General features: G+C 43.5%; 2 protein-coding genes across 2 annotated transcripts; both read right to left on the reverse strand.

Annotated features, from left to right (window-relative positions):
• Nucleotides 1-27,023: 27,023 nt before the first annotated feature.
• LOC134530686 (putative defense protein 3) lies at nt 27,024-62,885 on the reverse strand. The gene is made up of 4 exons (XM_063365755.1): nt 62,818-62,885; nt 51,874-52,123; nt 48,867-49,083; nt 27,024-29,887 (listed from the first exon to the last, which is right to left on the reverse strand). The coding sequence occupies exons 2-4, from the start codon at nt 52,064-52,066 to the stop codon at nt 29,812-29,814; spliced, it is 486 nt and encodes a 161-aa protein (XP_063221825.1). The 5' UTR covers nt 52,067-52,123; nt 62,818-62,885; the 3' UTR covers nt 27,024-29,811.
• Nucleotides 62,886-66,550: 3,665 nt separating this feature from the next.
• LOC134528487 (uncharacterized) lies at nt 66,551-121,534 on the reverse strand. The gene is made up of 3 exons (XM_063362139.1): nt 121,469-121,534; nt 74,986-75,044; nt 66,551-72,865 (listed from the first exon to the last, which is right to left on the reverse strand). Exons 1-3 carry the CDS (start codon nt 121,509-121,511, stop codon nt 68,621-68,623), a joined length of 4,347 nt encoding a protein of 1,448 aa, XP_063218209.1. The 5' UTR covers nt 121,512-121,534; the 3' UTR covers nt 66,551-68,620.
• Between the last annotated feature and the right edge of the window lie 362 nt (nt 121,535-121,896).

A 121,896-nucleotide genomic window follows, 5' to 3' on the forward strand; every position in this document is an offset into this window, starting at 1 on the left:
ACACGCCAAGACGTCGCGGCCCTACAGTAGCTGTGGTATAAAAAATATTTTTGAGGCTTTTTGTGTTAGTATGTTTTATTTTATTGGACTTGGTTTGATCGCTAGTAAAAATACCATGTGTAAGTTATTTGTATTCAATAGTTTTATCAAGAAATATTGACAAATATTCAGAAAATGGTCGATTATAAAAAACTGACGAGCAATTTACTTTTACTTCAAAATCATTTATTCCAAACAGGCGTTAAAGAGTTCATTATTTTTATTTTCGTGATAATTTCAAAGAGTTTCAAGACAACGCCTCAAAATTATGAGAGTGAAATTAAATATTTAGGACTTCTGCCAGTAAGTTTTGAAGCCACACAAACGCAATACGATATTTCTTTCTACTTGTGTCTTCTCTAATTATTGTTTGGATTACTTGCAAAGAAAATTCTTAGGTAGATAGCAAAAAAAAAAAAACTAGATTTTTTTTAAAATTTCTTTTTTATTTTGTGAACATCAGGGAGCAGTTACCTACCGGTAGGTAAAACTGCTCCCTGATGATGTGCGACTGCAAATGTCGACCGAAAACGTCGGTGAAAAATTCGCCGAGGACGCGACTACAACCCAGAAAACCAAGCTACTTCAGACAATGGCCGTGAAAGCCTGCGAACATTATTTTAAAGAATGATTAAGATAAGTATTCATGTGGAAGTAAACATAATGGCGAATTCTTCATACGTAGGGACTGGAAAAATTTGCGGTTTCAATGACCACTAGGATAGAGTCCACGATTCTCTATGTACTCGGGCAACTATCACCTGGTCATTGGCTACCGACTCGGGGCACCTGTTTACTGCGATTCTTATGATTCGATACTTCTTTTGTTGAGTGTTTGCCATTGGCTCAGAGTCCTTCAGGTAAATTGCGGTCCAATCACTGACGCAGCAAAAATCTAAACGAGTTTGGATTCCAGCCTGTCTCGAAAGGAATACGCGAATTTTTCCGGTCTCTATATACGTTCACTAGTAGAGACCGGAAAAATTCGCGGATTCATTCGGCGATAGGCTAGAAGTCAAAAACATATACCTTTTAGATGGTTTTGCTATTGGCTTACTGTTCATCTGGACGAATCTCAACCAATTATAAACCTCCAACCAAAGAAGGATCGAATCACAGACAAACCAGCTGAGACGACTCACAAGTCAGCAGCCAATGAACTGGCGTTATTTGCCCAACTGTACAGGGGAATGTGCAGTCTATCCTGAAGACCGTCGAAACCGCAAATTTTACAGGTCTCTAGTCATGGCAAATTGTGAGGGTGCAGCAGTACGGTGACCACATTCTCATTGGCCCCGTCAAGAGCGGGACGACACCTCTCACCAACCTCAGCCAATAACCACAGGAGAAATCTACAGTATTTAGTGAAATACCTTGACACGAAATGTATTCGCGAAATACAGGTCCCTATTCATTAGGTGTAACTTTTTAAAAGCGTAATGACTGTCTCCAGGGAAGAGACCAGGAAAGGACATACCTGGAGCAGGACTATCGACCAGACTCCTCCTCCACTCGACACCAAGCGAGAGTCCTGGGCCCTTTGGGGGGGTTGGTTGGGGTGGGGGGAGTACCCTCAACCCTCGCCGGCCCTCAATTACCATGGAAGGGGGGGGGGGGATATTAACGAATTCCGATACGCGGGCGGATGTCCTGGCCAAAACTACAACAAAAAAAAAAGCTTTTTTTTTTTGCACCCTGGCGTCCCCCCACCACGACACTTTGTATGCCCGCATGCATCCACGCCGGTATAATGTAAATTACGCTTGCCTAAGGGCAAAATATAACAACAAAAAATTTTAGCTTTACGTCGAGCACGGAAATATTTTCCTTTGGGAAGAATTTTTTTTTTTTTTTTCCACCATCGCTCTGAAACGAAAATTCTAAACATTCAGGAAACGTACGACCTGTTGAATACCTATGAATAGGGGCATGCAGATTTCGCGAAAAGAGTTCGAGACTAGCTGAAAGTTAAAACACTGTAGCATCGTCTGTGTTTCGTGATTGGGCGAGTTTTTCCCAGATACATACCGATTGTAACAACACCAATCACAGTGATTCAACTTGAAAGCAAACGCTTCCTGAATGGCTCGGGGAAAACAAGGCAACGATTCTCTCGCAGACGGCCGCCAATCACAAGGAAGAAACCACAGGTGCGGGTATACCTTGTTGTAGTCTAATATGCGTTTAGATCTTTTCGCGAAAAATACCAGCCTCTACCTATGAACTATACTAGATGATGCGTCCGAGCTATGCCACGACGGTGTACGGGCAGAAACACCTTCACGGCCCTCCTATCAGGTACGCCATTGCCGAACGAAAATAAAAAACAACAGCTAAATTGAAGTTTTGAAACTCAACCAAAAGACGTTGATCTTTGATTTAAATATGTTCGCAGGCTTTCACGGCCATTGTCTGAAGTAGCCTGGCTTCTGGGTTGTAGCCGCGTCCTTGGCGAACAATTCACCGACGTTTCGGTCGGCATTTGCAGTCGCCATCATCAGGGAGCAGATACCTACCGGCAGGTGGAACAGAAGGTAACTGCTCCCTGATGATGGCGACTGCCAATGTCGACCGAAACGTCGGTGAATTGTTCGCCAAGGAAACGGCTACAACCCAGAAGCCAAGCTACCTAGATCGAACAGTTTTTAAAAGTTTTCGAGTATGCATTTATTTAACCAACAATACCGTTTCAGTATGATGGTAAAGATGATTACGATCAAAGAAAGACTAGAATACAATATGGTAGTGCATGAATAGAGACCTGAAAAATTCGCGGGTTCATTTCGTGTTATGCTAAAATTCAAATGATTATACCTTAGTGCTGCTTTTGTCATTGGTTCACTGTTAAACTGAAGTACTGAGGGCCAATTAGAGACCCTCACTCATAGAAGTGTCGAATCACAGGCCACCCAGTCGAGACGATTCGCAAGTCAGCAGCCAATGAACAGTTGGCATTTGCCCGAGTGTGTAGAGGATATTGGAGTCTATCCTGGAGGTCATAGAACCCGCGAATTTTTCCGGTCTCTATGCATGAGGCATCAACGATGCAGTAGCGGTTATCAAAAGACGACGAAAGCATCAACGCTGCAACGAATTCTTCATATTTTCAAACAACTGGGTCTTCGTAGAAACAAGCACTTTTTTGACTTCCGGGTTCTGGTTTCCGGTATATCCTAAACATGATAATCTCACTCGAATTAAGAAATAATTATGTTTTAGCAAGTAGTCGTTACCAGTTTTCGAATGTATGCCTAATGTATTCGTGTTTAAGTTGAGTGAAATTAGTATCTGTAAATTTACGAAGATAACGACAAATTTATTAAGATCACTGGATAATTTACAAATAGCGTTCTTCGCAAATTTCAGGTGAACATTTTTGACAGTGCCTAGTAGGAGTCCGTGTCTGTACACTCACCTGTCGACGAGAAATGCCACTACTCATGTTTAAAGCTTCGACGAAGACATTGAGCTAAAGTTCTCCCAAAAACAATCAATTTAAATTTTTTTTAATTTTCCATTTAATTGCCAATTTTCTCTGTTCTTTATTACTTTAAGTTGACATCGTCCAGCCGAAGGCCACCTAAAGCCCGACCTGCAACCGCCAGTATCCGGTCCCGCTAACGGAACGCACCCCTAGCCATGGCCCACCCAAGTCAGGCGAGCCTCCGATGCCAAGATAGAACCAAGGGCCGTGTCTAATTAATTAAACATCTCGACCCCAGTTCATGAACAATCTAACATAATTTAAGGGTAACTTCAATATTAATTAAAACCCCCGCCCAAGGAAAGTGCGACGCAGGAGTGCCCGAGTCACTCACGTGTGAACTTGCCATAATAAGTTTGCTAGTGTCGCCTTTGCGGACTTCAGCCTTAATTAATTATAGTGTTGTGTTAACGTAAGTATTACCTCCCCGTTTTTAATGTGTAACTAGCCACTGGAGCAGTCAGCAAGCGACTTGTGTGACTCTGAACATTGAAACTTAATTTACACAAATTAATTAACCGTAATTATTAAAGGCCATCTGTTAATCAGATTAACTAAGAATAATTAATGTATGAAATTAGAGCTTCTTTCAGCTTATTATTACTAAAATAAATTCCGAATAACGTAACTTTAGCAACTTTGGCGCGAGAGAACGCCGAGACTTACCCTCGCGCCAAGGCCAGACGCCAGTACCGAGCAACTCACGAACCGGGGCGGACGTGCGTTCCACCGGGAGTCATCACCCTTTGTTCCACACTGAGCAGTATTTCTGGTAATTATAGTCATCAACCTAAACCTGTTTTATTCTTTTTTTCGTAAACTCCCCGTGCGTCCCCGGTTCTTTTACGGTGCAGGGCCTAACCCGACCGCTTAACTTTAAACTCCCCGCACGAGCCATCACGCGGTGTAGTTCACCTTACGGCACGGGCCGACTTCTGCCTGATTAAACGACCACTCCGCACACTCCGTGCGCGACGCGTCATCGTCAGTATAAATCTCGAGTTCGTGTTTGTTATTGTATTGAGTCTCCCTACCCCAGCTAGGAACCAGTGTATTATGCTGCACAGGGCCTGTGATGTGATACCAGCTAGGGATCCCTCCAACCACGAGCTTCGCCGACGGTCCTAGCCACGCAGGGGCAACGCACCCACGAAACCCAAATTTGGTTAGACGCAGAGCTAACCTGGCGCCCTCCCGGGACACAATTTTATTAAAAACCATTTTCCCGCTAGGATACACGACCGGTCTCGAACACGAGAACCCGGACGGCGGCAAAGTAACATTGTACACAAATGTAAATGTAAGCAAAAGAGCACAGAAAGCTGATATGGTTAATTGTATTGTAACACTTTGTAAAGTGTATAGTATGTGTAAATAAAAACTTTTGAATTTGAAAATGTTCTAAATAAGGCACTGTGGCGCTACTCTAGCGGCGAACGTGGTAACTAACTACTAGAGACCGGAAAAATTCGCGGATTCATTCCACGATATGCTAGAATCCAAACAATTGTACCTTTATATTGCTTATGTGATTGGCTTACAGTTTATCTGAAGGACTTTGATCCAATACAAAACCTTCAAGCAAAAAAGTATCGAATCGCAAGCGTTCCAGTTGACAGGTCTCACGAGTCAGTAGCCAATGGGCAGGTGGCATTTGCCTGAGTATGTAGGGAGTTGTGGAGTCTATCCTAGAGGTCATCGAAAGCGCGAATTTTTCCAGTCTCTACTAACCACAGGACCGCAGGAATAGAGACACTGTGGGTTGCTAACTTTCAGGGGAAATTGTCAAAACGTTCAGCCTTATGGATGCTCATAAAAAGCGAAAGGTAACGCAAATTGCTGTGCAGTTGGTCGCAGTAATTGCTTACAGAAATACATAATCATATATTGTGTTTTATTCAGTCTCAAAGCGTAAAACTGAAGAGGAACGAAAGGAAATTTGTAGATTAAAACTCTATGCGTACGCTGCTTATGAAGTATGATATAACAAAGTTAAAAAAAAAAAAAATATTAGGCCTACATTTTAGGAAGTTCGTTAATTTACGCATAAAAGATGTGAAGATTAAGTTACTAGACCGGAATTCACATATTTTACTTAAATTCGTGCATAGTTTCTTTAAGCTAAGATAGTAAAGGGGAGACATGTGGAAACAAACTGAAGTTTTGAATATTTAGTAAGAGAATGCATAAACTGCCGTGCTGTAAATTAAACATGCCAATATATATATATATATATATATATATATATATATATATATATATATACACCAATCATTCACTTTTTCGTATGTCCCATGCCTTTATAAATTTTCTACTTATGGTCAGTGTAATACAAATCACGATTTGCCATCAATATTCATTCATTTCACGGAGAAAAAAAAATCAGTGTAATGCACTTTTATTTTAATATTAAGTTTATTTACAAGATTTTTATTGATGAATGGATTGTTTATGTATTATATTAAATACCTTACTTTACTTTTCTTTTTGCAGTCAATACGGTTCACTTTGATAACCATCAGACACGTCAAAAGTATGCAGTGTTCATTTAATTGGAAACACAAAAATCCTGTATAGGCCGCAAAAAGGTTAAAAACAGTTAAGATATACCTACGTACAAAATATTATGAAAGTTAGGTATATGAGCGCTGTTATTACGAGAAATCGAAGTTGCGATACAAACAGGTGGTAATGAAACCATTGGTCGTGATTTGATTTTTAATAAAAGCTTCGGTGGAAGATCGAGTGACACATTCATTACAAATGAGTGCGGATTACATACTGATTCTATAATAACACGGTGATGAGGTGATGGTGGTCAAAGGTTTTCCAAAATTCTTTGAAAGATTTGTGCAATGGGAGTGCATGACTTGATGTAAGCTTTTGGACATACGCCATTACTAGAGACCTGAAAAATTCGCGGGTTCATTTCGTGTTATACTAAAATTCAAATGATTATACCTTAGTGCTGCTTTTGTCATTGGTTCACTGTTAAACTGAAGTACTGAGGGCCAATTAGAGACCCTCACTCATAGAAGTGTCGAATCACAGGCCACCCAGTCGAGACGATTCGCAAGTCAGCAGCCAATGAACAGTTGGCATTTGCCCGAGTGTGTAGAGGATATTGGAGTCTATCCTGGAGGTCATTGAACCCGCGAATTTTTCCGGTCTCTAGCCATTGCTTAGCACATGTACAAAGTTGACGTGCTCAGCCTGTTTGCCCGGTCGGTGGAGTTGCGGGTTCGTACTCGCCGCCCGCGCCCGTCCAATAGCGTTGAAGTTTCTAGCTCTCTTGAACGACCAATCAAATTAAAGGAGGCTTGCAGAAGGGAATGTTAAATCTTCAGCTGGCCAATAACTAGAGATCGGAAAAATTCGCGCTTTCGATGACCTCTAGGATGGACTCCACAATACCGTACCTATCCAGGCAAATGCCACCTGCTCATTGGCTACTGACTCGTGACACCTGTCAACTGGGACGCTTGTGATTCGATACTTTTTTAGTTGAAGGTTTTCCATTGGCTCAAAGTCCTTCAGATAAACTGTAAGCCAATTACAGAAGCAATATAAAGGTACAGTTGTTTGGATTCTAGCATATCGTGAAATGAATACGCGAATTTTTTCGGTCTCTGCCAATAACATTAGTTCTAAGATGTTTTGACGTCCTTTGTGTGTTCAAATTTATAACACCACCACAAGCGCCTTGTTATTCAACGGCCTGGCGAACAGTTTTAAAATCGAACACTTTAACTCATCTGTGTGTTGGTCACGTGGCTATGTGGAAAGACACTGCAGAAAATAACACCCCCCCCCCCTGCTTCTTCCGCACGAGCTGTTGGGCATTCGGGACGCTGCGAGAAATAACGCTAGACACAGTCTGCACAAGTGTTAAACTATTCATCAACTAAATACAAGTTTTTATAGTAAATAATTCAATACACGACCCGCAAAATGCCTCAAACACCCCCCCAGTCACGGGCCAAGCTGTGGTTGGCCAGAGCAAAACGCCCTCGACCAATCAGAGCGAAGTACCGAATTCCCCGCGCGCACGGTCTCAAATATTAAAATAAAAACTAAAGATAACTATAAAGTTTACCAACCCACCCAACATTTATTTCCCAAACCAAAGCTGTTATTATTATTATTATTATTATTATTGAACAACATTCAAAAACCTTATTTTAAGGCTTACACGCTCTCCACGATCAAATTCACGAACAATAATCGGAATTATTTCAGCTAACTTCACCTCTTTCACCACAAAACTGAAATGACCTACATTATTCCAAATTTCGGCAATCAGGGATCAGGGCAGGTGGGTAGTCCTGCCCTCACTCCCTCCCCCTGTAGGCTGGGTAGTGTGTGCAGGGGGGGGGGGGGGGGATAAAAAAAAGGACACCAGGAGAAAGTGTGGCGACACACTTGCCTGTAATCAACGACAGCTGGGGATGCATTGCGCATGCCGAACACTGAAAGGTTTGTTCGCCTCAACAAAGTATTTGTTTTTATATGGTGAAATAAATAAATTTTCTTAATTCAAACAAATACCTATTTTGTAGTAGGAAAGATTCTGTTGACCCAACAAAATGATTTTCTCAACTCAAATGTATATTTCGTTAGGTGTAACAAATTATTTTTGTTTCTAACCGAGTTTCGTTAAACTAACAAAATATTTTGTTTCACAAAGTAAATATTTGTTTCGCCATATATAAACAAATATTTGTAGTCTCGTACATTTGGGGGAACGATATCCGACTTCCATTTCCGGCGGATCGGCGCGGAACCGAACAAGCCCGACCACCAGCCGCAGCGTTCAAAGCCCCCCACCGCCCAGTGTTGCGCGGGCGGCATCCACAGACATGTTAGGGGCACTGTCGTTTCTGAGTGTGTACGCAGGTACACACGTTACAATCTCAACCAAATATAAACCCTGAACCAAAGAAGGATCGAATCACGGTCAAACCAGCTGAGACGTCTCATAAGTCAGCAGCCAACGAACTGGCGTTATTTGCCCGAGTGTACAGGGGAATGTTCAGTCTATCCTGAAGGCTATTGAAACCGCGAATTTTTTTCCGGTCCCTACAAATGAATTAACTGAACAAACATTCCGACACTACAAAACTTGTTACAAACACATCCAATAAACAATCAAACAAAAAAAAATCTTATTTTCCGGCGGATTGATACACAGCGGATGCACACAGCAGTGTCACGTGATAGTCGCGTGGGATGCTGTCAGCCGCGGGGCCGTTCTTTACGCTGCACTTCCCCTCAAGAGTGGTTTATGGTGGGGGGGGGGACATCCCTGGAGGAACGGCAATAAGCAACAACGGCCTAAGTGACCATAGGGAGCACGGGAGGCGACGTCAAATTCTACTTTAGTTTTACACAAGCTATTAATTGAACTGCTCCCATATGTTGACGATCTTGTTCATGTGCGTTGTGTTTTTGTAAATTTGCAGTCTCCTATTACTAGAGACCGGAAAAATTCGCGAATTCATCTCGCGATAGGCTAAAATACAAAAAGTTATACCTCAGTGCTGCCTCTGCTATTGGCTCACAACTCACCTGGATGACTCTGGGCCAGTGAGAAACACCCGACCAAAACTTTATCGAATCACAGACTGCTACGTTGGAACGTCTCACAAGACAGCAGCCAATGAGTGGGTGACATTTGGCCGAGTGTACGTAGAACTATGGAGTTCATCCTGGAGGTCATTGAACCCGCGAATTTTTCCGGTCCCTACTATTACTCAAATATTACTTAGAACCAGTTTTCTATCATTTAAACATAGGTACATACTAATGTAATACGAGTGTTAAATAAACTTTATATTTGGTTGGTGTAGATATGTTAAGTAAACAGAGAAAGCAAAACTAGAAAAAAATTCAGATGACATACAATCTGTGATGAATGGCATTTGTTACAATTTTTTATTAATTACTTTTATATTTTATATTAAATTAAACAAGTGTAGGTAAATAATAAAATAAATTGTTTTTATTTTATGTATCCAATTCTTAACATAAGTTAAGACTTTTTCTTATGTTGTGCGTACATGTTTTCTACTGTAAAATTACAAATCACATATACCAGTACCTTTTTTTTACATTAGAATCTAATACCTTGTATTATACCCAGTGCCAATCTTTAATGTAACATTTTCCCTTTTGTCTCGAAATAAATATTATAATTAATATTTATTAGCGCTTACATTATGCACTTATTTCTTAATGAACTAAGACACTTTACTTCTACTAATATTTCAACCCTGCCTCCACTAGCTACAATACCATCTGGGTTTCCATAAATCCATGCATGATCTATCAGTGTGGGAGTGCAAAACAAATACTTGCAGTTAATAAATGGTAGATTTTGATGTGGCTTAGCTTCTGAGTTGTATCCGTGTACTTGGCGATAAATAAATTTACCTACGTTTCGGTCGACATTGCAGTCGCAATCATCAGGGAGCAGTTACCTACACCTGAAGGAAATTTAGGGCAACAGTGGAAAAAAGAAAAAGGCCATAATATACTTAAGATAAACGCATGTAATCTGAAGTATATTATGGATTCTTTTTTCCACTGTTGCCCTAAATTTCCTTCAGGTGTAGGTAACTGCTCCCTGATGATGGCGACTGCAATGTCAAACGTTGGTTAATTTATCGCCAAGGACGCGGCTACAACCCAGAAGCCAAGCTACTTCAGACAATGGCCGTGAAAGCCTGCGAACATTATTAAATGGTAGGTTTGTTGTGATAGTCGGTCGACAGCATGAACAAAAAAAAAGTCGAACATAAATTTTAAGTGTTCATATTCATCCATCAGAGGGGACTCTGCTTTATGGTTTGGTTAGTTATTTTAAGTGGTAATAACAAACTGTAGTTAATTAGTATTGTGTATTTTATCCATACTAATGGAAGCTGGGTAGCAGATTTGCAATAAAAACAATGGATAAATAATTCTAATTCAGAAACGTTCTTTTGTAGGATGATTTATGAATGTGAAACATTGCTAATAATTATTTATTTCACAAGGATTATAGATAGTAATTTTTCAAACCTTGCTTGTTTAAAGAAGTGACTTTTTCAAAAGAAGGTGAACTAACCAACAAAATATTATTTTTTTCATTCTCTACCAATAACAATATTGTGCAATATTGTGATTAAAACAAATAGTTTTTTAGATGTGTAAATTATTTTATCAACCATTTACGCATCAACAAGTGGCACTTTTCATGATCACGACAAGCAACAATACGTTTACAGGAGTAGCCACGGACAGCATCATTTAAAGAACGTACCGACAGTATAGTTGCTTAAAGTAATTAACTCTGCTTGCGGAACAAAATAATGGGTTATTTTATTTACTCAGCAATGGAGGCTTTGCACTAAGCCACGAGTCCGAGAAAACTTTGCGTCCTTCCAAACTCACTCACCGTGTTCAAGAATAATAGCTTACAGTTTATTGAGCCTGCAGATTCTTCCAGTCTTTAGATTTACTGATACTGACAGGCTGAAAGTTGCTTTAGAAGAATTGTTTGATTCAAAACAATGTTCATTTAACTAGCCTAAGCCAGACAAAAGATAACACGGTTGATTTTGTTCTGCTGACCAAGCTTTTATTTGTGCCGATGAAGTGATATTGTCGGGGCATACAAAAATGCAATTAAAAAAAATAGCCAGTCATGGGGACTGTCAACAGAAGTGAAATCTTAAAACTTGTTTTTAAATGTGTAATATGACATCATTTCTACGTCAAATGTAGGTAAGAAAATGATTTTGGTATTATATCAGTACGATTTCAGCATTAGGATCATTTATCCTTTCATAATTTTTTAGTCACGACAGATGTCAGTGGTATGTAAAAATTACGTAAAAATTCATTACTTAGCTATGACTTACCAGTGATGTCAGACCTAGGTCATGTATTAACGTGATCAAATTAACTTCACTTACTGCTACTACAGCATGTCGGTGATGCGAACTCACAAGATTTTACCCATCCAAAAAAGAGTCTAACACGCACATGATGATACAATCGAGTATATACAATGTATCAGTGTGTATATTCGTATACATGTACGTCGCCAGTCTGGCGCAACACTTCACTAGCATGTCGGTGACGCGAACCCATAAATTTCGCCCCTACCAAAAATCGCTCAACGCGGCTAAAGAAGTTTTCACTTCAAAAATATATACATCTCGGTTAAATAATACCGTTTGCAATTTGTTTTAGCATTGTTGAAACGTGCGCTATTTATATCAGCGTATCTCTGCGTGCGATTTGCGTGCTTTGTGCCGACCTGTCGTGATTGCTCCCTGATTGCATGCTTTCAGCGCCAATTGATGTACCTCCCCTCGCGCGCTCGTTTTAAATGCTATACGTGTTTTAAAACTGATACTGGTTTTACTAAGCAACACGATGGAGAATGAAAAAGGTGAGTATACCTTTCATAACGTAGGTCCGGTAGTATATACCGTCACCATCGCATCACGTGACAAGACTGTCCGTAACAGGTGTACCTTGAAGACGTCTTTGAGACAGTGCGAGTAATTTAAATACGTGTTCACACTTCATGGTCATAGAGACCTGCAAAATTCGCGGATTCATTCGGCGATAGGCTAGAATTCAAACACATATACCTTTTAGATGATTTTGCTGTTGGCTTACTGTTCATCTGTACGAATCTCAACCAATTATAAACCCTCAAGCAAAGAAGGATCGAATCACAGACAAACCAGCTGAGACGACTTACAAGTCAACAACCAATGAACTTGCGTTATTTGCCCAGTGTACAGGAGAATGTGCAGTCTATCCTAAAGGCCATCGAAACCGCGAAGTTTGCAGGTCTCTAATCATTGATCTGTAAATGTGTTTAAAAAAAGCAGGTTGTCTGTAAAGTCAGTTTACGGACGATAATTTTACGTGATAACTAGAGGCTGGAAAAACTCGCGCTTTCGATGACCTCTAGGATAGACTCCACAACCCCCTACACACTCAGGCAAATGCCATTTGCTCATTGGCTATTGACTCGTAACACCCGTCAATTGGGACGCTAGCAATTCGATACTTTTTTGATTGAAGTTTTTCCATTGGCTCAAAATCCTTCAGATAAACTGTAAGCCAATCACAGAAGCAATAAAAAGGTACAGTTGTTTGGATTCTAGCATATCGTGAAATGAATCCGCGAATTTTTCCGGTCTCTAGTGATAACGTCATAATAAAACATTGATGAAAATTGCATACTTTTTTTAATTTTCAAATATTATTTACAGTTTTCGCAAATTTAATTTAAATAGTTTGTTTAAATATAATCACGAACAATTAGTTAAAAAAAGCCCGCCTTATCCTGTTCGATATTATAGAAGATATTCTCGCACGGTAGTTGGCCGGTTCTTTCACGCTTGGCTCAGGCGGAACGTGACAATGAGTCATGCTTTTTCGTGCGTGCAGCCGGCATTCATCGATTTATAAGACGTTTTCACGTCAAAATCTTTTAACTTTTGCTGAACATGAATGATAAGCCCAACTGCCCAGGTATGGTGATTTCACAATTAACGTGAAAAACTACCGACATTATATCGCAATCCCCGCCGGTTTAAATTGCACTTAGGCTTTGCCTTTTTTTGCTGGAGTTTGTACTAGTTAATAAACTAGGCAATGATTAAAAAGTATCATCTGCTAGCTGCACATAAATTAAATTGTGGTCCCAACATTGAATGATATATTTGCAATCGAACTGTTTGAAAACACGTAACGGCTAGAGATCGGAAACATTCTTGTATTCATTTCGCGATAGGGTAAAAATTCAAATACATAGTATACTTTGAGCTGATTTTGCAATTGGCTCACCGTTCATCTGGACGACTCTGGGCCAATGAGAGACCTTCAACCAAAGGAGTATCGTATCACAGGAAAACCAGTTGCGTCAACTCACAATTCAGCAGCCAATGAACTGGCGTTATTTACCCGAATATACAGAATAACTGAGTAGTCTGCCTTGAAAGTAATCGAAACCGCGAATTTTTTCCACTCCCTAAGAATGACAAATGCGGTTGGAGAATTGTTTAGGTGGCGAAACCAAGTAAAATTTTGTATATTTTTGTAAATACTGCGTCACAGGTTGATGTGCGTCTGAAGAAAACTTGACACTGAATAATTCTAAGAATGAGGGGCCTGCGCTGGGAAACTATATTTCTCACCAACAAATGGAAGAAATCTGAGAGCAAACGGCGGACAAAGTGGTTCTACACCCTCACCCTGCCAAAATATAATTCTGCGTACGCTAGTGAACAAAAGCGATTCGATTGTCTACGGGAGCACCACTCAAGCACATATGTTACTGCACAGTTCTGATAGTCAATACGTGAGCCAAGGCACAGAATACAAGAATGAGCGCACAAGTAATGAAGAGCTATTGTCAGAAATAACCGAAGTCCCAAAAAATTCAATATTGTGTTTTTTTGGTCCATCCTGCCAGAGATGCCTCGTGGGCAAGCATAGAAACAACCACAAAAAAATCCAGTAATGGAAGCCAAAAATAACAATTGTCATTAGTATTGGTAATTATTTTATTTATTTATAAATATATCCTATACTCGTCAAAACCCGTTTCTTTGGTTCAACTGCTTTTCTGTATCAAAAATCATTCAAGAAAGATCATTTTCCTAATTTTTGTTCACTAAAAGATATTTCTGCAAAAAAAATTGGTTGTCTGTAAAGTCGGTTTACGGACGAAAGTTTAACGTGACAACGTTATAACAAAACATTTATGAAATTATTGCATACTTTTATGAATAAAATTGAATCATTTTTATTGAATTTTCACTATTTTGTATGGATACAAAGAAGGAGTGAAATGAAATCTACAATTTAATTGATAAATTTACTTTTATTTTCACGCATTAATTCAAATATGTTTATTAGTTTAACGAAACAGATTATTTTAACTATAACTTTTATACATGTTCGCTATTTACCTTCTTCCAATCTGTGTTATTCTGTTAAGGATAGGACGATGATAGGAAAAGTAGGAAACGAATGGGAGTGTTTCAAGTTTAATGTGCCTCGAAAAAGTCAAATCGATGGTTGTTGCAATCGAGTGGAAGAGAGATAGATGTGGCGCAAGCGTACAATGAGCGTAACGGGACACAGCGTAACGGGACAATGTGCGTAACGGGACAATTTTTCGTGTTTGCAGCCGGCGTTCATCGATTTATTAGACGTCACGTCACAAACCACCTTAGTCCAGCAAAGGAGAAAAATGTTTTTCTTCTCATGAAAAAATGTCATTTATCGACCATTGTTGTTTGTGTTGAAAGCTGTTGGAATATTACTCTGTCGAGTAACCGCCACTGCGCGGATCGGAGGTCGCCGTGGTCCCCTGTGACGTCACGCATGTCGCGTGAGTCGCGGTCGTTAGGGACGCTGTTGCCGCGCAGCGCCGCACGGGGCGTGGCGGCGCCACCGTCGCCGGGAGACGCACAGGGATTCCCGTGCCGCGCGCACATTCCGTAGCGTGCCACTTCCTTGGTTCGCCACCGGCGCTGTGCGTGGTTGCCAGATGTACACCAAAGAGCAAAAACTTTCTAGACACAACTCTGTAATTTTTCAGAAGTTCAAGAATACTATATGAACGAAAAAAATTGTCTGAATTGCTATATACGGTAAAATAAAAAATTTAATGATAATTTAAGAAATAAGAAACATTATTGTTGTATTTGGTCATGAGCATAATATACTTTTTTTTTTATTCTGAGGAGACAGAACCGAAAGTTGCCATCTTGGTTTCAAATGGCTTTGCCAACAACTTTCTAACATTTTGGCTTAGTTTGAACATAGCAACTGAATTAATGGGATTCCTGAAATTAATAGTGATAACTTGCTAAAAATAGATTCTCGTGTGAAATTATTGACATATAGTTTTGAGAATGGCTACAATTGTAATGCAAGTGTTACTAGACACAAATATTTAGTCTTAAATAATGGTCAAAATATATTAAAATTTAAAACATTTAAACGATATGTAATTTAGCTACTATGGTGTAGGTCTAGATAATTAAGATTCTAGTGTTTACACGAGGTCAACCATGGCCTGAATACAGTCTTGTCGATAAACATTTTTAAAAAAGGAAGCACATTCTAAAAAGAAAGCACATTCGACAAAAAGGAAGAACGTTCAAAATAAGGAAGCACATTTAAGGAAAAGGATACAAAATTTGTAAGAAAATTCAATTTATAATAGGATACGATCTCATCACAGGGATACGACATCATATCAGGAATACGACTGAGAAGTTACGAGAACTCGGTCTTACTTAAAAATCAGATTACGAGAAATAATAAATAAATAAATAAATTAGTGAAATCCAAATAATCAACTTAACTTATCTTACAATTTTATACACAAGCAAGCCAAACAAGTCATTGTTGTATGTAGCCAGCTTCCCTCAGTTCTTTGAGTATGAAGGCTACTTCGTTCAGATACAATAAGTTTCCTGCCCTAAGCAAAGCCTTCAATGGTCTTAGACGATCGACCGATATAAGCTTAAAAATGTTTATTCGCAAGTCACTCAGCGTCTTGTCAAGTTCCACAGTTCGCACTCCTCACTGGAGCTAGGCTCAACAGTGGTTCGCCCCTTACCTCGCGCCTGTCCACACACACACACACACACACACACACACACACACACACACAGTCTCGCGCCACTCAGTCGCCGCACTCTCACGGTCCAGTCGAACTCCTCGTCACGCCACTCTAAAAAAAGGGGGGGGGGGGAGTTTCTCTCAGCCTCTTTGCCGATGTCGCCCTTCCCTTCGCTCGGAATCCGCTCGGAACTCTGCCCTCACGCGGCGCTCTCTGTCGTTGAACTCTGTCGCCAAACCCTCTGCAAAGGCCGGCGTCGCTGCTCAAGTAGTCCGTGGCGCCCTTCTCGAACCGACGAGAGCAACAGTGAACAGTCGCGTCTTCCGAACAGTCGAGAAGGGTGGCGTCCATTCGCGGGCGGCCCGCGGAATTCTCAAGGCCGCTCAGCGATAGACAACAGCGCCGTGGCATGAAGATTCGCGGGGAGGGAGGGGGAAAGGGTAGCGACGACCCTTGTAATCCGGCCAGGCGCGCGTGGCATGCCTCACGTCAGCGGGCTTCACGTGGCCGTGCAGGGCCGCCAGCCAACTCCGAACATGGCATCGCGGTCTGGTCTCTCGCGTGCGTAACAACATAGGCCTATGTGTTTTTGCAAACCAAAGAGAATACAAAACCATACGGTTAAATTATTTGTATACCAATATATTTTTTTATGGTAAACAGTATAGTTTACACATTTTTTTTTAGTACATATTAAGATTCGTATGCTTTTAAATATTTCGGGATGCTCCAGATTTTCTAATTGCGAGAACTCAAAAAAAAAAACTCAAAAAAATATATATTTCTCGGAACTAGATGTCATAACTAGGGACCGGAAAAATTCGCGGGTTCAATGACCTCTAGAATGAACTCCATAGTTCTACGTACACTCGGTCAAATGCCACCCACTCATTGGCTGCTGTCTTGTGAGACGTCCCAACGTAGCAGCCTGTGATTCGATAAAGCTTTGGTCGGGTGTTTCTCATTGGCTCAGAGTCATCCAGGAGAGTTGTGAGCCAATAGCAGAGGCAGCACTGAGGTATAACTATTTGTATTTTAGCCTATCACGAAATGAACCCGCGAATTTTTCCTGTCTCTAGTCATAACTAATTTTTGTTCTAGACAAGCATAATTTTGTTCATTTTAAAATTATTTATGAGAATTACATTTTCAAAAATTGCAAATCTCTAGCATCTAATTATTTTGCATAATTGAAATGTGAATTATATTTTCTACAGAAGTGAGTTCTAAAAGTTAAAATGTTTAACTTTTATTACCTTAAAAAAATTCTGGAGAAAGAAGATTCCCAACAGGTTTTTGCTAAACCACACTTTTTTTTTTACTGTGTTTGTGCATGCAAAATATAAAAACTTTGAAATATTTTCCAGCTTGATATACTCGTTAGCAAACTGTACCGTTACCTTAAAAATTTCGCACATATTTGTAGGAAATTTACGTTGTAAGTGTCTAAACAGTCAATATTCAAACATAATTTAACAGTCATAATTTTAATAACACACTTAAAAAAGTTTTTTAATTTTTTGTATTTTAACCGACTTTACAGACAACCAATTTTTTCTGGTAAATACCATTTTTTTTTTTTACAATTGTGCTGGTCATTTGTGCTTATCCTTAAGATAGATATATTGTTAACAGTGGGGGAAACGGGTTCGTAATGAATTGTATACTTGCTTATTTCCTGCTAATATTTAAATCACCACGCTTAACGTCTGTCCAGTCTAGGCACGACCGAGCCACGGCACTCCACGCGGCGCTAAGGGTTGGACGTCAGCGTCGAGGAAGGAGGAAGAGGGGGCCGGAGGGGTCGCGAGATCGGGGCCGCTGTAATGCCCGAAGGTATGCGCTGTGACGTCAGTGGCCGTGCGGGGCTGCCATATTGCTTAGTGGCCTGGCTCGTGTAGCAGCCTCGCCTTTCCCGTTCGTAACTATATATATATATATATATATATATATATATATATGTGTGTGTGTGTGTGTGTGTGTGTGTGTGTAACTATATATATGAGTATACACCCGATGGTGATAATCTGTCATGGAATTTCAAACATATGATATAAATAGGGACACCAACCTGTATTTCGCGAATACATTTCGTGTCAAGGTATTTCACAAAATACTGTAGCTTTTCTCCTGTGGTTATTGGCTGAGGTCGGTGAGAGGTGTCGTCCCGCTCTTGACGGGGCCAATGAGAATGTGGTCACCGTACTGCTGCACCCTCACAATTTGCCATGACTCTTAGAAAAGGCTATAGTGTTTTGTGAAATACCTTGACATGAAATGAAATCGCGAAATACAGGTGTTCCTAGATATAAATCATGCAATATTTTACTTACTTAACCGTCGGTTGTCAGGTAATTATTATTTTCGGTCAATAGATTGCATTTAATTTCAACTAGTAACATGGAGTTAAAAAAACATCAATTAGAATCACAAGACTTTGAATGCTACTTAATTTATAAAAATTATTTCTAAGATAATAGATGTAATTTAACCACGTCGTTCGAGTATTAGGACGGCATGGTCGTAAGATGTAAGATGTAAGAATGTCTCGTATAATATTTTAAGATATAAATATTTACCATCACGATAGAAACAGTCATAAACAGAGACCGGAAAAATTCGCGTATTCATTTCACGATATGCTAGAATCCAAACAACCCTTTATATTGCTTCTGTGATCGGCTTACAGTTGGTCTGAAGGACTTTGAGCCAATGAAAAACCTTCAACCAAAAAAGTATCGAATCGCAAGCGTCCCAGTCGACAGGTGTCACGAGTCAGTAGCCAATGAGCAGGTGGCATTTGCCTGAGTGTGTAGGGGATTGTGGAGTCTATCCTAGAGGTAATCGAAAGCGCGAATTTCGCCGGTCTCTAGTGATAAAGGACGCTGCTTGCTGGTGCCCCTGTGCTGGTAGCCGCGGCGCGGGGCACCCTGTGACGGGTCCAGCATGTTATTGATGGCCGCGAGGCGGCCATGATGGATGGAGCTCGCAGCCTCACAATCCATTACTCCCGGCAGTGCCGACAACGTCAGCAAACGACCTCTTCATCCTCTGGTCCGTGGCTGCTGCTGCTGCATCCTGACTGAGAGACGTCGGAAACCGGTCTTCGTGTCTCAGCCGCCAGTTTGGTTGGTTCCAGTGGCGTAGCCAGGATTTGTGTATGGTAGGGGGGGGGGTTAAGAAGCATGCCCCCCCCCCCCCCCTCAAATGAAACGGGGGAGTCCGGAGGTCCACCCCCGGAAACAATTTGGATTTTAAGGTGTAAAATAGTTCTATTTTAGCAGTTTCCGGTCGATGGATATCCATCTTCAGTTTGATCCCGGCTCCTATGAGTGTCAACCCCATTCCATCCATGTAGACCCTGACTCAGGCGGGAAACTACATGTGGATTTAATTTTTGTATTTATTTCCGTAGCTTAGTACGATAGCAGTATTATGTTATTTAGTAACATACTTTGCTGAAACGTGGTTAAAGGATATAAATGGAACTAGGAGAGGTAAATGTTTTATTTACTTTCTACTGAGTGACTCAGTCTGCAGCCTCGTGCCGATCACGTGGTACCTCGCATGTGTCAGTCAAAAGTGGGGACACTAGCTCTTTCACAGATACTCCGAGTTCAGTTAAATACAGGAACGTCGGATCAGGGGGGGGGGGGCAGCAGGGGCGAGTCGCCCCCGTGCTGTTATGCATGGGGGGGGGGGGGGCGAGAGTAGCATTTCACCCCCCTCATTTTCCCAGAATAAATGTTTGGTCCTAGTAGTATTTTTCTCAACCAGTAGTTTACAAACGTTGCATGGGTGATCACATTGATTAAAAAATCAAATTTATGATTGTCAATGTAATGTAAAATTATTGCAAATTCCTAAATGGCATTTTATTTAAATTGTACTACATGTACTGTCAGAGTATCCAGCCATGCCATGGCCCAGAACAACAGAGCGGCGATTTGTCGAGAGGTCGAGAACTAGGGATGAGCGTTATTTAACGTATGTTATTTAACGTATAACCAATGTTCACAGGTTAAGGAACAAAAAAAAAATATCTATTGACATTAAATTCCAAGACCGAAGATAAGGGGTAGATCACATGGGTTAGGTTATTTGTCACCCACTACCCACGATATTTTTATACATATTTAATACATACTATGTCCTCAAATTCTTGGAATGGTATATTTAATATTTTGGTTCGGAAACTCATTAAATAGCACAATTTTGCTCTAAGACTGAGGTAAGTGTGATACATCTTTTCGCCACCCCCCCACCCTCCCAACTCATGAAAACGTTCCGACGTCCCTGGTTAAATATGTAGTTGATGGTCAGGTTTACTGTAAAAAGAAAATAAATGTTAATTAAAGGAAGCAAAGGTTGTTAGAGAACTCACCTGAAATACTTCGGGAGATGACGTACAGTTTTTTATAAACCATTTACAGCATAGTTCAGTTTATAAAAGGTGACATTTACGCGTGAGAATCCAATTGTTTCACAAAGGTTCAAGTCTTGTTATCAAAAATTATAAATGTTAAGCTCTCGTAAACACAACAGGGCGTTTAAAATATGTAGAATATTAGCAATTGTTACTAACTAGTGAATGTTTCCGTTGTTTGTGACAAGTGTAGTTGGTATATTTGTAACTCTTAAGTTTTTGAAACTTAACTTCATTTTATTTATGCATTCGCAGCAGTTATTGTTAAGTTGCGACATAAATGTGATTATGTTACTAGTTCAGTGTTGTATTTTTTTTTAAATTCAGTAGGGGGAAGAATTATACCACAGCAATTTTTTGAAGGATTAGGCTTAAACTTGTAAGTATAATCTGTCAATGATGTAAGCTAGGTAGAAAAATAGTAGGCAACACGTGTCAGCTTCAAGTTTGTAAACTACGGATGTAAATAACAGTTTTGTCTTGTTACAACTTTCTGCTCTTCGATTCGTGATCCAATGATCTTAGCCCAAGAATGATCTATGAATAGGGACGGGAAAAATTCGCGGTTTCGACGGCCTTCAGGATAGACTGCACATTCCCCTGTACACTCGGGAAAATAACGCCAGTTCATTGGTTGCTGACTTGTAAGTCGTCTCAGCTGGTTTGTCTGTGATTCGATCCTTCTTTGGTTGAGGGTTTATAATTGGTTGAGATTCGTCCAGATGAACAGTAAGCCAATAGCAAAATCATCTAAAAGGTATATGTGTTTGACGTCTAGCCTATCGCCGAATGAATCCGCGAATTTTTCCGGTCTCTATCTATGAATCATTCCTCTAAATGTTGCGCCAACACATACTGGGACTACACGATATTCTCTCCCGTGGACTGACTATAGTCGCTGCAATCGATTGTGACACAGCGAGATAATGGTTGATGCGATAGTCACGAGATAGTAGCACATATAGCCTATTCTCTGCCTCATATTTTATTAACGACTGAAAACACATACAATTTTGAAACTTGAGATACATAATATATCAGTCGGAATAGAGAATAGGGCTTGACAAAAAAAAATTAATTTAATATTGAAACTAATTATAACGAAACTAAATATTAAAAAAATTAACTAAAAATAACAAGCATTTCATACATTTAAAGTACGGGTATTTCGCAGTAGTGTACAATAGTATGTCCGAGCGCAGGGTTTAGTGTGTGGTGGTGGTCCGCCATATTGGATTGTGACGTCACGGTGGCCATCTTGGATGATTTTGTCATTTACCATTTTTGGCGGAATTTGTTTCCAAAAAACTGGATTTTGTTTGGCGAATTTTGGCAAATTTTGGTTGAATTGTGGCAAATTTTGAAGGTCAAAGGTCAATGTCAAGGTCATCCAAGATTGCCGCCGTGAAGTCACAATCCAAGATGGCGTACCGCCACCACAACCACCACACCCTGAACCCTGCGCTCGGACATACTATTGTACATTACGTTTCGCACATTTAAAATACTGGTATTTCGCGTGAGAAGAGGTTGAAACACTAGATTAAGTAATAATTGTGGATAAATTTTTTTATGGGATAATCTGGTACATAATACTCTAATATTTACGTCTGATTAAATTTACGTGCATAAAGTCCGTGGAAACGCCGGCCACAACGGCCGGCGCAGTGTCGATACGAGGTCACTGCTACGAACAGATCCGAGAATCGATTCACTTCGCCCGTTCCCAACGATCTTCGACCGGCTCAGACTTGTTGCTTTAACCAGGAAATACCGCCGCAGGGTGAGCTGCAACTGTACTGTCATCACAGCCATTGCGGGCCTCGAGGTCCGAGTGCAAGATCCGGGCATCGAACCACAGGCCTCCGCGTAGAGTTCCAGGCCGCGGATTGCCACCCACTGCCTCTAGTTGTGGAGATAGATATTAGGTTTTGATGGTGATGTAAATAACGAATGTTTGGTGACCCTGAGGTGTTTTGAGTTTGGTGGTTTGGCGGGGTTGCAGTCAGGACTCGAACCCGTGCTGTGCTGAGGGCGATTTCAGGAGCACGGATCTTCGACCGGCGCTCACACACACTGCGGCGCGACGGGAAATGTGGTCGAAACATCATCAAACCGAGATCGCGCCTGAAATCTCGTGGCGCAAATTAGTGAATCACTTGTAGACTTGGGGAAAAATCCACCCGTCATACAAGTTTATTTATTTATCAATTTGACTGGCTTGTTTTACGCTGCGAAGTCAAGGCGCATTAAGGGGGTGCCTCCCATTTCAGGTCAAGATCTTATATTTGCTGTAATTACATATAAACTTGCAGACTATTACAATTTTTCAACTTTCACGAAATGAAAAATATATACAGCGCATACTTTTAGCATAATTAGCTGCCAAAGTTACATTTTTAACGTTTTTGGGTTGTACAAATAAGGAGAATTTAATTTATTGCAGAACTGAAACTTTTCAGGTTTAACTGCAATGCTACTGACTACTTCAAGAAATGGTTTGAATTTCTTTCAGAAAATATTAATTAATTTTACCTGGCATTTCAAAATTATCAAATTTGTTAAGATTTTTAAGCCAAGAAACATGAAAACCAGTTTTTGTGATAGAAATGCAAACAAACCACATCATGAAGTAGCCAGTGGCATTGCAGTTAAAACTAAAAAGTTTCAGTTCTGCAATAAATTAAATTCTCCTTATTTGTACAACCCAAAAACGTTAAAAATGTAACTTTGGCAGTTACTTATGCAAAAAGTATACGCTGTATATAAATTTCATTTCGTGAAAGTTGAACAATTGAAAAAGTCTAAAAGTTGATCAGTGATTAATATAAATATAAAATCATGACCTGAATTGGGAGGCACCACCTTAAGAGTGATGATTAGAGACCGGAAAATTTCGCGAATTCATTTCACGATAGCTAAAATACAAATAAGTTATTTATACCTTAGTGCTGCCTTTGCTATTGGCTCACAACTCACCTGGATGACTCTGGGCCAATGAGAAACGTCCGACCAAAGCTTTATTGAATCACAGGCTGCTACGATGGGACGTCTCACAAGACAGCAGCCAATGAGTGGGTGACATTTGACCGAGTGTACGTAGAACTATGGAGTTCATCCTATAGGCCATTGAACCCGCGATTTATTCCGGTCCCTAGTGATGATTGATTAGGGACACCTGTATTTCGCGATTTCATTTCATGTCAAGGTATTTCACAAAAACACTGTAGCTTTTTCTAAGAGTCGTGGCAAATTGTGAGGGTGCAGTAGTACGGTGACCACATTCTCATTGGCCCCGTCAAGAGCGGGACGACACCTTTCACCGACCTCAGCCAATAACTAGAAACGGGAAAAATTCGCGCTTTGGATGGCCTCTAGGATAGACTCCACAATCCCCTACACACTCGGGCAAATGCCACCTGCTCATTGGCTACTGACTCGTGACACCAGTCAACTGGGACGCTTGTGATTCGATACTTTTTTGGTTTGAAGTTTTTTCATTGGCTCAAAGTCTTTCAGATAAACTGTAAGCCAATCAGAGTAGCAATATAAAGGTAAAGTTCTTTGTATTATATCATATCGTGAAATGAATCCGCGAATTTTTCCGGTCTCTACCAATAACCACAGGAGAAAAGCTACAGTATTCTGTGAAATACGTTTGACACGAAATGTGTTCGCGAAATACAGGTGTCCCTAGTGGAACTCTTGGAACTGGATGTTCTCCCGACTGACCGCTCGCCCTGCTGACGCGAACACGTGCTTCAGGGGACACGACGAGGTGTTGTCCCGGGGGAGCTGGTGTCAGGGCATCTCTTCACGGCCCTCGCAGTGGACCTGGGCGAGGGGTGAAGGGGCAGGGGGGTCGTGCCACTCGGGCTGGGCCGACAATTGCCCCGCCGCGCGAGGTGTTTGTTTGATGGCGCCGTAAAGCCGCGCGCCAGGGCGAGAGTAGCGAGTAGCGAGCACACTTGGCCGGAGTGCCGCGGCCTGGGGAGAGCTGCTACTCAATGTTTTACGCGGCCTCCGCAGCTGGAAGCAGATCAACTCTTGTTGTTTCGCAATCATCGCGCGTCCATAAACACGCCCCGTCTGAAACAGTCCCCGTGTCCTGATCCTGGTGTGAATGACGTCACATTGTCAGGCACCGTCTGCCCTGTCTGCAACTGATTTCCAAAGTAGTTACCGGAACGCAGTAAATAATAGAGCAGCAAAATACGTGTTTTTGTTTCATTGTTTTTGTTTGGACTTGTAAATATTGTGTGTAATTTACAGAGACCGGAAAAATTCGCTTAGTCATGTCATGATATGTTAGAATCCAAACAACTGTACCTTTATATTGCTTCTCCGATTGGCTCACAGTTTATCTGAAGGACTTTGAGCCAATGGAAAACCTTCAACCAAAAATATTTCGAATCGCAAGCGTCCCAGTTGACAGGTGTCACGAGTCAGTAGCCAATGAGCAGGTGGCATTTGCCTGTGTGTGTAGAGGGTTGTGGAGTCTATCCTAGAGGTCATCGAAAGCGCGATTTTTTCCGCTCTCTAGTAATTTAGTGTATAGTGTTTGAAACATTTGAATTTTGAACTTCCCGCGCTGCTTGCCAGAAGCGCCAAGTTTTTTCAAGTTGGCTGCCTGCCGAGGTGGGTAGCCCTGCAGCTTCCGGCAACGAAGCAACAGTTGTTCAACCATAATGGCGGTAAGTTGTGCTATCGTGCACGCTTGCTGCCAATCGAGTTGTTTGCAAGTGCATCATCATTAATTGTGTCGTTTTATCTGGTTTTTACAGTCTCGTGCGTCTCTAGACAAAACAGTTTTTATGAATTAATCATGCACTAATTAAAATTTCGTCTTAGTCTTCTTGGCTACCTATCATACCGCCCAAACCTCTCTGTTTAATAGCTAGAGACTGGAAAAATTCGCGCTTTCGATTACCTCTAGGATAGACTCCTAAACCCCCTACATACTCAGACAAATGCCATCTGCTCATTGGCTACTGACTCGTGACACCTGTCAACTGGGACGCTTGCGATTCGATACTTTTTTGGTTGAAGGTTTTCCATTGGCTCAAAGTCCTTCATATAAACTATAAGCAAATCACAGAAGCAATATAAAGGTACAGACAGTTGTTTGGATTCTAGCATATCGTGAACTGAACCCGCGAATTTTTCCGGTCTCTATTAATAGCTCATTTTGATGGTTGTTCTGCTTCTACGCTGGAAGCCGGCTTGGGGATGAATGTAGTCCCCAAACACCAGGGATGCCCGCGCCCTGGTTATCAAAATCCAGTCCTGGAATAAAATTAAGAAATAGGACGTCGTATCCGAGTGCCCAAAGCTCTTCCCCCCCTCCCAACCCGCATTGTGGATGACCAACTCTTTATCCAGATCATCCTCAGTATCCTGTGTCCCAGCTCCTGTACGATATAAGAGCATGCCCTGGCATCCCGCATGTCATTACATAGGGTTTTCCCTGTGTCCATTCCTGTTTTACCTGGGCCCAACTTGCCAAATTTCTAAAGTTTAAATTAATTTTTAAAAAAGGGGAGTAAGTTATGACTAGAGACCGGAAAAATTCGTGGATTCATTTTGTGATAGGCTAAAATTCAAAATTGTGAACAATTCTGCTGGTTTTGCTATTGGCTCGCAGTTTAACTGGAGCTCTCTGGGCCAATGGCAGATTATTTACCATAGAAGCGTCGAATCACAAGCCACCCAGTGGAGACGCCTTTCAAGTTAGCACCCAATGAACACGCGTGTTTGCTTGAGAAATGCAGAGGATAATGGAAGCTATAGGTACTAGAGGTCATTGAATCCGCGAATTTTTAAGGTCTCTAGTCATGACTTCAATCGCTGCCATGGCTGGCCAATCCCATCCTAGCACACGATGCATGCGACCTTCTTCCTGCATGGCTGATCCCAGCATGACCAGGCGTTTAGACGCACTTAGGTAGGCGTATAGACGCACTTAGGTCCCTCCCGGCAGACACACTACGTTTTTTAGTTAGGTTCAATTTTTGCCTGCTAGAGTGCAATTGTGTTTATTACCTCGACATCCACAATTTTGTCAGCCATCTTGAAAATCTCCAACTGTTAACCTAGAAATTAGGAAGAAATTCCAAAAAATATTAAAAAAAACTCATTAATCCGTTTGATTCAAGCAGGTTTGGCAATTAAGGCGAAGTGGCAGGTGACAACTGTGGAAACTAGACAACGATAGTACGAGATAAGAATTTCTTATCAAGTATACAACATGCCAGCAACAAGGGTATATGAAGCAGTGTTAATCAGTGGGATATGGGATAGTCTGGACTGGAATGAAAACATGATCCTTTAATACTTCACTTCTCAATGGTTCAATTAAATTAAACAATTTTTCAATGTTTTTAAACATTGACACAGTTAAGGTACATTCGAAAACAGTATTTAGTTTAATAAATGAAAAATGTACATTTTATTCTACTTCTTTTAATATGTTGATACATAAGGTTTACAGTATAAACACATGTTAAAACTACACATTTTAATGTCACAGTGCAAATTTACTGTCATTATTATAATACATATTGCTGATTATTTACACTAGTGTAGTATGTAATAATACTGAAATATTCTTATGAAAAACAGGACAAACACACCTCAATAAAAAATTGTTCTAAATCGCAATCTTTCTTCACTTTATTGTGTCCCTGCTATGTTTGTACAATTTTTCATAGTGTTCTCAGACTCATCAGGATTTGAACTTGGTTTGCTTAAGTGAAGAACAATGAGACTATGCATCATGTTACTCCATACCAATTCAAGTTGAATAAAATATGATAATTGTACTGTAAAAAAATGAAAATCCAGAGTGTGCATTCTTACAAACTTAAAAAAAGGTATGATTGTAGCAAGACCTCGATTTAAAAGTCAATTATTATAGGTTCGTTTAATGTGTGAAACGTATTTTGCATTATGATTATCACATAATTAATTATTTTGACTAAAATTTTCACTAAATTAAATTTTACATTGTGGCACAAAACTATTACATAAATAAAGTTATACAAATTCTTATAAATAAAGAATGGTTTATGCCTAGGGACACCATAATTACGCGATTTAATTTCATGTCAATTTATTTCACAAAACACTGTAACGTTTTCTAAGAGTCATGTCTAGAGACCTGCAAAATTCGCGGATTCATTTCGTGATATGCAACAATTCAAATAATTATACCTTAGCGCAGCTTCTACCACTGGTTCTCTGTTAATCTGGAGCAATGGGGGCCAATTAGAGACCCTCACTCATAGAAGTGTCGAATCACAGGCAACCCTTAGAGACGACTCACAAGTCAGCAGCCAATGAGCAAGTGGCATTTGCCCGAGTGTGTAGAGTTGTGACATATATTTTGACTGAAAGGCATCCATCTGTTATAGCATCCTACATAACCTCAATGTGTGGCATTTTAAGTTACCCAAGGACACTATAACATATGAAAGTTTCAGATATGTCGGATCGTTTACATTTACTGTACTATGTTATCATTTATTAACTAAAGAATTAAAATAATTTACTATAGAGAAATAAGAACATATTGCCATTTGTAACCAAACATAACATGTTAAAAAGAATTAAGACATACCTATTGAAATAAACAACTGGGAAACAAAATAACACGCAAATATCAGATTGGTGCTGGTTGTAATTATAGGCCTTTGTAAAAATAACAATGTAAAGCAAACATCAACAAAAAAATTAACATATTAACAAAATATTACTGAGTATTATATATTAAGTAACGAGCTCGTGAACAACTAAGTACGTACCAAGTATTTATTTTAGATTGAAGTAAAAAAAAACAGGTTAAGTTACTCAACAAACATTATTTAAAAAAATTAATTCATTAAACAAATATTAAATTATTGAAGTCTTCTTATAATTCTTTCTTCAGAATGAAAATTAATTGCCGGAAACGTTCCAAAGTGTAGAAATCAATATTATTTCTTTGATTCAAGTTCAATAGTAGAAACTTGCATGATGATTACGCAGAAGTTGAAAACAATTACATAACCTTAAAATAATAATAATGAAATTTCTGGCCTTTGTTTTGAAGAGGTTAATTCCCAAAAATGAATTTAGATTCCTGGAACACCAAAGCCAGGATGAGGCCCATGACTCGAACCGCTATGGAATGAAACCACAAAAATATTAACCTCCAAACATAAAAAATATTTATCATGGGATACACTTTTCCCACAGACGAAACATTTACTCACTCAAAACGGCGGTAATAGATAGGTTGTTACATTTTATGATGGTTTTTACATCCGCACCAAAAAATTACATGCCAAATGGCCGAAAAGAAATTGAAAAAGGGCAAGGTAAGTCTTTTTCGTTTGGCACGACAGAAATCATAGAGTTTACAATAAGTAGAGGGTATACAAACAAAATAAAATATTCATAGAACCAGAATTGTAGTACTTAGTGTTTCCCTTACACATTTGATTATAATAGAAACAAACACTTTTAAGAGATTATTAATTAAATAGCTACACAAAACTTTAACATTAAGATAATGAAATATGTAAAGAAAAATAAATATTAAATAGAATCTTTGCATAAAAATTTTAAAATTTATTTAACATGAAAGATTAAAAAAAAAGAAATGTGAATAAATTAATTACACATAAAATCATGAGTGCCATACCTAGAAACGGCACAGAGTGTAGTAGAATCTATCCTGGAGGTAATTGAATCCGCGAATTTTGCAGGTCTCTAGTCATGGATAAATTGTGAGGGTGCAGCAGTACGGTGACCACATTCTCATTGGCCCCGTCAAGAGCGGGACGACACCTCTCACCAACCTCAGCCAATAACCACAGGACAAAAGCTACAGTATTTTGTGAAATACCTTGACACGAAATGTGTTCGCGAAATACAGGTGTCCCTAGTTATTATGCGAATAGTATTTTGTAGAGAAACAGTCGTTTTCACGTAAATTTACATATTAAAAAAATATGTGTGATTTTACACGATTAATTCTGATCCATTTAAATAATAACAAAACAATTACAGTGTTGCGTGTACTCCAATAACAATACGGATTATCGAGGTGTCTGGTGGAACGTCCCACTGGGCTGTGTTGAAGCTCGGCGCGGCTGCAGCACCTGTGGTTAATGTAACCACTGGCGCTCGGCGGCGGAGGCAGGCGGAGGTCACGTGACAGCTGGAGGCCCCTCACTGCCGGACTGCGCGCGCCACCTCGGCCACCAGGTCCGCCCAGAAGGTGTCGTACTGCTGCACCACGGCGCCCCTGCAAGCCCCACACAGCGCTGCCAACTTCTCCCCAGCCTGGCCCCGCTGCCAGACATCTGTCTCCAATAGATAGCGACCGGAAAAACTCGCGCGTTCAATGACCGCTAGGATAGCCTCCATTATCCTCTGCACTTCTCAAGTAAACACATTGGGTACTAAATTGTGAGGCGTCACCACTGGGTAGCTTGTGATTCGACGATTCTTTGGTCGATAGTCTCTCATTGGCCCAGATAGCTCCAGTTAAACCGCGAGCCAATAGCAGAACCAGCAGAATTATACACATGTTTGAATTTCAGCCTATCACTAAATGAATCCGCGAATTTTTCCGGTCTCTAGTTATCATACATGCTACTATTACCAGAGACCGGAAAAATTCGCGGATTCATATCGCGATACGCTAAAATGCAAATAATTGTACCTTTACGCAACATCTGCTATTGGTTCACTGTTAACCTGTGAGGACTGCGGGGCCAATTATAGACCCTCAGTCAAAGCAGTATCGAATCACAAGTCTCCCAAATTGAGACGCCTCACAAGTCAGTAGCCAATGAACAGGCGACGTTTGCCCGAGTATGCGCAGGATCGTGGAGTCTATCCTGGAGGTCATTGAAACCGCGAATTTTTCCAGTCCCTATTAGTGGGGACCGGAAAAATTCGCGGGTTAAATGACCTGTAGGATGAACTCCATAGTTCTACGTACACTCGGTCAAATGTCACCCATTCATTGGCTGCTGTCTTGCGAGACGTCCCAACGTAGCAGCCTGTGATTCGTACAAAGCTTTGGTTTGGTGTTTCTCATTGGCCCAGAGTCATCCAGGTGAGTTGTGAGCCAATAGCAGAGGCAGCACTCAGGTATAACTATTTGTTTTTTAGCCTATCGCGAAATGAACCCGCGAATTTTTCCGGTCCCTACCCATAAGTAGAGACTGCAATAATTCGCGTATTCAACGACCGCCAGGATAGACTCCACAATCCTGTGCAATCTCGGGCAAACGTCACCTGTCTATTGGCTGCTGACTTGTGATGCGTCTCAACTGGGAGACTCGTGATTCGATACTGCTCTGACTGAGGGTCTATAACTGTCCCACATTCCTCCAGGTTAACAGTGAACCAATAGCAGATGTTGCGTAAAGGTACAATTATTTGTATTTGAGCGTATCGCGACATGATTCCGCGAATTTTTCCGGTCTCTAGTAATTTTAGCATTTATGATAACTAGAGACCGGAAAAATTCGCAGATTCATTTAGTGATAGGCTGAAATTCAAACATGTGTATAATTCTGCTAGTTCTGCTATTGGCTCGCGGTTTCACTGGAGCTATCTGGGCCAATGAGAGACTATCGACCAAAGAATCGACGAATCACAAGCTACCCAGTGGAGACGACTCACAATTTAGTAACCCATGAACACGCGTGTTTACTTGAGAAGTGCAGAGGATAATGGAGGCTATACTAGAGGTCATTGAATCCGCGAATTTTTCCGGTCTCTCGTAATAGTAGCATGTATGATAACTGATGTTACCATCTGGAAGGTAATGCACACCCTTAACTACTCCAGTACCTGTTCCCTGAGACCGAGCCATCGCCGCTGGATTCGGCCGGAGCGTTACGTGAGTGTCGTTAGGCAACTCCGCTCTGATCGCCTCAATGGGAAAGTGGTCCAATGCGTGTTTGTAGCAATCGACCGGCCCGGCCCAGGTGCATGCATCTCTCTCTCTCTCTCTCTCTCTCTCTCTCTCTCTCTCTCACGGAACCCACTAACGTGAGCTAACACTTCACATTTCCGTCTGAAAATGTACTCTATCGAAAAAAAAATATTTAGTGCTTTTGGGTTTTGGCGGTTGTCTGCCAGAGAAGCCATTGCTAGAGACCTGTAAAATTCGCGGATTCATTTCGCGATAGGATAGCGTCCAAATATATTGACATTATTTTGCTTCAGTGATTGGGCCACAGTTTATCTGAAGGACTCTGGGCCAATGAAAAATCTTTAACAGAAGAATTAGCGAATCACGATCATTCCAGTCATCGGGTGTTACGAGTCGGTAACCTATCAGCAGATGTAATTTGCACGAGTGCATAGAGGCTCATGGAGTCTATCCTTTAGGGATTTGAAATCGTGAATTTTACAGGTCTCTAGCCATTGCCTTATATTCGGCCAGGCCATTCAGGACGCGTTTGTTTCCACACGGAGGAGCTGTGATTGGTGAGCTGAAAGTAGACGTGCATATGAAATAAACTCGACCAATCGTGAAACACAGACGATAAGTGTCTCGAAAATGGAGCTTGACTCGAAATCTTCTGGCGAAAATATCTACATGCCCATAGTTATTGGTTGAGACAATCAATTGACAGTTGTATTTCTCGAAATAGTTAAGTGTATTTGTGATAACACTTAACCTAATAAATAGGGACAAGAAAAATTCGCGGTTTCAATGGCCTTCAGGATAGACTCCACATTCTCCTGTACACTCCGGCAAATAACGCCTGTTCATTGGCTGCTGACTTGTAAGTAGTCTCAGCTGGTTTGTCTGTGATTCGATCCTTCTTTGGTTCAGGGTTTATAATTGGTTGAGATTCGTACAGATGAACAGTAAGCCAATAGCAAAATCATCTAAAAGGTATATGTATTTGACATCTAGCCTATCGCCGAAAGAATCCGCGAATTTTTCCGGTCTCTAGTCATCGTTGGCTCACGTTCGCAGAGGGGCGTGTCTATATAACTGCTTTCCAATCATGGACACGATGCAAGAGTATAAAGGTTTTCATTCCAACTTGCGACCAAACTAAAACGGGAATTTTTCGTACTTTTGGAAGTGACAAAAATGTCTCAGGATTGTGTTTTAAATGCACGCTGGAACCCGGCCAGAGGTCTGAGGGTATCTGACCACCGTGTTGACGCCATTGACTAAACTTGAACACAGATTCGGACCACGAAGTTAAACGTAGATATATTATTCTTAGAGACCCGTGAATTTCGCAGATTCAATGACCTCCAGGATAGACTCCAATATCCTCTTAACACTCGGGCAAATGCCAACTGTTCATTGGCTGTTGACTTGTGAGACCTCTCAACTGGGTGGCCTGTGATTCGACACTTCTATGAGTGAGAGTCTCTAATTGGTAGGGACCGGAAAAATTCGCGGTTTCAATGACCTCTAGGATAGCCTCCATTATCCTCTGCACATTTAAAGTAAACACGCGTGTTAATTGGGTACTAAATTGTGAGGCGTCTCCACTGGGTAGCTTGTGATTCGACGCTTCTTTGGTCGATAGTCTCTCATTGGCCCAGAGAGCTCCAGTTAAACTGCAAGCCAATAGCAGAACCAGCAGAATTGTACACATGTTTGAATTTCAGCCTATCACGAAATGAATCCGCGAATTTTTCCGGTCTCTACTAATTGGCCCTCAGTCCTCCAGATTAACAGAGAACCAATGACAGAAGCAGCACTAAGGTATAATTATTTGAATTTTAGCATAACACGAAATGAATCCGCGAAATTCACGGGTCTCTAATTATTCTAAACACTGACGAGCGTGATAAATACAAGCAAATGTGTTTTGAACTACATTTCTGGAAGTGAATCGCACGTAGATTCCGCACCCGCGACTAGAATTCCTCGATTATCAGATAATTCGATCTGCAGAACGAAATTTTAAACTATAAAATTAGAGACCGGAAAAATTCGCAGATTCAATGACCTCTAGGATAGCCTCAATTACTCTCTGCATTTATCAAGTAAACACGCCTGTTCATTAGGTACTAAATTGTGAGCCGTCTCCACTGGGTAGCTTGTGATTCGACGCTTCTTTGGTCGATAGTCTCTCATTGGCCCAGAGAGCTCCAGTTAAACTGCAAGCCAATAGCAGAACCAGCAGAATTGTACACATGTTTAAATTTCAGCCTATCACGAAATGAATCCGCGAATTTTTACGGTCTCTATATATAATGGAACGGCTCCGAAAAAAGCGAAAAAGACTAGAAAAAATATTATAGTTAAAAAAAAACACACTTATATCAGTTGCACACTAAAGAATTAAAGAGTTCCACTATACATCTCCTGGCTTCATCAGACCAGTTCGATGGTAAAAAATTATTGTACTGTCACCATAATAGCATATAGCGGGGCTATTCTGATCACGGGGTAAATCCGATCATAATAAGAGAATTGGCAACACAGCAAGCCATGAGCCGAAAGGAAACAATATCATCCCATCACTCGCAAGCTGGGAGTGTTGGTGTTCACGTGGTAAAAAATTTCCGTTGTTATTCTAAACTTTGCTGTGTGTAAGGAAGCGATTCAACACCAAGGTAAGTCACGCCATGCATTTTTATCACTCTTTATAAAATCTCATGTTCCAAAATAAGAAGCTACAATTACAGAAACGAGATATCTTTTAGTACTTTGGTTTCTTCACGTAGCATATTTACTGGAAAACAATATCCTTGTATCAGTTCTAATAAAAACCAGTTTCCTCTTACAGTTTGGACGGCAAAGGTAAAAGTCGACAAAATGGGGCAATTCCGATCACGCTATTGGGGCTATTTCGATCACAGGAAATAATGTATTGCTCTGGAGAATACAGCACATAAAGGATCGTATTTATCAACTAATCTTAAAAGCGATTACTCGACACTGCTCTATTGTCACGGTGCACGTAGCTGACAGAAAAGAGTATTATCTTAATGTTTCAAGGATAGCTGAGGGGACAGTTAGAGACCTAGCTGTCGCCAGTTTGTATATACTGATGCTTATCTTTTCGACTACCGCACATTCCGTTGCGGTGATTGGTTTCACTGCCGATGCTTGGCGGGTCGCACCCTATATTACTCAAGAAAGAGTTGGCTGGTCGCACTCCGTGTTGAGCACACTTTAAATAACTCGCACACATTTTTTCATCTCGATGCCATAAAATAAAGGCATTACCAACTTGACATATATAAAACGAAAAAGTGTCAAGTTTGTACCTTGAAATATGACCATTGGTTAAATACTGTCAGAGTGTTTGCCATTCACAAATTTTACTGGTTCTTAGTACCAGCCGCTGTGTGCTGAAATCTAACAACTTTCGAAATGGGTCTTCGGGGACCATAGCAGCATAAAATTTCTCGCAACAAAGTTGAGTTAATTACGGATTTTCTTAAACATCTTGATACTGAAATCTAATATTGTTATTAATAATTTATTTAATCTCCAAATCCTTTCTGGAATACGAGACGATAACAGAATTCCACACTACCCAAGTTATAACCGAGATAAACATTTTGATGCATTTTACTGAAGTGTTGCATGCATTTAAATATCTCAAATGTAAATCAACACTAATATGTACTATGGTTGTGAATTTCAGATGGTCAGAAACTACAAAAGAAAGAACACCACTCTTCAGTGGTCCGAGGAGTCTATGTCAAATGCTATCAGCCGTGTCCTCCATGGAGAAACAACCATCAGAGCAGCTGCTAACTTACATCAGGTGCCATTCACCACACTTCAGAACAGGATACAAAAAGTAAAACTACAGCAGTTATTAGGAGACAAAGGGAAATAGTGCAAACATAAAGTTGGTCACCCACCTGTGCTAAATGCTGAGGAGGAAGATGAACTGTGTGACAGACTGCTCAACCTGTCAAAAAGAGGCTTTGGTTTGACCACAATTCAGGTAAGAAATGCAGCATACATGTATGCTGAAAAGAAGGGTCTAAAAATTCCATGGAGCAATACCGAAAAATTCGCTGGTAAAGATTGGCTTGGCAAGTTCATGGCTAGACATCCTCAACTCTCTTTGAGAAAACCGGAAGGTTTGTCAAAAATGAGGGCAGCTGCCATGGATGAAAAAGAATTTAACGACTTTTATGACCTCTTTGGCGATTTGACGAATGAATTAGAACTCAGGGAGAAGCCAGAGAGAATTTATAATGTTGATGAGTCTGGATTTCCTTTAAACAATAAGCCATCAAAAATCATTTGTGAAAAATGCCAAAGAGAAGTAATTAAATTGACAAGTGTAGAACGTGGAGGAAATGTGTCAGTAGTAGCTTGTTTCAGTGCTAGTGGGGTGTACATACCACCATTCGTGATTTTCAAGGGTGTGCGGTATCGAGAGTCATACTGTGCTAATTTGCCATCTGGATCTGTTGCAGCAATGTCTGAATCTGGATATATAAATGAGGACCTATTTCTCAGATGGTTGCAACATTTTCAAAAGCACAGACTCCCAGGGAAATGCCTTCTTATTTTGGATGGACACGCATCACATTGTTCGCTTAAATGCCTGAACTACTGCAGAGAAAATGAAATTGAACTTCTCTGTTTACCACCTCATACCACTCATGTCCTTCGCACACTATTCAAACCATTAAAAACTTTCTACCATCAAGAAGCAACCACATTATTTCACAACAACCCAACACAATCGATCACCAAGACTGACTTTGGAAAGATTTTCACAGCTGCGTGGAACAAAGCTGCATCCCATGGGAATGCTACTGAAGGGTTTCAGTGTACTGGTCTCTACCCATTTAACCCTAAGGCTATCTCGATGGATAAATTTCTACCATCTGTAGCTTTCCGAGCTGAATCTCCTTCTACATCAACAAAATCATCCACCATGCAAACTTCAGGTCCTTCATCTGATGTTTCTCTTGATCATGTTCAAAATAAGTCACACAGCCAACATTCCCCGTCCAAACACACAGTTTGCTCCAGTTCCCAAGCTTCATCCACCATGTCCATATCAGCTTCTACGTCCAAGTCTCCCAGTGAACAGAAACTCATTGGATTTAATGACATCATTCCAACCCCAAACAAATCATCTACAAATAGGAATGCACCGAAACAAACCAGAAAGCAGAAATCTCGACATCTGACATCGGATGGAAACATCAAGGCAACAGCAGAAAAAGTTAAAATTGCCACATTAAAAAAGAAACAGATAGATTGCATAGTGAAGAGACGAAGACTGTTTGCAGAAAATGAAATGGACTCTAGTGGAGAAGAAATCCTCATAATGAAAGATTCGAGTGACACACCATGTGGATTTTGCAACAGAAGATGGAGCCAGTCTGCCAACAGAGGGGACTGGATCAAGTGCCAGAAATGTAGAAGCTGGTATCATGAAATCTGTGTGGGTGCCAAAGGAAAGAAACAATTCAGATGAGGTAAATGTGTGTGATCATGATTGCCCCACTATGATCGGATTTACCCCGTGTGTGATCGCAATTACCCCACTTGTTTTGTGAATCCTGTGATATCACCTTTTAAAGAATAATTTTTTTTGTAAATTTATATGTGCCATTAATTACCTTTTTCATTCAAGGTATATTAAGTATACATATTGAAGTTTATGCTCATGTATTTTCATTAACCTAATATTATTTTCAACAATTTATTTTCACAACACAATTTGAAGTGATCGGAATTGCCTCTCTCTACCCTACTTGTAAAGTTAAAAAATTTGTTTGAAAATAAGAAGTAGGTTGAAATCGACTTACAAGCGTTGTATACATAGTTCGTTAGGTTGTTACAAGTGGAGCTAATGTAAGCATGTTAAAAATACTAAACCCCAGCTTCAGATCTGATTTTTAACAATAAATATATATTATTAAAATTAAATAAACAGTTAAAACTATTAATTTCCCTTTGGCTTTGTGAACTTGGGTTCGCGCCATCTGCAACAGGTCGCAGCACTGAGGTTACGAATTTCCGTTCCTTGACTTCAGTCGCATTCACGGAATTACTCCCACCAATTGCCTAGAGACCGGAAAAATTCGCGTATTCATTTCACGATATGCTAGAATCCAAACAACTGTACCTTTATATTGCTTCTGTGATTCCATCACAGTTTATATGAAGGACTTTGAGCCAATGAAAAACCTTCAACCAAAAAAGTATCGTATCGCAAGCGTCCCAGTTGACAGGTGTCACAGGTCAATAGCCAATGAGCAGATGACATTTGCCTGAGTGTGTAGGGGATTGTGGAGTCTATCCTAGAGGTCATCAAAAGCGCGAATTTTTCCGGTCTCTACAAATGCCGTATACCAAGATCTAAGATGTTACACATTTTATCCAAAATTACGTCTTTGGCTTGAATTTATTCTCGGTCGTATTAGTTCTAACGATTTGTTTGTAATAAAATTATTTTTAAAATTCTATTTATTTATTTATTTATTTGTTTTCGTTTGAGATCCGGTAGTGGCGTACCCTATAGTAGCGGCATGCATAATGAGTAGAGTCCCGGAAATTTCGCGGATTCATTTACTCGCAAGCTAGAATGCAAACCTCCACACTGTCGCACTGTGTTCATGATTGGACCGCAGTTATCTGGACACGCCCATCTACGACCGTGAGCCAATGATGTCCAGCTAGGAGAGAAGTAAGCGAATAAGGTAGTGCCAAATAACAAGGATAAAAATGTTCTCGCTAAGAAATCAACCAATGGGAAAGTAAACATGGGCCGACCACACCTATAAATTTTAATTCTATCCTGAGGCCAGAGGAATCCGCGAAATTTCCGGGACTCTAATAATGAGTAGGGACCGGAAAAATTCGCGGGTTCAATGACTTCCAGGATGAACTCCACAGTTCTACGCACACTCGGTCAAATATCACCCACTCATTGGCTGCTGTCTTGTGAGACGTCCCAACGTAGCAGCCTGTGATTCGATAAAGTTTTGGTCGGGTGTTTCTCATTGGCCCAGAGTCATCCAGGTGAGTTGTGAGCTAATAGCAGAGGCAGCACTTTGGTATAACTATTTGTTTTTTAGCCTGTCGCGAGTTGAACTCTCGAATTTTTCCGGTCTCTACATATCGCAAGACTAGAGTCGGTGTACATCACGTGTACAGCTGTGGTCAAATACTCTCAACACCAATACCGGCCAGCTATATACTAACAACGCAGGCGAGAATGTGCAAAATAACCTAGCGGCAAGAGGTGTAACAACAAAAATGTATTGTAGAAAATTTTTAAAAAAATAGTATTATCATCTCGTGTCAAAAATCATTCACTTCTTTTTAAAACTTTCAGAACTATAGGTTTATATATCCCACAAACTTGTGCAAAAAAAAACTTTTCTCAAAGATAAAATAAAGTTATTTTTGTTCTCATAATGTCAATACCACATGTATTAAACATATACATTGTTCATACTGGGCATACCGTTTGACATCTATTGACTGACTTGACAAAAACGCCAAGTTTTCACACAAAATTCTTTAGTTGTCCGGTATTGGTCTCTAGTGTATTATCCAGGGGGTGACCACTTCTGCATGGTCACATGGCAAATGTGTGAAGCTATGGTCCCACACCTCGAAGACTCGGGGTCCCTACATACCGCTATGGTCTCGAATTTCGGAGTTCCGAAGTCCCTACACACAGCTATGGTCCCGCACCTCGGAGTCTTGAGGTCCCTACTCACTGCTATAGTCCCTCACCTTGAAACTCGTGGTCCATACACACCGCTATGGTCCCGCACCTCGGAGTCTTGAGGTCCCTACTCACTGCTATAGTCCCTCACCTTGAAACTCGTGGTCCCTACACACCGCTATGGTCCCGCACCTCGGAGTCTTGAGGTCCCTACTCACTGCTATAGTCCCTCACCTTGAAACTCGTGGTCCATACACACCGCTATGGTCCCGCACCTCGGAGTCTTGAGATCCCTACTCACTGCTATAGTCCCTCACCTTGAAACTCGTGGTCCCTACACACCGCTATGGTCCCGCACCTCGGAGTCTTGAGGTCCCTACTCACTGCTATAGTCCCTCACCTTGAAACTCGTGGTCCATACACACCGCTATGGTCCCGCACCTCGGAGTCTTGAGATCCCTACTCACTGCTATAGTCCCTCACCTTGAAACTCGTGGTCCCTACACACCGCTATGGTCCCGCACCTCGGAGTCTCGAGGTCCCTACTCACTGCTATAGTCCCTCACCTTGAAACTCGTGGTCCATACACACCGCTATGGTCCCGCACCTCGGAGTCTCGAGGTCCCTACTCACTGCTATAGCCCCTCACCTTGAAACTCGTGGTCCATACACACCGCTATGGTCCCGCACCTCGGAGTCTTGAGATCCCTACTCACTGCTATAGTCCCTCACCTTGAAACTCGTGGTCCCTACACACCGCTATGGTCCCGCACCTCGGAGTCTTGAGGTCCCTACTCACTGCTATAGTCCCTCACCTTGAAACTCGTGGTCCATACACACCGCTATGGTCCCGCACCTCGGAGTCTTGAGGTCCCTACTCACTGCTATAGTCCCTCACCTTGAAACTCGTGGTCCATACACACCGCTATGGTCCCGCACCTCGGAGTCTTGAGGTCCCTACTCACTGCTATAGTCCCTCACCTTGAAACTCGTGGTCCACACACACCGCTATGGTCCCGCACCTCGGAGTCTCGAGGTCCCTACTCACTGCTATAGTCCCTCACCTTGAAACTCGTGGTCCATACACACCGCTATGGTCCCGCACCTCGGAGTCTTGAGGTCCCTACTCACTGCTATAGTCCCTCACCTTGAAACTCGTGGTCCATACACACCGCTATGGTCCCGCACCTCGGAGTCTCGAGGTCCCTACTCACTGCTATAGTCCCTCACCTTGAAACTCGTGGTCCATACACACCGCTATGGTCCCGCACCTCGGAGTCTTGAGGTCCCTACTCACTGCTATAGTCCCTCACCTTGAAACTCGTGGTCCATACACACCGCTATGGTCCCGCACCTCGGAGTCTTGAGGTCCCTACTCACTGCTATAGTCCCTCACCTTGAAACTCGTGGTCCATACACACCGCTATGGTCCCGCACCTCGGAGTCTCGAGGTCCCTACTCACTGCTATAGTCCCTCACCTTGAAACTCGTGGTCCATACACACCGCTATGGTCCCGCACCTCGGAGTCTTGAGGTCCCTACTCACTGCTATAGTCCCTCACCTTGAAACTCGTGGTCCATACACACCGCTATGGTCCCGCACCTCGGAGTCTCGAGGTCCCTAGCCGTGTGTTGCGACACTGCTCGCGCCCACAGCACCGGCAGGTTGCACAACCTGCTGGGTCCAGACTGCGGGCGAGAAGCAACTGTAGCCATGTCGCAACCACGCTCTCTCTCTCCTTCCCGCTGGTCCAGGAACTGCCAGCGCCTTTCCCCTTCCTTATCGGGCACGTCTATTACAACCATTGTGGCATGCACCGTGCTCGTGATACATGCTGGCAGATCCGGAACACCAATGACGTCTGTGCTGGAGAGATTGTCCGTGGTTAGTTCAGAGAGCTAACAGGTCGTCTTAATAATTACATGTCGGATGGTCTATAGCTAGGGACACCATTATTTCGCGATTTCATTTCATGTCAAGGTATTTCACAAAACACTGTAGCTTTTTCTAAGAGTCATGGCAAATTTTGAGGGTGCAGCAGTACGGTGACCACATTCTCATTGGCCCCGTCAAGAGCGGGACGACACCTCTTACCGACCTCAGCCAATAACAACAGGAGAAAAGCTACAGTGTTTTGTGAAATACCTTGACACGAAATGTATTGGCGAAATACAGGTGTCCCTATCTAAGATATGTGCCCAGGCTTTCAAAATGATTTTCTATGACAAGGAGCAGATAATGTGAAGCAATCTGAACACTCGCTAGTCCAATCACAGCCACTCACAATCACCAAATACGGAAACACAGACAATGCTAGAAGTGCTGGATATTCTGAAAATGTTTTTTGCGAAGAATCACTTCCCTGTAGCTACCTTGCTTCTAAAACTGTTATTAGTTCTATGTTTGTATTCATGACTATTTCGTCGGTTCATTGAGTAGCAAAGTTGACTTGAAGGACATATGAATGTGTCTCGCGCTGCTGATTGGACTGCAGTTCTCTTGATTCCCCCTTGACGGCCCTATGTTAGTTATCAAGGAGAAGAATTGTTAAACCAATCACTAGAGACATGCAAAATTCGCGGATTCATTTCGCGATAGGCTAGCATCAAAACAACTATACCTTCGTACCGCTTCTGCGATTAGCCCACATTTTATCCGGGGAACTGTGAGCCAATGGGCAACACTAAACCAAGAAAGTGCCGAATAACGGACAGCCTAGTTGAGACGTCTCACGCGTCAGTAGCCAATGGACAGGTGTCATTTCCGCGAGTATTTAAAGGAGTGTGGAGTCTATACTAGAGGTCAATGAATCCGCGAATTTTGTAAGTCTCTACCAATCACGCGTAACCCGCATAAGGATGTGACCTTGTTGTCGACCAATGGGCAGCTTGAACGACTTGACAACAACTGAGTCTAACTTGAAGCGCTTTGTTGGCTGACTATATAGACGCAGGTACTCCCACCAATATTGCAGCGAAATAATCGAATCTCCGACAACTATTCCAATATTCCGCGTGAGAACACTGGAAGAATATATTTTGTAAATTAAACTTAAATAATATTTTTTTTTAAATGAAACTGAAGTAAACATGTAAAATTACAGTTAGGGCCTATTTGTACTTTTGTACATTTACGTGAAAATAACTGAATCGCTACAAAAAAATATCCGCAGAAATCTGGGTTCGGATTCTGGCCCGGGCATTTATGCTTTGCATTGTCCCAGTAGGCCAACCTACATTAGTGAAAGTTATTTATTTAAGCCGTTCCTTTGATAGCTTCCCATTATTATCTGCGCACATTAATAAGCATAATAAACCAATAGAATGTGAAAATGTTGTTAGTATTCAGTTTTTTCTCCATGATTTAAAAAATAAAGCTTGTATATAACACCATTCTAAGTTTAAACTTATGCGCAAATTTTCGTAAGCGCGACAAGAAAGATTCAGTATTGTTTCCAAAAAACTTATTTGATATATACAAAAATAACATTGACAACGTGTTGTACTAATTTACAATATTGCAACTGGTTTTCAAAGAAAATGTTTTCTCGTGCGCGACTGCGGGAGGTAACGGAACAATCACGGCGCGCAGCTGCGGACTCTGTGCGGGTCTCGGGTCTGACCGGTGAGAGGAACGGATCAGCACGCGCCTCCCGGGGAGTGTCGGCGGGGTTGCGTCACGAGCGGCAGACGTCGAGACCGACTCCAGTGTTGCTCCAGGAGCACTGGCCGGGCCCGCTACTCCACTACTCCACTACTCCCCGCGCCGGAGCAGGGCGGCCAACTCACGCACGCCGCTGGCATACCCAATACCCAGACAGTGGGCGTACTGAAAACCATTTATTATTATACACACAAAAAGACCTGATTGTTTAAAAAAAAATTGGTTGTCTGTAAAGTCGGTTTACGGACGATAGTTTAACGTGACAACGTCATAACAAAACATTGATGAAATGATTGCATACTTTAATGAATAAAATTGAATCATTATTATTTTTATAATAAAAGAATCAATACTTGAAATAATACTAGTAATCAGATTTTTAAAATGCAAGAATAATTAACCTTTATTGCCGAAATTGTTGTTGTTGTAATAAGCAATGAAAACCACATTAACTTTTCACTTCACTTTATAAACTGTCGACGAAACAGTTCACGTGTAGATGACTTGTAGTTAATTTTAAAAACTGGCGTTTAGCTATAAAGTTTAAATATAATTATGAACAAGTTTTCATATGAATAAATTGTAATCAAATATCTATCAATCATCAATTATATGAATCACCATAATTTTTTAGTCAATTGTAACATAAACTATTATTACTGCACTCGCCGACAGCATAACGGAACACAGCGTAACGGAACAATGAGCGTAACGGGACACAGCGTAACGGAACAATGAGCGTAACGGGACACAGCGTAACGGAACAATGTGCGTAACGGGACACTTTTTCGTGCATGCAGCCGGCGTTCATCGATTTTTTAGACGTCACGTCAAAAAATAGTGAGCAAGTTCTTCCGTACTCCCCAGAGCTTGGTAACAAGAAATTCATGTTCTCTGTTGCAAATACACTTAGCGTATGAAATTTGGAAACACGAAATTTAACGTAGAAAATTTTAAAATAATGCCAAGCGTGATAAATATAAGCAAAATTGTTTGTTTTTTTAACTACATTTCTGGACGCAAACCGCACGTAGAATCCACACCCACCACTAAAATTCGTGGCCGGTGCAGCTATGTTGAGTATCGAATGATTCGATATGCAGACCGAAAATTTAATACTATATAATGGAACGGCTCCGCTAAAAGCAGGAAAGACTTGAAAATAATACTAAACCTTAGATTCGAACCAGATTATAGACAAGGAATTTTATTAAAATACTGTCCATCTTGTTAAATGATGTAAAGTTTCCCTTTGTATTTTGTAACTTTGGTTCACTCCATCCGCTACAGATGGCAGCACCGTGGTTACACATTTCCATTAAACGAAATAAAACCCCTTCAAATGTCGTATACCGAGTGCTTGCATTGTAGGAGTTACGGCTCGTCTCTCATGTTTTCATTTATTCTGTTCCCTATAAACACTCATTTAAGGAGTTAGTGAACTTGTTGTTCCGCTCGCTGACGCGTGTATAGGGCGGATCAGAAGTCTGGCTGACGCGTGTATAGTGCGGGTCAGAAGTCTGGCTGACGCGTGTATAGTGCGGGTCAGAAGTCTGGCTGACGCGTGTATAGTGCGGGTCAGAAGTCTCGCGATTGCAGTCCTGTCCTGAAATTCTAAAATATAACATTTCGGCGTGGAAACTTGACTCCACCATCACCTGAAGAAGCCGTTGTGTGACAGGAAGTGGCTTCAACAAATTGTGCCAGTGTGCACACGGGGAAGTACAGAAAAGAGGAAGAGGGAAGTAAACCACACTTTCTTCCAGAAGAATAGGACAACTAACAAGCTAGCTAACAGAAGTTTATATCAAAATTGAAAACTCATAAAATTTACCTATCAGGACAAAAGGATCCAAGAGCTAACTTGTTAGAATGACAATGAGATGTAATACCTACTGACTTCAAGGCGGATATTTTGTACTTTTGCGATGGCTACCAAGTGTGTAGGTGGTAATTGAAACTTTAGCTACCAAGACGATAAATACCCAACATTTGATTGGTAGAGACTTAAAAATTTCGCGGTTTCGATGAGCTTCAAGACAGACTACTCAATCCTCTGTATATTCGGGCAAATAACGCCAGTTCATCGGCTGCTGAATTGTGAGCTATCGTTACTGGTTTGCCTGTGATTTGATACTTCTTTGGTTGAAGGTTTCTCATTTCTTATTGTCCCAGAGTCGTCCAGATGAACAGTGAGCTAATAGCAAAAGCCAAGCAGCCCAAAGTAAATGTACTTGAATTTTAGCCTATCGCTAAGTGAATCCACGATTTCTTAAGGTATCTACTGATTGGCTACCAGAAATGAAAAGGTTTATGGCTTCTTGGTTACTTCACGAATACGATAATACCTGAGTTCTGATTCCAGTAGAGCAGAACATAACAGCTACTTGGCTATCAAGAGGGCATGACATAACCTGCGTCCTGGTTGCCGGTAACATGTATGTGTTTGAGGTGGTGGAACGGAGGTTGATGACTGAGCAGGACATAGCAACTACTTCGCCACCAGGAGAGTATGGCGTTGTGATTGAGGCAGAGGTGAGGGAGGAGGCTGGAGTAGGACCCGACTACCATGAGAGCATGAGGTACCTGCGTCCTGGTTGCCAGTAACATACATGTGTTTGAGGTGATGGAATGGAGGATGATGACTGAGCAGGACATAGCAACTACTTCGCCACCAGGAGAGTATGGTGTTGTGATTGAGGCAGTGGTGAGGGAGGAGGCTGGAGTAGGACCCGACTACCATGAGAGCATGAGGTACCTGCGTCCTGGTTGCCAGTAACATACATGTGTTTGAGGTGATGGAATGGAGGATGATGACTGAGCAGGACATAGCAACTACTTCGCCACCAGGAGAGTATGGCATTGTGGTTGAGGCAGTGGTAAGGGAGGAGGCTGGAGTAGGGCCTGACTACCAGGAGAGCATGAGGTACCTGCGTCCTGGTTGCCAGTAACATACATGTGTTTGAGGTGATGGAATGGAGGATGATGACTGAGCAGGACATAGCAACTACTTCGCCACCAGGAGAGTATGGCATTGTGGTTGAGGCAGTGGTAAGGGAGGAGGCTGGAGTAGGGCCTGACTACCAGGAGAGCATGAGGTACCTGCGTCCTGGTTGCGGGTAACGAACATGTGTTTGAGGTGGTGGGACGGAGAATGGTTGGTGAATGGCTACGTGACCGGGTGGCACGGGGTGGGAAGCAAGTGTGGCGGTGGTTGCGCGACCACAGGCCAGTTGCGCCACGGCGCAGCGGCAGATGGGGCTGGTACCGCCTCCCCTCAGGTACCGGCATCCCTGACCTACTGGCTCGCCGTGACCCGACATAGCACCGCGATGATTGAGGGGGGCGAGGGGCGTGGGAACCTCACGAGCGTAGCATTTTCACGGTTTCTCCGTCTGGCGTCGTGACGGAGCCCGCTTCCAGCGTGCCTCAGTGGTTACACTGACTGCACCTGCTACAATACCTTTATCTGGCACTTTTGTATCGTAACATTGATTCCCAGAGTTTGGCAATAAGTAGAGACCGGAAAATTTCGCGAATTCATTTCGCGATAGGTTAAAATACAAATAGTTATACCTCAGTGCTGCCTCTGCTATTGGCTCATAACTCACCTGGATGACTATGGGCCAATGAGAAACGCCCGACAAAAGCTTTATTGAATCACAGGCTGCTACGTTGGGACGTCTCACGAGACAGCAGCCAATGAGTGGTTGGCATTGGACCGAGTGTACGTAGAACTATGGAGTTCATCCTGGTGGTCATTGAACCCGCGAATTTTTCCGGTCCCTAGAAATAAGGAACTGAAACATGGTTGGCAACAACTGTTCGAGATACGGCTTTTCACAGGTAATTTCTGTTTTGAAAACGAAAGATACTTGTTATCTAGATAAGTGAATAACAATAAATTTATAAATAGAAGTACAGAAAATATCATTATGTTCTTTGATAACCTGGGCAAACGGTGACAAAAAACGGCCTCTCGTTGCAAAAATTTAAGTTGTCGGTTTTATTGTCATTACCTATGTTTTTTTATAGAGCTGAATCCGAAACTGGAGTTATCAAACAGAATTTCCTTAGGCGTTTTGAGATATTCGCAAAAAAAAAACAGCGAAATTTCTGCTTCTTTTTTTTTTTGGTGTTTCGCTTCCAATTCTAACTGTATGTATATATTACAGTAAAAACCTCAATCGTACAGTTTTTAAAAGAGACTAAGTATGCCACAATTTGAGTTCAATTGCAGCTCTGTACATCATATAGTTCTCTAGATACAGCAATTCAAATATTATTAATTTTTCCCCAAAAGTGAAATTTCAAGTTTTGGGTCAAATTATGAACACAATATTGACAAAAACAATGATCCTACGAGGAAAATTGTCAAGAGCGAATTTTAGCAAATCTATTTAACTTTATACTTCTAGCACAAAACGACGCATAACAGGCCAATTAGTTGACTCATAATTTGCAAGAAATCAAAAATTGAGAAAATTCTATTTTGGGATGATATGATCCACACCGTTTCCATATCATTCTTAACATACGAACTCAGTCTCTAGCATGAAACTTTGCACAGGTGGTGTGTGTAAAACAGGAACAGAGCACACCATGAAAAAATTGTTCACCTTCAACTTTACAAAATATGCTAGTTACAAATTATCCAGGGATCTTCGTAAATTTACAGATATCTTCGTTAATGTACGGACACTGAGTTTACTTACATTGGACACTGAGTTTACTTACATTGGACATGAGTCCGAAAGAATATTCTTCGTACATTAACAAAACATTCAAAAACTGGTTAAGTCTGCTGTAGGAACATTATTCTTCCGTCCACGTGTGTGTGTGTTTGCCTTTGTTTAAAACAAAACATACAACTTGGAAGTCAAAATGCTGAGTAGTTTCTGCGAAGATTCAGTTATTTGAAATTTCGAAGAACTCTTCGTTTACGAGGGTTGTCTGAAAAGTTTCCGACCTCAACATGAAGATGGCAGCACTAGTCAACGAAAATTGGGGAATGTGTTTAGTCATGTTTTGGATAATACTGTCTGAAATTTCAGCCATTATGGACGTAAATTGATTTTTTAACCATCGTTTTCGTGAGTCTCTGCATAATAGTTGTTAACGAACGTGATGGCCTCCTCATTCGACAAAAATGTCTGTACTCTGAGTGCAACTTTTAGCCTAGGGAACAAAAAAAAATGTCAATTGGGTTTAGATCTGGTGAGTTAGGAGGGTGGTCAAGCATTTCAAACCGCAGTTCATAGATTTTCACCATGGCAACCGCTGAGGTGTGAGCTGGTGCATTGTTCTGGTGAAACAAATTTTTTTGTTTTTGATAATGTGGCATATTTTGCAATTTCTGGCTTCAGCTTGTCAAGTAATGATGCGTAGTTATGTTATTATTTTTCCAAAATAACAGCCTAGAAAACAGTATCTCTGTTTTTTCTCCGGCCAAAGGAACAGTCTTTGCATTTTTTTAGAGCTGATTCCCCCTTCCCGGTTATTGGTGTCCCATACGTTTATCGTCACCCGAGCTGGTGTGGCCATGTTTGAATTGAGCTTCCCGAAATATACATGTGGTAAATGATGGCGCAGAGTCACCGTGCACACCGTCCAACACGTCTTCAATTAGCGTAGACGTATTCCCTTTCAAAAAGAAATATTTAATGACACTTCGATACTCTTTTTTTTTCATTTTCACAAAAATATGCGCATCGACTAACGAAAACGATGTTTAAAAGATCAATTCACGTCCATAATAACTGAAATTTCAGACAGTGTATTCCAAAACATGACTAAATACATTCCCCAATTTCCGTTGACGAGTGCTGCTATCTTTATGTTGAGGTCGGAAACTTTTCAGACAACCCTCGTATTTGTGTTCAATTATTGGTTGGAAAATAATAAAAAAGGTTACTGTAAATTGTAAGAGCACCGGGGGAAACCGGGGGACTCACGTGAAGTACACGTTGCCCATTCCCTGGGCCGGCGCGGTCCAGATGAGCGTGGCCTGCAGCTTGTCCTTGTTGTCGGCGTGCGTGATGGAGCTGCACTCGGGCAGCAGGTTGATGTTCTCGGCCGCCTCGAAGGCGCCCAGCCACTCGTCCGAGGCCGCGTCGCGCGCCTGCATGAAGAACCCGCGGAACGGCGTGCCGTCCAGCGACGTGATCACCACTGCGGGCCAACAACCAGGTGATCACCACTGCGGGTCAACAACCACGTGATCTACACTGCGGGCCAACAACCATGTGATCACCACTGCGGGCCAACAATGACGTGAACACCACTGCGAGTCAACAACCACGTGATCACCACTGCGGGCCAACAACCACGTGATCTAAACTGCGGGCCTATCAACCATGTGATCACCACTGCGGGTCAACAATGACGTGAACACCACTGCGAGTCAACAACCACGTGATCACCACTGCGGGCCAACAACCACGTGATCACCACTGCGGGCCAACAACCACGTGATCTACACTGCAGCCTATCAACCATGTGATCACCACTGCGGGTCAACAATGACGTGAACACCACTGCGAGTCAACAACCACGTGATCACCACTGCGAGTCAACAACCACGTGATCACCACTGCGGGCCAACAACCACGTGATCTACACTGCGGGCCTATCAACCATGTGATCACCACTGCGGGTCAACAATGACGTGAACACCACTGCGAGTCAACAACCACGTGATCACCACTGCGGGCCAACAACCACGTGATCACCACTGCGGGCCAACAACCACGTGATCAACACTGCGGGCCAACAACCACGTGATCACCACTGCGGGCCAACAACCACGTGATCTACACTGCGGGTCAACAACCACATGATCACCACTGCGGGCCAACAACCACGTGATCTACACTGCGGGTCAACAACCACATGATCACCACTGCGGGCCAACAACCACGTGATCTACACTGCGGGTCAACAACCACATGATCACCACTGCGGGTCAACAATGACGTGATCAACACTGAGGGCCAACAACCACATGATCACCACTGCAGCTCAAAAACCACATGAAAAACCACTGCGGGTCAACAATGACGTGATAACCACTGCTGGCCGACAAAGTAATGACCACCACTGCGGGTCAACAATTACGTGAACCACACTGCGGGTCAACAATGACATGATCCCCACTGCAGGCCAACAATGACGTGATCACCACTGCGGGTCAAAAATAACGTGATCACCACTGCGGGCCAACAATGACGTGATCACCATTGCGGGCCAACAATTACGTGATCACCACTACAGACCAACAACGATGCTCTTCTCATGTGTAATACTCCATGGGGATAGACAACCTTTCTATTGTAGCTACAAAAAAAAACACATCTGACTTCAAGAATAAATTGGCAACTTAAAGCTAGCTAACAAAATTGTATATAAAAATTCAAAACTTACCTTTCAGGGTAAAATAGTGCAAGACTTTCATAGTTATAATAATAATAAGAAATAAAAGCTTTATGTCTTCAAAGCGAATATATAATACCTTTGCGATGTTTACCAAGAGTGCAGGTAGTAATTGATAATTTATCTACCAAAATGACAAAAACAAACATCTGACTGGCAACCAAAAACGAAGGTCACAACAGTACCTCAGCTGTGATTCCAGCATAGCAGAATCTGACAGCTACGCGGCTACCAGGAGGTTATCGCCAGTGACAGCTACGCGGCTACCAGGAGGTTATCGCCAGTGACAGCTACGTGGCTACCAGGAGGTTATCGCCAGTAACAGCTACGTGGCTACCAGGAGGTCAGTAACAGCTACGTGGCTACCAGGAGAATATCGCCAGTAACAGCTACGCGGCTACCAGGAGGTTATCGCCAGTAACAGCTACGCGGCTACCAGGAGGTTATCGCCAGTGACAGCTACGCGTCTACCAGGAGGTTATCGCCAGTAACAGCTACGCGGCTATCAGGAGGTTGTCGCCAGTAACAGCTACGCGGCTACCAGGAGGTCAGTAACAGCTACGTGGATACCAGGAGAATATCGCCAGTAACAGCTACGTGGCTATCAGGAGGTTATCGCCAGTAACAGCTACGCGGCTACCAGGAGGTTATCGCCAGTGACAGCTACGCGGCTACCAGGAGGTTATCGCCAGTGACAGCTACGCGGCTACCAGGAGGTTATCGCCGGTAACAGCTACGCGGCTACCAGGAGGTTATCTCCGGTAACAGCTACGCAGCTACCAGGAAGTTATCGCCACTAACAGCTACGCGGCTACCAGGAGGTCAGTAACAGCTACGCGGCTACCAGGAGGTCAGTAACAGCTACACGGCTACCAGGAGGTCAGTAACAGCTACACGGCTACCAGGAGGTCAGTAACAGGTACGCGGCTACCAGGAGGTTATCGCCAGTAACACCTACGCGGCTACCAGGAGGTTATCGCCAGTAACAGCTACGTGGCTACCAGGAGGTTATCGCCAGTAACAGCTACGTGGCTATCAGGAGGTTATCGCCAGTAACAGCTATGCGGCAATCAGGAGGTTATCACCAGTAACAGCTATGCGGCTACCAGGAGGTCAGTAACAGCTGCGTGGCTACCAGGAAAATATCGCCAGTAACAGCTACGTGGCTATCAGGAGGTTATAGCCAGTAACAGCTGCGCGGCTACCAGGAGGTTATAGCCAGTAACAGCTGCGCGGCTACCAGGAGGTTATCGCCGGTAACAGCTACGCGGCTACCAGGAGGTTATCTCCGGTAACAGCTACGCAGCTACCAGGAGGTTATCGCCACTAACAGCTACGCGGCTACCAGGAGGTCAGTAACAGCTACGCGGCTACCAGGAGGTCAGTAATAGCTACACGGCTACCAGGAGGTCAGTAACAGGTACGCGGCTACCAGGATGTTATCGCCAGTAACAGCTACGCGGCTACCAGGAGGTTATGGCCGGTAACAGCTACGCGGCTACCAGGAGGTTGACGGGGCAGGTCACGCACCTGAGATCTTGTCGCCGGGGGAGTAGGTGTCCGCCGATGCGGTGACGGAGTAGGGCGGCGCGTCGACCCTGGGGCGCGCCTGGCCGTGGTGGGGCTGGTTCCTGCGCGCCTTCACACACACGTCGATTGGCGCGCCGTCGGGGAAGGCGAGCGCCGCGGCGGGCAGCAGCAGCAGCAGCAAGGCTCGCGGCATGACTGGGGCTGGGTCCGTCCGGGGCCCCGGGGGGTCTCTTATAGCGGCGCGCCCCGCCTGCCAGCCCGGGCCCGTTGTAGCGGGTGGGGGTCTCCCTCCAGTAGCCCGCACACCGCGACCACCGGGTCTAGCGGCGATACACGCCGACAAGCAGTTATCGACGGGGGAACACCACATAACTTAGAAAGTAACAACTTTGAACTGTCATAACTTAGAAAACTTGTAAAAATCCACATAACTTAGAAACATACAACTTAGATCGATCATAACTTAGAAACATACAACGCAGAACCACACAAATTATAAACGTCATTACATAGAAAGTCATAACTTAGAACTAATATAACTTAGAACTGTCATAACTTAGAATCATAGAAACATGTAACTTAGAAACACGCAACGCAGAACCACACAACTTAGAAACGTCATAACGTATAAAATCATATCTTAGAACTATCACAAGTTAGAAAAACTTAGAACTGTCATGACTTATAAACACACAACTTAGAAACACGCAACGCAGAACCACACAACTTAGAAACGTCATAACTTAGAATTATCACTGCTTAGAAACACACAACTTAGAACTGTCATAACGTAGAACTGTCATAACCTAAAAACACGTAAGAGTGAATAAGCGTACTTTTCTGTGCCTAAGGATTTCAACCATTGAAGCGTTATATAAAAATATTACTGTCAAATCAACAGGCTTATAATACATAAATAGTTTAGTAGCAGTACCAAACAGCTGTTTTTGTTTTGACGTGACAACGTCTTATAAATCGATGAACGCCGGCTTCACGCACGAAAAAATTTGTCACGTTCCTCCTGAGACTACCGTGCAAGAACCGGCCAACCAGCGTGCGAGAAAAAATCTTCTGTGATATCAAACAGGTTAAGGCGGGTAATTTTTTTACTAATTGTTCGTGATTATATTTTAAACAAAATTATTTAAACTAAATTCAGCAAAAATATTTTTTAAATAATATTTGAAAATTAAAAAAAGTATGCAATTTTTTTTACTCAATGTGTTCTTGTGACGTTATCACGTAAAATTATCATTCGTAAACCGACTTTACAGATAACCCCCCCCCCCTTTTTTTTAGCAAACTAACTCTATTGAATTGACAGTGTTCCGTAAGAATCCAAGGAGGTAGAGAACTTCATGGGTGCGGTGACCTCGGCATAGAGACCGGAAGACTTAGCGGTTAAAATGGCCTTCAGGATAGACTGCACATTCCCCTGTACACTCGGGCAATAACGCCTGTTCATTGGCTGCTGACTTGTAAGTCGTCTCAGCTGGTTTGTCTGTGATTCGATCCTTCTTTGGTTGAGGTTTTATTTATAACTGGTGGAGATTCGTCCAGATGAACAGTAAGCCAATAGCAATATCATCTAAAATGTATATGTATTTGACTTCTAGCCTATCGCCGAATGAATCCACGGAATTTTTCCGGTCTCTAGTCATGAGACCACCGGAAAAATTTAGTCACTGTTTTCAACAAAAATTTTTTTATAGGTGGCAATACAGTAATTTTTAGTGTCTACCGAACACTATTTTAGATGACTGTTAGGACTTAAAATATATTTTTATTTTTAATATATTTTAATATTGACATAAATCATAACTCGTGGTTTCACAAATTATATATATATCGTAATAAATTTTCAGGAATAAAAAATCTTAAGTATGACAAGACAATTTATTTTTCAAAATAATTTGTGAAACCACGACTTACGATTTATGTCAATATTAAAATATATTAAAAATAAAAATATACTTTAAGTCATATTATATATATATATATTTGCTATTTGTGTATCGTAAAATGCTTAGTCACCAAATATAATATTTTTCCTCACAGGTTGTTTTCGCAAAATATTCTGCGGAACCACAAAGTGATCTTCTGTGGAGCCCAGGGTCTCAAAAAGGAAAAAAAAAAAAAAAAAAAGATTCAATGGACGTAATCTCCTCGAAATCGTGATACCACGATCAACTCATGAATTATGAGTCACGCCGGAGCGAGGGGGAACCTCATCATGAGTCTGACACCTCGCTCACGGAGGCGCGCTCCATCAACTGTCAACTCGCCGCGCTCATTGGGCCGTGACTGTCTACGTGACAAGCACGGGACCTTCGCTCTGCCCTTGTTCCGCTGTGCTCTGTTGCCACATGTACGCCACAGAGCACACAAGTTTCAAACACAACTTTATAACGTAATAACAATTTATCAAAATACGTCTGAAACATTGTATTGATTAAAGTTAAAATTTGGAATGAGAATTTTGGCAATCCTTTTTCCTGTTTTATTTCATCAAGGGCATCAAATATGACTTTTTTTTATTCCTAAGGAGTTCTATTTGAAAGATGCCATTTTTATTTAATTTGTATTTGTCAAAAAATAGCACATAATTTTATGGAATATAGTTTCCTACTGATACAAATAGTTTCTCCTGTGATATAACGATGATTGTTTAGCATTAATTTATTTTTTAGAATGTTTACTACTGTGATAATACTTCCAATAGACACTAATGTATGGTTTTTAAAATTATCATTAAATAGTAAAGTAAAATTTTTTCTGAAAATTTTACAATTAAAGATGGTAATCAAAAAAATTAAATTTTAACTAACTGTGTAGTCACACTCTGGCATCAGTGGTCACCATTTACACCGTACTGCACTCTAGGCGTGGGACAGACTATAGCCATAGCTAGGACCATGTAGTTTTCGCGAAAAGATTTATAGACCAGCTTTGTGTTAAAACACCGTAGCATCGTCTGTGTTCCGTGATTGGTTGTGTTTCTTTCCGTTGTATGTTTACTGTCGGTCCACAGATCACAGTCGTTCATTGCGGAAGCCAACACATTCTGACTGGCCCGGCCAAACAGGGCAATGGCTTCTCTCGCAGACGGCAGCCAATCGCAAGGAAACAATCGCTAACGCGAACATAACTTTTTGCAGTCTAACGAGCGATCAGATTTATTCGCGAAAACACCTGCCCCTAGCCATATCTGTTATAGGGGTGGTAGGAAACTGCTACACCAGTTTACATCGCGACCCCATGGGGTTCGCCACACGCTTTGTTGACTGCGGCAAGATTTCCCGCTGTTTGCGTGAATCCATGACCTAGTTAAGGCAGTGAAAAATTTAACTTATTGTATGGCAATTCGTACGCAGTTGTAGGCGTGCGAGATAAAAAGTTGTTAATTTTATATTACAATTTTGTCTATCCTCATAGCATAACTTCGTTGTTTGACAAGCAAAAAACAAAAAATTCCATAAGAACATAGCAGACTGTAAGTCTACAGGCAGGCGAGGGGTCAGTATAGTTGGAGATAATGAATGAGGTATAGTGACGAGATAGTCTGCAATCCTTTGTAGCTTCTTACACTCTGATTGAAAGAAAAATTCTTGGGGCATGTATTTTTCGCGAAAAATTCCGATGGCTCATTAGACTGCAACACGGTATTGTTTCCTTGTGATTGTTGGCCATCTGCACGAGAAGCAATTGCCCTGCTTGGCCGGACAATTCTGGACACGTTTGCTTCCTCGCTGGATGGCTATTGAATTGATTGGTGTTCCGACAGTAGACATGTATCTGAAATCCTTCTTTGGTTGAGGGTTTATAATTGGTTGAGATTCGTACAGATGAACAGTAAGCCAATAGCAAAGTCATCTAAAAGGTACATGTATTTGACTTCTAGCCTATCACCGAATGATTCTGCGAATTTTTCCGGTCTCTATTCATGCTTATTAATGTACGCAGATAATACTCAGTAAAAGATTTAATAATAAGTTTAATTATTCTAGGTACTGGGACAACACAAAACATAAATGCCCAGGCAAGAATCTATTTTTTTACATTTATGTAAATGTAAAAATTTACAAATATCTGTTATTTTAAGTTCTTAAAACGTATTCGTTTCATGAGGAATTTTGATTCAATAAAATGTCTAGGACATGCGCCACTGCAGTCTGTTTGTGCCTGATGACGGGAACAGACGCCAGTTCCCGAAACGTCGCAACTGTTTTGTCATAGGGGACCTAATGGGTTCGTCGATGTTTTTTCGTGGTTGTGTTGTCCATAATATATGTTTATCTTCATCGCTGTGTTCGTATATTTACTACGTAGACCAGGTTCCATGTTTACTGATATTGTTAGTCCGGTGTGTTCGCCTCTGCCGTTGCCGTTGTGCTGTCCATAATACCATCGTTTGGTTTATCTGTTTGGCATCACGTAGAGACCTGTAAAATTCGCGGATTCATTTCGCGATAGGATAGAGTCCAAATACTTTCGAAATTATTTTGCTTCAGTGATTGGGCCACAGTTTATCTGAAGGACTCTCGACCAGTGAAAAATCTTTAACAGAAGAATAAGCGAATAACGATCATTCCAGTCAACAGGTGTTACGAGTCGGTAACCAATCAGCAGATGTAATTTGCACGAGTGCATAGAGGATCATGGAGTCTATCCTTTAGGGATTTGAAATCGCGAATTTTACAGGTTTCTACGGCTATAGCAAAAGCAATTTAAATATATATATATTATATATGTGTGTGTGTGTATTTGGATTGTAGTCCATCGCGAAATAAATCCGTAAATAATTTTTCCCCCGGGCTCCGCTGGTGTGATGTTGTGCACGCAGTAGGACTCGCCCGGGGCTCTGCCCGTGACTGACCCAGTCGCGACTCTACGGGCCGCGGGTACGGGGGGCGCAGCGCAGGGAAAGTTAATGGGCCGCGAGGAAACCCGCTCCGCCCCGCCGTCCCGCTCCGAGGGCCCACACGTCGGGACAGCGCACACCGACCCCGACACTCAGGCAGGCGTTTGTTTGGTAGAAGAAAAAGGGGTGTATCTGTATAGTCTCGGTTTACGGACGATAATTTCACTTGATGACATCATAAGAAAACATTTATGAAAAATTGCATACTTTTTAAATTATCAAATATTATGTAAATTTTTTTTGCAAATTTAATTTAAATAATTTGTTTAAATATAATCACGATGAATTTGGTAAAAAAAAAAAAAAAAGCCCGCCTTAACATGTTTTGATATTATAGAAGATTTTCTTCGAAAGGTGGTTGGCCGGTTCTTGCACAATCGGCTCAGGCGGAACGTGACAATTTTTCGTGCGTGCAGCCGTGCTTTCATCTATTTATGAGACGTTATCACGTCAAAAATAAACAGGAATATTCACAGTGAAATTACAGGTTCAATAATATTTCTTGGACATTTTGCACTACCTGTCATGGGGAAAATTCATACATTCAAAATAAGAAATAAAAAAAATGAAAACATTAACAGGTGATGCCTAGAGACCTGTAAAATACGCGATTTCAAATCCCTAAAGGATAGACTCCATGATCCTCTATGCACTCGTGCACATTACATCTGCTTATTGGTTACCGACTCGTAACACCTGTTGACTGGAATGATCGTGATTCGCTAATTCTTCTGTTAAAGATTTTTCATTGGCCCAGAGTCCTTCAGATAAACTGTGGCCCACTCACTGAAGCAAAATAATGTGAAAAGAATTTGGACTCTTTCCTATCGCGAAATGACTCCGCGAATTCTACAGGTCTCTAGCTATCGTAGAGACCGGAAATATTCGCGGATTCATTCGGCGATAGGCTAGAAGTCAAATACATATACCTTTTAGATGATTTTGCTTTTGGCTTACTGTTCATCTGTACGAATCTCAACCAATTATTAACCCTCAACCAAAGAAGGATCGAATCACAGACAAACCAGCTGAGACTACTTTCAAGTCAGCAGCCAATGAACTGGCGTTATTTGCCCAAGTGTACCGGGGTGTGTGCAGTCAATCCTGAAGGCTATTGAAACCGCGAATTTTTCCGTTCTCTACTTATTTGTTTGAGGGTTTGTCATTGGTCTAGGTTAATAGTGAGCCAATAGCGGAAGCGGCTTAAATGTGTATATATGTATATATATGTTTGAATTTGAGCCTATCACGAAAAGAATCAGCGAATTTTTCCGGCCTCTAGTAATCTCGGGGTAAAGACTGGTGGTGTGCACTCGTGGTGGAGGTAGAGCAGCCTCGGAGTGGACTCGTAGTGGTTCAGGAGTACCTCAAGGAAGCCAGCCACCTCACTTCATTGTCTCCTCACATGCATAGCGGCTGACAGGAGGCGAGTGCTGTGACCTCCGTGCCGACAAGGTCACTGATCACAGGTGACTAGATTCGAGCGAATTAATTCGGTATCAGATTACTCATACCTAGCTACCGGAAAAATTCGCGAATTTATTTCGCGATTTGCTAAAATACAAATAGTTATACCTCAGTGCTGCCTCTGCTATTGGGTCACAACTCACCTGGACGAATCTGGGCCAATGAGAAACACCCGACCAAAGCTTTATCGAATCACAGGCTGCTACGTTGGGACGCCTCACAAGACAGCAGCCAATGAGTGGGTGGCATTTGACCGAGTGTACGTACAACTTTGGAGTTCATCCTAGAGGTCATTGAACCCGCGAATTTTTCCGGTCCCTAGCTATTGGCTCACAACTCACCTGGATGACTCTGGGCCAATGAGAAACACCCGACCAAAGCTTTATTGAATCACAGGCTGCTACGTTGTAACGTCTCAAAACACAGCAGCCAATGAGTGGATGAAATTTGACCGAGTGTATGTAGAACTATGGAATTCATCCTACAGGTCATTAAACCCGCGCTAATTTTTCCGGTCTCTACTCATACCGTTATGGAATTCGTCATCTTGTCTCCTAGACATCATTCTTTGCGGGTACACTAAGACACATGATTGATTATACTTTTTCCGCACTTTCAATTCCTAGTCTTCCCAGGTTTACGTCGACTATTCAAAAATATTTTTCACATTATGTTTTGTCAACTAAGTATTCATTATTTAACATTGTATCAATCTTTATTTATACCGAGTGTATCAAAATTCATGTTACAACACTTGAGGGTAGAAAGCTCTTATTATTTGCAACCAATTTTTGCCAATAAACATGTTGCCGGAAACGCGTAGTTAAGCCCCTGTAGCCCCAGAAAGAGTCAACGTAGGCAACCCGTTGGGCTTTGTGCGAGACAGACGATGCTGTGGTGAATTACGTGTTTACGACGCCGGGCAGCGCTCGAGAGGACTGTACGATGTCGAATGCTGACCCCCGCCTCTTTTTACTTCCGTTGGTGGCGCCCTCACCTCTTTTCTTCCGTTCGTGCCGTGCCATAGCACTGCGCAGCATGACATCACAGTGTCGCAGTGTGTTTTGATATCACTGGTGGTCTGTCGTTGACTGTTCTGTCGTACAAGCAAACTCGTGGTGTCATTTCTTTCGCTGTGGTTCTGAAAAGGGCGACGTTTTAGTGGAGCTCAATGGAGTACACGTTTAGTGAGTACACGGACATGCTGCTTGTTTACGGGGAAGCTAGACAAAATGGACGAGCCGCCCGTCGTTTGTACGAAGAACGATATCCGGGTCGTAGGATTCCAGCTCACACCATGTTTGCAAGACTTACTCAGCGAATGCGTGATACTGGTACATGTGCCGTCACAAGACAAAATGCTGATGCTCCACGCAGGGTTCGTACTCCCAGTTTTGAAGAAGATGTACTTCAGAGATTTGTTGAGAGTCCGGATACAAGCACAAGGGCAAAAGGTTCCGATATGGACGCTGACAAAATGGCTGTTTGGCGAGTTCTTCATGAGCAACTCTTCTACCCGTACCACCTTCAAAAAGTGCAACACATGGGTCCGGCGGACTATCCTCTTCGCATGACCTTTTCTCGTTGGTACATTCGAAGAGTATTGAGGAACCCCAAGTTAGCGCTTTTATTTAGCTATGAAGCCAAGTTCACTCAAGACGCTATTCTCAATTCGCACAACAGTCATGTTTGGAATGATGTCAATCCGCATGCAACGTGTGTTACAGCTCGCCAGGAACGTTTTTCAGTTAATGTGTGGGCCGGTATTGTTGACGGCGAACTAATCGGGCCTTTTTTTCTTCCGCCACGACTTACCGGCGCTGGATACCTCCACTTCCTTCAGAACGAACTACCAGGTCTTCTTGAAGAGGTTCCATTGCATGTCCGACGTGTGATGTGGTACCGACATGACGGGGCACCACCTCATTTTTCCCTGCAAGTGCGAGAGTATTTAAACTCAACATTTCCAAACCGATGGATTTGATGAGCGGGCCCTGTCGCATGGCCGCCAAGGTCTCCGGACCTAACCTCATTATATTTCTTTCTGTGGGGTTACGTAAAAGGGCTTATCTACGCTACGCCAGTAGAAACGGTAGAAGAGCTTACACAGTGAATCATTGAAGCGTTCGAAATAATAAGGTCGACTCCACACATGCTCCAGTGTATCCGTGAAAACATGATTCGCCGTTGCCACCTCTGTGTAGCTCAAGGTGGGCGTGTTTTTGAGCCGTTGCTTTAGGCTGTCACGTTTTTAAAACGTATGCAACAATTTCAATGTTGTGAAACAAAGCCGAAGCTGTGATTGATTTCAGAATGGAATTAAAATCTGTGCCACGATTAAAAAGGTTATTTCTCTACTCGAACGCCCGCACATCCACAAAATAACACTCTACAACGGGTTGCCTACGCTGACTCTTTCTGGGGCTACAGGGGCTTAACTACGTGTTTCCGGCAACATGTTTATTGGCAAAAATGGTTGCAAATAATAAGAGCTTTCTACCCTCAAGCATTGTAACATGAACTTTGATATACCGGTATATATAAGATTATATATTATCTATGTAAAAAATTCTATAACATACTGCTACATTTATACATTCTCTATCAAGTACTGCAACTACCACTTGTAACTTGTTTAACGTGCCCAGATCGATGTAGCACCTCCTACCATTCCGGGCTGAGCCTCCGTCGACACAGCACGGGCTCAAGAACAGGATATTCCATTTCAATGTAACCTGGAAATGATTGGAGAGGAGCTGCAACCCATGCCACCCACTCCCCCTGAACCCGTAGTAGACTCATGGTATGCCCTGCTCCAAGAGTATCACAAAGCATTTAACCAGGTCCACCATGTCTCGGGTATCTGGTAACAGAGCGCAGCGCTGATGAGAGCGCACCGAGGAGATGCCTGCGGGGAGAGGCGCCAAGGGGTCTCAGATCCCCAGAGGCTGCGAGCTGGACCACTTTCACTCTCGCGCCTCGCGCGCACGGGGACCGCTGCTTTCACGCGGCCCGTCGTCAAGTCACGCGCCATCAACACTGTGTTCCCTCGCGCGGGTCACAACATTGCCCTCCGTCAACCCAGGCCCCGTGGTCAGGCGGCGTGACGCCGTAGTTATGCTCACCTCAGGGCACCGTACCTCGCTGCCGGTCGGCGTGGCGCGGTGGTTACGCTCACCTCAGGGCGACGAACCTCGCACCCAGGAGGCGTGATGTGGTGTTTATGCTCACTTCAGGGCACCATATCTCGCTGCCGGGCGGCGTGGCGTGGTGGTTACGCTCACCTCAGGCCGTCGTACCTCGCTGCTGGGCAGCGTGGCGCGGTTGTTATGCTCACCTCAGGGCACCATACCTCGCACCCAGGAGGCATGGCGCGGTGGTTATGCTCACCTCAGGGTGCCATACCTCGGTGCCGGGCGGCATGGCGCGGTGGTTATGCTCACCTCAATGCGCCATACCTCGCTGCCGGTCGGCGTGGCGTGGTGGTTACGCTCACCTCAGGGCGTCGTATTTCGCTGCCTGGCGGCGTAGCGCGGTGGTTACGCTCACCTCAGGGCGACGAACCTCGCACCCAGGAGGCGTGGTGTGGTGTTTATGCTTACTTCAGGGCACCATATCTCGCTGCCGGGCGGCGTGGCGTGGTGGTTACGCTCACCTCAGGGCGTCGTACCTCGCTGCTGGGCGGCGTGGCGCGGTGGTTATGCTCACCTCAGGGCAACGTATCTCGCTGCTGGGCGGCGTGGCGCGGTGGTTACGCTCACCTCAGGGCGTGGTACCTCACTGCTGGGCGGCGTGGCGCGGTGGTTATGCTCACCTTAGGGCGTGGTACCTCACTGCTGGGCGGCGTGGCGCGGCGGTTATGCTCACCTCAGGGCATCGTACCTCGCTGCCGGGCGGCATGGCGCGGTGGTTACGCTCACCTCAGGGCAACGTATCTCGCTGCTGGGCGGCGTGGCGCGGTGGTTACGCTCACCTCAGGGCGTGGTACCTCACTGCTGGGCGGCGTGGCGCGGTGGTTATGCTCACCTTAGGGCGTGGTACCTCGCTGCTGGGCGGCGTGGCGCGGTGGTTATGCTCACCTCAGGGCAACGTATCTCGCTGCTGGGCGGCGTGGCGCGGTGGTTACGCTCACCTCAGGGCGTGGTACCTCACTGCTGGGCGGCGTGGCGCGGTGGTTATGCTCACCTCAGGGCATCGTACCTCGCTGCCGGTCGGCGTGGCGTGGTGGTTACGCTCACCTTAGGGCGTGGTACCTCACTGCTGGGCGGCGTGGCGCGGTGGTTATGCTCACCTCAGGGCATCGTACCTCGCTGCCGGGCGGCATGGCGCGGTGGTTACGCTCACCTTAGGGCGTGGTACCTCACTGCTGGGCGGCGTGGCGCGGTGGTAATGCTCACCTCAGGGCATCGTACCTCGCTGCCGGTCGGCGTGGCGTGGTGGTTACTCTCACTTCAGGGCTTCGTACCTCGCTGCTGGGCGGCGTGGCGCGGTGGTAATGCTCACCTCAGGGCGTCGTACCTCGCTGCCGGGCGGCGCGGCGCGGTGGTAATGCTCACCTCAGGGTGCCGCACTCAGCCCCACGCACCGAGGATATCAGTAGTTATATCTGCTGACGACACTTCCCTCATACTTCAAGGAGAATAGGCTTTGACCTTGGAAGTTCATACCAGGTTTGCGCGTACTTTTTCAGTTGGGGAGTCTTTCCTAACAAAGAGAAGTCGCAAGTCGTGTTTGCGACTAATGCCGGGAACTCCCACCAGCGCCATTACCACTAATGAGGAAGAAATACCATATAAGAACACTATTAATTACTTAGGTATGATCATAGACCACACGATGACAAACGACGACCGCACAGACTTCCTTAAACAAACATTTACAAAAAGACTGATAGCGGTTAGTGGAAAACAGGGTGTCAAATGATGCATTAATGTTTTTGGAACATAGGTATAAGTTAATTTTTGAAGTATATAATTATACAATTTTATTTAATCAAAATAATATTTATTATGTGTTTGATTATAAACTTAATAAATAAACTAACATAATAATTAAATTATTATGTTAGTTTATATTTAAGAATACTTTAATATGTGATTAATGACAGCTCATAAGAGCCAAAAAACTGCATTTGACACTTCAAGAAAATTTTTTCGTAAGGCATGGATAATAAAGAGTTTTAAACACTCTTTACCCTACGATGAATGTTACAGATTTGATCTTCAAATGGTTTGCTTCATAAATGATAAAATAAACGTACGGTATATAAAATGTTTTTCAAACACACATAAAACTGAAAAATAAAACTTTCAAGGCATTGATGAACTGCCTGTGTGTGGTCGGCTTTTGCGCGGTATGCGACCACACAGCCTCGAACGTATGCAACTGGGCAACATCTAGTGTACGGCGAGTGGCCTAGCAATAAGGAGTTCCCCTGCCCACTCCTGCTCTTACTGTGGGCATTGACAGTCCCCAAGGCCTGCTAGGAACAACGTTATTCCTTTGCGGCATCAACACCATCAAATTAAAATTAAAATTTGAGCCAGAATACTCGTTAGACATGCTCATGTACCAGTAGGCTGTGAGGTAAAAAATAAAATAAAAATAATAATTGCCAAAGGAAACAGCATTCAAAAAATTTAAGGGAATTAGTGTAATTAGTATTTGATTAATAACAAATAATTATGCATAAATCTTAAAAAAGTAAATAATAAAAGAAATTAGAAATAAAAATAAAAATTAAACTCTGAAACTTTCTAGTTCTTTCTGGAATTCATTACCCATGCTGCAACCCAGACTGGATCTTAATATCAAATTTACCAGCTTAATAAAACATTTACAAAAAAAAATTTATATTTTTAAATATAAAAAAATGCACCATAACCAAAAAGATCTTGAAAAGATAACTTTGAAAACTATATACATATAATCAAATGAATTCATTAACCAATTAGTAGGGACACCTGTATTTCGCGAATACATTTCGTGTCAAGGTATTTCACAAAATACTGTAGCTTTTCTCCTGTGGTTATTGGCTGAGGTCGGTGAGAGGTGTCGTCCCGCTCTTGACGGGGCCAATGAGAATGTGGTCATCATACTGCTGCACACCTCACAATTTGCCATGACTCTTAGAAAAAGCTACAGTGTTTTGTGAAATACCCTGACATGAAATTAAATCGCGAAATACAGGTGTCCCTACCAATCAGTGGCAACCGCTACACTCCTTTACGCAGGGCTGTATCCGATCCCTGGCTCTTTGCAGGGAATTTCTTCCTGAGCAACACGTCTTCCAAGGTCGTGGTAACCCAGGAGTCTCCCGTCGCTCCCAGCTGCAGTCTGGTTTGACTCACTATGATACCCGTAGTTCGGCATGAGACGTAATTTTTAAACGTTATCTATACTACCCTTGTAAATATTTGTTTAATTATTGATTTATCCCTTCCCTTTACTATGCATTGAACGGGTCGCGCCTATAGCCCGCCTCAATGACGCAGGGACACCCCTTACGAGGCAGGCATCTAGGTGGCGCTAAGGGCGACACTGGCTGGCGCACCGCACGCATCTTCGCCTCTACGCACCGGACACCCAACTGGCGTGCAGACTTGGCGGTGGTACCGCGCCTCTACAGTGACTCCAAACTACGACCCCACGGGCTTCTGCTGGCATTTCCTGCACCACTCGTGTACAATACTTAGGGACCGGAAAAATTCGCGGTTTCAATAGCCTTCAGGATAGACTGCACATTCCCCTGTACACTCGGGCAAATAAACACCAGTTCATTGGCTGCTGACTTGTGAGTCGTCTCAGCTGGTTTTGTCTGTGATTCGATCCTTCTTTGGTTGAGGGTTTATAATCTGTTGAGATTCGTACGGATGAATAGTAATCCAATAGCAAAATCATCTAAAAGGTATATGTATTTGACTTCTAGCCTATCGCCGAATGAATCCGCGAATTTTTCCGGTCTAACAATACTAGATCCGCGACCTCGGTTATCGCGTGTCGCGACACGTGTGTGCGTCATCAGCCCGCTGACGGCCGCGTTCCGGCGTCTCGAGCCGAGGGAGACGTGGCGGACGTTGCCGGTAGCCGGTGTGCTTTTCTCCGGGTGCTCCCTGCTCCTCTCTCGTATTACCCTCCCTCGCCTCATTGTCCCTCTCACCGCGTGGACGCAAGAGGAATATGAATATTTAATCGTTTGACAAAGCTTTATTCTGGCTGCTGGCACGGCGGTGAACAGAACGGATAAGTTGTTTTTGGTCGAGGCAAGAGAATGGTAAACACCATTCCAACATGGCAAATAGAACATCTGAGGCCAACATCCAGATGCCCAGCAAGACACCAGCTGGCATCTGGATGAAAAGAAGAAAAGTTAGTGCTCCTAGTATACCCTAACGGGTTCAGATCTAGGAGGTGGAGGTAGAGAGGCCTGGCCAGGCTTCGGCCCCAAACAACTTGCCACTCTCACCGCACACCGCACACCGCACACCGCACACCGCACTCTACACATGCCACATTGCGACTTGGCTGGTGCACAGTCCTACCGCGATTTAAATATAGAGCTTCGACGATATTTTTAATATCCGTAATAATTGTTAAAATATCTTTTAAAGTACCTCTTGTCCCTGAAGCTAGCCGAGCTGTAAGATATTGGCTATCCTGGATATAATGTAACAGTTTGTATGTCTGGATGTTGGTAACCTATCACGTAATTATTACTGAATCTAATTAGGATAACTTTGGAAATCTGGTCGCCCATACATCGAATTAAATCTAGTGTTTCTATAATCCTTATAATAATAATCTTGCCAAATTATTAACCATGAAATAATTTTACAAATATAACGAACATACATGAGCCGCAATATTTATAACATTTGTTCGTTGTCTACCTCATATGTTTGCATTAATATTTAATTGAAACTTTATAGCAAGATAGATATAATTAAAATACACATTAATTATGTTGATGATACTACGACTATGAATTTTTCCTTATTGATATGGATGAGTGGTCAGAGCGCTTCGTAACGAGAGACAACCACAGAGGAAGGAAGATGTAGTGGCTAACATCGAATACTTATCAACGCCTTATCAAGGACTCTTGGTATAACATATCACTGTTTAAGTCAGTACTGGCGCAATAGTCAGGACACTTCTATTTCGGATAAGGGATTTTGATTTGAAGTTCAGATGTCCAGCCCATGTAGTGAATCCTTGTTGAGAGTATGGATTTCATAATTAAATTCATTAATTTGGGTGTAATTTAGGACTATAAATATAGTTATAATTTAATAATAATATTTTATTATTTTCACAATACAATAGTATCATATGAAAGTACAAAGGATGTCTTATTAGCTGCACTTTATCACACTGCAATATTGTATTTGACAGACAGAGGTTAAAAAAAACATATGACAGGTTATAATCCCCGTTAAAATAATTCAAATAGTTTTGCAAAATATATATAAAATCTCATAAATGTATACATATATTTTTTTCAAAAATGTTTTACTCTGGATCCTAGGTAATTCTATAACATCCAATTACAGCTACTGCCAATCTACAAACACACTTATTACTATTTTACACTAAGATATGTTGGCAAAATATTTATATTTAAATCAAAACCAAGAAAAAGCATTCTGCAAATCTTGTGCATGTCATATTTTTTTGCCCAAATAGCGTTATGAAAGAAACAATTAAAAGTTAACTGTAAACACGCACATTATCATATATATTAATCTGTAAACATTAAGTTATTTGTGGCACAAATATAAAACATAAAAAATACTACATAACGTAACATATGATTAACATTATTTTATACATTCTTTTGAAATAAACGACCAGCGCCCAGGCAGTATTGCGACTCTTTGGCCAATTTTGTCTCCTAAGGGAGTAGTAGTATTCTTAATTGTTTTGCTTCTTATATTTCGTGTTTATGCACATGATAGTAAGTTAATTCATAATATAACAATTTTTTTCTTACTTAACAAGTTATTCAATGGCGTTTATGAAAGTAAAGAAAAATTTTCGGTCAGTCCTAGCAAGTACTGAATTCATGAAATTCGTGCGACAGTGATTTACCCGTAGATAAAGAGTAAAAAGCTCACGGAGTGTTTGGCCAGAAGGCCAACGCATTCTTGGCTACATGATGACTGACATTTAGTTGGCGTGTCAGTTACAAGTGTGTTCGACTAGGGCAAGACGTCAGCTTGAGTACTGAATGTTTCGCACTGACTGAGTTTCGTGCCGGACGTGTTAGCTGCAGCCAAGAAGGAAGCGCTGACAGATTGTATAGTATAACACAAAATTAGACACAGGATTATGGGATTGTGAAATTGTTAAATTGCCAACTATAATTTACAGAATTATTCATTCGAATAATTTGTAGAGAACAGAGATCTAATTAAAGTTATTTTACAACGTTATTGTGTTAACTTTTTTTCTGAAACCTGAGATTACACAATATATAAATATAAAAATACGTTTACCCACTGAAAAGCTAATCTGGCTGATTTTAAAAAAAAATTGTTTATTCACCTTATTTGAACTGGGTAAAACACTCAATAAACATATCTTGAGGGGTGAAGCTCATATTTTCAATAGTTTCTTGAATATTCTTGATGTAAATAGAACAAAACATGTATAGAATAATGGTTTTGGTCAAATTGAGATATTTAGACCACTTTATTTCCTTAAGTTATTTTGGAATAAACTTAATGAAAGTAATTTTTTGTTTAATTATTCCTTTCCTTTTATTAAAATAATTAACAAAAACAATTTATTCCAAGACTATTTTAACTTACTACGTGAATAACAGAAAGTGTGTATACTGTGATGGAAATGTGATTAGAAGCGGAGATGAAGAATGAGTGTATTCATTTTATAGCTCTTATTTAGATGGTATGGTAATGGTGTTTATCCTATTTTTCATGTTACACAACTTCGTACACGGTCACAAACGCTTATTTATTAGTTAAATACTAACGAGAAGCGTTATTGCAGTACTGATACCTATAACTATACTTACAAAAAATTACCAAAGGAATTATTATGTCTTATTCAAGACTAGCAGTAAATTGCGAACTACATTAAGAAAAACAAATGAAAGTAAATTTTCAGTGAGTAAATGGTGACTGCATACATATGTGATATGTCAAAATTTGCAAGGTATATTTTGCCATTTTAATGAGCCACGTCATATTTGAACAAAGTTAAACAATTTAAGATTTAATTCAGTCAGAAGAGTCCCATCATGTATGAACCTACAGAAACACTTTTAAATAGAAGGCACATGAATCACATTGAGGCATTTAAATATCACAATCATGTCATTATCACTCGAAGAAAAATTTAGTTCGTTCCAATTTTCCTTTCGGTGACTGCATTTTCTTCTGCGGCAGTCTTAGCTGGAACGTTACCTTTTGTCTCTTTGCCCGAGTTGTTTGACGCGGTTGCCTTCTTCGACAACCCTTTAGTGTTCTTGATGGTGAGTCGCCAGGCGATCTTGGCCCACATGCTGACGAGAGAAGTCCACAGGTGTCTGGTGGAGGGGTCGCACACCACGAAGAACAGGAAGGCGACCAGGCCCTGCGTCGTCGCCGTCAGACAGAACAGGAAGGAGAACACGACGTTTTGGCTCACGACCAGCATCAGGCCGAAGAACCACGACAGACCGAGCAAGGAGAACAGAAGCACCCCGAGCCTCAACTGGGACAGGATCAACCCTCTGTCCGGAGTCGACCTCAACTTGCCGTCTGGACCCCTCATGATACTATTGATTACCTTCACGAAGACTATGAAATTAATACTGATGATGATAGACGCCGGAAAGACAACACCTGCGTAAAGATAGATTCCTGTTGGATAGCACATGGACGTCTTGTAAGGCGGTACGTACGATTGTGGTGTTATTATTAAGAGTATCGCTACTGGTATGACAGGAACACCCCAACCAAACAAGGCAGCCTTTAAGAAAAACCTATTGGGTCGGGTGTTGCCCAGCACTTTAACGTATCTTTGGAACTGGAGGAAAGCTGTTACCAGCATCCACGTGAACCCACACATAATAGAGTAATGGCGAATGACACCTCCAACTATGCACAGTATCTCGTCAGTTGCTGCTCCATCGTTGCTGGTGGAGGAGTTACTGTTCGTGGACGAGACGATGAGGTTGTCGTCGAAAGCAGTGTCGTTGGAATCATTTTCCCCAACAACTTCGAAAGTTGTCTCGGTGTTCGCGATGAGGAACGTGGTCATCTGCAGACCGATCGCCAGGGCGAGTTGCAGCAGTATCTTCGTTCCTGGCTTGTCTCGCCACGACCGGAAAACTGCAGCGGTCACGATGATGCCCAGGATGCCGAGGAGGGACAAGCTGCAACCCGTGATGCTGATGATGTCCAGTGCCTTTTGGTGTTTCAGCAAGTACACGACTTTGGGGTTGAGCACCGCTTCCGACGAGAGTCGACTTTCTTGCCACTCGTAGGCCATGGGCCCCAGAACCAGCTCAGCAAAGTGCGTGAGATGCGTACACAAGCAGACATCCACCGCAGAGGAGTCATTTCCAGTGGAGCTGCCGGCGAAGAAACAACCTTCCGACGACCAGCCACCCAGCGACAAGGAAGGTGACGAGCTGTTGAAAGAAAAATCCCAGAACGCGCACTTGTGTGCGTTGGGAACAGCGTTCTCTGTCGAATTTATCAGCGGCCTGAAAAATATGGAAATTGGCACGGGCAGGTCGGACTCCAAACCGGGAATGGACACGCTCACAACTCGACTGCCCACAAGACTGTCGCTCCTGTTCTCAGTTCTGTGGTACTGATGCCTGCTGTGAAACAGAATGTCATCATACAGCACGAAAATAACAACGAAAGGCTTCCTCCCACGTAATTCATACGGCTGTTCGGATTCACAAAGATCGATGTTTGCCGAGTCACTGCAATTGGCGGTGCTATTGTCGCTGGTAATTATTTGGTTAAGCAGCTCGTCTGGCACCCATGTAGCAACTTCTATATCATCGGAAAACATAATAGAGTCCATTGTTTCGTTGGAATTCAATGGGACAATGTCATAATCATTGAAATTTTTTGTGTAGAATGTCGTTTCTTTTTTTCGTGTAATGGCCAGACCTGAAATATTGGATTGCGTAGGATCCGATATTTGGACAACTACTTGTGGCGTCACACATAAAATAACCCCTTTATTTTCTTCTATCCTTGCGGTAAGAGTTATGAAGTTCAGTATCGAATCTAAAGCATCAAGAAGCATATTGGTGGAATTCAGAAAGTCTTGTGACATCTGAACAGTTTGTCTGTCTGCTTCATTCACACAGTCTATAATTCTGGTAATTGCTTCAAGTTCAAATATGTCATCGCTGCTAGAAAGAGTTTCACTAGATATACGAGCTAAATTTTGCATTACACGGGCAAGATAGTAAATATCAGCTGGCACAAGCCAAGAAAAGTTTTCTGTGGTAAGCTGAGAGATCTCCACTGCTATTTCGGTCGATGACTTGTTCCTGCCTCTTTCCGATTCATTCACGAGGTTTTGCAGTCTTGTGGTAATCAAGGAACCATTGTTATCTGAACAAGATCCCGTAGTCTCTCCCCATACACCGCCCAAGAGAAAACTTCCCTCGCATTTTCGATGCACAGGTATTCCATGCTTATTAAGACATATTTCTTTTGGAACAGCTGTATATCCAAACTGAGTAAAGTCCCAGTGAAGAACTTGACTATTTTCTTCTGTTATAGATTCAGGGCATCCTTCTGTGCTCAGAAATGATACCAAGGAATAATAACTGCGATTTGATGACAAAATTTTTTTCAATGTCAACAAAGTATCTTTGAACACAAATTCATCTTTAAATCCTCTTATATTCAGTCTCAAATGCAAAACTAGTCTGAGAGTGCCATTATCAGAAAAGTCAATTATTTTAAGAGGCCTTATGTCCGAAACACTGGTGCGCGTGGATTTATTTTCTATGGTGCCTTTTATATCTTTGGCTATTTTGGCATAAATGTCAGAAAATGTTGAGTCACATATTGTAGCACCCAGTGTGATATTACATATTCCATGAATATCTACTACTAGAGAAAATAGGTGGCCAGGTCTAGATCCAAATATAAGTATCTTTTTGCTTCGTTCAAGCTGAAAGGATGAAACCATGTGACCTTCGCACCAGTAATGTCCTGAATTTCTGTTGAGGTTCAGTATGTATACAGATGTCTCCATGTTGATGTTTATATCGGACATAACGTTGTTTACATCGAAGGAACTGAACGCAGGTAAGTTACCAACAGTCCAGTGCTTGTGCCAGTGGCTTATCACATTAACTTTGTTTATGAACGTCCCTGAAGAATCTGTGAAACAGTTGAAGCCCCTGTCCTCCGAAGACCTCTTCCACAGTCCCCTGGGAGAGAACACGCTGAAGATGAGTTTGTTGGATTCGTAGTTGTGCCGCAGAGAGAACGTGGTGTGAGGAACGCTCGCGTTGAACTGGCAGATGAAGCAGTCGAGCGTCGGGTCGTCCACCAGTTTCCACGAGCCCTCCTTGTCCACGGCTCCTTTGCCGTCGCTCTCGGAGTGGTCCTCGTCTTCGTCCCAGTTGACGTACTGCACGTCGACGGACTTGTTTCCCGACACGCTCCACTCGAAACCGCCGCCACTCTCCTTCCTGCGCAGGCCGATCCAGCAGTGGGAGTGGTCCGCGTCCAGCTTCGAGTCGTCCAGGATCTCCTCCAGCAGGTAGTTCTGGAAGGGCGAGGGGATGGTGGCGAGGTGCCCGCCCAGCTCGGAGCACTTGGCGCCGGCGTCGGCCCACGTGGTGGTGCCGTAGTTGACGCCCAGACACGTGGTCTGGTGCTCCCCCGAGTAGAGCGACGTGAAGCTGTCCTCCGGGCAGGCGAGCTGCGTCACGATCTTCTTGGAGAGCTTCAGGTGGCAGACCTCGCTGAGCGGGCGGCGGCACGCGTCCGTCTCCAGGGTGGCGTCCGAGTCGGCGTCGACGGGGACGTTGAGGCGCAGGCACTCCCCCTGCAGGGAGCTGCGCCCGGCGGCCCAGGACACCGCCAGGTCGCCGGGGACCTTGAAGCGGGTCCCCCACCGGGCACCGGGCAGCCTCAGCAGCAGCGGGCCGTAGGCCTCGTGCCTCTGGACGGGCAGCCACACCTGCCACACCCCGGACTCGCGCAGCAGGCCCATCAGGTCGTCGAACTCGTCGTGGTGCAGGTCCAGCACGTAGTTCTCATAGCCCGAGGCGAGGCAGGCGTCGGAGTAGCGCCGCGGCTCTGTGACCAGCAGACACACGCGGGCGTCGTGCAGCTGCGCGCTCCTGTAGGGCGCCGGGCACTTGTCGGCCTGCTTGTAGGAGGGCTGCGTGCGGTGGCAGGTGGGCGGGGTGTCCGGGACCCACGACGGGGACCTGGAGGAGCCGTTGCGCAGACACAGGCGCGAGAGGACCTCCCCGTGCGGGCCGAGGCACAGCGGCTCCGTCAGCACGCGCTTCTTCCTGGGGAAGGACTTCCTCCAGGTGACCGTGGTGTCATCGTCGCCTCGCGGGTGCAGCACCCGGGACGTCTCCTCGGGACACTGGAACAACTGCGACCCCGCTCTGCTGACATCTGGCGGGTTGTCTAGCAACTGGCTCCATCTTAGCGTGAGCACCACAAACTTAACCTAGTGTCTCGTATACATGTGCCATGTAATTAGAGACTGGAAAAATTCGCGCTTTCGATTACCTCTAGGATAGACTCCACAACCCCCTACACACTCAGGCAAATGCTACCTGCTCATTGGCTACTGACTCGTGACACCTGTCTACTGGGACGCTGGCGATTCGATACTTTTTTTGGTTGAAGGTTGTCCATTGGCTCAAAGTCCTTCAGATAAACTGTAAGCCAATCACAGAAGCAATATAAAAGGTACAGTTGTTTGGATTCTAGCATATTGTGAAATGAATACGCGAAATTTTCCGGTCTCTGCATATAACACATTGCATTTAGTGTCCCTATACATTATTTCAAATTAATGAGGAAATAAAAAGATCACAGTGGTTACTAACTCGTCAATTTTATGATTAGTAATTCTCTTCGCTACCACTGTAAATGGGTTTATATTAGTTTTGAAAGTAACTCGCATTAAAATGTGCAAATATAGATTTTAGAAGTTTTTTTTAGCTAAGCGCGAAGGAAGTATGACTATAAAACATATATAAATTTATTAACATAGGTAGAGCATATTTATTAATAAACTTGCCAAAGTATTACTATTAATAAAGTTTTCTTAAACATTAATATTAACTTAATTTTTCAAAATTATCTTTGATGGAACGATTTCATTGAAACAAAAAAGCAAGCGCCAATAAACAAATAAGTGAAATGCTTCTAAACGCTAAATTGTTACATGCACACACTTCATTGAAACAGGATTCGGGGTCGTCCTAAATTCTTTTAAGTATAAAGTATAATTGTTTGTTAGTCTTATCTTGCATTTAGTTAAAGAAAAAATATTATGGAAACTTACATAGTATAATTTATGTTTTTTAAATAAACGATACAATAATTTACTACATAAAGCCTCGCGGTACAAAAATAAATCATTTATTCAACCGCACCGAGGACGTACTTTTCCGGAAAGTGGTTTACTGTTCACACTGCGGGAACTCACTCGAGCATCTGAGTGTTGAACAGTGACAGCCAATTAGACGTGGGCACGTCCGCGGCCTACCCGGTATTCGAACCCAGGATATAGTTGTTATATATTAGCACCTCAGAGACTCCGGTTACAGATTTTTTAAAAAATGGTTGTCTGTAAAGTCGATTTACGGACGATAGTTTAACGTGACAACGTCATAACAAAACATTGATGAAATGATTGCATACTTTTATGAATAAAATTTAATCATTTATATTGAATTATCACCATTTTGTATGGATACAATGAAGGAGTGAAATGAAATCTACAATTTAATTGATAAATTTACTTTTATTTGCACTAATTAATTCCAATATGTTTATTAATTTAACGATGATATTATTTTAACTATAACTTTTATACATGTTTGCTATTTAACTTCTTCCAATCTGTGTTATTCTGTTAAAGATAGGACGATGATAGGAAAAGTAGGAAACGAATGGGAGTGTTTCAAGTTTAATGTGCCTCGAAAAAGTCAAATCGATGGTTGTTCCAATCGAGTGGAAGAGAGATAGATGCGGCGCAAGCGTACAGTGAGCGTAACGGGACAATGTGCGTAACGGGACAATATGTCATCCTTTTTTGTGCGTGCAGCCGGCGTTCATCGATTTATTAGACGTTGTCACGTCAAAAAAATCTTCTTGTTCAAGGTAGAAAGTTTTATAAATTTATATGCCTAAAAATGTAACCCTGATTAATAAATTGTTTTATAAGACATCAGTTTTTATTTATTGGTTTCAATAACGTTTAAGGCCCAATTAAATTTTCAATCCTATTATGAACTGAGAGACTTCAAATAACTTGTTTGGTTTTTGATCTAACCATGTGTATTTGGTTATTGTTCTAAATCTAATTAGTATTAGAAAATTTAATTGATATTCTAGAAACAAAGTTGGACCGAAAATTTTGGAAACCTATTTTAATTCTTAAATTTTTTAAGGGGGTTCGAAAGTACGATGTTCAAATGTTTGAAGTAGCTCGTAAGAGCGGCAGCTGTACAGACATTGTGTGGACATTGGCCTTACATCTTCGTCGCTGCCCTCGCCGGCCGCTCCCACCACAGCGAGCAGCAGCAGGCAGAACGCTGCAACACACGGACACGAGGCGTCAGTCAGCTGTGCATAGTGCGGGCCAGATGTCTGGCGGACGCGCAGTTTGTTGTTGATGAGCGGTAGACTAAAGTGGGACTGCAGGGGAAGTAGAGGAAGGGAATGTGTATAGTGCAGGACAAATGTCTTTGCGAAAGCACAGTTGGTTGTTGATGAGCGGGAAAGAAGTGGAAGTAGAGGAAAGGAATATATACATAGTGCGGTGCAAATGTATTTGCGAACGCACAGTTGTTTGTTGATGAGCGGGAAAGAAGGTGAAGTAGAGGAAGGGAATATATAAATAGTGCGGGGCAAATGTCTTGCGAACATACAGTTGTTTGTTGATGAGCGGGAAAGAAGGGGAAGTAGAGGAAGGGAATACATACATAGTGCGGGGCAAATGTCATGCGAACGAAAAGTTGTTTGCTGATGAGCGGGAAAGAAGGGGGAAGTAGGGGAAGGGAATATATACATAGTGCGGGGCAAATGTCTTGCGAACATACAGTTGTTTGTTGATGAGCGGGAAAGAAGGGGAAGTAGAGGAAGGGTATACATACATAGTGCGGGGCAAATGTATTGCGAGCTGTGTGTAGGAAGATGGGGAGTGGGAGATAAGCATGACGAAAGGTGAAATAGAGGATGGGAATACGTATACAAGTGATGAAGCCAAGCCGTAAGCGTCGAAAAAGTGACAAAGTAATTCGCAGTGATAAGTGAGTGTTATTAGCAATGTAACAAAGACCAAGATGTTAGAGACAAATGTGTTTCATTTATTATTTATTGATACGCGTATACAAGAACCAATGTCATTTCAATAATCGATGGTTTTTTTGACAAAATATTTCTAACCTGATTGGGTTGAGTCAGTAGTTTTGGACTTCATAGGGCTTGCCTCATTTCGGATTATGTTGTTTTTTTTGTTTTTTTCAAAAAAAAAGAATTTAAATACAGCTATGGTGCCCATCTCGCCACGATTTTGCTCATTATCATGACTGTTACTGCACATACCACGGATTCTGGGCTGAAGCCGCGTCTGTTTCTAGTTAGCGTAGCCAAAACACACACAAAGTACTACCTCAGTTCAATCATAGATGCTTCCAGCTCAAAACCGACACTTACTAGATGCTTGGCAGGTTATTCATCATTTCAAAATAAACATATCCTTATGTAGAGTGAAGTCATTTTTGTCGATTTGGAGGACGTGTTTCTGATAGAAATGGAAATTTCGGAAAAACCCACGTATTGCTAGAGACCGGAAAAATTCGCAATTAATCTCGCGATAGGCTAAATTACAAATAGTTATACCTCAGTGCTGCCTCTCCTATTGGCTCACAACTCACCTGGATGACTCTGGGCCAATGAGAAACACCCGACCAAAGCTTTGTCGAATCACAGGCTGCTACAATGGGACGTCTCACAAGACAGCAGCCAATGAGTGGGTGACATTTGACCGAGTGTACGTAGAACTGTGGAGTTCATCCTGGAGGTCATTGAACCCGCGAATTTTTCCGGTCACTACGTATTGCAAATGTTTGTGAGAGATTTGAAACAACGAAGTAGCGTCAAGCAGAGATGCTGTCTAGCTTGCAAGCTAGACAAGTCTCGCGTCTGCACGTGAGCGACTCGGGATTGAGCTACAGTTTGCAATGTGACCTCGGTACGCCTTATCCGGCGGTGCGCAGCCTCGACAGTCGCAGTGCAGCCAACTATCCGAGCTGTGCTCCACCGAGAACAGCAGCGTGCTTCACCAGCTGTTCTGTGCTGCCCCCCCCGCGGGAACAGCTGCAAAGCTTGACAGCTGAGCTTCACTTCCACCAGAAATACCGTTATATATTCACTAGCTGAGCTGTACTGCAAAGGGGAATAGAAGTATCTCTCAATATATGAGACCGGAAACAGAAGTATAGTTCACTAGCTGAGATATACTGGAAAAGAAAACGAATAAAGTTCACTTGCTAAGATATACTGCAAAAGAAAACGATTATAAATCACTTGCTGATCTGTATCCCGGAGATAACAGTGTAGTTATCTTGTTCAGCTGTTCTGCACCGGGAATAGCAGTATAGTTCACCAGCTCAACTGTACTGCAACGGAAATATCTGATCATAACAACTTTCTTTGAGTAACTTCTAAATATAATGAGGATATAATTATCCAAATGTAATAACACTAAGTGTAACCAACAAAAACAGTTTACTAATTGTAAAAAAATAATCCATTTCGGCACAGCCTACAGGCGTAGGTATATTTCGGAGCACCTATTTCTTCTGGAAACGTTTTGGAAAATTCTATAAAATTCTGGAACATTTCAAGAGCTCAATGAACATAAACTTCTATAATTATGTTCCCCAATATTCCAAAAACGTTTGATGAAACATTTTCTCATATTCCATGCAGCTAACATATTTTGAATATTTTTGGCTCAATGCATCCAAGCATTAAATATCTCAGAACGGTAGTAAAATTAATTACAGAATATTGCATTAATTGTTTGAGGGCAGAAACGTATTTTTACTTATTTTGTATAGGGTATAAACTATTAATGGGCACTATAGGTGCATTTAACATATGAATAATTTGATTGATAAACGTAGAGTTCTCGTCTTACAAATAATCTCTGACTCTTGGCCTATCTTCAAACTTTGAATGTGTATCTTAACGGCAGTTGGCGTTCGACGGGAGTCACTTTGTCTGAGTCCTCGCGATGGACATCTGTAGAGACATGCAAATTTCTGGATTCATTTCGCGATAGGCTAGCATCAAAACAACTACACCTTTGTACCGCTTCTGCGATTGCCCCACATTTTATCCGGGGAACTGTGAGCCAATGGGAAACACTAAACCAAGAAAGTGCCGAATTACGGACAGCCTAGTTGAGACGTCTCACGCGTCAGTGGCCAATGAACAGGTGTCATTTCCGCGAGTATTTAAAGGACTGTGGAGTCTATCCTAGAGGTCAATGAATCCGCGAATTTTGCATGTCTCTAGACATCTGTAATGACAGCATCTCCTAGACAAGACGGAAGCTGCTTCGTTTTCAAACTACGATTGCCGTTGTGTGATTTATAGGGACCGGAAAAATTCGCGGTTTCAATAGCCTTCAGGATAGACTGCACATTCCCCTGTACACTTGGGCAAATAACGCCAGTTCATTGGCTGCTGACCTGTGAGTCGTCTCAGCTGGTTTGTCTGTGATTCGATCCTTCTTTGGTTGAGGGTTTATAATTGGTTGAGATTCGTACAGATGAACAGTAAGCCAATAGCAAATCATCTAAAAGGTATATGTATTTGACTTCTAGCCTATCGCCGAATGAATCCGCGAATTTTACCGGTCTCTAGTGATTTATCATTCTTCACGAGCGAACAACTTGGACAGGCTGTAAACGAGGTGATCTTTTTTGACGCGAATACGTCTTTAAATTTGTTTCCATAGTGGGAGGGCAATTCAAAAAACGAATGATAACAAATTCGGGGGATACATTTCAGTGTTGCAGCTACATATCTATCATCTTCATCCAAAATTTAATCACACCACCGAATAGCTAAAGGATTAAAGAATTCGCTACGCTAAGTCAGAACTGTGATGCATCGCGTGCGGTGGAGTGGGAAGCGCCGCCATTTTGAGGTCATTTTGTTGCGTTTAGAGATTTCCATTTAGTATAATGTTTGACTCGGAGAAGCTACGACGTTCGTTTGAGTTTCAGTCGTTAACTCTTGTCAAACTCTATCGATTGCATATATAAAACATTAGTGTAAAATAGTTACAGTGAATATATATGGTGTTAAAATAAAAAAATAGCATTTTTTATATTTTTAATAGAAAATATTACCTGTTACGTACACGTATTCACGCACAACACACGGCCGTGTCCATGACACAGCCACACCCCATTTGTTTTTAGCAATTTACATTTACACATTTTTCTTCTTCAACTTTTATAAATAATACGAAAAATATAAACAACTAAAAACAAAGATTCGTGGCTTACATTTAGTTTAAATGTTATTCACCTTTTGCTAAATTTTTCACTGTCATACACAGTCAGGACAGAAGCACCTATTTTACAGAAAATACTTTACTCCACTGTAAATTTTAATTTTGTAAATGGAACAGAAATGTTCTTAATTAAGTTTATTCATAAATTTGTACATTTACATGAAAACAACTGTATCACTACAATATAGTGTTCGCAATAATTCTGGGTCGGATTCTTACCAGGCAATTATGGTTTGTGTTTATCCCAGTACCTCCAATAGTTAATATAAATAACTGCGCACTTTAATAAACATAACAACACCAAGTTATGTACAATAATGGAATACTCGATTATCTTTTCCATTGTTTAAAAAACTATGCTTGAGTGAAACATCAATGAAAATATAAAAAAAAAAATATATGCGCCAATTTTCGTAAGAAATACTCAGTATTATCTCGAAAAAACGAATTTCATATATGCAAAAATAATCACAGCCATGTGCTGTATAAAGTTACAATAACTTTCTTGTCTCATTTCACACTATTTCTGGACAACTGGTTTGAAAAAGGATCTTTTGTAAAAGTACAGAAAATGTTTTTCTGTGTAGTAAATCCTCTCCCCGTAACATCAGAGACGTGTACAGGAAGCAGCAAGGAAGAAGAACTATAATGTCGAGGCTATAATTATTAATGCATCAATAACTAATGAATGCCTATGTGTCGTCGATGCGTGGATCATTAGGGAATGGAGTGCATGTACCATGGCGAGGTGACCACGTGATAACAGGCGCTCGTTAAAAAAGAGCGCTCGTATTTTTTTAATTAATATTTACTAGAACAATACTAGTAGAGTAATTAGTGGTTATCGATTAATTTGCAGCATTGATCACGTTGGATTGTTTATGGTGCTGAAAATGTAGTGCTTAAGAAATTTAGAAACACTTTTGTGTAATTGATACTTAACGTACGTACTTTATGACTAGATACCGGAAAAATTCGTAGATTCATTTCACGATATGCTAGAATCCAAATAACTGTATAATTATATTGCTTCTGTGATTGGCTTACAGTTTATCTGAAGGACTTTGAGCTAATGAAAATACCTTCAACCAAAATAGTATTGAATCGCAAGCGTCCCAGTTGACAGGTGTCACGAGTCAATAGCCAATGAGCAGGTGGCATTTGCCTGAGTAGGTAGGGGAATGTGGAGTCTATCCTAGAGGTCACCGAAAGTGAGAATTTTTCCAGTCTCTATTTATGACTCATGGGTAGGGACCGGAAAATTCGCGGATTCAATGACCTCTAGGATAGCCTCCATTATCCTCTGCATTTCTCAAGTAAACACGCGTGTTCATTGGGTACTAAATTGTGAGGCGTCTCCACTAGGTAGCTTGTGATTCGACGCTTCTTTGGTCGATAGTCTCTCATTGGCCCAGAGAGCTCTAGTTAAACTGCGAGCCAAAAGCAGAACCAGCAGAATTGTACACATGTTTGAATTTCAGCCTATCACGAAATGAATCCACGAATTTTTCCGGTCTCTACTCATGGGACTTCTCAATATGCTTACAATTTTCATCGTTAACGCAACTAGGTAAAATTAATTCAGTTATTGCATGAAGTGATTCGCCCATCATTCTCACTCCCACGCCTAAAACTATAGCGCGTCTCATCTTACGTTTGCGGTTTCCATTTAGATTGGCATTTGCGCTCTCTTTCCAATGCCCAATTTCGGACATTAGCGCTGTTGCCAGATATACATATATTAGAGCAAAAATGTTAGACACATCTTTGTAAAGTAACTACATTAAAAACAAAGTATCAGGAAGTATGTATTTCGTAAAGTAAAATTAGGAATGAGAATTTTGGAAGTAAATTTTCCTTTTGTATTTCATTAAGAGCATCATCTAATAATATTTTTTTTTTATTTTTTTTTAGGCGTAATTGAAAGACGGTCTCTTAGTTTTTTTTTACGATTTAGTCAACAACTTTTTACATAATTTAATATTAAATTGTATTTTCTCTTTTGAGCATTTAATGGAATACCTAGTTATTAATAGTGACCGAAAACTACAAATATTTCTACTGTGAAGTTATATTTGATGTTTAGCATTAAAATATAATTTTTTTCCTAATGAATAGTACAGTAGTACTGTCAATATACACTTATTTATGGTCTTAAAACAATATACAAATAGTACATTTGAAAAAAAAAATTAAAACTTATTATTAGAGACATGCAAAATTCGCGGATTCATTTCGCGATAGGCTAGCATCAAAACAACTATACCTTCGTAATGCTTCTGAGATTGGCCCACATTTTATCCGGGGAACTGTGAGCCAATGGGAAACACTAAACCAAAAAAGTGCCGAATTACGGACAGCCTAGTTGAGACGTCTCACGCGTCAGTAGCCAATGAACAGGTGTCATTTCCGCGAGTATTTAAATGACTGTGGAGTCTATCCTAGAGGTCAATGAATCCGCGAATTTTGCAGGTCTCTACTTATTGTGTTTACCGGCGGTATAAAATATGTAATTTTATAATGTTAACAAGCCTGGCGGTATTCAAGATGTAATTTTCTAATGTTAACAAGCCTGGTGGTATTCAAAATGTAATTTTCTAATGTTAACTAGCCTGGCGGTATTCAAGATGTAATTTTCTAATGTTAACAAGCTTGGCGGTGTTCAAGATGTAATTTTCTAATGTTAACAAGCCTGGTGGTATTCAATATGTAATTTTCTAATGTTAACAAGCCTGGCGATATTCAAGATGTAATTTTCTAAAGTTAACAAGCCTGGTGGTATTCAAGATGTAATTTTCTAATGTTAACAAGCCTGGCGGTATTCAAGATGTAATTTTCTAATGTTAACAAGCCTGGCGGTATTCAAGATGTAATTTTCTAATGTTAAGAAGCCTGGCGGTATTCAATATGTAATTTTCTAATGTTAACAAGCCTGGCGGTATTCAAGATGTAATATTCGAATGTTAACAAGCCTTGTGGTATTCAAGATGTAATTTTCTAATGTTAACAAGCCTGGCGGTTATAAACCTGGCACCAGAGCAGCCGATGGACTGCGTTCGAAGCGTGGGACAAATGATAGCTAGAGACCGGAAAAATTCGCGGTTTCGATTAGCCTTCAGGATAGACTGCACATTCCCCTGTACACTCGGGCAAATAACGCGAGTTCTTTGGCTGCTGACTTGTGAGTCGTCTCAGCTGGTTTGTCTGTGATTCGAGCCTTTTTTTGGTTGAGGGTTTATAATTGGTTGAGATTCGTCCAGATGAACAGTAAGCCAATAGCAAAATCATCTAAAAGGTATATGTATTTGACTTCTAGCCTATCGCCGAGTGAATCCGCGAATTTTTCCGGTCTCTAATGATAGCTGCTCGCTTCTGTCCGCGCGCGGCGAAGCGAACGAGAACTGTCGTGGTATTCGCCGCGGCTCCGGTCGATAGAGCACGCCGGGGTAACTTATCGCAGTCTCGCTACGTGCCGACGAGTGATACGTCAATAGACCTGCCACCCGCCCCCAACCTCCTCGCAAAAATCCTTACTTTTTCCTCGTTGCATTCGACATCAAGCACGGCTGACTGCTATCGCGGAGTTTTCCACCAATCGCAATACTGCAGAGACCGGAAAAAATTCGCGATATCATTTCGCGACAGGCTAAAATACAAATAGTTATACCTCAGTGCTGCCTCTGCTATTGGCTCACAACTCACCTGGATGACTCTGGGCCAATGAGAAACGCCCGACCAAAGCTTTATAAGAATCACAGGCTGCTACGTTGGGACGTCTCACAAGACAGCAGCGAATGAGTGGGTGGCATTTGACCGAGTGTACGTAACACTATGGGGTTCATCCTACAGGCCATTCATTGAACCCGCGAATTTTTCTGGTCCCTGCGGCATTAGCAGGTTCCTTCATAGGCAACTGGACTTTCTTAAAAATTACTACATGGACTTTCAGAACTGTCACAAAAATAGTTCAAGTTTTTAAAGTATACATTTTTACATCAATATATAAATTTAATAAGAATATATTTTTGGGGGGAAATTAAGATAAATTAATCATACAAACAATTTACTATTTAGAAGGTTTTATGACAATAATAATACTCATAATGAGGGAATTTTTTAAACAAAGATTTAACCCTAGAACCCATACCCGTGTGCAAAACAATAAGATACACGGGTTTATAACAAAAAAAATTTTCACTTGATACCATGTCATAATGGATTTTACATCATTTTTACAGGTTAACAAAAGAATAATAGAATATTATTTTTTTGTTACATCAGAACATATGATATATTATGGCTGTCCTGGTAAAATGTTGTTTTCCCGCGTAATGTATTATAAAAAATAATTATTTAAACAGAAATAACCCTAATTTGTGCGAAGGAAAAACTGTTTTACAGAAAGATATAATAGATATAAGATTAAAACATTGTACATACTTAACTGGGCGATTATAAGGATAACATTTTTAATGATGTGAAACATTGATTGGAATTATTGCGACAACTAATGTAGTTGCTTCGGTACTTCGTACGAGTATCAACAATTTGTATTCCCGGTTTAACAACTGTAAGTGAAGCCATTCTGTTTCTTATTTCTTGGGACCGGAAAAATTCGCGGGTTCAATGACCTGCAGGATGAACTCTCATAGTTCTACGTACACTCGGTCAAATGTCACCCACTCATTCGCTGCTGTCTTGTGAGACGTCCCAACGTAGCAGCCTGTGATTCTTATAAAGCTTTGGTCGGGTGTTTCTCATTGGCCCAGAGTCATCCAGGTGAGTTGTGAGCCAATAGCAGAGGAAGCACCGAGGTATAACTATTTGTATTTTAGCCTGTCGCGAAATGTATTCGCGAATTTTTCCGGTCTCTAATTTTTTTTTATTGAATATCCGGGCTGTGCCTATTTCCCCCGTAAGTGCTGAATGTTGACAGTCTTCCACGAGGGCTATGCAGGTGGATACTCCACACAAAGCAAACCTACTTCATGGTCCAGAGCTGATACGCCCCACTCTCCCAGAACTGCAGGTGATAGCTTCACAGCCTTCCACGTCTCCTTCACGAGAAGCCTAAGATGTACATCAAGTTCTGTCCCTGCCCGAACACGCCCGAATATTCACCTTCGGCCAAACTCGGGATTTGTTTCATTTTTGCGCAGGAAAAAATGAATTCAAATATTAAAAGTGGTCGGTTAGGTTAGCTACATTAAAACACTTTAAAACACTATGGACGGTTAGTTAGGTTAGTATAGCTACATTAAATAAACAGAGAAATATAAATATAAATAAATAAACCCGAGGTTGGCCGAAGGTGAATATTCGGGCGTGTTCGGGCACGGACAGAGCTTGATGTACATCTTAGGCTTCTCTCTCATTCAACTCCCCCCCCCCTCCCCTGGTTCGGTTCAAAATCACGCCGAGAAATGGTTTCTTCGATGCAAATAAAACAAATAAATAAATAAAGGTGGTCTGTAAAGTCGGTTTACGGACGATAATTTTTTCGTGATAACGTCATAAGTAGGGACCGGAAAAATTCGCGGTTTCAATAGCCTTCAGGATAGACTGCACATTCCCCTGTACACTCGGGCAAATAACGCCAGTTCACTGGCTGCTGACTTGTGAGTCGTCTCAGCTGGTTTGCCTGTGATTCGATCCTTCTTTGGTTGAGGGTTTATAATTGGTTGAGATTCGTACAGATGAACAGTAAGCCAATAGCAAAATCATCTAAAAGGTATATGTATTTGACTTCTAGCCTATCGCCGAAAGAATCCGCGAATTTTTCCGGTCTCTAGTCATAAGAAAACATTGATGCAAAATTGCATACTTTTAAATTTTCAAATATATATATATATATTTACAGTTTGTACAAATTTAAATTTAAATAATTTGTTTAAAAATAATCACCAACAATTAGTTATAGAAATAAACTGAAATCAAATCAATGTCAATAAATTGTTAGTTTGAAATGACTAAGTTGGACAAATAAATAAAAAAAATTTAAATTGCTGCTTTTAAATAGCACGCTTTAACCTGTTTGATATTATAGAAGATTTTTCTCGCACGGTGGTTGGCCGGTTCTTGCACGCTCGGCTCAGGCGGAACGTGACAATGAGTAATGCTTTTTAGTGCGTGCAGCCGGCGTTCATCGATTTGTAAGATGTTATCACGTCAAAAATTGAAATATTATTTACTTGATGCGACAAAATATCCTGTTGTCCCATGCAAGTTTCTTGTGTACAAAAAAAACAACCTTTTTTTGTGTTTTCTTTGAATGATTCTTGCAATGGAGAAAGAAGTTTGAATAAAATCATTATGGATGTACACCATTCCTTGTTCGCATTGTATTTCATACATAAAACAACGAAGAACGGACAGAGAAAGTTGAATACACAAACAAGCAGAAAACCAGCCAAAATCTCAGCCTATGTCAGATGTTGAATGTAAAGACAGTACAGAGGATTTGTCGAAGGGAAAAAGTCATATTACCACAGTAATATCTGTGCTGTCTTTACATTTAACGTTTGACGTATGCTGATTTTGGCTGGTTTTCTGTAAGTTTGTGTATTCATATTTCTCTGTCCGTTCTTCATGTTTTCTTTATGAAAAATAGTGAAAACTAACAATGGTGTGTGCTCGAAATAACAAATTACTTGGTTTTTTTGTGATGCTATGTGTAGAGACCGAAAAAATTCGCGGATTCATTTCGTGATAGGTAGAGACCGGAAAAATTCGCGGATTCATTTCGTGATAGGCTGAAATTCAAACTTGTGTACAATTCTGCTGTTTCTGCTATTGGCTCGCAGTTTAACTGGAGCTCTCTGGGCCAATGAGAGACTATCGACCAAAGAAGCGTCGAATCACAAGCTACCCAGTGGAGACGCCTCACAATTTAGTACCCAATGAACACGCGTGTTTACTTGAGAAATGCAGAGGATAATGGAGGCTATCCTAGAGGTAATTGAATCCGCGAATTTTTCCGGTCCCTAGTGATAGGCTAAAATTCAAACTTGTGAACAATTCTGCTGGTTCTGCTATTGGCTCGCAGTTTAACTGGTGCTCTCTGGGCCAATGACAGACTATTTACCAAAGAAGCGTCAAATCACAAGCCACCCAGTGCAGACGCCTCACAAGTTAGCACCCAATGAACACGCGTGTTTGTTTGAGAAATGCAGAGGATAATGGAAGCTATACTAGAGGCCATTGAATCCGCGAATTTTTCAGGTCTCTAGCGATGTGTCTTTGAATTAGCCGTGATGGAAAATTCCAAGAAAAGCACGCAGAGATGTATCTCACTACAAGTACAGAACTGTTTAATCTGAGCGTAGATATCGCCTGAAAGCTCTTGGTCCATGAACTACACAAACGACGCGTTATCTCTTTACCTAAAGCAGTTCGCTGTCACCATATGGCAGCGCCTGATTCTGCTGAAGACCTTGTAATTACGAGGCAGTGTTCCGATATCGCCTTTATCGCCACCAGCAGATAGCCATGTCCAAGCACTTGCTGTTTGCACGGATAGAGGGCAGGCATTCATCACACGTCGATGTCAAACGAAAACAATAAGTAGGGACCGGAAAAATTCGCGGATTCAATAGCCTTCAGGATAGACTGCACATTCCCCTGTACACTCGTGAAAATAACGCCAGTTCATTGGCTGCTGACTTGTGAGTCGTCTCAGCTGGCTCGTCTGTGATTCGATCCTTCTTTGGTTGAGGGTTTATAATTGGATGAGATTCGTACAGATGAACAGTAAGCCAAGAGCAAAATCATCTAAAAGGTATATGTATTTACTTCTAGCCTATCGCCGAATGAATACGCGAATTTTCCCGGTCTCTGGAGATAATGGTTCGCTGGCCGCACAGTAGACCAAGAAGCAGACGGCTGAACGGGCGCGAGAAAACAGCCACCTCGGAAGTCAGCAACCCACTTAGGAGGGCGAATTGTAACGTCTGGTGGAATTAAAGAAAGCGACGGGAGTTGTCACAGAACAACAAGTTAATGCGGTCTCCAAGAACGCTGCAATAATTTACATGTGTTCACCGCAGGCAACGTTTTATGTAACGGTCTTTTTTTTAAACCTTCTCTTGTTGCCTGTTTGCGGGAGTCTTCCAAGGTCAGCTTGCTCTAGTTAACGGCTAGTTTAAATATAAAGAATGTCTTGTAGCTTCAAGCTCATTTACATATTAGTTTCGAATCTATTCTTTAACCATGAATTTGTACAAGCAAAATTTGCATTGTTATTCTATCAGTCTTTAATTACTTAAATGACCAAGTTTGTAATATTATTGATACATGGATCACACTTATAATTAAACAAGCCCTCGTTAACCCTGAGTTGATAACTAGACGTAGACATCTACCGTATGTTCCTGTTTATTTATTGACTGAACTTGTGGGAAGATATTTTTCTACACTGGGCTAGGCCGATTTTAATGTGTTTCTATACCACGAAAACCGTAAATCGCCAAGCTAGAAACAACTCCACCAAAGAAGGAATTAAGTTATTGAAGGGAAATCTTAAGTCTTTAATAAAAGACACATGTACATACATATATAGGACAACTATATCCACCAATAACTAGAGACCAGAAAAATTAGCGTATTCATTTCACGATATCCTAGAATCCAAACAACTTTACCTTTGTATTGCTTCTGTGATTGACTCACAGTTTGTGTGAAGGACTTTGAGCCAATGAAAAACCTTCAACCAAAAAAGTATCGAATCGCAAGCGTCCCAGTTGACAGGTGTCACGAGTCAATAGCCAATGAGCAGGTGGCATTTGCCTGAGTGTGTAGGGGGTTGTGGAGTCTATCCTAGAGGTCATCGTAATCGCGAATTTTTCCGGTCTCTACCAATAACCAACACTTAGCATCGAAAAGACGCAATAATGAAATGTTAGTTTAATATTTCTGACATAAATTTCATACAGTTAAAGATCACCATGCAAGCTTTGTAGAGGGTTGTGAAGTCAATCACGCTGCCGGAAGAGAAACTATTTAGGGACAAAAATTGCGTATCGGGCTCCGATGCGGTCTGTTCATGTCGGCAGGATTTCTTTCCCAACCGGCTCTTAGTGACGCAAGGGGGTGATTAGCAATCTTCTTTATAAGTAATTAATGCGCGCCGGCGTATGTCTCGTTATATATAGGCTACTGATACCACATCCAGTGTCTGTGCATCAGTCCGGGTTCCGCCGCTGCGCTGTCTGACCGCCGATTGGCGGGCATACTTCAGCAGGGAGAGTGACTTATCTCCTGCAGTGCACTACCGCCGAGAATGGCCCTGCAGAAATGCCAGCAGCCAATGGAATCACGGCTTGTATGTAGTGATCGTGAGGCCAGCAAGTCACCTGCAAGTTGCTGAGTACGCTCGGTACAAACTGTCCAGGGATCTTAGTAAAATTTACCGTTATATATTTTTAATTTGCACTGAGTTCAGTTACTTTGAACATGAATCCAAAAAAAAAACTATCTTGGCATACTAACAAAACGTTCGAAAAGTACAGCAAGAACACTCTTATTTTACCTACGTGTGTTTTTAACGTGACGTCTAATAAATCGATGAACGCCAGCTGCACGCAAGAAAAAGTGTCCCGTTAAGCACATTGTCCCGTTACGCTGTGTCCCATTACGCTAATTGTACACTTGCGCCTCATCTATCTCTCTTCCACTCGATTGGAACAACCATCGATTTGACTTTTTTGAGGCACATTAAACTTGAAACACTCCCATTCGTTTCCTACTTTTCCTTTCATCGTCCTATCCTTAACAGAATAACACAGATTGGAAGGAGTTAAATAGCAAACATGTATAAAAGTTATAGTTAAAATAATCTCTTCGTTAAAGTAATAAACATATTTAAATTAATGAGTTAAAATAAAAGTAAATTTATTAATTAAATTGTAGATTTCATTTCATTCCTTCTTTGTATCCATACAAAATAGTTATAATTCAATACAAATTATTCAATTGTATTCATTAAAGTATGCAATCATTTCATCAATGTTTTGTTATGACGTCACGTTAAACTATCGTCCGTAAACCGACTTTACAGACAAGCAATTTTTTTTTAGAACGAAACATGCAACTTGGAAGTCGAAATAGAGCTTAGTTTCTACGAAGATTCATTTGTTTGAAATTAAAAAGGAACTCTTCGTTCATTTGGGTTAAAAATTTTTGTGGAAATGACCGTAAATCTACTATAATTTCTATCAGTGTAGAAACAACAGAGTAGAAACTAACTGCAGGAAGTTTTTGCTTTCCTTCTACGAATAAGAGTCTCAGTAAAAGAAGGTTTGTTCGTAGCTCCAGATAACTGGATCCTCGTAGATCTCTTATGTTCTGTTGAAGCAGGGTCGACATGCACGCTCACACGAAGATAACCCAAGGAGGCTGTTGTTAGTTCACTTCCAAATAAAGTAAACCTAGTGTCTGTAAAGCTACGAAGATATCCTGAAATTTACGAATATACAAAGGTAAATATGTCATATCACAAATTATGCTTAGCTGTAGTTAAATTGTAGTATTTCGTATAACATTATACTTATATTTTATGAATTATGTCTGTAATAAATTCAATTTATTAATTTACTTTTTTCAATTTACCTTATTGGCTTTGATAAATTACATTTTTATCTTATATATATATTTTTAATTTCTAAACATTTTAACATTTACTATTATTTTGAAAAATTAATTTATATTTTATTTTTTGAAAAGAAATGTTTTCTTTATCTTGGTTATTGTTTTTTATTTAGGTTAACTTAATATATAATCTTAAGTTAAGGTGAATAAATACGAAAGAGTTGCACGTAAAATCAGCTTTAAACCGATGAAACTCGTGCAAAAATTCCCATTTGTAAATTATACTTTTCAGTTTGTAAGACCATGAGCTATGACCTGAGTGGAACACGTGTTACTTATGTTCTATCACAAACCAAAATATCATAAAATAATGAGGGTTGAAGGAACGGTCTTTATTTATTTTCGAATTACAAGCCTGCTAAATTTGTTAATTTATTTTGTAGATGGCTATCACCATCTATAGGTTGGCCTGAGCCCTTGTATTTAAAAATAAAATTTCGACAAAAGTTAAGTGACAGAAATTTCAATAATTCGTTCAGTCACGCTTAGCTTGAAACTCTTGAAAGTTATTCCGAATATTCCATTTGGATACTGGTTTTTGCAACTCACCCTACAGTACTCTATTATATAGAGACCTGCAAAATTCGCGGTTTCGATGGCCTTCAGGATAAACTGCACATACCCCTGTACACTCAGGAAAATAACGCAAGTTCATTGGCTGCCGACTTGTAAGCCGTCTCAGCGGGTTTGTCTGTGATTCGATCCTTCTTTGGTTGAGGGTTTATAACTGGTTGAGATTCGTCCAGATGAACAGTAAGCCAATAGCAAAATCATCTAAGATGTATATGTGTTTGAATTCTAGCCTATCACCGAATGAATCCGCGAATTTTGCAGGTCTCTATAGTATTAATATTAGGGAGAATAATTCATTAAGAGTCTAAACACTTTCAGTTTCGTTCAGAATAAATGGCCATTCTCTATGGCAGCAGTTAGCTAACTTAAATTCAACCAAGCCTCCAGTGAACGCAGTGTTGCCAAGTCTGGCCACTGGGCTTGCGATACTTATGGCCCGTCTACAATAGCAATGTCCTAAACTGTGTCCGAAGGACACTCGTCGCTGATTGGTCCACGTGACCCTCTGACGTCATGCGTCAGTGAGCGAAGGTCCGAACCTACCTGGTCCGAAGACATTCGTCAATTTGAACTTTTTGTACCAACCTGTGTTCTTCGGACACAGAAAAAGAACAGAGCACTCACGATATTTTAATGTTTGGTTCCCGTTTGAAAACGTGGTGTTTGTTTTAGTTATTGAAGGAAATTGAAGGTTTATGTCACTTATAACTTACATAACTTCAATCTCAAACTACAAAGCATCAAAACAATAAACAAAAACATTTGGTTTGGCACATTTACTGCGCTCTGGTGACAACTTTAGAAATCAATACATTCGGACATCGGACATCGCAATTGTGGACAGGGCAGTTTTCGGTGAGACAATGTGACGTCACTCACATTCGTATAAGGACACGGACCACGCACAGGTTCGGACTATTGTAGACGGGCTCTTATAGAACTCTGGGCTTGCAAGTCTGAACCATCCTCGCAGCGGCCTCCTTCTGGAATGTACTCTCCGAGTGTGTGAAGGGTGTTTCCACAAATACTTTCAGGTTTCCCGGGACTGCTCCGCGGAATGTTTGCGGGCGTGAAAAGCGGCATTATCTTTATGATGACGTCATAAAAAGCGCTGGGTCGCCGCTTACATAAGCAAGCTCCAGCGAGCTGTAAGATAACAGGACAAGGAGTCTGTAGTCTCTCGCTTCGTTTGAATATGTGCCTTAAATATGAAAAGGAATACACCGTTTCGGTAAGGCGGTGTCCTGGCGTTTCGTTCATATTTGTTGCGAAGGTAACTTTAACTAAGGAAAATTAAGACGACAATGGTTTTAGATTGCCACTTAAAAATTATTATGAAATCAAATAACAAAATTTTATGCTTTTGAAAAACTAATTCAAAGGAAGACTGATCTAAATTTGTGATTTCTAAGTAAAATGAAAGCTCTTGACCGTCACTCACTTAAGATGTATACTGGCTTGCAACTCGGTAGGGATGTTCTTTACATTGCACACACTTTAACTTAACTCGGGGTTTTCCTAAAATCAGCCTCCAAGGTGGGTCACAGGAGCTTTTAATATTATGGGGCTTTAATCCCTTTCCCCGGCACATTTTCCACCACAACCTGACCTACTGGACCGGAAACACACTAAATCAAAAAAGAATACTTTTTTTTTAAATTTTCGAAATTTAAGGTCATTAACCCCTCTCTCCTCCGAGTGGGAGAAAAGTCTAACCCTGGGCACGTTTCCTATCATGACCCGACCTCGGAAACACTCTAAATCGAAAAAAAAAATATGTTTTTACAATTGTTTTATTTAAGGGCCTTAATCGGTCCCCTTTCCGGGCAAATGTTTTACCATAACCTGACCTTTTGGATCGGAAACACTCCAAATCGAAAAAGCATTGATTTTTAAAATTTTTGAAATTTAGAGAAAATAATTCCCCCCTTCCCCTAATGGTATACTCAACCCCGGGAAAAATACCCATCATGCCCCGACCTCATGGATACATGGTACTATGGTTATTACCCATAACTCGAAATTAGTGGTTTTTTGACTCTATGAACCCCCCACTCCCCCTTAACACTGAAGTCTTAAATTATCGAAACATTGTATTTTCAGAGGTTATTTATTTGTATGACAAAATTTTAACACACTCGGACGCCGAAAAGTGAGTAAAAATTTAAAGGAAATATTTTAGTACATAGTTCATTAATACATACAGGTCAAGCTAATAAAAGAGTGGTAAAAAACATTTTAAAATTTTATTATTTCTTCGAAAATAATAACTGAACTTAAAGATGGCGGACATAATTCAAAATAGCGGAATCAGAATCATTTTATTATAAAAATTTTGTTATAATTTAATTATATTTTTTAATCATCCCGATTTTTTGACAATAATAACGGATTTTTAAAATGGCACGCAAACTTCAAAATGGCGATATCGGTGTGCATCAAATAAATTTATTGTTATCAGAACTAAACAAGTATGTACAATTTCAGTTCGAGCGGAAGGGGTTTGAAATTAATTTACAAATATCGAACTAAACCGACAAACAAACATGTGAAGTGAAACAATAGCATTGCTGATATTCAACTGGTCATAAATGCCCAAAGACTGCCTTCGCGAGCGAATGGACTGCGTACCGAGACTCTAGGTCACCGCGAGCTTAAAGCCGTTAGTTCGCAAGGACTCGGTCCACATGCAAGCTGGGAGCTCGGTCCACAGACAAGCTGAGAGCTCGGTCCACAGACAAGCTGGGAGCTCGGTCCACAGACAAGCTGGGAGCTCGGTCCACAGACAAGCTGGGAGCTCGGTCCACAGACAAGCTGGGAGCTCGGTCCACAGACAAGCTGGGAGCTCGGTCCACAGCCAAGCTGGGAGCTCGGTCCACAGACAAGCTGGGAGCTCGGTCCACAGGTAAGCTGAGAGCTCGGTCCACAGGCAAGCTGAGAGCTCGGTCCACAGACAAGCTGAGAGCTCGGTCCACAGACAAGCTAGGAGCTCGGTCCACAGACAAGCTGGGAGCTCGGTCCACAGGCAAGCTGAGAGCTCGGTCCACAGACAAGCTGAGAGCTCGGTCCACAGACAAGCTAGGAGCTCGGTCCACAGACAAGCTGGGAGCTCGGTCCACAGACAAGCTGGGAGCTCGGTCCACAGACAAGCTGAGAGCTCGGTCCACAGACAAGCTGAGAGCTCGGTCCACAGCCAAGCTGAGAGCTCGGTCCACAGACAAGCTGGGAGCTCGGTCCACAGACAAGCTGGGAGCTCGGTCCACAGACAAGCTGAGAGCTCGATCCACAGACAAGCTGAGAGCTCGGTCCACAGCCAAGCTGAGAGCTCGGTCCACAGACAAGCTGGGAGCTCGGTCCACAGACAAGCTGGGAGCTCGGTCCACAGACAAGCTGAGAGCTCGGTCCACAGCCAAGCTGAGAGCTCGGTCCACAGACAAGCTGGGAGCTCGGTCCACAGACAAGCTGGGAGCTCGGTCCACAGACAAGATGTGAGCTCGGTCCACAGACAAGCTGGGAGCTCGGTCCACAGACAAGCTGAGAGCTCGGTCCACAGACAAGCTGGGAGCTCGGTCCACAGACAAGATGTGAGCTCGGTCCACAGACAAGCTGAGAGCTCGGTCCACAGACAAGCTGAGAGCTCGGTCCACAGACAAGCTGGGAGCTCGGTCCACAGACGAGCTGGGAGCTCGGTCCACAGACAAGCTGGGAGCTCGGTCCACAGACAAGCTGAGAGCTCGGTCCACAGACAAGCTGGGAGCTCGGTCCACAGACAAGCTGGGAGCTCGGTCCACAGCCAAGCTGAGAGCTCGGTACACAGACAAGCTGGGAGCTCGGTCCACAGACAAGCTGGGAGCTCGGTCCACAGACAAGCTGAGAGCTCGGTCCACAGACAAGCTGGGAGCTCGGTCCACAGACAAGCTGGGAGCTCGGTCCACAGACAAGCTGAGAGCTCGGTCCACAGACAAGCTGGGAGCTCGGTCCACAGACAAGCTGAGAGCTCGGTCCACAGACAAGCTGGGAGCTCGGTCCACAGCCAAGCTGGGAGCTCGGTCCACAACCAAGCTGAGAGCTCGGTCCACAGACAAGCTGGGAGCTCGGTCCACAGACAAGCTGGGAGCTCGGTCCACAGACAAGCTGGGAGCTCGGTCCACAGACAAGCTGGGAGCTCGGTCCACAGACAAGCTGGGAGCTCGGTCCACAGCCAAGCTGAGAGCTCGGTCCACAGACAAGCTGAGAGCTCGGTCCACAGACAAGCTGGGAGCTCGGTCCACAGCCAAGCTGAGAGCTCAGTCCACAGGCAAGCTGGGAGCTCGGTCCACAGACATGCTGGGAGCTCGGTCCACAGACATGCTGAGAGCTCGGTCCACAGCCAAGCTGAGAGCTCAGTCCACAGGCAAGCTGGGAGCTCGGTCCACAGACATGCTGGGAGCTCGGTCCACAGACATGCTGGGAGCTCGGTCCACAGACATGCTGAGAGCTCGGTCCACAGCCAAGCTGAGAGCTCGGTCCACAGCCAAGCTGAGAGCTCAGTACACAGACAAGCTGGGAGCTCGGTCCACAGACAAGCTGGGAGCTCGGTCCACAGACAAGCTGTGAGCTCGGTCCACAGACAAGCCGGGAGCTCGGTCCACAGACAAGCTGAGAGCTCGGTCCACAGACAAGCTGGGAGCTCAGTCCACAGCCAAGCTGAGAGCTCAGTCCACAGGCAAGCTGGGAGCTCGGTCCACAGACATGCTGGGAGCTCGGTCCACAGACATGCTGAGAGCTCGGTCCACAGGCAAGCTGGGAGCTCGGTCCACAGACAAGCTGAGAGCTCGATCCACAGGCAAGCTGGGAGCTCGGTCCACAGACAAGCTGGGAGCTCGGTCCACAGACAAGCTGAGAGCTCGGTCCACAGACAAGCTGGGAGCTCGGTCCACAGACATGCTGAGAGCTCGGTCCACGGGCAAGCTGGGAGCTCGGTCCACAGACAAGCTGGGAGCTCGGTCCACAGACAAGCTGGGAGCTCGGTCCACAGACATGCTGAAAGCTCGGTCCACAGGCAAGCTGGGAGCTCGGTCCACAGACAAGCTGGGAGCTCGGTCCACAGACAAGCTGAGAGCTCGGTCCACAGACAAGCTGGGAGCTTGGTCCACATACATGCTGAGAGCTCGGTCCACAGGCAAGCTGGGAGCTCGGTCCACAGACAAGCTGGGAGCTCGGTCCACAGACAAGCTGGGAGCTCGGTCCACAGACAAGCTGGGAGCTCGGTCCACAGACAAGCTGGGAGCTCGGTCCACAGACAAGCTGGGAGCTCGGTCCACAGACTAGCTGGGAGCTCGGTCCACAGGCAAGCTGGGAGCTCGGTCCACAGACCAGTTGGGAGCTCGGTCCACAGGCAAGCTGGGAGCTCGGTCCACAGGCAAGCTGGGAGCTCGGTCCACAGACAAGCTGGGAGCTCGGTCCACAGGCAAGATGTGAACTCGGTCCACAGGCAAGCTGGGAGGTAGGTCCACAGGCAAGCTGGGAGCTCGGTCCACAGGCAAGCTGGGAGCTCGGTCCACAGACAAGCTGGGAGCTCGGTCCACAGACAAGCTGGGAGCTCGGTCCACAGGCAAGCTGGGAGCTCGGTCTACAGACAAGCTGGGAGCTCGGTCCACAGGCAAGCTGGGAGCTCGGTCCACAGGCAAGCTTGGAGCTCGGTCCATAGGCAAGCTGGGAGGTAGGTCCACATGCAAGCTGGGAGCTCGGTCCACAGGCAAGCTGGGAGCTCGGTCCACAGACAAGTTGGGAGCTCGGTCCACAGGCAAGCTGGGAGCTCGGTCCACAGGCAAGCTGGGAGCTCGGTCCACAGGCAATTCGGGAGGTAGGTCCACAGGCGAGCTGGGAGCTCGGTCCACAGACAAGCTGGGAGCTCGGTCCACAGGCAAGCTGGTAGGTAGGTCCACAGGCAAGCTGGGAGCTCGGTCCACAGACAAGCTGGGAGCTCGGTCCACAGGCAAGCTGGGAGGTAGGTCTACAGGCAAGCTGGGAGCTCGGTCCACAGGCAAGATGTGAGCTCGGTCCACAGGCAAGCTGGGAGGTCGGTCCACAGTCAAGCTGGGAGCTCGGTCCACAGACAAGATGTGAGCTCGGTCCACAGGCAAGCTGGGAGGTCGGTCCACAGGAAATATGGGAGCTCGGTCAACAACATGCTGGGAGCTCGGTACATAGACAAGCTGGGAGCTCGGACCACAGGCAAGCTGGGAGCTCGGTCCACAGACAAGCTGGGAGCTCGGTCCAAAGGCAAGCTAGGAGGTAGGTCCACAGGCAAGCTGGGAGCTCGGTCCACAAGCAAGATGTGAGCTCGGTCCACAGGCAAGCTGGGAGGTAGGTCCACAGGCAAGCTGGGAGCTCGGTCCACAGACAAGCTGGGAGCTCGGTCCACAGACAAGCTGGGAGCTCGGTCCACAGGCAAGATGGAACTCTGTCCACAGACAAGCTGGGAGCTCGGTCCACAGGCAAGATGTGAGCTCGGTCCACAGGCAAGCTGGGAGGTAGGTCCACAGGCAAGCTGGGAGCTCGGTGCACAGGCAAGATGTGAGCTCGGTCCACAGGCAAGCTGGGAGGTAGGTCCACAGGCAAGCTGGGAGCTCGGTCCACAGACAAGCTGGGAGCTCGGTCCACAGACAAGCTGGGAGCTCGGTCCACAGGCAAGATGTGAGCTCGGTCCACAGGCAAGCTGGGAGGTAAGTCCACAGGCAAGCTGGGAGCTCAGTCCACAGGCAAGATGTGAGCTCGGTCCACAGGCAAGCTGGGAGGTAGGTCCACAGGCAAGCTGGGAGCTCGGTCCACAGACAAGCTAGGAGCTCGGTCCACAGACAAGCTGGGAGCTCGGTCCACAGGCAAGCTGGGAGCTCGGTCCACAACCAAGCTGGGAGCTCGGTCCACAACCAAGCTGGGAGCTCGGTCCACAGGCAAGATGTGAGCTCGGTCCACAGGCAAGCTGGGAGGTAGGTCCACAGGCAACCTGGGAGCTCGGTCCACAGGCAAGCTGGGAGCTCGGTCCACAGACAAGCTGGGAGCTCGGTCCACAGGCAAGCTGGGAGCTCGGTCCACAGGCAAGCTGGGAGCTCGGTCCACAGACAAGCTGGGAGCTCGGTCCACAGGCAAGCTGGGAGCTCGGTCCACAGGCAAGCTGGGAGCTCGGTCCACAGGCAAGCTGGGAGCTCGGTCCACAGGCAAGCTGGGTGCTCGGTCCACAGACAGCTGGGAGCTCGGTCCACAAGCAAGCTGGGAGCTCGGTCCACAGACAAGCTGGGAGCTCGGTCCACAGACAAGCTGGGAGCTCGGTCCACAGACAAGCTGGGAGCTCGGTCCACAGGCAAGATGTGAGCTCGGTCCACAGGCAAGCTGGGAGGTAGGTCCACAGGCAAGCTGGGAGCTCGGACAACAGGCAAGATGTGAGCTCGGTCCACAGGCAAGCTGGGAGGTAGGTCCACAGGCAAGCTAGGAGCTCGGTCCACAGACAAGCTGGGAGCTCGGTCCACAGACAAGCTGGGAGCTCGGTCCACAGGCAAGATGTGAGCTCGGTCCACAGGCAAGCTGGGAGGTAGGTCCACAGGCAAGCTGGGAGCTCAGTCCACAGGCAAGATGTGAGCTCGGTCCACAGGCAAGCTGGGAGGTAGGTCCACAGGCAAGCTGGGAGCTCGGTCCACAGACAAGCTAGGAGCTCGGTTCACAGACAAGCTGGGAGCTCGGTCCACAGGCAAGCTGTGAGCTCGGTCCACAACCAAGCTGGGAGCACGGTCCACAGGCAAGATGTGAGCTCGGTCCACAGGCAAGCTGGGAGGTAGGTCCACAGGCAAGCTGGGAGCTCGGTCCACAGGCAAGCTGGGAGCTCGGTCCACAGACAAGCTGGGAGCTCGGTCCACAGGTCAAGCTGGGAGCTCGGTTTACAGGCAAGCTGGGAGCTCGGTCCACAGACAATCTGGGAGCTCGGTCCACAGGCAAGCTGGGAGCTCGGTCCACAGGCAAGCTGGGAGCTCGGTCCACAGGCAAGCTGGGAGCTCGGTCCACAGGCAAGCTGGGAGCTCGGTCCACAGACAAGCTGGGAGCTCGGTCCACAAGCTAGCTGAGAGCTAGGTCCACAGACAAGCTGGGAGCTCGGTCCACAGACAAGCTGGGAGCTCGGTCCACAGGCAAGCTGGGATCTCGGTCCACAGGCAAGCTGGGAGCTCGGTCCACAGACAAGCTGGGAGGTAGGTCCACAGGCAAGTTGTGAGCTCGGTCCACAGGAAAGCTGGGAGGTAGGTCCACAGGCAAGCTGGGAGCTCGGTCCACAGGAAAGATGTGAGATCGGTCCACATACATGCTGAGAGCTCGGTCCACAGGCAAGCTGGGAGCTCGGTCCACAGACAAGCTGGGAGCTCGGTCCACAGACAAGCTGGGAGCTCGGTCCACAGACAAGCTGGGAGCTCGGTCCACAGACAAGCTGGGAGCTCGGTCCACAGACAAGCTGGGAGCTCGGTCCACAGACTAGCTGGGAGCTCGGTCCACAGGCAAGCTGGGAGCTCGGTCCACAGACCAGTTGGGAGCTCGGTCCACAGGCAAGCTGGGAGCTCGGTCCACAGGCAAGCTGGGAGCTCGGTCCACAGACAAGCTGGGAGCTCGGTCCACAGGCAAGATGTGAACTCGGTCCACAGGCAAGCTGGGAGGTAGGTCCACAGGCAAGCTGGGAGCTCGGTCCACAGGCAAGCTGGGAGCTCGGTCCACAGACAAGCTGGGAGCTCGGTCCACAGACAAGCTGGGAGCTCGGTCCACAGGCAAGCTGGGAGCTCGGTCTACAGACAAGCTGGGAGCTCGGTCCACAGGCAAGCTGGGAGCTCGGTCCACAGGCAAGCTTGGAGCTCGGTCCATAGGCAAGCTGGGAGGTAGGTCCACATGCAAGCTGGGAGCTCGGTCCACAGGCAAGCTGGGAGCTCGGTCCACAGACAAGTTGGGAGCTCGGTCCACAGGCAAGCTGGGAGCTCGGTCCACAGGCAAGCTGGGAGCTCGGTCCACAGGCAATTCGGGAGGTAGGTCCACAGGCGAGCTGGGAGCTCGGTCCACAGACAAGCTGGGAGCTCGGTCCACAGGCAAGCTGGTAGGTAGGTCCACAGGCAAGCTGGGAGCTCGGTCCACAGACAAGCTGGGAGCTCGGTCCACAGGCAAGCTGGGAGGTAGGTCTACAGGCAAGCTGGGAGCTCGGTCCACAGGCAAGATGTGAGCTCGGTCCACAGGCAAGCTGGGAGGTCGGTCCACAGTCAAGCTGGGAGCTCGGTCCACAGACAAGATGTGAGCTCGGTCCACAGGCAAGCTGGGAGGTCGGTCCACAGGAAATATGGGAGCTCGGTCAACAACATGCTGGGAGCTCGGTACATAGACAAGCTGGGAGCTCGGACCACAGGCAAGCTGGGAGCTCGGTCCACAGACAAGCTGGGAGCTCGGTCCAAAGGCAAGCTAGGAGGTAGGTCCACAGGCAAGCTGGGAGCTCGGTCCACAAGCAAGATGTGAGCTCGGTCCACAGGCAAGCTGGGAGGTAGGTCCACAGGCAAGCTGGGAGCTCGGTCCACAGACAAGCTGGGAGCTCGGTCCACAGACAAGCTGGGAGCTCGGTCCACAGGCAAGATGGAACTCTGTCCACAGACAAGCTGGGAGCTCGGTCCACAGGCAAGATGTGAGCTCGGTCCACAGGCAAGCTGGGAGGTAGGTCCACAGGCAAGCTGGGAGCTCGGTGCACAGGCAAGATGTGAGCTCGGTCCACAGGCAAGCTGGGAGGTAGGTCCACAGGCAAGCTGGGAGCTCGGTCCACAGACAAGCTGGGAGCTCGGTCCACAGACAAGCTGGGAGCTCGGTCCACAGGCAAGATGTGAGCTCGGTCCACAGGCAAGCTGGGAGGTAAGTCCACAGGCAAGCTGGGAGCTCAGTCCACAGGCAAGATGTGAGCTCGGTCCACAGGCAAGCTGGGAGGTAGGTCCACAGGCAAGCTGGGAGCTCGGTCCACAGACAAGCTAGGAGCTCGGTCCACAGACAAGCTGGGAGCTCGGTCCACAGGCAAGCTGGGAGCTCGGTCCACAACCAAGCTGGGAGCTCGGTCCACAACCAAGCTGGGAGCTCGGTCCACAGGCAAGATGTGAGCTCGGTCCACAGGCAAGCTGGGAGGTAGGTCCACAGGCAACCTGGGAGCTCGGTCCACAGGCAAGCTGGGAGCTCGGTCCACAGACAAGCTGGGAGCTCGGTCCACAGGCAAGCTGGGAGCTCGGTCCACAGGCAAGCTGGGAGCTCGGTCCACAGACAAGCTGGGAGCTCGGTCCACAGGCAAGCTGGGAGCTCGGTCCACAGGCAAGCTGGGAGCTCGGTCCACAGGCAAGCTGGGAGCTCGGTCCACAGGCAAGCTGGGTGCTCGGTCCACAGACAGCTGGGAGCTCGGTCCACAAGCAAGCTGGGAGCTCGGTCCACAGACAAGCTGGGAGCTCGGTCCACAGACAAGCTGGGAGCTCGGTCCACAGACAAGCTGGGAGCTCGGTCCACAGGCAAGATGTGAGCTCGGTCCACAGGCAAGCTGGGAGGTAGGTCCACAGGCAAGCTGGGAGCTCGGACAACAGGCAAGATGTGAGCTCGGTCCACAGGCAAGCTGGGAGGTAGGTCCACAGGCAAGCTAGGAGCTCGGTCCACAGACAAGCTGGGAGCTCGGTCCACAGACAAGCTGGGAGCTCGGTCCACAGGCAAGATGTGAGCTCGGTCCACAGGCAAGCTGGGAGGTAGGTCCACAGGCAAGCTGGGAGCTCAGTCCACAGGCAAGATGTGAGCTCGGTCCACAGGCAAGCTGGGAGGTAGGTCCACAGGCAAGCTGGGAGCTCGGTCCACAGACAAGCTAGGAGCTCGGTTCACAGACAAGCTGGGAGCTCGGTCCACAGGCAAGCTGTGAGCTCGGTCCACAACCAAGCTGGGAGCACGGTCCACAGGCAAGATGTGAGCTCGGTCCACAGGCAAGCTGGGAGGTAGGTCCACAGGCAAGCTGGGAGCTCGGTCCACAGGCAAGCTGGGAGCTCGGTCCACAGACAAGCTGGGAGCTCGGTCCACAGGTCAAGCTGGGAGCTCGGTTTACAGGCAAGCTGGGAGCTCGGTCCACAGACAATCTGGGAGCTCGGTCCACAGGCAAGCTGGGAGCTCGGTCCACAGGCAAGCTGGGAGCTCGGTCCACAGGCAAGCTGGGAGCTCGGTCCACAGGCAAGCTGGGAGCTCGGTCCACAGACAAGCTGGGAGCTCGGTCCACAAGCTAGCTGAGAGCTAGGTCCACAGACAAGCTGGGAGCTCGGTCCACAGACAAGCTGGGAGCTCGGTCCACAGGCAAGCTGGGATCTCGGTCCACAGGCAAGCTGGGAGCTCGGTCCACAGACAAGCTGGGAGGTAGGTCCACAGGCAAGTTGTGAGCTCGGTCCACAGGAAAGCTGGGAGGTAGGTCCACAGGCAAGCTGGGAGCTCGGTCCACAGGAAAGATGTGAGATCGGTCCACAGGCAAGCTGGGAGGTAGGTAAACAGGCAAGCTGGGAGCTCGGTCCACAGGCAAGATGTGAGCTCGGTCCACAGGCAAGCTGGGAGGTAGGTCCACAGGCAAGCTTGGAGCTCGGTCCACAGACAAGCTGGGAGCTCGGTCCACAGACAAGCTGGGAGCTCGGTCCACAGACAAGCTGGGTGCTCGGTCCACAGACAAGCTGGGTGCTCGGTCGACAGACAAGCTGGGAGATAGGTCCACAGGCAAGCTGGGAGGTAGGTCCACAGACAAGCTGGGAGCTCGGTCCACAGACAAGCTGGGAGCTCTGTCCACAGACAAGCTGGGAGCTCGGTCCACAGGCAAGATGTGAGCTCGGTCCACAGGCAAGATGTGAGCTCGGTCCACAGGCAAGCTGGGAGCTCGGTCCACAGGCAAGATGTGAGCTCGGTCCATAGGCAAGCTGGGAGGTAGGTCCACAGGCAAGCTGGGTGCTCGGTCCACAGACAAGCTGGGAGCACGGTCCACAGACAAGCTGGGAGCTCGGTCCACAGGCAAGATGTGAGCTCGGTCCACAAGCAAGCTGGGAGGTAGGTCCACAGGCAAGATGTGAGCTCGGTCCACAGGCAAGCTGGGAGGTAGGTCCACAGGCAAGCTGGGTGCTCGTTCCACAGACAAGCTGGGAGGTCGGTCCACAGACAAGCTGGGAGCTCGGTCCACAGGCAAGATGTGAGCTCGGTCCACAGGCAAGCTGGGAGGTAGGTCCACAGGCAAGATGTGAGCTCGGTCCACAGGCAAGCTGGGAGGTAGGTCCACAGGCAAGCTAGGTGCTCGGTCCACAGACAAGCTGGGAGCTCGGTCCACAGGCAAGCTGGGAGGTAGGTCCACAGGCAAGCTGGGAGCTCGGTCCACAGACAAGCTGGGAGCTCGGTCCACAGACAAGCTGGGTGCTCGGTCCACAGGCAAGCTTGGAGGTAGGTCCACAGGCAAGCTGGGAGCTCGGTCCACAGACAAGCTGGGAGCTCGGTCCACAGGCAAGCTGGGAGCTCGGTCCACAGACAAGCTGGGTGCTCGGTCCACAGACAAGCTGGGAGCTCGGTCCACAGGCAAGCTGGGAGCTCGGTCCACAGACAAGCTGGGTGCTCGGTCCACAGACAAGCTGGGAGCTCGGTCCACAGACAAGCTGGGAGCACGGTCCACAGGCAAGCTGGGAGGTAGGTCCACAGGCAAGCTGGGAGCTCGGTCCACAGACAAGCTGGGAGCTCGGTCCACAGGCAAGCTAGGAGCTCGGTCCACAGACAAGCTGGGTGCTCGTTCCACAGACAAGCTGGGAGCTCGGTCCACAGACAAGCTGGGAGCTCGGTCCACATGCAAGCTGGGAGGTAGGTCCACAGGCAAGCTGGGAGCTCGGTCCACAGACAAGCTGGGAGCTCGGTCCACAGGCAAGCTGGGAGCTCGGTCCACAGACAAGCTGGGAGCTCGGTTCACAGACAAGCTGGGAGCTCGGTCCACAGGCAAGCTGGGAGCTCGGTCCACAGACAAGCTAGGAGCTCGGTCCACAGACAAGCTGGGAGCTCGGTCCACAGGCAAGCTGGGAGCACGGTCCACAGACAAGCTGGGAGCTCGGTCCACAGACAAGCGGGGAGCTCGGTCCACAGGCAAGCTGGGAGCTCGGTCCACAGACAAGCTGGGAGCTCGGTCCACAGACAAGTTGGGAGCTCGGTCCACAGACAAGCTGGGAGCACGGTCCACAGACAAGCTGGGAGCACGGTCCACAGACAAGCTAGGAGCTCGGTCCACAGACAAGCTGGGAGCTCGGTTCACAGGCAAGCTGGGAGCTCGGTCCACAGACAAGCTGGGAGGTAGATCCACAGGCAAGCTGGGAGCTCGGTCCACAGGCAAGCTGGGAGCACGGTCCACAGACAAGCTGGGAGCTCGGTCCACAGACAAGCTGGGAGCTCGGTCCACAGGCAAGATGTGAGCTCGGTCCACAGGCAAGCTGGGAGGTCGGTCCACAGTCAAGCTGGGAGCTCGGTCCACAGGGAAGATGTGAGCTCGGTCCACAGGCAAGCTGGGAGGTCGGTCCACAGGCAAGCTGGGAGCTCGGTTTACAGACAAGATGTGAGCTCGGTCCACAGGCAAGCTGGGAGGTCGGTCCACAGGCAATATGGGAGCTCGGTCCACAACAAGCTGGGAGCTCGGTCCACAACAAGCTGGGAGCTCGGTCCTCAGACAAGCCGGGAGCTCGGTCCACAGGCAAGCTGGGAGGTCGGTCCACAGGCAAAATGGGAGCTCGGTCCACAGGCAAGATGTGAGGTCGGTCCACAGGCAAGATGTGAGCTCGGTCCACAGGCAAGCTGGGAGGTAGGTCCACAGGCAAGCTGGGAGCTCGGTCCACAGACAAGCTGGGAGCTCGGTCCACAGGCAAGCTGGGAGGTAGGTCCACAGGCAAGCTGGGAGCTCGGTCCACAGGCAAGATGTGAGCTCGGTCCACAGGCAAGCTGGGAGGTCGGTCCACAGTCAAGCTGGGAGCTCGGTCCACAGGGAAGATGTGAGCTTGGTCCACAGGCAAGCTGGGAGGTCGGTCCACAGGCAAGCTGGGAGCTCGGTCCACAGGCAAGATGTGAGCTCGGTCCACAGGCAAGCTGGGAGGTCGGTCCACAGGCAAGTTGGGAGCTCGGTCCACAGACAAGATGTGAGCTCGGTCCACAGGCAAGCTGGGAGGTCGGTCCACAGGCAATATGGGAGCTCGGTCCACAATAAGCTGGGAGCTCGGTCCACAACAAGCTGGGAGCTCGGTCCACAGACAAGCCGGGAGCTCGGTCCACAGGCAAGCTGGGAGGTCGGTCCACAGGCAAAATGAGAGCTCGGTCCACAGGCAAGCTGGGAGGTCGGTCCACAGGCAATATGGGAGCTCGGTCCACAACAAGCTGGGAGCTCGGTCCACAACAAGCTGGGAGCTCGGTCCACAGACAAGCTGGGAGCTCGGTCCACAGACAAGCCGGGAGCTCGGTCCACAGGCAAGCTGGGAGGTCGGTCCACAGGCAAGCTGGGAGGTCGGTCCACAGGCGAAATGGGAGGTAGGTCCACAGGCAAGCTGGGAGCTCGGTCCACAACAATCTGGGAGCTCGGTCCACAACAAGCTGGGAGGTCGGTCCACAGGCAAGGCGGGGGCTCGGTCCACAGACAAGCCGGGAGCTCAGTCCACAGGCAAGATTGGAGCTCGGTCCACAACAAGCTGGGAGCTCGGTCCACAACAAGCTGGGAGCTCGGTCCACAGGCAAGCTGGGAGGTCGGTCCACAGGCAAAATGGGAGCTCGGTCCATAACAAGCTGGGACAAGGTCACTACTACTCAGTGTCCTCTGCCAGTTGGGTGTGCGAGGCAATACCTGGAAGGGGCTTCCACCGACAACCAAATATTGTCCGGATGTTTGATGACAAACGTTTACAAGCAAACAAGACTGAAGAAACTTTGAAAAACTAAACAACTGGCATTTAATTCGTGTTATTTCGTTGTTATCATGTGCTACGTTTACAACTGCCTTGCTTGCAAACCTTGCCACATGGCATGACGTCATCGTGACGTCGTAAAAGCACCTTTTGAACTAAACAAATACGCTGCTTGTTCGCTGGTGCGATATCAGAAGTACAGACTGTATCGCGCACATACATAAATGGTTCAAGGAAATCTTAAAGTACACAATTATTTACTTACATTTTTATTTCCTTTAATATCGTATATCAAGATGGTGTTATTTTTTAAGCTACTCATAGATGTCATTTGATCAGGGTTAGAACATGTAGAATAGACAGAGCCCAGAAAATTTCGCGAATTTATTTCGTGATAGGTAGGGACCGGAAAAATTCGCGGTTTCAATAGCCTTCAGGATAGACTGCACATTCCCCTGTACACTTGGGCAAATAATGCCATGTTCATTGGCTGCTGACTTGTGAGTCGTCTCAGCTGGTTCGTTTGTGATTCGATCCTTCTTTGGTTGGAGGTTTTTGTAATTGGTTGAGATTCGTACAGATGAACAGTAAGCCAATAGCGAAATAATGTAAAAGGTATATGTATTCGACTTGTAGCCTATCGCCAAATGAATCCGCGAATTTTTTCCGGTCTCTAGTGATAGTTTAAAATTGAAATGTGTTATTCGTTGCATGGTTGCGCGTGTCCATCGTAAAAATAAATTCACCCTCAGCACATTTAACGTAACGCGCCATTAAGAAGTATGTCTTCGGCAGGTGACTGCTCCCTGATGATGGCGACTGCAACGTCGACCGAAAAGGTCGGTGAATTATCACGCCGAGGATCGCGGCTACGACCCAGAAGCCGAGCTGCTTCAAGTGCGAGTTCGGACGGGAGATGGCGGGAGCCGAGAGGCACAGCGGCCGGTGGCTCAAGACGGCTGAGGCCTCGCTGGGGCCAGGACGGTCTCCTCCCGGGTCGTGTCGACACGGACCGCCGCGTGACGCAAGCTTCATGTCGCGGTACGTGCCGATTAGCGCAGCGCGGGTCGCGGCGACCACCACGACAACAATCCCCCACGGGGCACGACGCCAACCCACGTCCAACCTCACAGACCGCGTGGAAACTGGCCCATTCATTCCGCAACAGCTGCTAGAATCGAAATACACGCGCACAATGGCTAGAGACCGGAAAAAAATCCGCGGGTTCAATGACCTCCAGGATAGACTCCACGATCCTGTGAATACTCGGGCAAACGTCACCTCTTCATTGGCTACTGACTTGTGAGGCGTCTCCATTGGGAGACTAGTGATTCGATACTGCTCTGACTGAGGGTCTATAACTGGCCCACAGTCCTCCAGGTTGACAGTGAACCAATAGCAGAAGTTGCGCAAAGATACGATTATTTGCATTTTAGCATACCGCGAAATTAATCCGCGAATTTTTCCTGTCTCTAACAATAGTGTGCAATAAATGAAAAATACTAACTATGGTGTTGAAAAATTCTATATTTTAAATGGTTTTTTTTACAAATCATGTTTCCAAATATATAAATATTGTAATTATAGTTATATAATTACTTGTTAAAAGTACAATATCTTGGGGAATGGTGACAGGATAGGTATGAAAAAAAAACATTACCTACAAAACTTTCAAAATTGTTTGTTGAATTTTTTTTAATTTAGTTTATTTAATTTAATATTGTTCTTCGAATCTTTTTCCTCGATTATAGTATCCTTCGAATATTAAGGACTCGATACGTCCTTTAAATGATCCATGCAATGGGGAATTTTGATTTAATGCAGTTTTTTTTACATACGCCATTGCATGACGATAAAAATTCACAGTAAACAAGACTGAATCGACCGATGTCGGACAAACAGAACCAACGATGAAACCAAACAAGTATCATGGACGACAGAACGACGATAGCACTGACGAACACAGAAGATTTCCAATTACGACAGTTGCGACCAGGGCCGGATTTAGGGGAGGGCAACCGGGGCGAAAGCCCCGGGGCCTCCACAAACGGAGGGCCCCCACAACAAAGACTTCGGAAAAAAATCTTTCGAATTCCGACAAGTAAACACTATTAAACATATTTTCCTTTGATATTCTTTTTACGTTGTTTTATCTTTACCTACAGTACTTTGTACATACATGATTATATTATTGTTAAATATTAACAGAAATATTCATTAACACTAAAATTTAATTTTATATAATTCTTGTCTCCGATTATATTTATGTATGTTTTTTAAATACTAAGAGAATCTACTTGATTTCACAATAAATTATTTATTGGAAAACTCGACTGAAAAAAAAATTGTTCATTTTATTTGTAAAATAATTTGGGGCCAGGCGGTCTCCGCTCCTCTGTTGCCCCGAGGCCTCCAGACCTCTCAATCCGGCCCTGGTTGCGACGTTTCGGGAACTGACATCTGTTCCCGTCATCAGGCACGATCAGACTGATCGACGGTATGTGAGGCTTTGAGGATCCGAGCGTCGCCGGGCAGTTGAGCGAGGACATGGACTCGTGCAACTAGAGCAGTGGCACTTGTTCCGCGCCTCGCACAGCCGCTCCGCTGTTTACAGTTCGCGAGCCGCGCGACCTTGGACAACAACCCGTGGCTCTGGCTGCAGCCGGCGCCCAAACACTGCAGGTGGGGCGCACAGCACCGCAGAGGCTGCGCAGTAGCGAACAGCACGCTGCGCCCACGGCAACAACACGTAACTTAGAAACACACAACTCAGAACAGTCATAACGTAGAAACACATAACTAGAGACAGGAAAAATTCGCGAATTCATTTCGCGATATGCTAAAATACAAATAGTTATACCTCAGTGCTGCCTCTGCTATTGGTTCACAACTCACCTGGATGACTCTGGGCCAATGAGAAACACCCGACCAAAGCTTTATAAGAATCACAGGCTGCTGTACGTTGGGACGTCTCACGAGACAGCAGCCAATGAGTGGGTGACATTTGACCGAGTGTACGTAGAACTATGGATTTCATCCTACAGGCCATTGAACACGCGAATTTTTCTGGTTACTACACATAACTTAGAAACACACAACGCCGAACCAGATAACATAGAACTATCATAACTTAGAAACACACAACTTAGAACATGTATAACTTAGAATATTCTATCTTGTGTGTTTCTAAATTATGTGTTTCTAATTTGTGACATCACCCCTGTGCCCACGCTGCAGCAAGGATGCACACCAACAGTTGAAAAAAAAAGAATGATCATCTTATAATCAACGTGCTTGTTGCAAAACACTGTGCTGCGATGGATAACTATTTGTGCGAACACTCTCTGGATTGTTCTGGTACCGGGGAAGATTGGTGCAAAACATTTTTTTTATGTTCAAGCTCCATTGCTGGCTTTCACTGTACGCCATCGCCCGGACTAACAGTTTGGATTGAGTAGCGGCCCTCTGCACACACGATCATTTCAGATGCTAAGCTCGAACTGACAGTTTGAAACCTTCCCCACACATGATCAGTCTTCTGGTTGCTGTTGCTGTTGAATGTATCGTTTCATCTTAGGATAGGGAAGAAACTGTGGATGTTGCAGTTGCAGCTGCACTTTTAGTTATACAAAGGAGAAGAAATATCAAAGCAACCAAAGATTATTTAAAAAGATGCATGTCACGACACTCAGCTGATGGAGTGATTGTTTGGACTGGTGAGACGCTGTTCCCACACACGGCAGTTCGGACTAAGGGTTTCGAGCCCCTCAGATTGTATGGGAAGCGATCAGTTGGTCAGTCCATCAGTTCCGACTCATCAGGCCTACATTCTGACTACTCAGATCCAACTGATCAGTCTACCGTTCTGACTACTCAGTTGCGACTGATCAGTCCACCGTTCTGCCTTCTCAGTTTCGACTGTGATAAGTCCGAACCGACAGTCCGGACTGACCGTGTGTGGCGGCCCTGAGACAGCGCCTCGAGGCGCCGGGACCACGCACTACCCTGGTGGTAGTCGTGACGGTGTGTCTGGCAAGCTGTGACCATGACGGATCTACAGGAACTACTCCCATTGGCCGGTCCATAACCTGCGCAAGTCTAACAGTAAAACTGTCCTGGGAAGTGAGGGCGTCTCACGCAAAAAGGAGCAAATGGGAGGTAGAAATGGCTGTAAACTCATACTTCTTTGAATGGTTAAGCAGTGGGATAGGCTATATTGATTTATAATGTTTGTTTAAACATACGCCATTGCTGGTTACGCTGTCATAATAAATTTCAAAAACAGTCAAAAACGATGAATATACGATTACACAGAGGCCTACTCGGTTCGTCTGTGCCATAGAAGTTGTGTTGTCCACAATTTGTGTCTTGGGGGATCACTGGGTTCGCCTGTGGGCCTTTGGGTTGTCGTTGTCTTGTCCAGGTTATCTTTTTAGTATCGCCGTTGGGTTCGTCTGTTTGGCCAAGATCGTTTTATGTCTTAATTTACTCCCTTGTTGCAACTGTCTCGTCGTTTTCAATCCTCTGTGTCCGTTTGTGCCGTGATATTGTTTAGACTAATACCTTCCAGGGAATTTTCTCGGCTGTCTATGCTTTTAAACTTTTTACATCGGCTGATTTTGACTTGTTTACTGTGTGTTTGCACATTCATCTTTTTTGTCTGTTTTTGAGGTTTCTTATGACACATAGTGTAACGAGCAATGTAGTTAGTACAAAAATAACATACTAGTTGTAAATGCATGGTTATTGGGGACGAACCTAACCTCACCAGATGTCAATGACAAGTGAGTTGGTGAGATTCATTTTAGAGACGGTTTGTTTTGAGAAAAGGGGTTGATTTACTGAACAAAAAAAGGGGGTTGTCTGTAATGTCGGTTTACGGAAGATAATTTTACGTGATAACGTAATATCAAATTTTTAAATTGCTGCTTTTAAAAAGCCCGCCTTAACCTGTTTGATATTAAAGAATATTTTTCTCGCACGGTGGTTAGCCGGTTCTTGCACGCTCGGCTCAGGCGGAACGTGACAATGAGTCATGCTTTACGTGCGTGCAGCTGGCGTTCATCGATTTATAAGTAGAGACCGGAAAAATTCACGTATTCATTTCACGATATCCTAGAATCCAAACAACTGTACCTTTATATTGCTTCTGTGATTGACTCACAGTTTATGTGAAGGACTTTGAGCCAATGAAGAACCTTCAGCCAGAAAAGTATCGAATCGCAAGCGTCCCAGTTGACAGGTGTCACGAGTCAGTAGCCAATGAGCAGGTGGCATTTGCCTGAGTAGGTACGGAGTTGTGGAGTTTATCCTAGAGGTCACCGAAAGCGCGAATTTTTCCGGTCTCTATTCATAAGACGTTATCACGTCAAAAACGACCGCCGGACCGAAAGCTCCGACGCCTATTTAACCAATCACCTGCGGCGCACGGCGCGCAGTGGCCAATCAGACGCATCCGCACGCGAAGCCCCGCTTCTGGGAGGCGCCCGCCGCTCCGTCAGCGCGCCTCAGCTGTCTGCAGCTGCTTATCAAGCTGCAAACACTCGCAGCCCATTGTACACACGTGCGTGCGGCGCGCACCTGCGACACAGCTCGCGTCTGCCTCTCGCCACGCGCGTACACGCGTACACGCCTCCAACACGTCCAGGCCTCCATTTCTCACGTTTCCATGATTCTATGACTCCATGATTTTATGCCTCCGTGATTCTAAGCCTTCATGATTTTATGTCACCTTGATTCTACGCATCCATGACTCCAGGCCTTGTACATGCCTCCATGATTCTATGCCTCCAAGCCTCCAGGCCTCAACACGTCCATGCCTCCAAATGTTTACTTTTCCATATTCTTTGCCTCCATTATTTTATGCCTTCATGATTCTACGCATCTATGCTCACAGGTCTTGTCCTCCGAGATTTTGCGCCTGCATGATTCTATGCCGCCGTGATTTTATGCCTTCATGATTCTACGCATCCATGCCTCCATTATTTTACACCTCCAAGATTCTATTTCTCCATGATTCTACGCATCTATGCCACCGTGCCCTCCGTGTTTTTACGCCTGCATGATTCTATGCCTCCATAATTTTATGCCTACACTAGCTGACCCGGCAGACTTCGTACTGCCTAATTAAATTGCAATAAAGTCCTGTCAAAATGATTTGTAATGTGACATTTTTTTGTTCCTACATATTTTATAGTCGGGGCAAAAAATTCTCCTGAACAGAACTGTCACCCTGGTGATAGGGTGTTGTGAATAAGAAATATAATTAAATAAAACATATAAATGAAAAGATACATACAAAATAAGTAATCTCTTTATTGTTAATCATGTGAAACATAATAATTTTCATTTTCATTGTAGTGCATGATTATATCGGTAATTAGCTTGGTTTGTAGCATTTCGGGTTCTTCTACCTAAATGGATTTGTCTAATAGGAGGCATATCTATATTATAGATTATTTTGTCACATGCAATAATTAGCAATCATAGGTAAATAAACACTGCACAAAACACTATATTGGTAAGAATTTGTTTCGTGTATAAGTTGACAAAGGCAAACTCATAAGGGTAGGTAACCTAAAATCCAAGGGGAAAAAAACACTAACATTGACAGTTTGTTGTTGTTTCAACTTTTTTTTTAATTTGATATGACTTGGAGTCAAATCCTTCAAGCCGTATTTAAAATAGGGAAAAGAAATAATAAAAACTTAAACTTATGAAATAATTTTGGTAACGCTGGTTTTGTTTGACTGATGTAATGACTTGAAAACTGATGCAATTTAAAGTAAAACAAATGAAATAATATCGCGAAGCCGACCAAATTGAACTATTCGATTTCGGTATATTTTTTTTATATTTATCTGTGCTCCAACGCAGACTGTTTTGATAGATATGATTGAACGTTGTTCAGAGGTAATAAAGTGCAAATTGACTCTTTGACGTTATGAACATACCTACATTGTTTAAACAACAATGAGTGCTCGTTTTAGTTAGAAAACTTTTGTATGGGAAAAAGAAAAGGGCTGGTTTTAGGGTTTTTCCGGAAATTATTCGAATATTTCTCTCCGTGAAAACCATCTTTGAACTTCAACGAACATTTAAAAAAAAATTGGCCAAAGTGGTCCAGGCGTTGTTGAGTTATGCGCTTACCAACACATTTTGCGATTCATTTTTATATTATAGATAGAGACCTGCAAAATTCGCGGATTCATTGACCTCTAGCATAGACTCCACAGTCCTTTAAATACTCGCGGAAAAAACACCTGTTCATTGGTTACTGACACGTGAGACGTCTCAACTAGGCTGTCCGTAATTCGGCACTTTCTTGGTTTAGTGTTTCCCATTGGCTCACAGTTCCCCGGATAAAATGTGGGCCAATCGCAGAAGCGGTACGAAGGTATAGTTGTTTTGATGCTAGCCTATCGCGAAATGAATCCGCGAATTTTGCATGTCTCTAATTATAGATTATTCTAGGCATCTATGCCTCCATGCCTCCACGCATCCACACCTCCATGCCCCCATGATTCCACACCTCCATGCGTGTCCGCGCTAGTCCGGGAGCTCATGACTAAGGTATAGGGTTTGTTACGTCAGGCCAGACACTTAATGACCTGGATGTAAGAAGTAAGAGGGTTGGTGTGTGCTGCCTTAGCTATGTTAATACTGGAAGTCAACATGCGAACGCCCCCAGAACCCCGGTTCTATTTATTCAACAACAACAACAAAAAAACTTTAGTTAAAATATGTGTTCAGTAACATGTTTGTTAGTAATATTTACTTCACTATTGCATTTTTGTAGTCATGCTAGAGACTTCCTTTCTAGATGTTAAAAAATATATAGAATAGAAGCCTTTAAATAACTACAATTTGTTTTTCTATCCAATTATTTACCAGTTGACTTTATGTACACTCCATTGACTAATAGCTAGAGACCTGTAAAATTCGCGGATTCATTCAAATACTTTTGACATTATTTTGCTTCATGGATTGGGCCCAGTTTATCTGAAGGACTCTGGGCCAGTGAAAAATCTTTAACAGAAGAATTAGCGATTCACGATCACTCCAGTCAACAGGTGTTACGAGTCGGTAACCAATCAGCAGATGTTATTTGCACGAGTGCATAGAGGATCATGTAGTCTATCCTTTAGGGATTCGAAATCGCGAATTTTACAGGTCTCTACTAATAGCTCAATGCCATATGGCAATATGGCAAAGTCTCACGTACGCTGATTTTTCTCGCATGCAATGGACATCGTGTGGATATAAGTGGGTGAGGGTCGAAAGCGAGAGACCAGGACGTGTTGTGCCTTCTCGGATATCATGTCTTAATATTTGGCATCACACATCATTGTGTTCATTCATTTTCCTATCACTGCTATTGTTCGAGGGCTATTCCTGTACATCCATCACGATATTATTCTTGCATTCTGTGTTTTGTCTCAAGTTTTTGGTCACCTCATATTTCCTAAGTTTTATCTAATAGCGGTCTAACATCTCGAAAGAATACATAATTCCAATTAATTGCGTAACTTTTTACATCTCGCAATCAACGTTTAGTCGATATCTGCAGAGAAATTTCGTGGCCGAACAAATAATGCAGGAGTGCTAAAGTACACTGTAAATTTTTTTAAATTTTTTAAAAAATCAAAATCAATTTAAATAAGTTGAATTAAATCCAGCCGCATGCTCCCCATTGAAACAACAAAAAAAGTACAGGACCATATAAGGTCCAAAATTACATTGTTTTTCCACTATTTTTTAAAAACAAATCGCCCTAATAATAACTTATAATAAGTGTTTATTAGATTATAGATATTAGAATGTAATTAAATATATAAACATAATTTGATAGGAACACATAACTATACCCTCACTTTTTTATTTTTTTTTTCATTTACGAAAAAGTGAAAGTAAGATTATTTATAGTAAATTTTTAATTTAAAATACATATCCAGTTTTGATATTATATAATAATAATAATTTAATTTAATATATAATATATTTAGGTGCATTATGCACACCAGTTCAAGAATAACGGAAATTACAAATGGCTGGATATCTTTTGCCGAAGCTAATAAGCGAATACATTTCTACGGCGTATTCTACCACGAAAATGAGGCCAAAAAACAGTGTTTTCCATCACGTAGAAGAAACATCCACGAAAGCCAAAAGCTAACGTTGTTGACATTGTGTGGTTCTCCAAGCAGAAAGGTTTCTTCGAGAAAGGTTTCAAAGCGAATTAGAATCCAGAATTTTTCCGTGTGACCCACGTTCGCAAATCGGAGCCTAGGACCTACCACCTAGAAGATTTGGACCACAAGTCTATTCGTGGTGGCTTCTATGCTGAAGAGATTCAGCCCACAATGTATCCCGATACATAGGGACCGGAAAAATTCGCGGTTTCAATAGCCTTCAGGATAGACTGCACATTCCCCTGTACACTTGGGCAAATAACGTCAGTTCATTGGCTGCTGACTTGTGAGTCGTCTCAGCTGGTTTGTCTGTGATTCGATCCTTCTTTGGTTGAGGGTTTATAATTGGTTGATATTCGTACTGATGAACAGTAAGCCAATAGCTAAATCATCTAAAAGGTACATGTATTTGACTTCTAGCCTATCGCCGAATGAATCCGCGAATTTTTCCTGTCTTTACCGATACATACTTGGTGGAGAAGATTCTCAAACGAAGAAATGGATGAACCTACGTCAAGTGGAGGAGCTTCCTACCTCACTTTGATTCGTGGGTAGCAGATGCAGAAATAGAGAAATGCTAGAAATTGGGTTGTTTCTTGTACTCGTAGAAATTACGTAATACAATTTTCGTAAAAGTTGTAGTATTTTATTTCTCAAACCTGTCTTGTTTGGTAATTTAAATTAAATTACTTTTTTTTATTGCCTGAGTGAAGTATTGACCCAAGAATAACGAATAAAGCTGTAAATTAATAAGGTTTTTTTTATTAATTTTAGAATTTTTTCCCGAATTTCTAGATAATAATTACGGATGGCAGCCAAATTCCAAAATGGTAGATGCCACAGTAGTAAATGAAAACTGCACTCTAGCAGGTAAAAATTAAACTAGTAAAACAGCAGCACCCTCTATCAGGTGAAAACAATATGGCAGCCTCCAGCAGACGAAAATAAGATGGCCACCATGATGTCGTACTGACGAAATAACTGCCTTGGCGTCAGTGGTAGAAGGCCAGTCTGCTGGTAGCTACTAAGGAGGAAGGATCTGTCATAATTTTTTTAACGATTGCCCTCGCTGGGTACGAACCGAGGATTCCATGATGATTTTTTGATTAAAAATGTATAAAATAATTTTTTTATAGATTTAAAAAAAAATCCATTTTAATGCGATAATAATTACGGAATTTCAACATGGCAGGTTAATTTCAAAAGTGTCGAAATTTTGTATATTAAACTTTTATTAATACAGTTTTTTATTAATTTTAAAATTTTCCAGTTTGTTGGCGCAACATGGCGGCCATAACGAAAATAATAACGCTAGGGAGTGGAATGTCAGATGGCATTAAATTCTAGAATTCAAAATGGCAGGATGTTCTAGATACCAAGATGTTGAATCCAATATGGCGTTTTCCAAAATGTCAGGTGAGTTCTTGGTGAAAGGTCAAATATCTCCCGAGACGTCACAATCCACAATCCGCAAGGCCTGAAGCCTGCGCCCGGATCGGCCAATATATACTACTAATAAGTGTTATAAAACAAATTATATTCCAATTATTGAATATTCTATTATCTTTGACATCGTTTTAAAAAAGTAAGCTTGAATGAAATATGTATTTAAATATTCTATTTTCACTAAATTTTCGTAATAAATACTCAGTATTATCTCGAAAAACGTATTTCATAATAACCATAGCCATGTATTGTACAAAGTTACAATACATTTTTTTGTAGTTTTACAAACTATTACTTGGCAACTGGTTTCAAAAAAATATTTTGTAAAAGTACAGAATTTTTTTTTGTGTAATTAATTGATAGGAATAGCTAGGGACCGGAAAAATTCGCGGTTTCAATAGCCTTCAGGATAGACTGCACATTCCCCTGTACACTCGGGCAAATAAACGCCAGTTCATTGGCTGCTGACTTGTTGTTTGGTTGATGGTTTATAATTGGTTGAGATTCGTTCAGATGAACAGTAAGCCAATAGCAAAATCATCTAAAAGGTATATGTATTTGACTTCTAGCCCATCGCCGAATGAATCCGCGAATTTTTCCGGTCTCTAGTAATGAATTGACAGGAATAGCACGTCAAACAAAGTAAAAACCATACAGGCGTGTGACTCTACATTCTGCTGGTGTAACACCTCCAGGTCGCAATAAGTTATGTTGCCTCATACTTGCAGCATGCGTCACTGGTATAACAGGAACCTGTCATACTAGGTTATCTCTCTCTGATCCCTCGCGATACCAACTACTATTAATTTAACAGAGATCTTCGTTTGAACTGGTTTTAACATCTCTATCAGTTTAGACCGAAAAAAAAAATGAGGGCTCAAATTTTCGTCAGTGATGCTTAGTGAAACTATTTGCATGGCCAAAGTGGATATGAGTTAAATAAAAACACTGATTTAATGTGTATAAATTGTATTAAGTGTTTACCTACAGTATTCAATTTAAAAAAAATTAAACTTTCCTCTACATTATATTTCTCCTTTTTAATACGACCACTGAACACCCCAGACTTGGCGAAAACAATGAACTCATAAATGTAGTCAAATTCAGCCCATTTATAAATAGATATAGTAAATTTCTTGTATATTCATGGCACCCGTTGAAAAATGATTAATATAGCAAATAATTTAATTTAACATACACAAAATTTTTACTAAAAAAATCTATTTCTTTTAAAATTGTGCAAATGAAAATAATTTCAGATGTATGTATATACATACAAAATATTTAAGAAAAAAATATATTTATATATATTATGTGTTTCTGCTATTTACTGATAATTTTTGCAGCAAAAATTAAGTGACTATGAAAGCAGGATATAAAAAAAAATTAAAAAGGGCGTAACTACAAAAAAGCAAAACTACCAAAAAACTTTCAGGCACACAAACATGTATTATAAGCATAAAATACAAAAATATCAACTGCGTTTTAATAAAATAATAAACTTAAAACATATATTATTTGAAAGGGCGTAAGTACAACATTAAAAATATCAAAATATTCCCAAACACGCAAACTTAGATTTACAAAACGAGAAATTATGTCACATTTTTTTTCTTTCTGAGTTATAATCACTTTTAGTAATTATAAACATAGTTATTCTTAGGTGACTAAGGTCCCCATTTAAAAATGATGAATTTAAATAAAAAAAACTTTAATTTATTATTCAAGGTGTTTTTCACTTATGTATCTGTATTTCGAATGTTACTCTATTGTTAGATACCGAAAAATTCGCGAATTCATTTCGCGGTAGGCTAAAATACAAGTAGTTATACCTCAGTCCTGCCTCTGCTATTGGCTCACAACTCACCTGGATGACTCTGGGCCAATGAGAAACACCCAAACAAAGCTTTATCGAATCACAGGCTGCTACGTTGGGACGTCTCACAAGACAGCAGCCAATGAGTGGGTGACATTTGACCGAGTGTACGTAGAACTATGGAGTTTATCCTACAGGCCATTGAACCCGCGAATTTTTCCGGTCCTTATCTATTGTTACACTTCCATTTTCTATTTTAAACACGCCTCTATGGAGTAGGCTAAAATTTGTGCTTCATGATACACATCTCTTTGGAGTAGGCTAATATTTGAGCTCATTATACGCCTGTCTCCAAGGTATACATATATTTTGGCCTTACAAAGTCATTGATTCAGTGATGAGCGTAACTATGTATATATAGTATTTCAGCTTTAATTAATGTCTGCAGTTCTGTGGTAGTGAACATTAATGACTTATTTTAAGTTCATTGAAACAAAGACTTAATAACTCATATTTAGTATTTTTAATGTTTTAATTAGACTACTCATATTAAAAATTTTTGTTTTATTTTGAGACTAAAAAGATTTAAATAAACTTATAGTTTGAAAACTAAAAATAATAGCTTTTATCGTTGAATGAACTAAAATTTAAAGAAACAAATTTAAATTTAAGTTTTTTTGTCTTACAGCCAAATAATGCACCACAACTTTGTAAACTAAAATCGTGGTGTGCTTGATTTCATTTGTTTTAAAATTTCTATCAGTAATAAACAATAAGATTTGTAATAGATTTTCTATCACTAATTTTAGTATATATATAGTCAATACGAAAATTTTAGGATACAGTCATTATGAAAATGTCTATATGAACTTAATAATAGTAATAAACTTGAAATTAGTAATGTTGTGCGTTATGTCATTGGTATTAAATTTTCTATCTATATTTTTAAGGTATAGTCATTACGAATTTGTATATATGAAATTAATAACAATATGATCTTAACAATTGTAATGGGGTACTTAATATTATTTGTCTTAAATTTTCTATCAGTAATAACAATATAATTTGTAGTAGATTATCCATCACTAATTTTTGGATATAGTCATTACGAAAGTGAAATAAGAGAGGACTCCACGCTTTTAGTTATACAGAGTTGTGTATTATTTGGCTATGGGACTATGTTAATTTCATTTTATTTTAGATAACTATTAGTTCGCCCCAAATTGAGATCTAACGATGTGTCGTTTTTAGTGACTTCGCAAATTTTCACCATATTACCTACTAATAAATAATATTTGTAATTAAATAGACGATTTAACAACTAAATAATAGGTCTATGTAGTTACATTTAAATAGCTTTTTTTTTTTTCCTTTGACACATGCTGCATCATGATCTCTACGGAACTTATCTTTTTTTTTTGGATTCCAAAACAGAAATTAAAGTAATGCGGTAGATTTTTAAAAGTTTTATTAAATATACGAAAAACCCTTCCACCGTTCGTGCACTTATAGTTATTCAAAAATTCAACTAGCACTTTTTGCCCACCTACCAAATTTCATGTAAATCCAGTCAACGGTTCAAAGGTTACCGTCGTACAAAGCCACACGCAAACGCCGATATCTCTAATAATGTTCGCAGGCTTTCACGGCCTTTGTCTGAAGTAGCCTGGCTTCTGGGTTGTAGCCGCGTCCTTGGCGAATAATTCACCCAATGACGTTTCGTTCGACATTGCAGTTGCCATCATCAGCAGTTACCCTACTAATTCACCGACGTTTTCGGTCGAAATTGCAGTCGCCATCATCAGGGAGCAGTTACCCTACTAATTCACCGACGTTTCGGTCGACATTGCAGTCGCCATCATCAGAGAGCAGTTACCCTACTAATTCACCGACGTTTCGGTCGACATTGTAGTCGCCATCATCAGGGAGCAGTTACCCTACTAATATACCGACGTTTCGGTCGACATTGCAGTCGCCATCATCAGGGAGCTGTTACCTACCAGAGTAGGGTAACTGCCACCTGATGATGATTACTGTAATGTCGACCGAAACGTCAGTGAATTATTCGCCAAGGCCGATCTCTATAGTTGTTACGGAGACCTCCCATCGCTCTCATGCAGTGGGTTAGCTATTTGGACACACGCCATTGATAGGGACAGGAAAAATTCGAGGTTTCAATAGCCTTCAGGATAGACTGCACATTCCCCTGCACGCTCGGGCAAATAATGCCAGTTCATTGGCTGCTGACTTGTCTCAACTGGTTTAGTCTGTGATTCTATCCTTCTTTGGTTGAGGGTTTATAATTGGTTGAGATTCGTACAGATGAACAGTAAGCCAATAGCAAAAATCTTCTAAAAGGTATATGTATTTGACTTCTAGCCTATCACCGAATGAATACGTGAATTTTTCCGGTCTCTGGCCATTGCAGTATTGCTAGGGACCGGAAAATTTCGCGATATCGATGACCTCTAGGATAGACTCTACAAACATCTACATACTTGCACAAATACCACCTGCTCATTGGCTACTAACTCCTATGAGACCTGTCAAAAAGAATGTTAGTGATTTGATACATCATTTGTTAAGGGTTCTTCACTGGCTCTGGGTCCTCCAGATAAAATGTGGCCCAATCACTGAAGCAGCATGAAGGCAAGAGTAGTTTGATCCCAGCCTATCGCGAAATGAATCCGCGAGTTTTTCCGGTCTCTAAGTATTGCACTGTGTGTCGTGGAAGAGGAACACTGGACGGGTGGATCCAGCGATGGGAGCGAGCAGGTGGTGAGTGTGTTACTCAGCGCTCGGCTCGGTCGAGCTGGAGTAGCCCCCAGTTGTCGCGGTGTCGCAAGCAAGCGCCAGCTCGGGGAGCCGGGAGCTGGTCAGGAGACGGGGTGTGACGTATGTAGTCTAAGTCACTGTTACCTCACCGCCGCAGCATTACGTCACCCGAGGAACACGACCACGCCTGCCTCTCGGTGGGCAGGTGTGCGGCGAGACACAGTCGCGTTCAGAACAGTCGTTCACAACAGCGCGCTGCGGTAGCAGACCACGAGAACAACGGCTCCTCTAGGGGGGAGGTTGTTTTAGTTTCGAAATATGTTTAGGGACCGGAAAAATTCGCGGGTTCAATTACCTGTAGGATGAACTCCATAGTTCTACGTACACTCGGTCAAATGCCACCCACTCATTGGCTGCTGTCTTGTGAGGCGTCCCAACGTAGCAGCCTGTGATTCGATTAAGCTTTGGTCGGGTGTTTCTCATTGGCCCAGAGTCATCCAGGTGAGTTGTGAGCCAACAGCAGAGGCAGCACTGAGGTATAACTATTCGTAATTTAGCCTATCGCGAGATGAATTCGCGAATTTTTCCGGTCTCTACTAATAAGTAGGGGCAGGCATTTTTCGCGGAAAGATCTGAACACTTATTAGACTGCAAGAAGGTACATCCGCACCTGTGGTTTCTTCCTTGTGATTGGCTGCCGTCTGCGAGATAAGTCGTGTCCTTGTTTGACCGAGCCACCCAGCACGCGTTTGCTTCCGCACTGAATCACTGTGATTGGTGTTGTTACAATCGATATGTACCTGGGAGAAACTCACCCAATCACGAAACACAGACGATGCTATAGTGTTTTGACTTTCATCTAGTCCCGAAATCTTTTCGCGAAACCAGCATGCCCCTACCCGGTCTCTATCCAAATGTGTTTGCTCGGAAGTGTGAACACGGCGCAGAATGAGTGGAGTCTCGCTGTCAGGTTAGCCCGAGGAGATGTCGATGGCTGGTGGTTGGTGGGAAGAGCCGGAGGAGCGGACCGCCTCACCTGCAGGGTTCATGACGGCGGGCGGCGGCCTGGCCTCGTGCATGCTCCCTCCACGGCGGCGCTGCAGACACTGGCGCGTCGCGCCGTCGACTCGGAGATAACACCGCGCCGTGCGGCGGTCTCCTCGCGCTGGCACCGCGGCGCGGTCGTCTGCGGCAACTCTTTCATTTCACTCCATTTCCTTAACCGGGCAGCATTTTAATAAAAATATTATCGAATATCAGACCCACAGCCGGGTTTCGTTAATTTATTTATTTTTTACTTGATAACTAGAGACTGGAAAAATTCGCGGGTTTAATGACCTCCAGGATAGACTCCACGATCCTGTGACCAGTCTTGGAAACGTCACGTGTTCATTGGCTACTGACTCGTGAGGCGTCTCAATTGGGAGACTCGTGATTCGATAACTGCTTTGACTGAGGGACTAG

The sequence above is a fragment of the Bacillus rossius genome, chromosome 1 (assembly GCF_032445375.1).
Source record: "Bacillus rossius redtenbacheri isolate Brsri chromosome 1, Brsri_v3, whole genome shotgun sequence".
Lineage (NCBI taxonomy): Eukaryota > Metazoa > Arthropoda > Insecta > Phasmatodea > Bacillidae > Bacillus > Bacillus rossius.

Coding starts and splice junctions, on each gene's coding strand:
- LOC134530686 (XM_063365755.1), bottom strand. CDS start 52,066: ATGCCGCGAGCCTTGCTGCTGCTGCTGCTGCCCGCCGCGGCGCTCGCC. Junction 49,084..51,873: donor CCCCGGCGACAAGATCTCAG/GTGCGTGACCTG, acceptor GTTGGCCCGCAG/TGGTGATCACGTCGCTGGAC. Junction 29,888..48,866: donor ATGGGCAACGTGTACTTCAC/GTGAGTCCCCCG, acceptor TGGGGCTTGCAG/GGGCGCCGTGGTGCAGCAGT.
- LOC134528487 (XM_063362139.1), bottom strand. CDS start 121,511: ATGCACGAGGCCAGGCCGCCGCCCGCCGTCATGAACCCTGCAG. Junction 75,045..121,468: donor CGCCGTCATGAACCCTGCAG/GTGAGGCGGTCC, acceptor CGTGTGTTGCAG/CGTTCTGCCTGCTGCTGCTC. Junction 72,866..74,985: donor GCGAGGGCAGCGACGAAGAT/GTAAGGCCAATG, acceptor GCGGGGTCGCAG/TTGTTCCAGTGTCCCGAGGA.